This window comes from Triturus cristatus, chromosome 4_1 (genome assembly GCF_964204655.1).
Source record: "Triturus cristatus chromosome 4_1, aTriCri1.1, whole genome shotgun sequence".
In the NCBI taxonomy this organism is placed as follows: Eukaryota; Metazoa; Chordata; class Amphibia; order Caudata; family Salamandridae; genus Triturus; species Triturus cristatus.
Window position 1 is genome coordinate 171,329,741 of NC_140585.1, and position 144,179 is coordinate 171,473,919.

Here is a 144,179-nt window from a genome sequence, read left to right on the forward strand (position 1 = left end):
AAAATAATCTCTCTGACAAAAGCAGTAACCCACTGACCTATGCATATAAAATACTGTTTTTTAAAATGCATGGTACACGTTCTTTGCAGTAGGCATATTAACCCTCTGTGCTACATTAGATAAGTAAAAGCTGCCACTGGACAAAACTCTCATCTCTCCCCAGCAGGGACATTAATCACTGGTGTTATCGTGACACTTTTATTGTTCTTTGAAAACTGCTAATTAAAGAAGATACTTTGCAGTGCTTTCAAAACTGCTTCCTGCGGACCCCCTAGGAATGTGTCAGGGACCCCTGGGGGTCCGCGGACCACAGTTTGGGAAACACTGGCCTAGTATACAGTCAAGTAGGTTTTTGTTTTGAACCTGCACCACCCACCGTTGTTTCCTGCTGTCGCTTCCGGCTGGTTTCCCGCCCTACCGCCTCCATGCCAACCCCTCCCACCTGCCAGGACTACTTATGGAGCCAACTGCATGGCAGAGCGTAGGGGGCAGTCATAAGGCATGCCAAAGGAAAGTCCGTTTGGGCCCATCCCCACCTTGACTGTGCCCGGAAACCTGACTCTCCTGCCTCCCATCACTACACCACCTCCGAGTTCCTAGCCCTGGCCCCCAGGGGCCAGCACAACAACTGCTGCATCACTTCCCTGAGAGACAGCGAAGCGCCCTTTGGTTGCCACCGATGCTGGTTCACTTGCAACACTAATACCATCAGCGCACCCACACAGCCAACCTCCAACCCTTCAGATCAGCTTCACTGCTTACTACTAAATGCCCGATCCCTCTGCAAGCCCGCCTCTGAGATTTGGGACACCATCACCACCTCCAGCCCCGATGTGATGTTCATCACCAAGAACTAGCTCACACCGTCCTCAGCACTCGACATCATAACCGCATCGCTCCATGGCTTCAAGAAGATACACAGAGCCCGCGCTAACAAAGACAGAGGAGGCATCGCCATCATCCACAAAGAGACCCTCCAATGCCCCACCACTGAAGATGACACCTGATCAATCATGGAGCACCTTAATTTTCAAAACCAAATCGACGTGGACACCCCCCTCAGAGGAACCCTTGCCTGGATTTTTGCGACGCCATCCCCGATTCCCTCGCACCCACAGCAATAGATTCCAAGACCACAACTTCCACCTCCTGGAAAGCATGAGCAGCATCATGCTCACGGAACTTGTTACCAGCCCCACACATCGCACAGGACACACCCTGGATGCAGTCTTCACAGCCAATGACAGAATCAAATTCAGGCACGCCGCCAAACTTGCCTGGACAGACCACAGCATTGTCCACTTCGCTATAGCAAGACCTCTATGACCTACCCCTATGGTCCCCACTCTTGCTCACTGAAGATGGAACAAAATCACCAAGGCCCAATTGACTGCCACCCTCAACACCACCGAACCCCACTCCACCATCAGCCCTGAGCTAGACGCCCGACACTTCTATAACTGGCTCTCCAACTGCGCAGACACTATTGCGCCCATGAAAATGGCCAGCACCAAAAGACCCGGCAAACACGCCTGCTGGTTCACGCCCAAAGACCGGGCCCTCACACGCGAGTGCAAGTGATTGAAGAGATGATGGTGATCTTGCAGGAACCCCTTGACCTCACCACCTCGAGTCTGCCCTCTGCAAATACCACCAAAGCCTCAAAGAAGCCAAAACACGGCCGCCCTAACCACCCGCATCTAGGTCAGCACCAATCACACACAAGAACTCTTCAGCATTGTCAGATAATTTTCCTGCCCATCGGCCACCAAGACCATGATTTGTCTTTCCGAAGCCCTTTGTGACTCCTTGGCAGACTACTTCAACAAGATAGCAAACATCTACAGCAACCTTGACCCGCAGCCAGCCGACCTCAGCCACCTCCTGACACCAACAACTCCCACAGCCACCTAACCGATTGGACACCACTCAACACACTGATCACTATAGCGATCATGACCTCCATCCACTCCAGTGCATCAATAGACCCTTGCCCCACCACACCTTCAACCTGGGACAGAATTAAATCAACAGTGCACTCACCAACATCCTCAACTCATCCTTCACCACGGACACCTTCCCTGATGCCTGGAAACTCGCAGAGGTGAAACCCCTCCTGAAGAAACTCTCCTCAGACCTCAGCAAGCTGCTCCCCTTCCCAGTCAATCTGGAGAAAGCCATGAACAGCAAGCTCACATATCACCTGGAAGGAAACAACGTACTCAATGCCACCCAGTCTGGCTTCCACTCCAACCACAGCCTTGATAGCCTTAACCGACGACATCAGAACCATCCATGACTGGGGCGAAACTGATACTCCTTGACCTCTCAGCAGCATTCAACACCGTATCCTACCACACCCTCATCACCAGACTCCACCACAGTGGCATCAGAGGAAACACCCTTAAGTGGGTCACCTCCTTCCTCACAGGACGCACACAGAGTCCGTCTGCCACCCTTCACCTGCGAACCCAAGAGCATCATCTGCGGAGTCCCCCAGGGATGCTCCCTCAGCCCCACCCTCTTCAATGCCTATATGACTCCATTGGACAACATTGCCCTCACCGACAGACTCAACATCATCTCCTACACCAACGGCACTAAGCTCATCCTCTCTCTCACAGAGGACACCGCCACCACCAGATTCAACTTCCAGAACTCCTTGATCAGTGTCGCCAACTGGATGAGTTCCAACTGCATGTAGCTGAAAATGGACAAGATAAAGAGCTCATCTTCGGAAAGAACCCCTCCTCATGGGATAACACAAGGTCGGCTCATGGCACTCGGACCCTTACCTACCACAACCACCCACGCCTAGAAACTCTGCATCATATTGGACAGCGACCCCTCCATGAACAGCCAGGTCAGGGCAGTAGCGTCATACTGCTTTCACACCCTCCACCTGCTTTTTAAGATTTTCAGGTGGATCCCCACCAGGACCAGGAAGACAGTAACTCAGGCCCTTGGCACCAGCCGATTGGAATACGGAAATGATCTCTATGTCGGAACCACCACTTAGCTACTCAGATGACTACAGACCATACAGAACGCCTCAACAAGACTCCTCCTCAACCTCCCCTCACAGACCTGCATCACCCCCACCTCAGAAACCTCTCTACTGGCTCCCCGCCCAGAAGAGATGCCAATTCAAGCTGTTTACTCACGCCTACAAGACCCTCCACAATGCCGGCCCAACCTATATCAACCACCACTTGACCTTCCACCAGCTGACCAGTCAAGTCCAACCCGCCTCCCTCACCCACCGCATCCGGTGGAGACGCTGAGGAGGTTGTTCGTTTTCCTACCTCGCCTCTAAATCCTGGAACGACCTCCCACTCCATCTCAGTACATTCCCCTCACTTGCCAACTTCAGGAAGGGACTTAAGACCTGGCTCTTGGACTAACTCTCACCATCTTCAGCTCCTGGATACCCCGGGGTGATAAGCCATGCTAGACAAATCCCGATTGATTGATTGAAATATTCAAGATCAACAGTAACCTCCCACCTCAACTCACTGCAGAAGAGCTCATCAAGCAACTGCCCATCACCAACAAGAATGCCAAACAACTAACGCACTGGAGCCCCCTCACCCCAGAAGACACTGCAAGAGTTATGAAAACCATTCAGGGGCCCTCACTGACCCCTACCCTCACCACATCTTCAACTTGGGAAGAACACTTATTCGCACCAACTTTACTGCCATCATTAACACCTCCATCCTTAGTGGTACCTTCCAAGACAACAGGAAACATGCAGAGGTCACAGCTCTCCTGAAAAACCATTGGCAGCCCTTGAAGAACTTAGCAACTACAGACCATCTTACTTTTCCATTCCTGTCCAAAGTAATGGAGAAAGAGATCAACAGGCATCTCTCCTTCCACATAGAACAGAACCACCTCCTGGAAATCATGCAATCGGGACAGCAATCACATCACAGAAACAGCCCTCTTGGCACCAACAGATGACATTTGGACCATCATGGACAGAGGGTAAACACAGCTCTCATCTTGCTTAACCTCTCAGTGGCCTTTGGTACCGTATTCCACAGCACCCTCATCTATAGACTTCAGAATTCAAGGACCTGTCCTGAGATGGATAGCCTCCTTCCTCTCTGACAGAACATAATGGGTCAGACTCCCCCCCGTTACACCTCCGAACCCAAGATGCTCGTCTGCGGAGTCCCCCAAGGATCTTCCCTCAGCCTACAACATACGAGTCCACAACATCAACTTTGTCTCCTACGCTGATCACACACAGCTCATCCTCTCCCTCACCAATGAGAAAAAGACCACCAGGACCAACTTCACCTCCTGCATGACCAACATGGCTAACTTTATGAGGGAGAACTGCCTAAAGCTCAACTCAGACAAAATGGAGATCCTGATCTTCGGAAAAAGGAGCTGCATATGGGCCAAACTGCCCATACTCACCCTCACAGACCACATCGGTATCACCCTAGATGATAAACTCACCATGAATAAACAGGTGAGTGCGTTGACCACTTCCAACTTCCTCACTCTCAGAATAATCTTCAAAATGTTCAAATGGCTCCCGACACACACGAGATGCACTGTTACCCAGGTCCTCATAACCAGCAGACTTGATTACAGCAACCTGCGCTATGTTGGCATCTTCAACCTGCATACTCAAAGGTTCCAGACTATTCAAACACCGTCCGCAGAAGTGCTCACAGAAGTGCTCACATCACTCCCTACCTCCCAGAACTACACTGAGCACTACAGGAAACTGGGTTTTTGTTGCAGTTGCCCCCAGTTTCTGCCCCCTTTTAGCTACTGGATGCTGATTTTCGACTCTGACAGTGCACTGAAGCCTGCTAACCAGACCTCCATGCCAGTGCTTCTTCGCTAAAAACAAGGTAATGTCTAATTGTTCTACAATTGGTCAAAGACATTAACACCCCTGTAAGTCCCTAGTAATTGGTACCCCTGGTGCCAAGGGCCTGGGTACTAAAGAGAGTCCCTAAGGGCTGCAGCATGTCGTATGCCACCCTTAGGGACCCTCACACAAATTCCACATCAACTGCCATTGCAGGCTGTGTGACATGGTACAAACCATGAGTAAAAACATGACCTAACAAGCCAAAGTCACTGCGTTTAATATATGTAAGTCACCCCAGAGCAGGCCTTTGGGCGCTAAGGCAGGGTACTTTATATTTTATGTGAGGACATATCTGCATGAGCAGAAATGTCCCTGTGATGTTTAGTAGTTCTATTACTAGATTGCAGGTAAACAGAGAAGCCATCTTAAGGTATGTACTGGGCACTGGTCAAAACGAGTTACCCAGCTACACAATAGCTTCAATGAAACCTATGGTGTTAGGTATCAAGCACCTCATACTAATAAGACCACACTGATTTCAGTGATGGATTTATTAATACATGCACCCAGACTGCATGGACCGCTGGATGGGGGGAATCTGCTCCGATATACTGATATTACTAAAACCTACATAGGGTGAAAACCACATTGATGAACTGAGATCGATCAAGTAAAATAAAAAAGGTAATTTACTTAGTCTGGCCAATTAAAGGAAGGCTTAGCTACAATTCGCAGTGTTGGAGGGGAACAAGACAAAGCCCTTTTATATTTCAATCTTTGCCCTGAAGAAGTCCTCCGGGACGAAACGTGTCGGCTACGCTGTATGTGTCTTTTTATATATGTAAAGAGGAGAAGAACTCAATAAAGAAATAATTTTTTGAAACCACACCTGCTGAATGGACAGACATATTTTATGATCATAAAATGACTTTGTGGAGTGCTGGATCACAGCAATTTGTTTACAACATGCACCCAGAGGGTACCTTCGAGGTACCCCCTCCCTGCACCGTATTGGTCCTCAACTGAATTGGCTGACTGGTGCTGACCAGCCTGTTACCACAGACACTTTTCTGACCCTCTCGGAGGTAAGAGCCCCGCTCTCAGAGCTCAGAAACAGTGCCTGCTCTGGCAGGAGGTGCTACCACCTCCTCCAGCAGGAAGGCTACTTATCAGCATATCAATGCAAGAGCTGCAAAGGCCTCTGCCTCCTTTGACATGTGAGCTTGGCTTCCCCAGACCTGGAGGATGCCACTTCCTGCTCTGAAGCCCAGTTGGCACCAGGACAGGCAGGAAAATTGTATAAAGCAAACACAAGGAGATAATGGACAGAGTTCTGAAACTTTTCAGACACTCCCCTCCAGTCACAGATCTTGAATCCATCAGAATTCTTTAGCTCACTTTGCCACCTCAGTTCAGACCCAGGAAGGTTGCACTTCCAGGCTGGACACACCTCTATGGTGGGGAACCTGAAGTGAACATAAAGAAAGGAATTCCACCATCTTGTGTGTGGTGGAATTAGGAACTCTGGGACAGAAGGATGTCCACTCCCCACAAGCAGTGCTCATCTAGGGGGTGCAGTGACCCCAGGGGTAAGTAGCTCATTGGCGAATACCCATTACTCACCTTAACACCCCTAAATTGAGTATCTAGGGGACCCACTGACACAGAAAAATAGATTAGTCTGCCTGTAGAAGACAGAAGGACAAAGAAGAGCCCACGGCGGGAGAACTGAGAAGCAGCAACAGACTTGGCGCCAACCCTGCTGGCCTGCCTGTTGTCCCTGACAATTACACAGACTTGAAGTGTCCAGAAAGCGGTGTCAAAAGCTATTAAAGAGTGACCCACAACTTCACCTGGCCAGCAAAATCTCCTTTGGAGCACAGGAGATGCTCCCCTGCATGATTGCAGGCACCGAAGAACCGACACGAGAGCCTCTGACAGCGCAATACCGCTGGACCAAACAGCACTGCACATGAGCCCCCCGGCTCGAGTTGCCGTGAACCAACAGTGCCCCTGAGGCACAGAGACTCTCAAAGGCTGAGCCCATCTCTGGGTTTAGCCTGACTGGTCCCCCAGTCGCCGCGTGCAGTCTTTTTCTGCAGGAACCGAGAACTTTGAGAGTCTACAGCGACGCAACTCTGCCGGACAAAACACCACTGCACTCAAGGAACCCAGCCCAAGTTAGAGTGGACCAATCGGTTTCCCTAATGGTCAACACTTGAGCCTCCTTGTGAGTTCAACTGGACTGGGTCCCCAGTCCCCGCTTGCAGCCTCTTTTCCCCAATACCGTCTCCCATAGCATTAAACGGGGCACCCGACACCGAAGAGCACCTCTGCACCTGGACGCCCCAGAGCTGACCGAAGTGACCTGTTGGTGCTGCCCTGGATTCTGCCCTATACTTACCTTAGGTCCAGAAGGCCAGTCCTGTAAGTCATTGACAAGTGCCTGAATGCAGTATATATTGTTTCCCCATGGGATAACATTACTGCTTTATTAAAGACTAACACAAGTGTATTTTCTAAGTCTTGAAAATTCACTGTCTTAAAATGTACTTACCCGATTACGATAATCTTGGTGTCTACATTTATATAAAAATCTGTGTTACTTTTATAAATTGGTGTCGAATTTCTTTATTGAGTGTGTGTCTCATTTACTGAATCTGTGTATGCAATAAATGCCTAACACTATCCTCTGATAAGCCTAAACTGCTTGCATACACTACCACAAAAGAGAGCATTTAGGATTACTATTTAAATCTCTGTAAACCAGTAAGGGTTGCCTGGACTCTCTGTACCTCATTTTGGTCTACTATAAAGAGAGCCAGCTTCCTACAGCTACCCATTCAGACACTTTGCCAATTCAAGTTGCTCATCCACGCCTACAAAGCCCTCCAGAACTCCGGACCTGCATACCTCAACAACAGACTTCAGCTCTACCATTCAACTAGAAAGCTACGATCAGCCTCACTCACATTCGCAGGTGTCCCCGACATCCGCAGAAGCAAGTCACAAGGGTGGTCCTTCTTCTACATAGCCACCAGGACCTGGAATGAACTCACTCAACACATCAGGACTGCCCCTTTGCTACTCAACTTCCGCAAGAAACAGAAGACCTGACTGTTTAACTAGGAGCTCCACACAACCTACACCCCTGCTCCGGCGCCATGATACCCTGACGGGTGATAAGCTGCGCCATACAAATCAACATAACATATAACCTAACATAACATCACATCTCTCTAGAATAGTGATAACCATTATATGGCTTGTGGACAATTGCAGCCAGTCAAAGCCCCTGGAGGCGGCTTGCCTTCTTGGACCTCATCATAGCTGTAGCTCAGCCTCCCGCCGTGCCAGGCTTGGCGCTCCAACTCACCTCATCTTACCACAAGTTGTATGGACTGCGCCCCTACTAATCCTCCTTCTGTCACAAGAGAAGTGGCCAGGGCACGCAGGTTGGCTCAAGAAAATGGATGGAGTGAAAAGGAATAGCAGGAGTGTGAGAGGGAAAAAGCAAGAGAGAAATACTAATGAGAACAAATAACAGAGGGTGAGACAGAGAAAGGACTGCATGTCAACATATGGTATACAGAAATGTCAGTTATAATTATCGTGTCCTAATATTGTGTGAAACAATATCATCCAATTGGGCGTCGACTTTGTATGATTAACTCCAATGGGGTGATATTTCTGTACACAATATTTATTACACAGTATTTTTCAGATGATATTCTGACAATGACAGAGAGTGATATTCAGAGAAAGAGAGAGAGACCGCATAGATATGGAGATTGAGACTTAAAGACAAAGTGAGAGAGAGATTGCCAAAGAGAAGCCAACACAGAAAGAGACAGATAACATGAAATCTAAACGTGAGCTACAGACACACACAGAGAATGCAAGAGCTACAGAAGGACAGTCTGAGTAAGAGAGACTGGTAGTTAGAGAACAGAGAGCGACAGACATTGAGACTCAAGAGTCCAGGAGAAACCAAGAGAGATACAGAAAGACACGGAAACAGAGGTAAAGAGTGAGCACACGCTAGAAAGAGTAAAAGTGATATAAATGAAGGGCATATGGATAACTCCCTCTTGTTAGGTCTCGCCTGACCCAGCGCATGCGCTGGCCTGGCGAGACTTATTGAGAAGGCTCAAACAAGCATTTGCAATGCAATAGGTCTCGCATTTATTGGAGTTGGAGCTATTGGTATTGTAAATAACAAATCCTTTCTATTTAAGTATTCAAAAAGTAATCCCAAAAAAAATGCATTGTTATGTGCAATGCCAATATCTCAAACTCGTGTCAATGCGAGATCTAGTGCGAGATCTAGTGCATTGCAAATGCCTGTTTTTAAATGCGAGACCTATTGCAGTGGCACAGATCTGAAAGCGCGCTGTGTGCGCGTTGTACTAAAACACTCACATGAGTGGATGTGTTTGGCAGCGTGAAACCTATACAGCGTTTGTTAATATCCACCTTGGGTAGTGCCTGTGTATACCCATGGCGCGCTGTAATGAGCACCGGCACAGAACTGAAAGTGCGCAGAGTGCGCGTTGTACTAAAACACTCACATGAATGGATCGGTTTGGCAGCGTGAAACCTATACAGCGTTTGTCAATAGCCACCTTGGGCAGTGCCTGTGTATACCCATGGCGCGCTGTAATGAGCACCGGCACAGATCTGAAAGCGCGCTGTGTGCGCGTTGTACTAAAATACTCCCATGAATGGATGTGTTTGGCAGCGTGAAACCTATACAGCGTTTGTTAATAGCCACCTTGGGCAGTGCCTGTGTATACCCATGGCGCGCTGTAATGAGCACCGGCACAGAACTGAAAGTGCGCTGTGTGCGCGTTGTACTAAAACACTCACATGAATGGATCGGTTTGGCAGCATGAAACCTATACAGCGTTTGTCAATAGCCACCTTGGGCAGTGCTTGTGTATACCCATGGGGCGCTGTAATGAGCACTGGCACAGATCTGAAAGCGCGCTGTGTGCGCGTTGTACTGAAACACTCACATGAATGGATGTGTTTGGCAGCGTGAAACCTATACAGCGTTTGTTAATAGCCACCTTGGGCAGTGCCTGTGTATACCCATGGCGCGCTGTAATGAGCACTGGCACAGATCTGAAAGCGCGCTGTGTGCGCGTTGTACTGAAACACTCACATGAATGGATGTGTTTGGCAGCGTGAAACCTATACAGCGTTTGTTAATAGCCACCTTGGGCAGTGCCTGTGTATACCCATGGCGCGCTGTAATGAGCACCGGCACAGAACTGAAAGTGCGCTGTGTGCGCGTTGTACTAAAACACTCACATGAATGGATCGGTTTGGCAGCGTGAAACCTATACAGCGTTTGTCAATAGCCACCTTGGGCAGTGCCTGTGTAGACCCATGGCGCGCTGTAATGAGCACCGGCACAGAACTGAAAGTGCGCTGTGTGCGCGTTGTACTGAAACACTCACATGAATGGATCGGTTTTGCAGCGTGAAACCTATACAGCGTTTGTTAATAGCCACCTTGGGCAGTGCCTGTGTATACCCATGGCGCGCTGTAATGAGCACCGGCACAGAACTGAAAGTGCGCTGTGTGCGCGTTGTACTAAAACACTCACATGAATGGATCGGTTTGGCAGCGTGAAACCTATACAGCGTTTGTCAATAGCCACCTTGGGCAATGCTTGTGTATACCCATGGCGCGCTGTAATGAGCACCGGCACAGATCTGAAAGCAAGCTGTGTGCGCGTTGTACTAAAACACTCACATGAATGGATGTGTTTGGCAGCGTGAAACCTATACAGCGTTTGTTAATAGCCACCTTGGGCAGTGCCTGTGTATACCCATGGCGCGCTGTAATGAGCACCGGCACAGAACTGAAAGTGCGCTGTGTGCGCGTTGTACTAAAACACTCACATGAATGGATCGCTTTTGCAGCGTGAAACCTATACAGCGTTTGTCAATAGCCACCTTGGCAGTGCTTGTGTATACCCATGGCGCGCTGTAATGAGCACCGGCACAGATCTGAAAGCGCGCTGTGTGCATGTTGTACAAAAAAACTCCCATGAATGGATGTGTTTGGCAGCGTGAAACCTATACAGCGTTTGTTAATAGCCACCTTGGGCAGTGCCTGTGTATACCTATGGCGCGCTGTAATGAGCACCGGCACAGAACTGAAAGTGCGCTGTGTGCGCGTTGTACTAAAACACTCACATGAATGGATCGGTTTGGCAGCGTGAAACTTATACAGCGTTTGTCAATAGCCACCTTGGGCAGTGCTTGTGTATACCCATGGCGCACTGTAATGAGCACCGGCACAGATCTGAAAGCGCGCTGTGTGTGCGTTGTACTAAAACACTCACATGAATGGATGTGTTTGGCAGCGTGAAATCTATACAGCGTTTGTTAATAGCCACCTTGGGCAGTGCCTGTGTATACCCATGGCGCGCTGTAATGAGCACCGGCACAGAACCGAAAGTGCGCTGTGTGCGCGTTGTACTAAAACACTCACATGAATGGATCGGTTTGGCAGCGTGAAACCTATACAGCGTTTGTCAATAGCCACCTTGGGCAGTGCCTGTGTATACCCACGGCGCGCTGTAATCAGCACCGGCACAGAACTGTAAGTGCGCTGTGTACGCGTTGTACTTAAACACTCACATGAATGTATCGGTTTGGCAGCGGCTGAGGGGGGGGGTTGCTTAATGAGACAGTGTGAGGAGCCATAGCCAGAAATACGATGTTGGTGCCATTCCGATAATAAACGGAGCCCTTTAAAGTTTTAAACTTGTGCCTTTCCATTTTTTGGGAGGGTGGGGGAGGATGGGGGAGGATGGAGGAGTTTGTGCTGAACATGCGAGTGCGACTTTGTATTCTCCACAGTTCACGGGGCCTATAGGCTAGAGTGCAATGGGCTGTAAGTCTGTAAGCAATAGAATGTGTACATTTCTGTGTTAGAACTGTGGCTACATGCAAAACTGTGCACGTGCTCTGTATATCAGTGTATTGTTTTTGGGAGCGGCTTGAAACCCATTCAGTGTTTGTCAATAGCCACCTTGGGCAACGGCTGTGTATACCCATGGCGCGCTGTAATTTGCACCGGCACAGAACTGAAAGTGCGCTGTGTGCGCATTGTACTAAAACACTCCCATGAATGGATGTGTTTGGCATCGTGAAACCTATACAGCGTTTGTCAATAGCCACCTTGGGCAGTGCCTGTGTATACCCATGGCGCGCTGTAATGAGCACCGGCACAGAACTGAAATTGCGCTGTGCGCGCGTTGTACTAAAACACTCACATGAATGGATCGGTTTGGCAGCGTGAAACCTATACAGCGTTTGTAAATAGCCACCTTGGGCAGTGCTTGTGTATACCCATGGCGCGCTGTAATGAGCACCGGCACAGATCTGAAAGCGCGCTGTGTGCGCGTTGTACTAAAACACTCACATGAATGGATGTGTTTGGCAGCGTGAAACCTATACAGCGTTTGTTAATAGCCACCTTGGGCAGTGCCTGTGTATACCCATGGCGCGCTGTAATGAGCACCGGCACAGAACTGAAAGTGCGCTGTCTGCGCGTTGTACTAAAACACTCACATGAATGGATGTGTTTGGCAGCGTGAAACCTATACAGCGTTTGTCAATAGCCACCTTGGGCAGTGCCTGTGTATACCCATGGCGCGCTGTAATGAGCTCCGGCACAGAACTGAATGTGCGGTGTGTGCGCGTTGTACTGAAACACTCACATGAATGGATCGGTTTTGCAGCGTGAAACCTATACTGCGTTTGTCAATAGCCACCTTGGGCAGTGCTTGTGTATACCCATGGCGCGCTGTAATGAGCACCGGCACAGATCTGAAAGCGCGCTGTGTGCGCGTTGTACTAAAACACTCCCATGAATGGATGTGTTTGGCAGCGTGAAACCTATACAGTGTTTGTTAATAGCCACCTTGGGCAGTGCCTGTGTATACCCATGGCGCGCTGTAATGAGCACCGGCACAGAACTGAAAGTGCGCTGTGTGCGCGTTGTACTGAAACACTCACATGAATGGATCGGTTTTGCAGCGTGAAACCTATACAGCGTTTGTCAATAGCCACCTTGGGCAGTGCTTGTGTATACCCATGGCGCGCTGTAATGAGCACCGGCACAGATCTGAAAGCGCGCTGTGTGCGCGTTGTACTAAAACACTCCCATGAATGGATGTGTTTGGCAGCGTGAAACCTATACAGCGTTTGTTAATAGCCACCTTGGGCAGTGCCTGTGTATACCCATGGCGCGCTGTAATGAGCACCGGCACAGAACTGAAAGTGCGCTGTGTGCGCGTTGTACTGAAACACTCACATGAATGGATCGGTTTTGCAGCTTGAAACCTATACAGCGTTTGTCAATAGCCACCTTGGGCAGTGCTTGTGTATACCCGTGGCGCGCTGTAATGAGCACCGGCACAGATCTGAAAGCGCGCTGTGTGCGCGTTGTACTAAAACACTCCCATGAATGGATGTGTTTGGCAGCGTGAAACCTATACAGCGTTTGTTAATAGCCACCTTGGGCAGTGCCTGTGTATACCCATGACGCGCTGTAATGAGCACCGGCACAGAACTGAAAGTGCGCTGTGTGCGCGTTGTACTAAAACACTCATATGAATGGATCGGTTTGGCAGCGTGATACCTATACCGCGTTTGTCAATAGCCACCTTGGGCAGTGCTTGTGTATACCCATGGCGCGCTGTAATGAGCACTGGCACAGATCTGAAAGCGCGCTGTGTGCACGTTGTTCTGAAACACTCACATGAATGGATGTGTTTGGCAGCGTGAAACCTATACAGCGTTTGTTAATAGCCACCTTGGGCAGTGCCTGTGTATACCCATGGCGCGCTGTAATGAGCACCGGCACTGAACTGAAAGTGCGCTGTGTGCGCGTTGTACTAAAACACTCACATGAATGGATCGGTTTGGCAGCGTGAAACCTATACAGCGTTTGTCAATAGCCACCTTGGGCAGTGCCTGTGTATACCCATGGCACGCTGTAATGAGCACCGGCACAGAACTGAAAGTGCGCTGTGTGCGCGTTGTACTGAAACACTCACATGAATGGATCGGTTTTGCAGCGTGAAACCTATACAGCGTTTGTCAATAGCCACCTTGGGCAGTGCTTGTGTATACCCATGGCGCGCTGTAATGAGCACCGGCACAGATCTGAAAGCGCGCTGTGTGCGCGTTGTACTAAAGTACTCCCATGAATGGATGTGTTTGGCAGCGTGAAACCTATACAGCGTTTGTTAATAGCCACCTTGGGCAGTGCCTGTGTATACCCATGGCGCGCTGTAATGAGCACCGGCACAGAACTGAAAGTGCGCTGTGTGCGCGTTGTACTAAAACACTCACATGAATGGATCGGTTTGGCAGCGTGAAACCTATACAGCGTTTGTCAATAGCCACCTTGGGCAATGCTTGTGTATACCCATGGCGCGCTGTAATGAGCACTGGCACAGATCTGAAAGCGCGCTGTGTGTGCGTTGTACTGAAACACTCACATGAATGGATGTGTTTGGCAGCGTGAAACCTATACAGCGTTTGTTAATAGCCACCTTGGGCAGTGCCTGTGTATACCCATGGCGCACTGTAATGAGCACCGGCACAGAACTGAAAGCGCGCTGTGTGCGCGTTGTACTAAAACACTCACATGAATGGATGTGTTTGGCAGCGTGAAACCTATACAGCGTTTGTTAATATCCACCTTGGGCAGTGCCTGTGTATACCCATGGCGCGCTGTAATGAGCACCGGCACAGAACTGAAAGTGCGCTGTGTGCGCGTTGTACTAAAACACTCACATGAATGGATCGGTTTGGCAGCGTGAAACCTATACAGCGTTTGTCAATAGCCACCTTGGGCAGTGCCTGTGTATACCCATGGCGCGCTGTAATGAGCACCGGCACAGAACTGAAAGTGCGCTGTGTGCGCGTTGTACTGAAACACTCACATGAATGGATCGGTTTTGCAGCGTGAAACCTATACAGCGTTTGTTAATAGCCACCTTGGGCAGTGCTTGTGTATACCTGTGGCGCGCTGTAATGAGCACCGGCACAGATCTGAAAGCGCGCTGTGTGCCCGTTGTACTAAAACACTCCCATGAATGGATGTGTTTGGCAGCGTGAAACCTATACAGCGTTTGTTAATAGCCACCTTGGGCAGTGCCTGTGTATACCCATGACGCGCTGTAATGAGCACCGGCACAGAACTGAAAGTGCACTGTGTGCGCGTTGTACTAAAACACTCACATGAATGGATCGGTTTGGCAGCGTGAAACCTATACAGCGTTTGTCAATAGCCACCTTGGGCAGTGCTTGTGTATACCCATGGCGCGCTGTAATGAGCACTGGCACAGATCTGAAAGCGTGCTGTGTGCGCGTTGTACTGAAACACTCACATGAATTGATGTGTTTGGCAGCGTGAAACCTATACAGCGTTTGTTAATAGCCACCTTGGGCAGTGCCTGTGTATACCCATGGCGCGCTGTAATGAGCACCGGCACAGAACTGAAAGTGCGCTGTGTGCGCGTTGTACTAAAACACTCACATGAATGGATCGTTTTGGCAGCGTGAAACCTATACTGCGCTTGTCAATAGCCACCTTGGGCAGTGCTTGTGTATACCCATGGCGCGCTGTAATGAGCACCGGCACAGATCTGAAAGCGCGCTGTGTGCGCGTTGTACTAAAACACTCACATGAATGGATGTGTTTGGCAGCGTGAAACCTATACAGCGTTTGTTAATAGCCACCTTGGGCAGTTTCTGTGTATACCCATGGCGCGCTGTAATGAGCACCGGCACAGAACTGAAAGTGCGCTGTGTGCGCGTTGTACTAAAACACTCACATGAATGGATCGGTTTGGCAGCGTGAAACCTATACAGCGTTTGTCAATAGCCACCTTGGGCAGTGCCTGTGTATACCCATGGCGCGCTGTAATCAGCACCGGCACAGAACTGAAAGTGCGCTTTGTACGCGTTGTACTCAAACACTCACATGAATGTATCGGTTTGGCAGCGGCTGAGGGGGGGGCTTGCTTAATGAGACAGTGTGAGGAGCCATAGCCAGAAATACAATGTTGGTGCCATTCCGATAATAAACGGAGCCCTTTAAAGTTTTAAACTTGTGCCTTTCCATTTTTTGGGAGGGTGGGGAAGGATGGGGGAGTTTGTGCTGAACATGCGAGTGCGACTTTGTATTCTCCACAGTTCATGGGGCCCACAGGCTAGAGTGCAATGGGCTGTAAGTCTGTAAGCAATAGAATGTGTACATTTCTGTGTTAGAACTGTGGCTACACGCAAAACTGTGCGCGTGCTCTGTATATCAATGTATTGGTTTTTGGGTAGCGGCTTGAAACCCATTCAGTGTTTGTCAATAGCCACCTTGGGCAACGTCTGTGTATACCCATGGCGCGCTGTAATTCGCACCGGCACAGAACTGAAAGTGCGCTGTGTGCGCGTTGTACTAAAACACTCCCATGAATGGATGTGTTTGGCAGCGTGAAACCTATACAGCGTTTGTTAATAGCCACCTTGGGCAGTGCCTGTGTATACCCATGGCGCGCTGTAATGAGCACCGGCACAGAACTGAAAGTGCGCTGTGTGCGCGTTGTACTAAAACACTCACATGAATGGATCGGTTTGGCAGCATGAAACCTATACAGCGTTTGTCAATAGCCACCTTGGGCAGTGCTTGTGTATACCCATGGCGCGCTGTAATGAGCACTGGCACAGATCTGAAAGCGGGCTGTGTGCGCGTTGTACTGAAACACTCACATGAATGGATGTGTTTGGCAGCGTGAAACCTATACAGCGTTTATCAATAGCCACCTTGGGCAGTGCCTGTGTATACCCATGGCGCGCTGTAATGAGCACTGGCACAGATCTGAAAGCGCGCTGTGTGCGCGTTGTACTGAAACACTCACATGAATGGATGTGTTTGGCAGCGTGAAACCTATACAGCGTTTGTTAATAGCCACCTTGGGCAGTGCCTGTGTATACCCATGGCGCGCTGTAATGAGCACCGGCACAGAACTGAAAGTGCGCTGTGTGCGCGTTGTACTGAAACACTCACATGAATGGATCGGTTTTGCAGCGTGAAACCTATACAGCGTTTGTTAATAGCCACCTTGGGCAGTGCCTGTGTATACCCATGGCGCGCTGTAATGAGCACCGGCACAGAACTGAAAGTGCGCTGTGTGCGCGTTGTACTAAAACACTCACATGAATGGATCGGTTTGGCAGCGTGAAACCTATACAGCGTTTGTTAATAGCCACCTTGGGCAGTGCCTGTGTATACCCATGGCGCGCTGTAATGAGCACCGGCACAGAACTGAAAGTGCGCTGTGTGCGCGTTGTACTGAAAGACTCACATGAATGGATCGCTTTTGCAGCGTGAAACCTATACAGTGTTTGTCAATAGCCACCTTGGGCAGTGCTTGTGTATACCCATGGCGCGCTGTAATGAGCACCGGCACAGATCTGAAAGCGCGCTGTGTGCGCGTTGTACTAAAACACTCCCATGAATGGATGTGTTTGGCAGCGTGAAACCTATACAGCGTTTGTTAATAGCCACCTTGGGCAGTGCCTGTGTATACCCATGGCGCGCTGTAATGAGCACCGGCACAGAACTGAAAGTGCGCTGTGTGCGCGTTGTACTAAAACACTCACATGAATGGATCGGTTTGGCAGCGTGAAACCTATACAGCGTTTGTCAATAGCCACCTTGGGCAGTGCCTGTGTATCCCCACGGCGCGCTGTAATCAGCACCGGCACAGAACTGAAAGTGCGCTGTGTACGCGTTGTACTTAAACACTCACATGAATGTATCGGTTTGGCAGCGGCTGAGGGGGGGGGCTTGCTTAATGAGACAGTGTGAGGAGCCATAGCCAGAAATACGATGTTGGTGCCATTCCGATAATAAACGGAGCCCTTTAAAGTTTTAAACTTGTGCCTTTCCATTTTTTGGGAGGGTGGGGGAGGATGGGGGAGGATGGGGGAGTTTGTGCTGAACATGCGAGTGCGACTTTGTATTCTCCACAGTTCACGGGGCCTATAGGCTAGAGTGCAATGGGCTGTAAGTCTGTAAGCAATAGAATGTGTACATTTCTGTGTTAGAACTGTGGCTACACGCAAAACTGTGCACGTGCTCTGTATATCAGTGTATTGTTTTTGGGAGCGGCTTGAAACCCATTCAGTGTTTGTCAATAGCCACCTTGGGCAACGGCTGTGTATACCCATGGCGCGCTGTAATTCGCACCGGCACAGAACTGAAAGTGCGCTGTGTGCGCATTGTACTAAAACACTCCCATGAATGGATGTGTTTGGCATCGTGAAACCTATACAGCGTTTGTCAATAGCCACCTTGGGCAGTGCCTGTGTATACCCATGGCGCGCTGTAATGAGCACCGGCACAGAACTGAAATTGCGCTGTGCGCGCATTGTACTAAAACACTCACATGAATGGATCGGTTTGGCAGCGTGAAACCTATACAGCGTTTGTAAATAGCCACCTTGGGCAGTGCTTGTGTATACCCATGGCGCGCTGTAATGAGCACCGGCACAGATCTGAAAGCGCGCTGTGTGCGCGTTGTACTAAAACACTCACATGAATGGATGTGTTTGGCAGCGTGAAACCTATACAGCGTTTGTTAATAGCCACCTTGGGCAGTGCCTGTGTATACCCATGGCGCGCTGTAATGAGCACCGGCACAGAACTGAAAGTGCGCTGTGTGCGCGTTGTACTAAAACACTCACATGAATGGATCGGTTTGGCAGCCTGAAACCTATACAGCGTTTGTCAGTAGCCACCTTGGGCAGTGCTTGTGTATACCCATGGCGCGCTGTAATGAGCACCGGCACAGATCTGAAAGCGCGCTGTGTGCGCGTTGTACTAAAACACTCCCATGAATGGATGTGTTTGGCAGCGTGAAACCTATACAGCGTTTGTTAATAGCCACCTTGGGCAGTGCCTGTGTATACCCATGGCGCGCTGTAATGAGCACCGGCACAGAACTGAAAGTGCGCTGTGTGCGCGTTGTACTGAAACACTCACATGAATGGATCGGTTTTGCAGCTTGAAACCTATACAGCGTTTGTCAATAGCCACCTTGGGCAGTGCTTGTGTATACCCGTGGCGCGCTGTAATGAGCACAGGCACAGATCTGAAAGCGCGCTGTGTGCGCGTTGTACTAAAACACTCCCATGAATGGATGTGTTTGGCAGCGTGAAACCTATACAGCGTTTGTTAATAGCCACCTTGGGCAGTGCCTGTGTATACCCATGACGCGCTGTAATGAGCACCGGCACAAAACTGAAAGCGCGCTGTGTGCGCGTTGTAACTAAAACACTCACATGAATGGATCGGTTTGGCAGCGTGATACCTATACCGCGTTTGTCAATAGCCACCTTGGGCAGTGCTTGTGTATATCCATGGCGCGCTGTAATGAGCACTGGCACAGATCTGAAAGCGCGCTGTGTGCACGTTGTACTGAAACACTCACATGAATGGATGTGTTTGGCAGCGTGAAACCTATACAGCGTTTGTTAATAGCCACCTTGGGCAGTGCCTGTGTATACCCATGGCGCGCTGTAATGAGCACCGGCACTGAACTGAAAGTGCGCTGTGTGCGCGTTGTAATAAAACACTCACATGAATGGATCGGTTTGGCAGCGTGAAACCTATACAGCGTTTGTCAATAGCCACCTTGGGCAGTGCCTGTGTATACCCATGGTGCACTGTAATGAGCACCGGCACAGAACTGAAAGTGCGCTGTGTGCGCGTTGTACTGACACACTCACATGAATGGATCGGTTTTGCAGCGTGAAACCTATACAGCGTTTGTCAATAGCCACCTTGGGCAGTGCTTGTGTATACCCATGGCGCGCTGTAATGAGCACCGGCACAGATCTGAAAGCGCGCTGTGTGCGCGTTGTACTAAAGTACTCCCATGAATGGATGTGTTTGGCAGCGTGAAACCTATACAGCGTTTGTTAATAGCCACCTTGGGCAGTGCCTGTGTATACCCATGGCGCGCTGTAATGAGCACCGGCACAGAACTGAAAGTGCGCTGTGTGCGCGTTGTACTAAAACACTCACATGAATGGATCGGTTTGGCAGCGTGAAACCTATACAGCGTTTGTCAATAGCCACCTTGGGCAGTGCTTGTGTATACCCATGGCGTGCTGTAATGAGCACTGGCACAGATCTGAAAGCGCGCTGTGTGTGCGTTGTACTGAAACACTCACATGAATGGATGTGTTTGGCAGCGTGAAACCTATACAGCGTTTGTTAATAGCCACCTTGGGCAGTGCCTGTGTATACCCATGGCGCGCTGTAATGAGCACCGGCACAGAACTGAAAGCGCGCTGTGTGCGCGTTGTACTAAAACACTCACATGAATGGATGTGTTTGGCAGCGTGAAACCTATACAGCGTTTGTTAATTTCCACCTTGGGCAGTGCCTGTGTATACCCATGGCGCGCTGTAATGAGCACCGGCACAGAACTGAAAGTGCGCTGTGTGCGCGTTGTACTAAAACACTCACATGAATGGATCGGTTTGGCAGCGTGAAACCTATACAGCGTTTGTCAATAGCCACCTTGGGCAGTGCCTGTGTATACCCATGGCGCGCTGTAATGAGCACCGGCACAGAACTGAAAGTGCGCTGTGTGCGCGTTGTACTGAAACACTCACATGAATGGATCGGTTTTGCAGCGTGAAACCTATACAGCGTTTGTTAATAGCCACCTTGGGCAGTGCTTGTGTATACCCGTGGCGCGCTGTAATGAGCACCGGCACAGATCTGAAAGCGCGCTGTGTGCGCGTTGTACTAAAACACTCCCATGAATGGATGTGTTTGGCAGCGTGAAACCTATACAGCGGTTGTTAATAGCCACCTTGGGCAGTGCCTGTGTATACCCATGACGCGCTGTAATGAGCACCGGCACAGAACTGAAAGTGCACTGTGTGCGCGTTGTACTAAAACACTCACATGAATGGATCGGTTTGGCAGCGTGAAACCTATTCAGCGTTTGTCAATAGCCACCTTGGGCAGTGCTTGTGTATACCCATGGCGCGCTGTAATGAGCACTGGCACAGATCTGAAAGCGTGCTGTGTGCGCGTTGTACTGAAACACTCACATGAATGGATGTGTTTGGCAGCGTGAAACCTATACAGCGTTTGTTAATAGCCACCTTGGGCAGTGCCTGTGTATACCCATGGCGCGCTGTAATGAGCACCGGCACAGAACTGAAAGTGCGCTTTGTGCGCGTTGTACTAAAACACTCACATGAATGGATCGTTTTGGCAGCGTGAAACCTATACTGCGCTTGTCAATAGCCACCTTGGGCAGTGCTTGTGTATACCCATGGCGCGCTGTAATGAGCACCGGCACAGATCTGAAAGCGCGCTGTGTGCGCGTTGTACTAAAACACTCACATGAATGGATGTGTTTGGCAGCGTGAAACCTATACAGCGTTTGTTAATAGCCACCTTGGGCAGTTTCTGTGTATACCCATGGCGCGCTGTAATGAGCACCGGCACAGAACTGAAAGTGCGCTGTGTGCGCGTTGTACTAAAACACTCACATGAATGGATCGGTTTGGCAGCGTGAAACCTATACAGCGTTTGTCAATAGCCACCTTGGGCAGTGCCTGTGTATACCCATGGCGCGCTGTAATCAGCACCGGCACAGAACTGAAAGTGCACTTTGTACGCGTTGTACTCAAACACTCACATGAATGTATCGGTTTGGCAGCGGCTGAGGGGGGGGCTTGCTTAATGAGACAGTGTGAGGAGCCATAGCCAGAAATACAATGTTGGTGCCATTCCGATAATAAACGGAGCCCTTTAAAGTTTTAAACTTGTGCCTTTCCATTTTTTGGGAGGGTGGGGGAGGATGGGGGAGTTTGTGCTGAACATGCGAGTGCGACTTTGTATTCTCCACAGTTCATGGGGCCCACAGGCTAGAGTGCAATGGGCTGTAAGTCTGTAAGCAATAGAATGTGTACATTTCTGTGTTAGAACTGTGGCTACACGCAAAACTGTGCGCGTGCTCTGTATATCAATGTATTGGTTTTTGGGTAGCGGCTTGAAACCCATTCAGTGTTTGTCAATAGCCACCTTGGGCAACGTCTGTGTATACCCATGGCGCGCTGTAATTCGCACCGGCACAGAACTGAAAGTGCGCTGTGTGCGCGTTGTACTAAAACACTCCCATGAATGGATGTGTTTGGCAGCGTGAAACCTATACAGCGTTTGTTAATAGCCACCTTGGGCAGTGCCTGTGTATACCCATGGCGCGCTGTAATTCGCACCGGCACAGAACTGAAAATGCGCTGTGTGCGCATTGTACTAAAACACTCACATGAATGGATCGGTTTTGCAGCTAGAGTGCAATGGGCTTGAAGTCTGTAAGCAATAGAATGTGTACATTTCTGTGGTAGAACTGTGACTACACGCAAAACTGAACAGTGTTTGTAGTGCGCCTCGAGGCGTGTGCACGCGGGGTGGGAGTTCTGCTCGGATTGAAAGTGCCACGCATGGCCCGGGCCCACCTGGCAGCCGTGACTCACTCCTTTGGGAAGCTTCTGGCACTGATGGAGCAGTACGTGCGAGTGAGAGCGGGAGGAGCTTGTGAAGTGGGAGAACAGAGAAAAAGTACGGAAGGTGAAAAGGAAGCAAGGAGAGGGAGAAAAGGGGCAAAGAGAGGGCAAAAGGAGGGTGCAAGGGAGGTACATGGGGAGCAAAGAGCGCGACCCCATGAGGAGAACAGGACACATGGAGAGGGCGAAAAGACTGGGTGGGGTTACAGGTTATAGAGAAAGACCTAAAGCGAGCGCTTATGGGAACACATAAGAATGCCATTAATCAAGCAGGATGGCTCTGTTTCCCTTCACGCCCAGGGAGGAGGGAGATGCGAGCAGAGCATCAAAGGGCTGGGTGAGAAGGGAGGGGGGAATGCAAGGGTCAAAGCGGCGAAAGTGAAAGTACTCCAGCAGAGCATCAAAGGGCTGGGTGAGAAGGGAGGGGGGAAATGCAATGAGCAGAGGAGCAGCTGTGCACGTGCATGTGATCTCGTGCACTCAAGGTTTAGGCCAGCCAAAAGTGTGGGTAGCACTTTGAAATTCTCACATATAAAATGTCTCTTTCGAGCCTTTGGCTCGCGAGACCTAAAAAGTGCTACCAGGCCAGCCTAGAGCTACAGTGCATGTGCGCGGGCGCGCGCGCCGCGTTTTACCGTGATTACTTTCACTTTCGGGGCCGCAAGGCCGCTTTGATGTTTGATCGCAATCGCGATCACTTTCACTTTTGCGGCCGCAAGGCCGCATGGCATAGCCAATAGGTCTCGCTTTTGGGACCTTATAAGTATTTAGTTATGCAACTGTTGCATGGCTAAACACTTATAAGATCCCAAAGGCGAGACCTATTGGCTATGCCAATGCTTGTTATTAGACTTGTGGTAAGGTGGCTAAAAACCCACCCTTCTAGTTTGGGGTTCATTCATGTGACAAAAACTCAGTGTAGCAGGTTGAGACTGAGCGGACTGCGGTCGGACTTGACTGACAGCTTTTTCTCATCCTTCACAAGTTCCAGTGAATGTTACTTTCCCACGTAGGGCAAACCCCTGACGATGAAGCCAACCACAATGTGTGGGGTGAGGGTTCAATGTCTTTTGAACTGCACAATCCATCGTACAACCCCACTGTTTACTACACCCAGTGTAGGGCTCCTCTAAGGGGTGTAGCGAGAGTCCATGCACTGCCACCTGGTCACCTCAGTGAGGCTGGTGTCAGGGGCGTAACAAAGGCCCCCGGGGCCCCCTGAGCACATTGCAGACTGGCTCGAAATATGAGCTTCCACTACGGACCCACCCACGTCCCAGACATGACAAAATGAAAGTATCTTACAATTCCGCCCAGATGTCTCCGGGTCCGCGGCTGCGCCTGCGCATTTTTCACCCTTAGGGTGGCGCGCAATTGAAAGTGCGCATCTGGTGACGCATCACCAAGGCTAGAGATGACCGAGAGGGGCCGCGTGGGTGCATGCCATCATTTAATTATTTATTGCATCTGGCTAGCCTTGCATTGTCTTATGACGCCTGCAGGGATGCATCGTGGGGCGAGCGGCCAGGAATAAAAGTAAAAGGTCATATAGGCCCCGGTTCCGACCGTTCTGCTGAGTGGAGACGGAGACCGTGACGATTGATCCAGTGCGAGGATGTGGCACCTATCCTGACTGCACCGGCGGTTTCTTTCAGCTCCTGCATCCGGTAAAGCTTTATATTTTCCACTCCAGGCTTTTTCCTCGGGGCACTGTTCCCCTTTTCCTGTCTGTTAGCATGAGGAAGATTCCCTATGGTCGCCTTCAGAGCCATATCTAAATATCTATTTATTCCTGAGACTCTTACTGATTGTTTACGCGGCTCAAGTTCTAGAAGTTAACTTAGTTAATGAAACCTGATTACAATCAATTACGTGCCAATACGTTATGAATGACTACAAGTAGTGTTCACGTTGTTTGCAAGTATTTTAGTTTTACAAGCATCGGTTGTGGTCTTCCTTTCCTCCATAAATTTGCATACAACAATAAAAATGTCACGCTATAGATCGGAATTTTCTCTAGTGGAAGTTGTAGCGGTCTAGTTGTTAGCGCGTCACGCCACGTGACGCGGGTACGCAGGTTGACGCCAGGATGCGCGCGCAGAGTAAGCGCGGAGCGTGGGGAGTAGGGTGCGCGGCAGCGAGCGGAGAGATAGAGGTGGCCGGCGCTCCTCGGTGAACTGCTCAACTGATGTGCTAATAAACATACGTGGAAAGATAACACTTGTTCCGAGTGATCATTTGACCAACATTACAGTGGCGACGAGGTCGGGACGGAAACCGGACCGTCGGGGGAAGCGCAGTAGAAGGCTACACTCCACGTGGCCCCACGTGTCGAAGGAAGACACGCCACCAGGCCGCCGAGCCCATACAAAACACCGCACAGGCCGCCTGGAAAGGGGAAGTCACGAGAATACGACCCAGCCTACTGCGGAGATCGACCCCAGGCACAGAGCACCCGAGGAGCGTGGCAGCGCCACGGTACAGCAATTAAACCACAAACAGGCCACAGAGACGACGCCGTCCTCAACCGAAAAAAAAAAAAGCACACGAGCTGCCCTCGCACGTAATCAAGCACAGAAAGCGCTGCACTGGCTACCAAAGAGGAGGAAGTGGGGCCCAGTGACAAGAGCCCCCAGAGGATCAAGCACACAAGAAACAACGACAACACCCCAGGCAGCCCCCCGAGTAAAGTCACCGTCGAAACAAGCGCCAAGGAAGCAAAGATGAGTACCCCAGCAGGGTATGCGATCGCACCGGTGCAATTCCTAACGAAACCCGGTGAACCAATGATGAAATGGGAGGACTGGAAGGAATACATAGACAATTTCATAGGGGTTTTGGAGGACGAGAACGAAGAGAAGTTCACACCCCAGAGGAAAAAACGCATCCTGCTACTAAATCTAGGGCCGGAAGGTCTGAGAATATACAAGAGCCTAGTGCCCACGAAGAGAGAAGACACAGATGATGACGTGTATGCGCACGCGGTGGAGGACCTGGATGAGCGATACCGCCCCACCGTCTGTGTTTCGGTAGACAGATACAATTTCCAGCAAAGGAAACAAAAGGCGGGAGAATCCATCGAAGAGTATGTAGCAGCACTGAGGAAGCTAGCAGCCCCGTGTAGGTACGCACTGTGGGAAGACGAATTTATAAAAGATCAGGTGATCATGCACACCACCAGCACAAACGTGCAAGACAAGCTGTGGGCGAGTGGGGACACCACACTCAAGGAAGTAATGGTCATCGTGAAGAGGGCGGAACTCTCGAAGAGGTGCGCCGACGCCACCAGAAAAGACACAGGCGCCCCAACCATGGTGAACAGGATACAGGAGGGAGATCACCGCAGGGACCAGAAACCCAAGCCTCCCACAACCAAAGGAACCAGCCGGTGGCAAGGGAAACAAACGGACGGTGAGAGCAAGAAAACGTGCTATAGGTGTGGAAGCTGGTCCCACGAAGCCCACGACAGACGTTGCCCGGCCTTCAGAGCCAAATGCATGCACTGCGGTATCATGGGCCACTATGAGAAGGTGTGTCGGAAGAAACAACAGAAAGGAGTGGTGAAATACATGGACCAAAGTGCGGACGACCTGGAAGACGCCACGGAGGAGGAGGTGGTCACCGTACTGTGCATATATGATCAGGTACTGAGCGTGGACGCCAAGAGATCAACCAAACCGGTCCTGGAGATGTCCATGGGCGGCATAACCATCTCGGTGGTGGCAGACACCGGATCCCCATTCACCATCGTACAACGTGCAGTGTGGGTAGAACAATTCCAAACCAAGTTGGGCCCTGGGCTGGAGAAACTAGACATACGACCGGTAACATACAATGGTGATCGTATCCCCATGCTAGGGTTCCGACGCCTGTTGTTCGAATTCAGAGGCCGTACGGCGTGGTGCAAGCTGTACGTGGCCGAGAAAGGACCCTCCGTCTTGGGATGGTTGGACCAGGGCGACCTGGGCATCAAACTCGACCCAGGGGGGAAGGAACAGATCCTGCTCACTGACCAGGCGGAATGGCTGGATACCGACAGATGGAAAGAAAACTACCCGAGAGTGTTTGGGGGCGCTGTGGGGAAAATGGAGAAATTTCAACACAAAATAGTACTGAAGGACGGAGCCACACCAGTAGCACACAAAGTAAGGAATGTGCCCATTGCAGTAAGGGAAGCTGTCCAGATGGAACTCCAAGACCTGGAGAAGAAGGGCATCATAGAACCCATAACCTGTGCCGAATGGTTGGCGCCGTTGGTGGTCGTGATGAAACCCAACGGGAAGGTCAGGCTCTGTGTAGACTTGAGAGAACTCAATAAGAACATAGTGGTGGAGAAATTTCCCCTTCCCAAGATAGAGGAGATGCTGGCACGAACGAGAGGAGTCCAGTGGTACTCCACCATCGACCTTACATCGGCTTACCACCAGGTAGCCCTTCACCCGGACAGCAAAAGTCTCACATCGTTCATTACCCCGTTTGGGTGCTACAGATTTTGTCGCATGCCGTTCGGGCTGGCCTCGGCGGCGGCCGTTTTCCAGAAGATGATGCACCAGCTGTTCAGAGACTGCAAGGACGTGCAGTACTTCCAGGACGATATACTGGTGATGGGCAGAGATAGGAGGGACCATGACCGGACACTGGAAAAGGTGTTACGGACGCTGGAAGCTAAAGGTCTCACGGCGGAATGGTCGAAATGCCGGTTGGGAATGCAATCGGTGACCTATTTAGGCCACGAAATAGGGCAACAAGGGGTCACCCCCAAGATGGAAAACGTGAAGGCCATTGTCGAAGCTCCGGCCCCCAAGAACAAGGAGGAGGTCAGATCCTTCCTGGGGATGGCGGAGTACTACAGTAAATTTGTGGCACAATTCGCATCCAAGACCTATAACTTGAGGAGGCTAACACGAGAAAGCACGGTGTTCCAATGGACACCGGAAGCCCAAGCGGAATTTGACGTCATCAAAAAAGGGATCCTGGAAGCGATGCCTCTCAAGGGTTACGACCCGCAAGGCGCCACCATACTCATCACGGACGCCAGCGACAAGGGGTTGGGCGCTGTTCTCATGCAAGACCGAGGAAGTGGAGAAGTGGAGACGATAAGCTTCGCCTCCAGGGCACTGACGGAGACAGAAGGCAAGTACAGCGTCATTGAGAAGGAGATGTTAGCGGTGGTGTGGGCCATGACGAGATTCCGGCAATTCCTATGGGGTACCCGATTCCTGCTCAAAACGGACCATAAGCCGTTAGTGAAGGTTCTGACATCGTGTGGACACGCCAGCGCCACACCCAGGATATCGAAAATGTCCCTAAAAATTGTTGGACTACAGATACGACGTAGAGTACATCCCGGGAAACAAGAACCGAGTGGCAGACTACCTGAGCCGAGCGGCGGCCATGGAGCCGGGAGAAGAAGACCCCGCGGACAGAGGAGAGATGGTGGCTCTCATTGAGGATCAAGAGAAGATCATCAGCAGACAGGAGTGGACAGCCGCGTATGACGAAGATGCGGACCTGATGGAGGTAAAAGCCCACATCACCCAAGGGTGGCCTGACAAGAAAAAGGTGAAACCCAACCTCAAACCTTTTTATGAAGTGAGAGAAGAACTGACCGTGGGAGATGAGGGCATATTCCTATACCGGGGAGACAGAGTAATCCCCCCCACGAATCTCATCAACAAACTACTGGACCTATTGCATAACGGCCATCTGGGCATTGGGAAACTCAAGGCTAGATCGAAACAGAATTACTGGTGGCCAGGCATGGACTTGAGAGCAGAGAGACATGTCAGGGAGTGCCCCCAATGCCAAGGGGCGGACAAAACGTTGAGGCCATTACGCCCAGCTCTGGGGAAATTCGACACGCCTGCAAACCCATGGGAAGAGCTGTCCATTGACATTTTAGGCCCGGTGCTGGATGACCAGAGCGTGCAACAATATGTGTGTGTCCTCATGGACCGTTATTCCAAGTGGCCGGAGATAAAAGTGAGCGAAACGATGGACACGGAGAACATCCTGGAGTTCCTATCGGAAACATTCACCCGAGAGGGAATTCCCAAGTCCATCCTAAGTGACAATGGGCCACAGTTCACATCAGAAAAATGGAAACAGTTCATGGGGAGGAACGGCATCGAGGTAAAGCACACGGCCATATACCATCCGGCTGGTAATGGTCTGGTGGAACGATTTAACAGGGTGGTGATGGGGGCCATTCAAGCAGCCATCACCTGCAACAAAGACTGGAAGAAGGCGGTGGAGAACATGGTATGGGCCTACAGGATAACGCCCACAAGCACAGGGTACAGCCCGTTCCAAATATTGAGAGGACGTGAACCTTTCACGCACGACAACAGGGTCTGGAAGGAGAAGGTAGTGACCAGTGAATGGTCTCCGGCAGTCGTGAGAGCAAATATGGAGAGGGCTCAAGCCATCTACACCAACAACTACAACAAGAGGAGGAGTGTGAAGGACACTCGGTTAGTGAGAGGAGAATGGGTGAGAGTAAAGTTGGCTACCCTACAAAGAAAGGGAGACAGCAAGTACAGCAAGCCCATGCAGGTCAAGGAAGTGTATGACAGAGCGGCTCTACTCAGCGACGGGAACGTGTGGTCGCAGGACCGCATGGCCCGGTGCAACAAAATATTGAGATGGGAACAGTGGGAGACGGAAGGCGAAGGCACGGGAGATGCGGATGGAGAGAATAAGGCGAGCGGAAGTGAAGAAAGGGAAGAAACAGGTGCAGGAGAGGAGCAAGGAGGAGAGCAAGGGGGTGAGACCCCAGTGGTAGAGATGGACAGGCTGGGAGGAAATCTGAACAGTGGGGGAGCGATGGCCGAAGGGACAGAACGGGAGGATACACAGAGCCAAGGGGCTCGAGGGTCAAGCGGAAAGGTGACCAGGAGCGGAAGACAAGTAGTAAGGCCTTCCAGGTTCCGAGACTTTGAACTGGACTGCGAACTGTAAGTGACTTATTGTTGGGTTGGTAAAAGGGGGAGATATGTAGCGGTCTAGTTGTTAGCGCGTCACGCCACGTGACGCGGGTACGCAGGTTGACGCCAGGATGCGCGCGCAGAGTAAGCGCGGAGCGTGGGGAGTAGGGTGCGCGGCAGCGAGCGGAGAGATAGAGGTGGCCGGCGCTCCTCGGTGAACTGCTCAACTGATGTGCTAATAAACATACGTGGAAAGATAACACTTGTTCCGAGTGATCATTTGACCAACATTACAGAAGTTTTGGCTGATTATTAAGTAGAGCAGAGAGTTAATATGCCAGCTGCAAAGTATGTCTGAATGCAGCTCAGGGAGAGCATATAATGTAAATAGGTTAGTACGTTGTTCGAGACATCCTTTTGTTTACTTGCAGTGAGTGTTTAAGTTAAAATCCCAGTGAGCTATTAACTGTCATAGAAGAGCTGCACGCAAACTGCAAGGTATAGATTAGAGTGCTATGACCCCCCTCCCCCCAGCCTTTCATTATTAGAATATTGCAAAAAGGGTTCATTTTGGTAAAAAAAAACCAGTTCTTATTATTAAAGAGAATCCCCTAACCACGGTGTTACGTTTTAAATTCTGAGTTTGTGCTTCTCTAGACCAAGCACCCTTAAACTATACTGTCTACCAGTATAGATGACCTGTGACTCTAACCCCTTGTAGTCCTCAATCCTATGTAACATTCCTATACACTGATTTACACATTTTGATTGATTGTCTCTGTGTAATGTGTGTGTGATGTAGAGTGCTCCGACACCCTACACTGGTATGAGTGGCGCTATAAACCTAATTAAATGCATCTCCGCAAAAGAGTGGTTATGGAGACTTGAGGGGCACTGTTAAAGCGCGGTAGTGAGGGAGTCCGTGGTGGAGGTTGTCATTGGGGGCGTCAACAAACAAACAAACAAGCTGGCCCGGGATATAATAATATACGTACAGCTGACAGCAAGTGGAGGGCTCTTCTGCAATGGCCAAAGTCATACAACTAAATTGAATTATCTCCTGTCTTGGTGACTCCACTGTTGATTAAGCGTTTGTCCAATATTACCAGGCTTGAGAGGAGCAATGAGCGCCCTGGCTGGCTGTAACCTATGTGCTCCTCAGCCTCACTCTCCTGAGCCTTGCCCAATACTGAGTGTCCTTGCCCACTGACCGATCAGATTACAAGGGCACTATGTTAGTTCTCTTCCATTTCTGGTGCTTTTTTTTGCAAGTAAGTTTTAAGATCTTCTTAAGAGTTTCTCATTGCTCAAATGGGTGTCATTTCTGATAATTGTATGTTTCCCTCGTTTTCACTGTTTGATTTTTCTCGCGAAGAAGTGTCACTCATAGTCGTTGAATGTCACTCATAATTGCACTGAAATTATGAAAATGTCACACATAGCAATCTGAAACCTTGGCAGCTATGGTTGGTTGAGTCTTGCGCACCATCGCGTGGCTGCAATAAATCCACATTTTTAATCAAGATGATTGACACAATCATCATGATTAAAAATTGTGATTTATTGCAGCCACGCGACGGTGCGCAAGCCGCAACCATAATCAAATTTGAGAGCATAATATAGGCCTCCAGTCTAGAAATAATGGGCGGCCGTGTAGTCACCAAAGAAACATACCTTACAGCATACATAGATCGAGGCCTGTGCATTGTGACCATTTCTGATGTTTCACCTGATTCACTGAAGCGATAGGATTACAAGAGGTAGCTCTACATCTTCCATTACTTTTCGGAAAAAGGCCTTTCTCAATGATTTTTGCTTTTTCGCCCTCTGAAAAAACAGAACGTGTAAGGCTGGGATATGTTAAAGCCTCGTACAACCTTAAAAGTTGGGAATGTTATGTGCACTTTCTTACACTTCCGAGACCACTTATGCCTAATGCATGCCATTGGTGCCTAGGTGGGCTCTGCGATTGCAATCGCAATTGAAATGTCGCACATCAGCAATCTTAAAAACTTGACAGCAATGTCGCAGGTATGTGCGCGCATTATTTCAAGCGCTTGTTGGCAAATGCAGCCGGCTTTCTGGCGGCCGTGCTTCTTTGTATCTTGGGGGTAATTTAAAACAGGTGGGTCTCTTCTGACAGTCATACTAGCTGTTGGTTTTGCTGTGAGATTACTGCACAGATCCTGCTTCAGCCTGAGGATAATGCAGTATGATGCCTGTCCATGCGTGAATCAGTGTCACACTTAGGCAGCTAAGATGGATCCGTGTGTTGTAACTATTCATGTTGGGACTGCCTCACATCCGGTTGGGTTGGGTCCCACGTGAACAGGGAGGCCCTGGAGTCCTGGTGCTCTCCTGATTGATTGCTGGCAGGGAGGGGGCCCAGTGTGGGCAAAGGCTGGCAATTTTAGGGGCGCCTCTGCAGCAGGCAGCAATCTACATAAAAGCACATGGGAATGTGCAGATTAAGTATCAGAAGGTGTTTTAAATATTCCTTTTACCCCCACATACATCATGGGGGTTTCCATACTGGTCATGATGTGTACCACAAGCCGTGTCATGTGCTTAAACCGTGTTCCCAGCTGCCCTGTGTTATAAAACACTACTAACAGCTTTTGACAAAACACACTTCCAACCCGTAGGTTGGCGAAACCTTTGATTTCTGTTTCCCGGCATGAGGTTTAGGTGTGTGTTTCTTAATGATGCTTGGCCCCGGGGGTTAGTTTGTATCAAGGTGGTTCTACGTTGCCCGCCCTGCGCCCTGTGTATTGCGGTGCAGTTTCTATGCCCTGCAGGTGTGCGTCTTCAAGGATGGCGTGGCTTGAAAATGGCCCATTGGCCTCTGTGGAAGGGAAGGACAAGCACAGTACATGACCATCTACTATACAATGAGAGGTCATACCGTGCCATTCCATGACTGAGTTCCCTTCCATTTCTGGTGCTTTGCACCATGTATGTAGTTTTAAGATCTTCTTCAAGTTGCTTCTTGCTCAAATGAGTGTAATTTCTGATATTTATGTTTTGATCGTCTTCGTCGCATAATTTTGCTCGCAAGAAAAAGTCACTCATAGCCGATGAAGTATCACTCATAATTACACTGAAATTATGAAAATGTCACACATGGCAATCTGAAACCTTGGCAGCTATACCCGCAGCAGCCCCCGTGTTCCAGCCTCCAGGGGCCCCATCATCACTGTAGCACACACAGGCAGCACTACACTCTCTCGCCGGCGTTGGTTGCACCAGTGAGTTGCTCATAACAGTCCTGCCTCATAAATTAAATGGTGCGTGCCACGTTCGGTGGGTGCAGGTGACCTGAGCTTAAAGGCCCAGCAGCAAGGGGGTTGAAGGCAACTGCCTTGAGGCCAGAGACCATTTGCATATTTACATACCTTTGTAAACTGGTTACAGAGGCTTAGTTTTTTCTGGTTCCAGTACCCCCTGGGACCCCACTCTGCCTATTCCTTACATTTGTATTTTACATTTATTGCCCTAGTGTGAGAATGCATTTCATGAAAAGGAATATAAAGTAGGGTTGCCAAAAGAAAAAGGCCAGCCATATGTTGTTTAAAGAGCCTGTAAAGACCTTGTCTTGACACTAAATAGGGTTATAAATAAAGCATGTATTGATTTGTAATGTGACTTTCCTGTCTTTGTTCACTTTAATTATCAGTCCTGGATCATTCAGGCAGCCCTAGAACACAATTAAAAGTGCTTTCTATTCATATTTGTTGTTCGAAGTATGAACAGATAAGTGCTGAAAATACAGCTTTAGGTGACTGCTTATTTTTGTCCCGTCTGGGACATCAAAATAATGAGCTGGCGACCCTAATCACAAGACTGGAGGTTTGTTGCAGGATCAGCATATGATTTATTTCCTCCACCCTCGATCCCTGATTAACGCCATAATAGCAATAGTTTAACATGTATATCTGAAAAACCTACGCCACCCTCAATAACATGCTGAGTTACTTTAAGTGTCTGGGAATGCACCCTGCATTCAGACAACTCACTCCACATTCTCGCCCTTCATTTTCACGCTCATCCTGTACTCACAGCAATCACAATGCACTCACACTGATCACCATGCACTCCCACCATTCACCCGCTCACCCTGCACTCATAGTGATCACTCTGCACTCACAATGTACTTGCATTGTTCACCCTGTACCTCACCCTGCAGTCACATGAGCACACTACTCACCCTGCACTCATTTCACACTTCACTCAGCTGTCCCCCTCACTTCTCAATCTGCAATCTCACTTAAACAAGCCCATCACTAACCATGATTCTTTCGTCCCACTCTGCACTTACACCCTCATCCAAATTCATATGGTCACCTCACTCACCCTGCAGCCACTTCTCTTACCCTACTCTCACACTAACGTGCACTCACATGGGCACTCCTACCACCCACAAAAGAACGTGTACCATGCAGATCACAGAACTGAGTGTGAGTAAACTATGTGTAGCGCTATTAAAAAAAATGTTTGTCAGAAAGGTGCTACAGAGAGATGAGGTGCATTGTTGGTGAGTAGTAGTGAGGGAATTCATTGAGAAGGAGAAGGAAGGGCGCGCCAAAAAGACTGTCAGATGCCATCCAGAGACTTTTTGAGGCATGGGCAAAGTGGGCTTTGGCCCAGGGCCCCAGACTTTCAGGGGTCCCCTGATAAAACCCGCTCTGTTCTGTAGAGTATTGCCCTGATCGCATTAAATGATTCTTGAACAGATTGTTTTAAATACAACTTTCCTTCGCTTTTTTCAATATTGATGATGTGTGACTATTACAGACATTTTGTAGAGTAATGTTGAGTTTCATGCAACATCCATAACATTTTCTTTTGGATCAAATCAGGACCTCACACATATGAGAAATGGGAGAGTGTCACAGAGATTATTTGCAATAATATGCTGCTGTGTTACAATATTGAAAACACACATCACTATCCCTGAATATTACATGTAAACACAATTAGAATTTTGACTAGTGTGTCTGTGCACTGTCTGTGACTTGCCCAAAGAGGACATGAAACAGCTGAAATAGGCTCAAAAATTCAAAACTGTTCTTACAGGGGTCCCCAAAATATGTTTGGCCCCTACTATCCTTAAGATGTTCCTGGTGCCATCTGCGAATATGATGGCCCTAATTACAATGTGGGCTGGCACGTCTAGGTCCATGGAAAAGACATTTAGTGTATAAAGTTTAGCAAAAAAAACAAATTGTAGCAAAGGTGCAGAATGTTTAAACTCTGCATAAGTGTTTCTGTGGTGGTGCACATACAAAAGGGGAATTCGTTTGACTAAATAGGTTTGATGTATGTATGATGCTGCTTGCTGTACTTGTTATTGTTTTACCTGTCACTTTGAATAATTTGCACCTACATGCACAAGTACAAACCAAAAGGGCATTGGTTGACTAAAGTGGTTTGATTTTTGTATGCTGCTGTCTGCTGTACTTGTTACTGTTTTGCTAGTCACTTTGAAATAGTTGAGCCTTCAAAAAGGGAATTGTTAGTTTAAACTGGTTTGATTATTATATGGTGCTGTAGTTGTTATTGTTTACCAGTTGCTTTGAAATATATGTGCCTTTATGCACACACCAAACAGGGAATTGTTTGACTAACCTAGCTTCATTTTTGCATACTGCTGGACTTGTTTTTATTATGCACTTTGAATGTATGTTATGCAGATAATTCACCAGTCTATTTCTCTTGCCTTTCACAGGATACTGAGTTATTTATCTTGTGTTCTTCTCATGTATATTGTCAGTCGAGTTTTTATGGAATTGTTGGTTTGGGTTTGTCTTTCAAAGTTTCATGTTATTGTCCATTAATGTCAATTCTAATTCAGACCCTTCATAGATATTCTTCAGCAATAGGCAGTTCCTGAGACAATCGGACCGCTCTTTGGCATTGTTCTGATTGCTGCAGTTCCTGAGACAATAGGATCTCTCCTTGGCATCGTTCTGATTGTTGCCTCAGTTAAATAATCTGCTTTTGACATTATTGTTACAAATGGCATAGTTTATATGTTAAGAGGGTTTCCCGCTTTCTCATTCGAACTTTGAGAAAGACAATATAGAGGCATTTCATTTAAATGTTGGAGGTTTCAAATCAAAATATGCCAGATTTTTGGGTGGTGGGGCAAAGTGGTAGGTGGTGGGCCGGGCCGCCGGGGGGCCCCCTCCACGTGTTTTGCAGGGGGGCCCCCTCAAGTTTCGTTACGCCACTGGCTGGTGTGTAAAAACACTTTTTCCTCTAATTGCCATTCCTGCTACATCAACAACAAAACTGCATGTCTAACCTCTCAATATCAATCTACAACGAATTCCAGTGCTTCAGGTGTCATTTTATGCAGTCATGACGAGGTACACATAAATATATTTCACTGTTCCTGTGAGAGAACACATTAGTTTCTTCATTCACTATAAAGGGATTTGATTGGAGCAGATATAAAGAGGAATGTACCATTCCCCACACGCCAGGTAGCCTCTTCTTTCTTTGTGTAGAGCACTGGATTACTGCTAATCTGGCAGGATTTTTCTCCCTAAACTGTTGTCACATCCTTAGGGATCGCTGAGCTCACTGGAATGTTCTCCACGTCACCAACGAGCTAGAAAGACAGAAAAGGGACAAGGATAACTTCCACATGTAATACAAGTGTCATCTGCGCATGCGCTCCCCGCAATGTCCCTTGTGGGGAGAGAGGAGAGTCAAATCCATGGCTTATTTTAAGGATGTTCAAAAACAACATGAGGGAACCCCAACTGTGCTTAGCCTCTCTGTACCCCGCAAGTGGCTTATTCTATGTTGTGATCCCCTTGGTGGGGTATAGCGAGATATGCCAAGCATGCGCTTGTATTCCGAGTTGTATCCTTGTGCCGGCTGTGCTGTAGGCCTCCAGGGACTAAAACCGATGTGCATGTGGTCAGTTTCTATCTGCAGCAGCCATGATGGGACTCAATGTAATGCACTGAGTTATTACTAGTTCCTCAGATTGGCTCTAGCTTTCTAACCATGGCTTTGGTATTGTCTAAGGGGGTTGAATGTTTGGCATGAATCATGTCAGTGACCTCTTCTTGCAAAGAGATCTCGCCTCACTCCCTTGAGCACTCTATCTAGAGAAGGATCCTTCGGGTCTCATTCTGAGTCAGGCGGACCCACCGGCAATGATGAGATTTACTGGGTGAGCCCAAACCCGGTAAAACCAAGTGTGTTTCTGCTCTCTAATGTGCCTGGAATAGGGCAGCACGTGCGGTGTTGCACCTGTTGAGTTTCGCCATGTTGTTCTACATCCAGGCCTGAAAATTGATAATGTCTGTCAGTGTTCGTGTAGGTTCATACATACACCAATAAAGGCTGTTAATTGTAGTGCGTGTCCTGGCCTAATTCTAACCTGGGCCATCACTTGGCATGATGCAGAGTGTTGAGCTATGGACATGAGGAAGGGTACTTATGCCCAGTGTACACGTTCTTCACTGATGGCCTCTTAGTTACTGCAATAAGAGTGAGACTGAAATAAAGGCTGCGGCGGCCGCCAAAAACAAAAGGTGGTGAGTCGGCCAGGGTCACGTGGGAGGCGTCACACGCACTGGTTAGAAATAAAATTTTACAACAAAAAAAAATCGTACCTTTTGCCGCTGGCCGCCTCCAGCGTTGCATCTCGTTGCGCCGCCTCTACTCTACCTTCCTGGTCCCAGCGGACCCGGGTACAGACTCAGATTGGGCTAAGTGGGCAGGAAAGGGCCCCTACTCAGACCAGGGAGTCTGTTGGGTTTCTCCAGCCCGGCTGCTCAATGCAGCTGGGCTGGAAAAAACCTAAGAGGCATATTATCAAAACAGGCAATAAAATTATCGCCGCTTAGCGGCGATAATGGGCTTGATAATATGTGTGGTGACCGTGCCAGGCCACGCGTTCGGGACACACGAACCAGCAAATGATGCGAGGTGAGTCAGTGTACTGGTGAAACCGGAAAGACCCCGAGCGGTCTTCCGATACATTTATTTATACCCTCGAGGCGAGCCCGCCTCGAGGGGTGGGGGATGCATGTATCGGTGTAGTACATTGTATAGTAGAGGCCGAGTGGCTCTCTACATCCCTCCAACATTTTAGACAGTGCTTATGCATAACAAAACAAAATTCCCTCAAGGTGAGGAGCATACATAGTCTCTGAGTCTCTGGCTGGGGGCTGGGTTGCTTCGCAGCCGGGAGCCCACGCCTCTGCTGGACGCACCTCTTTCCTCCCGGCCCCTGGCCCCGGGCTCCTCTCCTCGGTCTTGACTCTCCTGATGGTTAGCCGGGGGTTGACAGGGTTGACAGGAGGCTCGTGGTGGAGTGTCTCTGCTCTGCCTTGGGAACGCTCTCTCCGGGGTGTTTGTCTGCTCTGGGAAATTCTTCCAATTCCTTCCCTGCATCTTCACTCGATTGTTCGGCAGCCAGTTCTCCTTCGACTTTCTTGAAATACGACGCGTTTCTTGTCACCCTTACATCGCCTCTTCCGGCCGTTATCATCGTTCCGTTTGCCGCCAGCACCGTCCACACCTCCGGTTCGAATGGCGTCCGAAACTTCCAGCCTGGATGTCGATCTTTCACGAGGACTTTGTCTCCGACCACTATGTGGTGTTCTCGAGCCCTTCGGTGTTCACTGGCTTTATTGTTCGTCCGCTCTCTCCTCTCCTGTACTGCCACATCGTCCCTCGCCGGTGGGCTCCAGGACGGATCTGTCGGTATTCCATCCCGCGGGGCTTCCTTAAACAACAGATGGGCTGGGGCGCACTTCGTCGTGCAATGTGGGGTGTGCCGATACGCATCAAGGAACTTGGTGAGCGACGCCTCTGCATCCTGCCCCTGATCGACTGCGATCCGTAGGGCTCTGAGTAGCGTGCGCATGAGTCTCTCAACATCTCCATTCGCCTGCGGCCACAAAGGAGTTATCCGCCTGTGTCGTATTGCTCGTTGGGCTAGGTATTCTCTGAACTCCTGCCCCTGGAAGGGTGGCCCGTTATCCGATCGAATTACCTCCGGGTTCCCCAACATGGCGAAGGTCTTGTCCAGAGCCGTCCGGATGTGATGAAACGCCGTGGATTCCACTACTTCCACCACTGGGAACTTCGTGTAGGCATCCACCATTGCCAGCATCTGTCGACCGTCCGGAAAACTTCCGAAGTCTATGCTCACGTTGCCCCACGGGCGATGACACGGCTCCTCCGTGATGACCGGCGTAGCCGGTGGAGCTTCTCCTGTGATTGTGCATGCGCGACATCTCCGCACCAGCTCTTCGACCTTTGCGTCCATGGCTGGGAACCACACTTTGCTTCTTAGGCGAGCTTTTGTCTTTGCCATCCCCTGATGACCCTCATGTGCCAACCGCAAACACCGCTCCTGAAGTGCGCAGGGGACAACCAGCAGATGACCTCGTAGTATCGTGCCACACTCCCCGACGCTCAGCTCGTGGCGGACCTGCCACATTTTCTGCTGAGCGTGCTTTTCCTCCTCAGTGAGCACCTGATTGCCTTCCAGAAACCTCTTCCAGTCGTGGGACGCCAGGGCTTCTTTGACCTTGGTCAGAGTCCCGTCCTGGTCAGTCGCCTGACCGACTTCCTCCAGGGTCATTGCATCAGGGCAGGCATCTCTGCCGACCATCTTCACGTATGCGTCGGAGTACTGAACATCCGCAGGGACGCATGCTGGGGGAAGATCTTCAGGGTGCCGGGACAGGTAGTCGGCAGGATTGTGTGCTCCTGGGCGGAAAACCACCGTGAGCCGGTATTGCTGTAGTTGCACCGCCCACCGCTCTATCCGAGGCGGGGCGAGCCGTGTGGTGCCCCCGAATAGCGGGACTAGCGGCTTGTGATCCGTGACCACAGTGAAATCCTGTCCGAACAGGTACAAGTGGAAGGGCTGGCAGGCCCACTTGATCGCGAGGGCCTCTCTTTCGATCTGTGCATACCGCGTCTCGGTATCCGACAGCGCCCGACTGGCGTATGCGACTGGCTTCCACGTGCCCTTCTCGTGCTCTTGGAGCAGCACCGCCCCGAGGCCCACCGGACTGGCATCGACGATCAGCTCTGTGGGCCGCCCCGGGCGGAAGTATGCCATGACCGTCTTGTCTTGCAGGGCTGCCTTGATCTTCCCGAACGCTGCGTTGGCCTCTACAGTCCATCGCCAGGGCTGGTCACTTCTCGTGAGGACGCGGAGAGGTTCGGACAGCGCGGCCAGGTTTGGGATGAATCTCCCGCAATAGGTCGCCATCCCAAGGAAACTCCTCACCTCAGTTGGTGATTTCGGTATGCTCGCCGACCGCAGGGCGATCGCCTTCTTTGGGTCCACTTTGAGGCCATCTCGTGTGAAGGTATATCCAAAGAAATCGATGGACTCCTGATAAAACACACACTTCTCTTTGTGCAGGGTAAGACCATGATCTCTGAGCCGCTGGAGAGTGGCTCTCAGCTGGGCGTGGTGGTCCTCCAGGGTGCATGAGAATACGAGAATGTCGTCACTCAGATTGATCACTCCTGTTAGGCCAGACAGGGTCTCTCTGATGGCATTCTGGAACACCTCTGCAGCTGAAGACACCCCGATACTGAGGCGCTTGTATCTTCTCAGGCCGACATGTGTGGCAAACGTCGTGATATACCTGCTGCTCGGTTCCAGCTCCAACTGGTGGTACCCTGCGTTCAGATCTAGTTTCGAAAACCATTTGGCGCCATTGAGGTCCGCCACGACATCATCCATGGTCGGCGTGACATGGCGCTCTCTCTTCACTGCCACGTTGGGAAGCCGCATGTCGACACACAGCCTGATGGCTCCCGGCTGTTTCGGTTTGGGGGCGACCACCAGCGGGGACACCCAGGGCGTTGGACCTGTAACCTTTTCGATGACGTCTAGTGCTTCGAGTTTTGCCAGTTCTGCTTCCACCTGGGGCCTCAGGTTGTAAGGTACTCTGCAGTGTCGCAGCGCTACTGGCCTGACCGTCGGGTCTATGTGCAGTCGGAATTGTTTTCCTTTTAGCTTCCCCAGCCCTTTAAACAGTTCCGGAAACTCTCTCAACATATCTTCTGCATGTGCGTCGTGCACCTCGTTCGTGAAGAACACGAGTCCCAAATCTTCGGCCGTGTGGCAGCTTAGGAGGGTGCCCTTTCTTCCCTCCGTCACGTGGAACCGAGCCACGGTGGTGAGGGAGCCGCTGGCGACTGTTGCTTCGAAAGTGCCTCTCAGTGGAAGGGGGTCGACTCCACCATACGCATATATTCTTGCTCTGGTCGGTACAAGTGGGGGTCTGCGTTCCAGGGCCTCATATTGCTGTGAGTCCATAACGTTCACTGTTGCTCCCGTGTCGATGAGCGCTTGCAGATTGGTGTTCATTATCCTGACTGAGCACATGGGGGGCGGCCTCCGCCGGCTACCCGACTGGCCCACGAACGACACGTAGTAGATCTCGTCGTCCTCCTCTTCCAAGTCCAGGTTGGGTTGGTGCGGTACCTCCTTTTCCGTCCCGTCAGACTCCACAATCGACAGTTGTCGGACTCTCTGTGTAAACCCTCTCGGTCTCCTCGGGGCAAACCGTGACTGGCCACTGCGGCAGACCTTTGCGTAGTGGTTCATTTTCCCACAGCGCGAGCATTCGCGCCCTTTTGCTCCGCACGTGGCCGTGGGGAGATGATCTTCCCCACAGTTCCCGCATGGCCCTCCTGGCGGCGGTCGTGGTCTCCCTGGCACGGGCGTTGGCCGCCTTCGGATCACATCCACGCGCTCCTCCTTTACCTGGGGAGTCCTGGCAACGGTCTGCACCGGGACAGGCTTGTGAAGAGCAGCCGCCATCTCCTCAGCCCTGACGTCAGAGAGTTCGTGTGATCGGGCTAGCACCAAGATCTGATCCAGCGTGATCCCTGGCTGGCGCAGTATCAATTTCCGGAGCAACGTTGACTTGCAGCCGAGAATGATCTGGCTCCGTATCTCTTCACGTTGATCGGCAAACTCGCAGGTGGCTGCCAATTTTCTCAGGCGCGCGTGGAACATGTCAATGGACTCGTCTTCCAGCTGAAGTGACCGGCGGAACGTAAATTTTTCGAAGTCCAAATTCAGCTGAGGATCGAAATGCCGGTTGAGGGCCGCCACTGCACCATCATAGTCGTCCGCCGTGCCAGTGTTCGGCAGGGTTTCGAAAAGATCATAGATTTCGGGTCCCCCATAAAAGATCAGCAGGGAGCGCTTCACAGTTCCATCTGTCTCACGGGTCCCCGTGAAATAGTTGTTGAGCTGACCGACCCATGCCCTCCATCGGGGCGCAGCGGTGGCCGGGTCCGCCAATTCACTGAACGGCGGGAGCGGGTTATTCGTCGCGTGGTGACGGCGCGGGTCAACCGCCTGTCTTCCTCCTCGAGCTGGCACCACCGGCGGGGCTGGCGAGGCGCTTCCCCCACCAGCTGGCGGGTTACTCATGGCGACGCGCAGACGCACCTCTCCTGGCGGCGCAGGCGGAAACAGCAAGCAGGTGGGTGAGCAGCAGAGGGGACGTGGGGCGTGCGACAGGTGTACTCACTCCATTCCTGGACGAACTGCAGTGTCCCCACGTGGATCCTGGCACTTGGACAGCAATGTTCTATGACCCCGGAGCCTCCAGCATCCGGACAGGGCCTTGCCGCAGGGCCGTGGGGCGGAAATCCACTCTTGCAGCAGCCAGTGCTTGTTGCACAAACACTTGCAGCCTTGTATGTGCCAATGCTTGATGAAAGGACCAGGCCTCCGTTGCCTGGAGACCAGGGAAATTGCAGCCAGTCGTGGAGGGGAAGGGGGGGGGCCTCCGCTCCGGAGTCCGCGGGGGCGGGGCACTCCGACGGCTTCCCGGGGAAACGCCAGAGCTCCGGAGGATAGGCTCAGTCCGACGCTCGCTTTCGAGCGCAGAGGCCGCACCTGCAGGCGATGACGCAGCGCGTTCCTCCTCCGGGAGACGCGCGCGTGGGACGAGGAAGGCCAAACACGCTCGGGAAGCGCCCCAAGCAGCGAGGCACACAGCAGGCACGCCGGCGATGAAGGAGCGTCTCGGGTGGGCTCCGATGATGCTGCGGGACCATGGGAACAGCGGCAGCACGCAGCGGGACCTCCGGCCTCGTCGCCAATGTGGTGACCGTGCCAGGCCACGCGTTCGGGACACACGAACCAGCAAATGATGCGAGGTGAGTCAGTGTACTGGTGAAACCGGAAAGACCCCGAGCGGTCTTCCGATACATTTATTTATACCCTCGAGGCGAGCCCGCCTCGAGGGGTGGGGGATGCATGTATCGGTGTAGTACATTGTATAGTAGAGGCCGAGTGGCTCTCTACAATATGCTCTATGGAATTCCAATTGAAGCCCATGTTAGATGTGAAGGACATGGGCTTCAATTGGAATTCCATAGGGCATATTATCAAGCCCATTATCGCCGTTTTAGCGGCAGTTTTCTGCCGCTAAAGCGGCGATAATTTTATCGCCTGTCTTGATAATATGCCCCTAAGTACGTATGTGTGTTTTGGTCGGCCTGAGGCGGCTGGCCAATCACACATGAGCACTTAGGGAGTGGAGTACACGTAGCACTCCTCCTACCACTTCCCATGCCTCTACACCGCCCCTCTCAACAGAGCTGGCTAAGAGCCGGCAAATACAAAATAAACCGATGCTTGAACATAGTTTTATTTCTCCTTTGCTGGCTCTGGGCCATGCAGTGCGGCGACGTGGTCCGATGTTTGTCTTCTACTAACTGTCAGTAATTATCATAAATCCCAAAATCACTAATAAAAATTCGCAAAGCATTAAAAACTGAACTTTTGGTCACCTTTAAAGTTTAAGAAAAAATCAGGTAGTTTCTGAGTCTGTAGGAAAATGGTTTAAAAGGTAACTTGTGAGATAATATATCTATTTGCAGCCAACTAGCAAGTGTGAGGAATTAAAACCAGTGGACCTGAAAAACCTACATTGGGGTAGTGGCGCAAAATCAGAAAAACGCTGTTAAATAATGCTAATCCAGGCATCAGAATATATGCAAAGCTTTACTGGGGTAACACCTTTGCACACCCCTAACTAAACTTGAGTTGCATATGATGTTGCTCAGAACAGAGGTGAAAATATTTCATCAGTGATAAGTACAAATTTACGTCACAAATTTCCCTGTCCTCATCAACCTCTCGCCTCTAAACTAGAGTCAAACAAAGTAACAGTGAAGAGAGACATACATACAGAATAAGTAGTGTTTATTTCACCTTATTCACATAGAATGTATACCGCTTCTGTTGTCATCTTCAACCTCATCCCTTTGACTGCCTTCTTTGAAAATAAACATACCTCGTACCTCACACAATTTATACCGACCCTCTTTATTTAAAGCCTATGACCTGTGACTTGCCGCCCCTCCCCAACGTTTTTCCATGCCCCCACTCCCTGAATCAATGAAAGTAAAGTACCTGTGCTTGCCTGCTACCCTCAATATCTTGCTCTCCTCAAATACAATTAAGAAATAGATCCTGCAGAATTCCACCTTCCTTACCTCTATGTCTGCCTGAATCTCCCCTAGTGCTGGGTGTTTTCACTGTTAGGTCTGCATTATGAAGTTGGTTTGTCGGGAAAGAGAAGTTTGCAACTAAATCATGATTAAAGGATTGCAAGAAATTACAGCCCTACTGGGCACATGTATCAACCTAGTTTGCATTTGCAAATGGCGCGAATCAGTAAATTGGACCGTTTGCGAATGCAAAAAAGCCTTTCTAGATGTAGTTATTCACTTTTTTTGTGATTATCTTAAATTGCGACCCGAAATAGGGAATCAAAATTTATGATTCCTTAAGCACATGTACCAAGCATTTCCTAAATACAAACTGGGCGTGTTCGAAATGCTATTACCATCGACTCCAAGTTGATGGTAACCATGTGCTTTTTGTGAAAATGCACAAAACATTCATTTTTCTAATTGGAATGTAGCACATTTTTTGGGGGGTGCTTTCAGTTAGACCTTAGGCCCCTGGGCACCCTTGGTTTTGCATTTCTTAATTTGCGATTACCAATTATGCAATCACGAATTGGGTAATGCAAAACCATTCGCACCTAGGGTCGAATGGAGAAGCCTTTCCTATCAGCGATTCCCTAATTGCAATTCCGACTCTGTAGAAATCGCTATTTTCTTACATACCATTTTGCATTCCCTAAATAACGATTACCTAAAATTCGCTATCTAGGGAATGCAAAATGGAACTTCGATACATGTGGCCCCAAGAGATTTATATAGCGAAAAGTGTTTCACAGGATTAGAAATGTGTAGAAAACGTCACACAAATACCAATTTTTCCAGTTATTCCTCATTCTGAAGACAAACAACTTGCAATTGGGAGGGAAACCTCGACTGGGTTAATATCTCGCCAGCTGAGTGCAGGATTTACAGATCGTTTGCCAGCTGTATTCTAATGATGACCTTCGGGTGAAGAAGCAGCCGCCACTGAGCCGGGCCACAGCTCTGCTGGAGTGACTCTGATATTCGAGGAATAGCTTAGGTCTTGGACTATATAAACATCTAGAATGTATGGGTAGCCTAAAGAATTGTGATGATGTTGCCCAAGAGCCTGTCTGCAGGATTAAACACATAAGAATACAATCTTGAACACCTCCCCTACCTCTCCTTGACATGAATTCCCAGAGTCCAAGTTTGAATGAAACTGGAGAGAACATTGTCTTACCACAGTTGTTTGTTGGGATTGCTGCAAGGCACACAGGTGTCCTGAAGCACAAATCTTCACATCAGGAGTGTCCTGAAAGAGTGAAACACAGAAGTCAGTGTTGTGTGAATTTGGCCTTCCTCGCCGTGACTCATATTATATCCATCCGTCACTTTAGGGCTGTGAGTGTCATGTGTCCCCAAGCAGTGACCAGTAAATAAAACAAGACCAGCAAATTTGTACTCTTTCTTAACCTTTTCATGGTTTTGCTACTGAATACTGGACCCCAGAATTTCAATCTACAAGAGTATTATTGACCGAATTTCGAGGTAGAAAATATCAAAAGGTAAGCGCATATAGAGAAGTATAGATTTACCATTACTAACTCCAAATCTATGTACCTTGAAGATATATATATACATATATCGCCAACTACATATGTGTGGAGCTAGGTATAGAAAATTGATACTTACATACCGACCAACATTTCAGTTTTGATATTATGTCCTCAATATTGTGTGCCATGGATATTCTAGTTTTGATATTCATGGCGCCACCATTGACACTTATTTTTTTCCAAGATCTGCTGCTTCATATAGATTTATTTCAGAAGTAGATGAATAAAACTATTAAAGAGCTATCAATGCAAAATTCTTCAAAATATAAATAGACATCTCATTGTGGGACATTCACTTTAAAAACAAATAATAAAATAGATCCACATTGAATGCTCATTTATCTTGCTTTCCAGACACAAGTTTACATCAATTGTATTCTCAGGAATGAAACTATCCATGCACAACATACTGTTCCTCATTGAACTGAATTACTGCTAGAGACCTTACACAGCAACGAAGCAGATGTATGTGGCCAGTGCCAAGACACCTGGGCAACTCAGCACTTTGCAAATTCAAACATTCAATCAACCCAATATTCAAGTAGGAGAAGTTTCAGTCACTTCCGTCTTAAATATTAATACATTGAGCAAAGGAAAAAAAGCTTTTCATGCTCTACAATGTTATCACAAGAAAGTATACACCTTTGCTCTAAAAGTACAGGAATAGTTGACACCATGTTGCTGTATCCACCGCCATCTTGTTTGTCCTCGTCAACCATAAATGTCAGAACCAGGCGATGGCTTCAATAGTGCCCTGGCATAAAGAAATGTGCCGCCCTCACTGCCGGTGAATAAGAAAATGAGGCAGCAACCCTCTTTTGACAAGTTAGTCCTTGGCTGTATACATCTATGCAGCAACTTGCCTCTGAATAAACATCTCCGTATCTCCCCCAGCTCACCTGAATCTCCTTAGCTCCATCAGGCCAAAGTAGTTTGTTGGGGTCGTGAGGTGGTATTGATTTGTGCGACATCATCAGCGGTTTCTGCATGAGGGAGGGGGAGCGTTGCCTCCCCTGCCCGCTGCAGCCACACTGAATGTGAAAAGTAAGCGGCAATTAAATTATTTCATTGCTATTATATTTTTCACGCAGCATGCCACAGCCACCAGCCTACCCCCAGCTGGGAGAAATGGCGGCGTGTCCTCTGCTGCCAATTAGCAGCATAGAGGACTGGAGGAGCTAGCTGGATGCTCCAAAGTACGCATGTCAGTTTGGCCAGTTGTCTTGCACCAGTCAAAGTGACATGCACACTTTGCAGCTCTCCACGGGTGAAGACTAACCACAGGCTTCCAGGCCCTGAAGGAGAGTCCAGCGTCCCAGGGCACCTGTTCCTCCCAACAAGTTGACTTACTAGGAGGCAAAACAGGTGCCCAACTCCATTCCCTGTATTTGTTTCCATAGCACCTTCTCAAACATGAAAATGTTTTCGGTGAGGCAGATGTTGTTATTTCTAGAAGCAAATGTGTGTGGGCTAGAAGATTGATTCCACAACCTCTCAGGAAGTAACTACATGTGGCAAGACCATCTTCATGCCGGATGCTCATATAAAAGCTTGCAATATTAAAGCATGCCATGATGTGAGAGTCTTCTGAACTTAAATCCTCAATTCTTGTCATGAAACCTTTGGTATCCCTTAAGTATGAATTTAGTCTCTTAACAAGAGGAAAGAGGAGATGGTCCACATAGATGGAAATATTTTCTAATAAACTGTTTTTGGATTAAATTATCAGTCTGCCTGGGGGATGTGTCAGGCTTTTGTGGACTTTGGGAAGTAGATATAGTATTGGTAACCCCAGAAAATATTTTCTTTTAAATTGCATTTCTTCCCATGTCAACAATTGCCCATTGTACCATTCAATAAATGTGTTTGAGAACCTCTGTTGAACATTCATATAATACATTTTGTCAATCTTACTATACCATTCTGTATTGCTCAGTAGACGTGGGGCCTCATTCACATAATCAGCTCTGGACATCAGTATCACAATCCCTCCAGTGTCAGATGGTTTATTTATGATGTTATCATCACTTTGCAGATTTCCAATGCCCCCCCCCCCAGTGTTCCTGACTTAGATTATGTGTTTCAGGTTTGTTGTTGCACAATTTCAAGAAATCTTTCGCTCCAAGATCACAGAAAACATCGATGTTATCTTTCGCAGACTGAGGGATGGATTTAGATGGCGGTTTAAATTTCATCTCTGAAGAGATGCCTGTAATGATCCCAAGTTCTCTCTGAATGCTTTCTATCATTGTTGGATCACAGGGTGGGGAGGCTGTACCACTGGTACAGTCAGTGTCCAAAGACTTACTCAAATCATATAGTGGATGTAAGTTCTCAATATCATCAATGAGTGAATTGGATTTCTGTGTTGTGATTGAAGCACCACCCTTACTGGTTGAATTCCCTTTGAGAGTAAAATATTTGTACAATGTCAATTTATGTGTACATTTTTATAAGTAAATTCGCAGTTAGGCATAGTTGTCAAGTAAACTAGGCCAGAAAGATAACCTTAAACTTAAAAAGGCATTCTCAACAGATGACCAATCTGTCTGTCTTACTCCATATCTATGAGACCATTCAAAGCTATGCGTGGCCTCATAAATATGATTTGTTGGTTTGCCCCGCCTGAGCTTAACAAAAATTGACACTGCGGCGGCACATGGAGCTCATAAATATGCCCCTCTGTGCGTAGGTGGTTAATTCGGATGACACCATCCAAGGTTGCAGGCTACCCAGTGCATATCTAGCTGGCCCTACTGTTGGGAACACATTGGCACTGGGCCAACTAGCACCAGCATGATGAAAGAGCCCCTCCCTCTTTAGAGAAGTGCTTGGAATAAAGGAGAAAAATAAACATTTCCTTTATGCTTAGGGTAGAAACGTAGGGCCAGGTTTGGCAAGGTTTTGTGTCGCCTTTAACCATGCAAGGTGGCGCAAGGGCGACGCAAAACCTAAGTGAGATTTATCAAGCCACATAAGGCCACCCTAAATGTCTTGAGAAATCTAGAGTAACACAAGGCATCGCAACTTGGTGCCTTGCGTTACTGTGTGGCATGAAGGCGTTCCATGTGTGGAGCGTAGGTGTTCCCACTCTTCCACCTATGGATTATGGCACATTCCTAGATTCGGCTAAGGGAGTAACCGGGATTACACCTGGCTGCCAGCCTCCCCTAAGCCTTCCCCTCCATCATGATTCCCACAGTGCCAAGCTTATCAGACTCACCATCTTGCCTTAGAAAGAACCCAGACCCCAATGACTAGCAACTCTTAGTGGAATCAGACATGTGCACAAAGAATGCTCCGCTCTCTTCCTCCAACCGTCGGAAATGTTGGTAATCCACATGGGTGTATGGGGGCTGCAGTGCTCACCTCCCATAGCATTTCCAGGCCATGGGCTTCCAAAATGGAATCAACAGGAATTCTTGTCATGTACTCTTCTCAGGTACACATACATCTAAGCACGCAAATGCAAGTATCACGCACTGCCCAGCACTACACACAGTCACCACTTAGGCAAAGGCTAGTGAAGTATACAGCAGAAGAACTTTACATTAATGGGCTGGTAGGCACCGCGCCAGTGACACAGGTGAAGAGGCCTGCTCAAACTACTGATTACTGTCAATAGCACTCTGCCAGTTCAAGGGTAGCATTTTCTGCACCCCTCGCCATCTAACAAGATAGTTTTAGCATGAGGGAGTCCTAGGTCATGATGCACATGCATGATCCATGTTCATCCATCACCAAGAATCATTACCACGGGTTCAGATATCCATGCAGCTCGGGTACTCTGAGCAGGTGTGCACATCCATCACCAAGCAGGCGACACCTATTGGGATTAAGCCATGAAACTAGGTAATCAGGGCCTAAGTTTCATTTTAAGGATGTGGTGAGCAGAAAGCAAAACAGATTGTCTATGAATAGCCACCTTTTTTCAAGTGAAAATAGAGTCATATGCAATAAGGTAGGGATGGTGTATGAAACACAGTCGCATTACTTTTGAGTCCTAAGTTTGCTATTGAAAACATTACAAGCTTCACCATACATGGATGGGCTGGTGGAAAAGATATATTTGACATGATCATCCATACTCCAAACAGTTCCCTTCCAGCACACAGAGACCTGAGGGTCAAGGGTTCCAATCCAGAATGTCGACTTTATCTTCTAAGGCTGACACAATAAATACCACTGAGTTGAGTAATAGCAACGCGTCTTGTGAGTGACAAGAAAAAGGTTTGTAGTGTGTGCTATAGAAATAGTAATAATCAGCAGGATTAGCTGGTGATGCTTCAACCTTCAACAGTAGGCACTTAACGAGTTGCTGTTGTTACGCTAGAGTAAGTCAGACCACTAAGGGGAATTTAGTAACAGAACATAGACCTGTACTCAATATGTAAATTCAGTTTAGGAGGAATTAGTTTATTAGATGTAAGAAAATACAGGTTTTTAGATGTTTTCTGAAGGTGGGAAAGGTGGGCTTCTTCATAATGTCAATGTGTATGGTGGTTCAATGGGGTCGTAGTTGCATCAGTGGAGGATTGCTCGGGTGTGATGGTGTGGGCTGGAAATATTTTATCCAAAATATTGATGGCTCACAAAATCATGGCCAGAATATTGAGGGTCTATATACATTTTCTATAGTTAACTCCCCATATACTTACCTTTGAGATACATATATCTTCATGGTATGTACATTTGGAGTTACGGATGGTTACTCTTTACCTTCATGGGTGCATTTTGCCTTTTGGCTATTTTGACCCTTGATTTTATGGTCACGATACAGTGACCTGTTGATAGTTTTGATTCGATATTCAATTTCCTTCAGGTGACATGTTGTTTGGAATGTCTATATTTCAAGTTGACGTTTTTGAAACATTCTTTCAAAGGTGTTGTTGCGAGAACTGCACATAGCATACTGCACATAATGGCGCATACTGCAAATGGTAGAGTGGAATTTACCATACCCCTTCGCTGAAATCTCTACGACACAAGGCCATGCTAGCGAAGTACACAGATTTGATGGAGAGAAGTAGCTCAATAGCGCTCAGCATGAGGAGAGCCATCAGGAAAGTCAATATTGTGACCTGTGGGTACAAGAGAAAACTCAGCTTTAATCACTGACCACAGTGGCAGGAAATCTTACCTGCTGCATCAGGACTTTGATCCAGGTATGTCATTCAATACTGAGCACCCCAATGGACATCAGTTGCCACTTGATCGTGCATCACAAGAGGTAGGGAAGGAGCATCAAGACAATTTCCTGTCTCACGCTCACCTCTCAAATCACTAGTTTGTGTCGTAATGAAGGCATGATAAATGCACACATGTAAAACTCATCAATGATTATAGGATATCTTCAGATATAGAAACAGGCCAATGAAAGTTCACGCCAGGGACTTTACTTTCTGATCACAGAATTAAGCCAGAAGTATACACCTGCGATTCTCTCAAGACACTTGGCTGCCAGTGATGGGGACATCCATGATCAATACATACCAATAACACATTTGAATCAGACATATTTACTAATAATTTGTTTCTTTTGTCATATGAGGATGACAGAATCTAGGCTGACTTTGAACAATGAATACTACGCCCTTGTCCTACTGATCACAGCTTTGAGCCATGCCCGGTAGGTGTCCGTTATTCTCAGCTGCCATTATACTGGTTGCAAGAGGGAAGTAGATCCGTGGACAATGCATGCTGGGGACTTACCTCGTTTATCAGAAGATTAAATCGGAGAAATGCACAAACAATTGTGTTCTCTTGTTACATGGTCCCAACAGAGATATATTTATCCTTGGCCTCCCATCCAGCTCGATTAGTCCTGGGGCAACGACGGATAGAGCGGGGCCTCCTACACCCGAGCATGGTTCCAGGGTAGGTGAGGTACAATCCCAGAATACGTGGGGTGATGACTACACTCTACGCTCTTGAGGATTTAGATTGTTGAAGGTTGTATTTTTCCAATCCTATCCAACCTCTTACATACAGACAAGTGTGGTCACTTTCACGCTTAGAAATGTATTTTTTGCAGTAGCATGTTGTAGTGCAACATAGGTCCTGACGAAAGCCGTGGGGAGTTAAACCCGGATGGCTGAAACATGTTGACCTTTACATAGCAGTCACTTGCAAGTACTGCTATAACCTTGTTACACCCTTTTAATCAAGGTGTGCAGAGTACTTGGAATACTAAGATTTGTCCCCTCTACACAACCTTTTTTAGCTTTCACTGTTTCTTTTTCTTGCACTGCACACCATAGGATTACGATCCTTGTTTTTCACAACTCTTTATACCTGATGTGTTGTTGGCTAACACTCACCAGCCCGAGTGAACAACAGAGCTTCAAACTAGCGAGGCAGTCCCCATGATCAAGGGACATACCTCTGTCAAATAGTTGGATCACCAAATGATATTAATGATTATGAGAGCTACTTTTCTCTCACTATTTGCTCTGTCCTTCGAGTAAGATTGATGGTAATCCATGCTCTGCTCGTGGCTAGGTTTGATTTGGTTTGTTGCACTTCGGTTCAGCTTCGCTCAACACTTTTGTGCTGTTTGTCATTAGACCCCCAGTTCCTGTTTTTTTGTGTATAGTTCAGTAATAGGGGATTGGTACTTGGGCAGGTCTATAAATATTTTTCCCTTAGACCCTATTTTCTCACTAGGATTATCAATGTATATTACCAACATAATTCAATTATCACAGGATTGAATCAGAGATATATATCTGCTATTCCATGCTGTGATGCATACTGAAGACTGAACACAGTGACCAAAGGATTAAATCAGAGCAATTCTATGTTGTCATGACAGGGGTCCAACTGTGGAAGCCCAAAAATGGATAATACACACTAGTCATTAACCGCAAATGAAAGAAGTTGAAAACAGGGGGTGGCAAGCGGGGGGCGAGGATTGTAAACATCAATGGTAAACATCAAGGAATCACTGAATATAATGCTCAATCTCTTGCTCACAGCTAGAGGTGATACTTATTTGGGAACAGTGAGGGTTGTCAGAGCAAGGAGAATACAGTCCTTGTTTATCTCAATAGAGAATAAAGACCCCAACTGGATGGACCTGGCAGCGACACTTCCCGCTCACCCCAGTGACGAGGATCCACCAATACCAAAGACAGAATGTCCATAGCAAAAATTGCAATTGTAAAACTATATTATTACAGAGAAGATACGCGCCTGTGCAGGCACGCCTTTGTATGCTACACCGGCCCTTGGCTGATATCTATGGCAATGTGAGGTCCATCAACCTTCAATGACATTGATATACTAAGCTGTCTCTCCTTTCACAGGCAGGTACTCTGGGAGTCATTCACATCTGGCAGGTCTGAGGAAGCCCACAGCGCGGCCGCTGGAAAGGGGGCTGCTCCGACTGCTCCTGACCTTAATTCTACAGTTGCTACGTCTATTACTGATCTTAATTCTATCACAGCTATTCCAGTTGGCTCTGAACACAGGCGTATGTTCTGTACATGTTGTCAAATGAATGTTGTTCATAGTAATTTTGCCCAGTCCCAGTCAGAACCCTTGTCTACACCGTTCACCCCAAAAAACCACACGTCTCTACCATGTTTGTTACATAACTGTAGATTCTGTAGATCGGCAATGACATGGTGGAGACTGTTAGAACTATTATTGTGTTTAAAACGTTTTTATTGAAACACAACAAACCATGGGGGAGGGGGATAGGGGGTTAGGGTACATATAATACAATCAAAGAAAAAAGGTGCAACTCAAGAGGGTTGGCGATGGATAGCTCGATGGGCCAGGGGAAAAGCACAGTAAATGAAAGGCTAGAAATGCAATCTGTGGAATCCCTGAGTGCATATCCAACACCCCAAATCTGAGCATTGAAAGCCAGCAGCAACTCAACAAAGCACAATCCACCCCCCCCCATCCCCCATCCCCCCAGTAAAGAAAGGAAGGAAGAAAAAACAATACCCCACCCCCACCGTCCTATGGTCCCGCGCCAGATTAATCCTCACCAAGAAGCCCCCCCCCCCCCGAGGCCCCCGTCTCACATGTGATCTAGTCCGCCGGGATCACCGGCGGCGTCAACCTGAGAAGCCTAAGATACCTCGGACAGGTGAGCTCCCGGAATTCGGTGGACAGCAGCGCTAGAAAGGGTTGCCACAGCTCTTCAAATTGGTCTATCTCCCCCGCCACCGTGAGCGACAGCTTCTCCATTCCCAGCACATGCCAAAGCCTATGCAACCAACCCGTGATGGAGGGGACAGTGGCGGTGCGCCAGTGGATAAGGATGTTCTGGACCGCAGACCCCAGCTTAATCGCGATCTGCCGACCCCTGCGGGACTTCAGTGGGTACATTAGGTCATTGGGGAGGCCCAGCAGGACATACGCCGGGAAGCGCGGCAGCTCTATCCCAAAGTGCTTATCCACCTCGTCCAAAACTTCCTTCCAGTAAGCGGTCAGCACGGGGCAATCCCAAAGAATGTGTGAGAGGGTACCCTCCTGCCCGCAGCCCCGCCAGCACCCCTTGTCAGTGTGTTTATGCATTTCATACAGTCTCTCCGGGGTGTAGTACCAATAAGTGGACACCTTAGTAAAGGTCTCCGTAAGGCCCGTGTGATATGCAGAGTGCCGCGCCCGATACGCAATTTGTCCCATTCCTTGTGGCTGAGTGTCCTACCCAATTCCCTGTGCCAGCGCTCCCTCCCCGGGTTGTAATAGTGAAACGGCGGGGGTTGTAGGTACTTGTACAGATCGGTAATTAGCTTAGCGTCGGAGGTCCGGGTAGCCAGCCACCTCTCATACGGTGTAATTTGACGAGCAGCGGTGTCACGCACCTGGGGCTGGAGGGCCCAATGCCGAACCTGCATGTAGCGCAATCTGTCCAGCTCCGTCAGGCCGAACTCCTGGCGGAGTTGCTGAAACGGAATCGCTCCCTCCGGGCCATAGATCTGGAAGAGCGCCCTGCAGCCCGCCTGCACCCAGTGGGAGAAAACTCCCGGCTCCATCCCTGGGGAGAAGTCCGGGTTGCCCACTATGGGTGTGAACGGCGAAGGGAAGGTGGTGAGGCCCCGAGCCTCACAGACTACGTCCCACACCCGCAGGGGGACCCGCGTAACAAAAGAAGCATAAAGGTTAGGGGGGCGGTGCGCTCGGCGCAAGAATGGAACCTCTTGTAAGGTGCGGCCCGCCACTGCCTGGTCTTGAAAGAGCCAGTGTTTGTCGGACTCCCACCTGCTCCACTCCACCAGATATCGCAACTGTGCCGCCTGAAAGTACTTACGGAGGTCCGGAATACCGAGACCCCCCGCCTCCGGAGCAAGCGTGGAGAGGACCCTCTTCATTCGTGGCTTGCGGCCCTGCCAGAGAAAGCGGGAGATGTCAGCCTGCATTTGTCGTATCCAGCCCACCGGGGGCTGGAGAGGGAGGGCCCGGAAAAGATACAGTATCTGGGGCAACACCGTCATCTTAACTGCCGCGATTCGCCCCAGCCAGGACAGCAGGCCCTTGCTCCAGCGACCAAGCTCCTCCTTGATCTTCCTGCTGAGGGAGGCATAATTGGCCGTAACCATCTCCGGTAATGTGGGCGCCAGCAGAATCCCCAGGTATGTCACCGTGGACGAGGACCACTGCATGGGAAAGAGTCGCTGAAGGTCCCTCCTGGTGTCCGCAGCCAGGGACACGTCTAACGCCACCGACTTGCTCATATTCATTTTGAAGCCGGCCACACAGGCAAAGGCGTCCAGTTCCTGGAGGCAAGCAGGCAGCGACCTCCTAGGGTCGCCCAAGGTCAACAGGACATCGTCCGCGTAGAGACTGACAGTGTGGACATACTGGCCCATCCGGACCCCAACAGCATCCGGGTTATCGCGGATCCTCTGAGCAAACGGCTCCATGTAGAGGGCAAACAAGAGCGGCGAGAGGGGGCAGCCCTGCCTCGTGCCGCGTTCGATGGCAAATCCACCGGAGCTACACCCGTTGACCCGCACCGACGCTGAAGGATGCTTATAACAGTTGAATACCATGGTGCGGAACTTATCCCCGATTCCCAATTTCTGGAGGACCAGCTCGAGATACGGCCAGTGAACTCTGTCGAAGGCCTTCTCCGCATCAACGGACAGCAACATCCGCTCCCCCGGGATCCGCGAGGCGTTCTCCAGAAGATGCGCCACCCGCTTGGTATTGTCAACCGTCTGTCTGCCGGGTACAAAGCCAGCCTGGTCCGCCTCCACCAATCCGGGGAGGTGTGGACCCAGTCTGGACGCCAGAATCCCTGTATACAACTTGAGGTCGACATTTAAGAGCGAGATGGGTCGATACGAACCGCAGAGGGCCCGGTCCTTCCCAGGTTTCGGAATTACCGCGACCGTCGCCCTCAGGAGATCCGGTGGGATGGTTCCCGGTTCGGAAAAGGAGTTAAATAGCCGAGTAAGGACAGGGGCCACAGCCGTGCAAAAAGTCTTGTAAAACAAAGACGTGTACCCGTCCGGGCCCGGGGCCTTACCATGCTTCAGCCGCGCGATAGCGGAAATCACTTCCTCAACATGGATATCCCGCTCCAGGTGGTCCGCCTGAGCCGGATCCAGCACCGGAAGGGTCACCGACTCCAGATAGCCTTCGGCGTCCCGTGGCGAGGAGGGCTCCTCAGCATACAGCGCCTCGTAGAAGCCGCGGAAAGATTCCGCTACCTCTGCGTCCCCGGAGACGACCACCCCGTCCGTGCCCACCAGTTCCCTCACGACGCCACGCTGCTGCGTGACCCGGAGCCGGTGTGCTAGGAGCTTGCCACATTTGTTCCCCCCAGTGTAGAAGGCATGTTTCAAGCGCAAGGCGGTATACTCCGCCCTATCAAGATCCAGTGCCGACAGGAGCTTCCTCGCAGCCTTCAGCTGCCTCCACACCCTTGGCGCCCCCGTGCGGCGGTGGACCTGCTCAAGCTCCCGGACCTGAACGGTCAGCTCGTCCCTCTTCCGTTGCCGCTCCCTATTTTCGGCTGCGGAGATAGAGATAAATTCCCCCCGGAGGACTGCCTTCAATGCCGCCCACTGTGTCGCCTGCGAAGTGTCGGTGCTGCTATTGTGAGTTAGGTAGTCCTGTATGACCTCCCCAATGCGCTGCACTACAGACTTTTTGTGTAAAAGGGTATCCCGGAGGCGCCACACCCCCCGAGAGGGGGAGGCCGCCGGCCACTGGAAAACGCCGGTGACTGGTGAATGGTCAGACAGGGTCAGGACCCCGATGTCCGCCGCCGTGGCAGCGGCACGCATCGGTCCACTCACCAGAAGGTAGTCCAGCCGTGAGTAGGTTCGGTGTGCGTGTGAAAAGTAAGAGTAGTCCCTATCCGTGGGGTGCATGGAGCGCCAAAGGTCGTGTAAGTCCATTTCCGCAATCCGGGCCTTCACAGCCTGGGACAGTTCCCCCGTCTGCGGGAAGCGCTGCGCCGATCTGTCCATCACAGAATCGAAGACAATATTAAGGTCTCCCCCCAAAATGACGTGGCGGTCGGGAGAAGCAGTGACATCCACCAACACGGAGTCTAGGAAACGCTCTTGGTGGTCGTTTGGGCTGTAAACGGAGCCGACCGTAAACGCTATGCCTCCTAAGCGCATGCGATACGCAAGAAGCCTCCCCTTCTGTTCAGCACACTTATACAAAACCTCCCCCCTAAAGGAGCTCGCTAGAAGAATGGCTACCCCCGCCGTCTTGTTCGCTGCCGAGGAGAAGAACTGGGTAGGGAACTTAGCAGAGCGCAGCCTATGGCAATCCCGGGACAATAAGTGGGTCTCCTGCAAAAGGCAAATGTCCGCCTGCGTCCCCTCCAGCAAAGATAAGATCGCTCTGCGCTTCACGGGGTTATTCAGACCCTGAACATTAAGGGTCACTACCTTTAGGGCCGACATTCCTCTCGGGGATCGGGAGCGCCGTGCAATGGGCAGGGGATCAGCGGGTGGGGCGCGCGGGGCAGCCGCGCAGGACAAGCCAAAACAGACCAAGCGTGGGCATGGACAACATCGGACGAGACCTCCCCAACCCCAGAACAACCCCTACACCCACCCAAAACACAACCCTGGCAACTAGCCAAACTCAAACTCAAACACCCCATTGTCCCAGTCAAGCCCCAAAACGGGCAAGTCCGTAGAAAAGAACAAAGTGGACGTCCAGCCACTCACCTCCAGCCACTCCCCCCCGACCCCCCCGCCCCGTACCCAGCATTTAAAGAAGCTAAAGGCATCTCCCCCCGGAGTGAGTGTTAGGCCGTCAAGGCCACGCCGGTGGAGCCGGCCGAGTCCCTGGCCGCCGCCCTCAAAGCGTCGGCCATGTCCGCCCTGATGGTAGGGGAATCAGGACGCCCTGCGCTGGCCGCTGATCGTCGCCTCGTCGACCTCCGCCGGCTCCGTCTCTCCGAGGGCCTCCACGACGGTGTAGCTCCTTCCTCCTCCGCCGCCGTAAGCCCCAGGACTCCACAAATGTCCTGCAAGGAGCGTAGCTGGTGTAGCACCCCGTTCCACCGGAAGATCAGGCGGAAGGGATGACCCCAAGAGTACGGCGTCTCGTGTTCGCGCAAAAAGTCAGTGGCAATCCTGAAGGACCTGCGTTTCTGCAGCGTGATGGCGGAGAGGTCCTGGTAAAGCGCCACCGGCCGCTCCCGGAAAGTCAGGGGCTGTTTCCTGCGGGCCTCAGTCATGATGCGTTCCTTCAGCGGGAAGTCGGGCAGGAAGGCCAAAATGTCCGGTGGAGGTGCCGATGACTGGCGCTGCCGGCCAACCCTATGTGCCCTATCAATGCTAATGGGGAAGTCCGCAGCCTCCCCCAGGATCTCTCGGAACAGGTCCCGCAGGTAGCCCCCTAGATCGGACCCCTCGTCTGCAGTCGGCACACCACGCACTCGAATGTTGTTCCTCCGTGATCTGTTCTCAAGGTCCTCAGAGTGGGCCTGGAGCTCAACCCACTGCTCCCGGAGGCGGAGAACGTCCTGTTGAAGATGGACCATCTCCTCCTCCCGGCGTTGAACCTTCGTCTCCACCGTTTCAACGCGCTCGCCAAGGCCCTCCACTTCCCTGCGCACTTCCCGGACCTCGCTGGCCACCTCCCGCTTCAGTGTCTGGAAGTCCTCCCTGAGGGAGCTAAACAGTTCCTCCATAAAGGTCCTCGTGACGGGTGGCTCCCCCCCAGTCACATCCGCCGAGGCCCGGGAGGACCCCGGCGAAGGCTGTGTTCTATCCCGCAGTTGCTGGGCCCTGCCAAGCATGTCCGGCAGGGTGCGGTCCCCCTTCTTCGGGCCGCCTCTTCCAGACATCGCAAGCACTGCGGTCGGGCACAGGTCCAGCCGCCCCAGGGATGCCCAGCTGCTGGCGAGCGCTCGACGTGGGTGTCCCCCCACAAGCAGAGTCGCTGCGTCACAGGTGACAAAATGGCGGTCCAGTCCGGTCACCGCCAGCCGCGGGTGCCCATCCGCGACAGCAATGGAAGCTACAGTGGGGGGCTCCTCATCAGCACATCCCCCAAAAAGTCAGCCCGGCAGCAGCGGCGGTCACATACACCCACCAGCAAGGGCTCCGGTGAAGGCCAACACCACTGATCCCTCGGGGACAAGATGGCGGCAGGGCGGGGCAGGGCAGAACGACCAGGCCCGGCGACACCACCGGGGCCCCCAAAACGCACAGCAATCAAATAGGTTCCACCGCCGGTTTCAGTCTGTCACACGCAGGGGCCCAGATGGTCCGGCCCCAACAGAGAGTCCGCCGTACTTCGGCCAAGGGACAGGGGCCCCGCAGTGCGAAGTGTCGCCGACACAAGTCTGAGTGCCAAAGCACCCGTCCTAAGTCTTCCGCACCGTCGGGTCCCCCCTCACAGGGCTCCTTCACCCTCCGTCGAGCGACGGGCCAGAATCCCTCCAGACCGCAACTTTCAGCACCAGGCCCAGCCGAGGCGCCCGGACAGCACTCCGATGCGCTCCGCCTCTCAGGCCCTCCGTCGCTCCTCGAGCTCGATCGGACCCTTTGGGGGACTTCCCCCGAGGCGATCCAAACCAAAACGGCAGCAGCGTGCGCACCAGGTGCTCCGCCACGCTCCTCTCCCACGCTGAGCCTCAGCGGGGGGAGAAAAGCATAAGAAAAGGGCTCAAGCTTGGCCGGGCCGGAGGAGCTACGGGAGGAAGCGTCCGCTCACCCCGCCATCTTGGCCACGCCCCCTAGAACTATTATTAACCGAATTCATAACCTCCTACTGTTAATAAAATCATGATTAAATGACACTTCACCAACTATCATTGATTACCTTCTGCCACCAAAGTACTCCATACTTCATTGTGATCACCAGGCAAGGATGGTGAAGAGATTGCAGAAAGATGCAAGAGCTTTTTGCAGTTCTGGATTTTATTCTCTGACTCCTTCTCTTCTTTCTATGTCTGATCTTGGGAATCAATTCTTTATACATCCTCTGCCCAGCCAAAATGTCATCTATTGCCCACCTGGTGACTACATGACTTTTACTGAACAATGCATGGAACACATTACCAACACTTTCCAACTCAAACATCCTTTCTACAGGAATTGAATCTCCATTGTGGTGATACCAACAATATTTTTGGCAATTTATTCACCTTGTTTCTCCAATAAAGATATTACCCAACACTGCAGTAACACCACTCTGCAAAGGCTGTATATTGGATCTACCCAATTGTATAATTAATTGTTTTTGATAAAAAAAACGAGTCCTTGAACATTCGTCCAATGACACCTTGATCTCTCTCAATAGTTTTTACACATAGTTCTGGGACACTAAAAACCTCAATAGAAACAATACTGCAGAAATTGCCTTGAAATATTTATCTCCAATGGGTCCCAACAATGATGTCAATGTAATCACATTCAGGTACAATTAATGTCCACTGAGGCACTGAAGCACCGACAAAGAAGGTTGTATCATCATCAGAATTTTCTTACTGCTTTTTGAATGCTTTTATTGGGGGAATGTTTTATTTGTTTATTCAACTGTAATCTTGATATTGAATAAACCTGAATTTTAACCTATTTTAAAAAACACAAATTGAATTTTAAGTCGAACTTACTTTGCGCGGGTGAGAATTGGAATACTTCGGGAGTTAGGGAGGTGGGAGCAGCTAAAACCTTGGTCAGCTTTCTTTTTTATTAAAACAGGACACCTGGAGCCATCATCTTGGTCAGTGCGTGCTCTAGCATCCAGGTCCCAGTATGTCTTTAAACCTGCATAACGCGTGGACGTGCCGCACCGAAGGCGCGCCTTAGGCAAACCCATCTGCGCCCGTCAGCATCTCAGAAGCAGCCAGAGCCAGCCATAATGCCCGAGACACACCTCAGAAGGTAAGACTCAGTTTAGTTCTAGTGCTGACTAATTAATCAATGTTGCCCCTACACGGAAACGCACATTAGTCTCTTAATTTCCCATGTGCATGACTGACTTTCCTTATACACTGTACAATGACTCTCCATGTTCACAGTGGGGCTTTAAATTTAACATCACTCAGCAGCTCATTTCATCTAATGTGTCTTCCTGGACTGAGTCTGGCACTAGCTCAGGATTCTTGGCAGCACTAATTAATGCAGAGGCACTGCCCATACACACAACTTACATTTTAGATTTTTTTGTGTGGTGAAAAGCTGTACGTATTGTTTCTGACTGAAACATGGCTATCTGGACTGCCTAAACTGGCTATTACCTCTGCTATTCCAAAAGGTTATAAAATATACAACAAAGACCGCCTGAGTGGTGAAGGAGGTGATTTATAGAGAGAACTTTGTACATTAATTCTCATAGAGGGCTCAGAAGATGTTGAGGCTCTTGGTTTCTGTCTTTCTTTATCACCTCATAAATCTCTGGCCAGAGCTTCAATTTATCATCCCCCGGGTCATGCAGGCTGTTTTCTCAACTCCCTGTCACATGCCTTTGCCCATTTTGCCTTGAGATATGCTCACTTTATACTATTAGGAGACTTGAACCTCCATAAGGAAAAAAAGTAGCAGAGTGAGGTGGCCTCCTTATATTGTGGAAACTAGCTGCAATGGCTGTTAGCATCAGCTGAAGCCATTTTGTTTTGGCAGCCATTTTAGTTAGCCATGTGCTCACCATGTGCTTTCTCCCTCTTCACTGTTGCCTGCTCTTGTATTTCACTAGAGTCATGAATTACAATTAAATCCTTTAGCACTGAGCCAGAGCCTTGCACATGCTCAGAAAGGCCTAGCTTCTAGAATGCACCTGCTCTTAGAGTAACTGTCAGGCTATTTTAACTGATGTCAGCAATATTGTAACTCCCCCCACTCTGTTGACTAAGCAATTCTTATGTATCCTTATATGTAACTAGCTATTCATGTGCACACTTGTACTGCCTCTTTTGGAGTCTCCCTGCATGCTCAGCGGTAAATACAGTATATAAGGTCCCTAATCTCTACTCCTTGGACTGTCTCATACAGTGGCCTGAGGGTACCATATTGACACAGTCTCACTCATGTGAGGTTAATAAATTATTATTTTGATATTCCAGCTTCCGTGCCAATCTCTTCTTTGTTGGTTTAAGGACCAGGTGCATCAGTGAACCCCTAAAAAGGTTTTATTTTCTACAAATTGGCGCCCAAACGTGAGCCTCATCGGAGAAGCGGCTATTCAAGGTAGTGGTCTTGATGGAAGACAGGAGCCTACTGAGGAGGACAGGACAGAAATCTACTGAGGAGCTACCCTGCACAAGGAGACTCTTTGTCTGTGCAGACCAATATGTTTTCCGGTTTTCCCGTTCTGACCCTCCAGGTGTTAGCCGCTTCCGACTGAGATTTTCTTTGGCGTGAGTATTTTAAAATGACCGTTAGGTCACTCAGAACTTGGCAGGTGGAGGTTGGAGACTTTGGTTTGGTAAGGTTGCTGCAGCAACACTTTTTGAAAATGACTTGGCCAAGCTCTTGTTTGTTTGTTTGTTTGCTGCAACAAATGAAGGCAGGTAATGAGGAGATTTTTCTCTAAATTTTGAAAACTTTAAAGGCACACATTGTGTTAAGTGTCACTTGGCAAATAATATTGTATATGCTACAATATTCTTGGCATGCTTGCTTCTAGCACACTTCGTAGAAAGTGTTGCTGTCTTGGAGGTACCAATATGGATTTAGAAAGTACTCAGCTGATTCCCCTAGAGGGGATACCCAAATAGGTTTAGGTATATTAAAAAAGGTATTTCTTTCATGATGACTAGTACACCATGGAACCAAATATATATACATAAAAAGGATCCTGATCTGCGCACTTAGTAAAATTTAAAAGTGGCGGTATGGAGCGCTTTTGAGTGTTCTGCCAGCCCAATTGGTAATTTGGTGTACTTTTGAAAAAGGTCTCAGGCTTGCGCCTGTCTTTTTGAACATGGCAGTCTTTTGGCTGTCTATTTGTCTTGGTGTAATCTCTGTACCTTTTTTTTTAGAGTCCTTTCGTTTGTAAATATGACTTACAATTGTTATTTACAAATGGTTTGGTTTGAATACAGTCTCTGGGCTATCTCTTGTTTTTGTCCTAAGTGTTGATTCGTGGGTTAATTGTTTTTTTGGAGTGTCTATGTGGTTGTGGACTGACATACTTGTGAAGTACTTGTTTCAGTAAAGTAGTGACTATGCTTTTTGTGTGAGAATATCTTGCTTTAACAAGCAGTGTTGTGTGTTCTGAGTGCATGACCCCCTCCATGAAAATGTCTGGAATGAGCTCAATTTGTTTTTTTTGTCGTCATTCTGTTATGCAAATGTCATTGAAACATTTTAAAATTCAAGGAATTAATTATGTAACATATGCTAAATAGCTGCGTGCTACCATTAGAAGTAAAACAGTAATAAAGTTTAGAGGTGTAAATATTGCCACAATGGTAAAAAAATATTAGAATTAACACTCAGGGGCCGATTCCGATCCAGGTCGGAAAGCAATCCGACCGAGTCGGATCCGGAGTGTTTTCCGACCGAGCCAGATCCCTACAGTCCGACCGAGCGAGTACGATGCGCACGTATGCTGTCGGACTCGGTTCGGTCGGACTCCCATAGAAGTCAATGGGAGCCAGTTGTACGCTGCGTACATGCGCTCCCATTGACTGAATGGGTATGTCTCGAACAGGTGCGCCCCCTACAGTGGGTACGTGTCGGTGCCATCCGCACCGTACATGCCTGTGTTGGGGAGACCCATAGGTCTCCCCCTGTGTCCGAGTTGTAGGGCTGCGGGTGTCAGGGGGTCCCCAAAGTCTGACTCCGGGAGCTTTTGCGAGCCGGACACTCCGGCTCGCACAGGCTGTCCGACGCGTGCATCGTACTGGCTCGGTTGAAAATCGCATCCATTGCACGCCACGGTTAGCTTCCAACCGAGACGTACGGAGCGGTTCGGACCCGGAAACGACTCGGTCGGTGAATCTCACGTAGCTCGCATCGTACTTGCTCGCTCGTACAGCTGTATGAGGCGGCCGGAAAACACACGTACGGCTCGTAGTTCTTCCGACCCGGATCGGAATCGGCTCCTCAATAGATAAAAAAATGTCAAATTATCGCAATTTCCACGAGCGGAACGGAATTTTCGCCCAGGCCTAATTACAACACAATAGATTTGTGTTGGCTTGGAATGCCAGTGTTTTAAATAGACTGCATTGTGCTCATTCCCTGCGCTCGAAAAAAAAGAGCTTTTAAACAGCTATTCAAAGCTGTCTGTACCGAAGGAAGCTGTGTGAACAGCAGAGGTTAGAAATGGTTTGCAAACTTTTTCAGGACATTACAATACAGCAAAAGGGTTTTTCTCCTGAAAAAGCTTAAGAATTTGACGCCTGCTGGTCGTAAAAAGTACAGCTGAGTAAACAACACATGGCTGGCCACAATGCTACAGATCAGGCTGTGGGAACTAGATTTTAAATTAGTAAAGCATGATATGAAGGCATCCGTTAAAAGGCTACTGATTTTGAAAAGATAGAAATACAGTTTCATTATTATGGATAAAAGAGAAAGGATTAAAAGTAAGGACTTTCTTTCTTGTTGCTTTTTACATAAGCACATTTGTGGTTTTGATGGTAGATAATTACTGCATTTTAAAAGTGACACAAACTATTTTATGTTTCAGTAAAGCTTCTGTGCTTAGTGTTAGAAATGCATGCATTTAAAGGCAAAAGGAAAGGAATGTGGCTTGCTTTTCATATGTGGAAACATCAAAAAGGTTAGTGATAATTATGGAAAATAAATTGAGTATATGAAAAACAAAAATGTCATTAAAAATAATTTCACTAACATCGTTTTTGCATTTTTAATGTCTAATAATCCTACTGTGAACAATATATAAGTTCCTAGCATCAACGTTGAATTTGAGCAGCACTTTACCACTATGTGGGGAGTGAAATGTGGAATGTCACTTTACCCAGACATATAAAAACTCATTTGTATAAGGGTGTACGTTATACATTTCTGCTCCCCCACCCCTGGGATATCTAGGGGAGACCCAGGGGTCCCTAATATGCCAAAACATTGTAGGTTATCCATTTTTAAGTGCCCGTACCACCAAAGTCGAGTTTGGACACAATTTACTTTTTGAAAGCAGTTCTGGCACCCAAGGGCTGTTTTCAAACTGATCTCAGGCTTCAGCAGTACACACATACAAATGTAGAACAAGCAGCTGGCCTCTTAACTGCTAGAAAGCACACCACACACTGCACACAAATAAAAATAAGTATAAAAAACAGCAGAAGTTATTATCCTACCTTTAAAATTATTAGCTCACAGGCACGGAACAGGACTGCCTTTCAGCTGTGATTCTTCAGAATTACTTTGAATTGGAAAGACCGCATGGAATAGCCGTACTGATGGGAACAACCGGTTTAAGGGTCAGAGGCCAAGTTCTGTTTTTAGAACTGACCAACCCTACTGAACGTGAAATCTCCACGCAGGGAGCCACTGTGACAGTATGTGATTTCTACATTACACTATGAAAGCTTATAACTACATATAGGAAATGGAAGAATTTACTTAGCTGTTGCATTGCACTTATGGCCCTGATTAAGCCTTCCTGGAACAAGATTGGACACCACAGATCTGTTTTAGGAAACATTAGCTACAGGAAATATTGCATATTCTGTTAGGAGCACATGGGAATATCACTGTTTTCTTGCACAATAATACAATTGTAGGAGATATGCAGGTGGGGTTTATCCTAGTGAATAACATTATCAAGAAATAGCAGTGTCTGTAGGCATGTGCAGAGAATAGCTCTGCCATACATACAGAAACACTGCTTAAAATTGTTGTGCTAGGGCCAGATCAAAAGGCTATGAAAGAAAGTTTGCATTAATGTGCTCTTATGTTACACAGCTCAATGAGTTAAAAAGGAATTGGTAGTTGGTTAAGGATTAATGTCTTCTAGTAAAGTGGTACAGTCCTATGGCCTCTTTGGTGTGGTTTCTCTTACCTGCCAAAAATAGGGGTAGATAGTGTTGACAGAAGGTCACCGGTGTCAGGTTACCTACTGTTGCATGGGGGAGGCGATTAGGGAGATTAGCTCCTGGGCAAATTAAGGGTAAACTAAATTAAGTACCACATTATCATGTATTCTTGATTTATGTGCTCTCTGTCTCTCTCTCTCTCTTTTTCTCACTCTCTCTTGAGCCTGTCTAAGCTGTCTAGGAACGGCCATGAAATATTTAATTGGCTATTCAGTAATAGTGTTTTAAAATAATTGTTAGCATTAATAAAATGAATAAAAAAAATGCCATGGTGCTGCCCATCCTGTCTGATGAAATTATGAAAGGATGAGTAGTCTAGGTTGCTGTTACCTTGTTTGACCTTTAAAGGGGAACTATATGTGGGTAGTTTTTGTTCTAAAATTCTCAGATGATAACCCATTATTGTTTATGTTATTCTCATGCTACATACAGTTTTTGCAAAGGCATTACTAGTCTCTTATTAGTCTGTGTAATTGAGCTGACAGGATCCCTGTTAAATTAGCACTTTTTAGATTTTACTGCTGCGTCTAGACCATGAGAGCATGGTCCTAAGTGTACAATGTAGGTGTTTTTACGTAAGAAAATAATTTTAGAAGTGTTTAGCAGTCCTGTACAAGTAGTGAAAGGTTATGAAACACAAGCTTGTGAAGACAAGAAGCACAAAAGAATGCTTGTTCTAAAACTTCCCTTTCTTGAGGTTCTTCAGATGAAGAATATAGGAATATACATATTAGAGTATGTCTGTATTGTTTTTCTTTTTTCCCTCAGAGTTTAGTAAATAAACATAGACTTCCTTGGCTGCTTCAAATAGTGTAACCTTTTACTCTTGTTAGTTCACCAAAAAGTTCCTTTTATACTCGCTAATAGGTACAAGGTGTTTTTTACTCTCAGATAGATGAAGTGGTTCTTGGGTGTCTTGCTAATGTATGGGGCGCCCCAAGACTAAGGAAGTATTCTGAGACTATCCTTTCTGTTGATAGATTATTTGCATGCCTTGTCTAAAGATTTTTTGTTCTGTCCACCAATAGATATTTGTTGCCCTACAACCATTGCCAGAGGGGCCCGTACATCAGATCCAGCCTGAGGAGTCAGCGCCAGTCCAGCTTGAAGCCAAGGTGAAGGGAACCAGCACAGGCATTGCTGGCAATTAGGACCTCAGTGAAGGTAGAAGGCCAGAAGCACTGGGACGTGAAGTGTATACCCCTGCCACTGTCTTGGGCGAAAGACTGGGTCACAGACCGATCCTTTTGAGAATCCAGTTTTTGATGCCCAGCTGAGAAAGTCACAGACCGACAAGGACGGCAAGGAGGCTTTTGCTTGAGGTGACCCCTTTTGAAACAAGGGTTGCTTCAGGCCTCTGATTTCTGATCCCTAAGTGAATGCAAGTCTGCACCTCTGTTTGTTGATCAAGGGATGCCTGAGCACATCGGGTACAATCTGTGGCCCCAACAAAAGAGTAGCGCGCCAGCGGAGCAACACAGGAGTTAGGGAAGGACTTGAGTTCAGGGTACAGGTGCTGTGCCTTTGCTGCCTGTTAGATTAAATTGAAGAAAACTGGTGCACTGCCTGAGACACTGGACAGGATCGCTGAGGGCATTTGCCCCGGAGGGTGATTGCCCTATCCTGAAAGAAGAAACTTTTCCCTTAAAACTGGGCCGTGATTGTTTTTTTGAGTTGCAAGTTGTGCAGCTCCACCATTGGATGAACAATAGGAGTCTGCCTGTGAGGCTCAGACGGACACAGGGAGAAGACTCCCCTCTGGCTGGTTGTACAGCAGCTTCTATTCTTTAAGTACTTTTTAGCAATGTACCCCCTTTGGTCGTCCCATTTTTGAGGAGGAGCAGCCCTTTGCGGCTCCTCGTCCTAATTCCCATGGCCCCGTTTGGTCCTCCTGGTCCCCTGAAGCGAAGATTGTTTTTGTAATTATCCTTGTATTTTCTTTAATATTTGCATTAGGAATGTTTATTCTGCAAGAGAAACGTTTTTTTGAACAGTTGACAAATGTTACTTTGCCCTCTTCCTAAGTGTATTAATTGGTACTCTAGCCCTCATGAAAAGAACATTGGAAAGGTCTATTAAAAAATGTTTGTTTATTAAGATACCATATTAGATATGTGCTGTTGGCTATTCTGAAATTGAAATAGATGATCACTAAAATACATAGGAGCCCTGAAACATAGAATTGGACTGGAAGGTTTTGGGATTTGCTTTCGGCTTGGGGTTGGAAAATATTGATAGTTCTGTTTGTAATAATAGCCATTATTTTCTCCTGCTATCTGTGTGTTTATTATGACCCAATGCTCTGTTCCCTTTATACTCCTGTCTATACCTTATATATGCCCGCTTAACAATGTTTAGAATGTAAATGCCCACCTAGCAATGGATCAGATATTAATTTATGATATAAAATGTGCAAAATATTTCTTATATTCCTTCTAGATCATAGCAGATGTCTTCAGCTAATGCTAAAACGGCCATCTGTGGAAACTAGCTGCAATGGCTGTTAGCATCAGCTGAAGCCATTTTGTTTTTGGCAGCCATTTAAGTTAGCCATGTGCTCGCCATGTGCTTTCTCCCTCTTCACTGTTGCCTGCTCTTGTATTTTACTGGAGTCATGAATTACAATTAACTCCTTTAGCACTGAGCCAGAGCCTTGCACATGCTCAGAAAGGCCCAGCTTCTAGAATGCACCTGCTCGTAGAGTAACTGTCAGGCTATTTTAACTGATGTTAGCAATATTGTAACTCCTCCCACTCTGTTGACTAAGCGATTCTTATGTATCCTTATATGTAACTAGCTATTCATGTGCACACTTGTACTGCCTCTTTTTGAGTCTCCCTGCATGCTCAGCGGTACATACAGTATATAAGGTCCATAATCTCTGTACTCCTTGGATTGTGTCATACAGTGGCTTGAGGGTACCGCATTGACACAGTCTCCCTCATGTGAGGTTAATAAATTATTATTTTGATATTCTAGCTTCCGTGCCAATCTCTTCTTTGTTGGTTTAAGGACCAGGTGCATCAGTGAACCCCTAAAAAGTTTTTATTTTCTACAATATGACACTATATCCTCCCTGGCACTGTCACACTTTGTATCTAGCCCTACGCATCAGGCAGGATATGTGTTGGACCAGATACTATCGAATGAGTCTCTGGAAGTGGACACTCCTAAACCACAAATCTGGTCCTATCACGTTTTGATCAAATGTCATTGGACAAAAGCAGGGAACTCTCTTCCGAAGTCAGTGATAGCTCCTCATGGTTAAAGAGCCTATTATGTAATCCAGTCAGAGGATTTTCTTAAAACATTGGAGGCAAGCACCTCGTCCTTGTTAGGTGACGTGAATCTTGACACTCGTATCCTGGACAATTGGATTGGAGACTCAGCTAAGGAGCTACTGTCAGAAATCAAGCGAGTTCCAAGTAGAGTCAAGCCTACATGGCTTTGGTATACTGACACCCTCAAAGAAGGTAAGAAACAGTGCAAGGCTCTATAAAGACAATGGAGGAAATCTTATAGTCTCATTCCTTCTTATAGTCTCATTCCTAAAGCTCAGTATAAGGCTGCTTTGAAAAAGTACTTTAGAGAGGTTCGATTTGCGAAGAAAGCCTATTTGAGAGAGAATTGGGCTAGCTGGGAACAGATGACAAGAATTTTTTTAAATTGTGCAAAGTTTTATGTTACCAGAAGCAAGTTCCAGATGTCCAGATCCATCAGGAGAATAGTGTGAGCAGTTGACACAATTTTTCCATGATAAGATTGAGAACATCCAGGACAGCATCCTCTCTAGCAGGCTGCTGGAGGGTGTCCGCTTATGTAAGTTATCCCCTGAATTTTATTGGGACTCTCTCCAAATTTGGTCCTATTTCTCTGTAAGATTCTCTGATAGCTATTCAAAGCCTCAAACTGGGCTATCCAGTGGACCCTTGCCTTGCTAATGTACTGGCACTGGGCACAAGAGTGATTAACCCTTTAGCCAATATACTTGTGATGAATCGCTGTCATCAGCATTGGTACCCCAGGCCTTGAAGCAGGCTAAGATCCAGCCTCTGCCAAACAAATCTCAAGCAGACCTAGCCAAATTATCTAATTACAGACCCATATCCTTGCTCCCAGCTCTGTCAAAAGTTTTGGAGAGACATATCAGCTCTCCCAATACCTGGAAACCAACAATTTATTACATCCTAGTCAGTCTGTCGTCTGTCCATGTTTCAGTACCTAGACGATGCAAGTGGAGATGGCGGATTACATCAGGAGTATTTTAAACACTGGGGGGAGGCATTGCTGATAATGTTCGATCTCTCAGCGGCCTTCAATATAGTTCCCCATGACGTTCTACTGGCCTGTCTCAAAGATAGTGGAATTGGGGGGTCTAGCCTTAGACTGGCTGACATTGTTCCTTGAAGGATGTAGGCAAGAGGTCTGGATCCCTCCTTTCTCATCCGAACCACATGGATTGCAAGTTGGAGTATCTCAGGGCATGGCTTTGAGCCCTACCTTGTTTAACATCTACCTTACTCCTCTAGCTCGAATTGTGGAGCCCTTGGGAGCAAAAATAATTTCATATGTTTATGACACGCAGCTACTGTTTTCATAGGACTGCAAGACATGGTTCCCTGGTGAAAATATCAGAACCTGCTTGGCAGCTATCTTCCAGTGGCTTGCTTCTCATCAGCTCAAATGTAATGCATAAAAAACAGAGCAGTTATTTTTTGGAACTACGGCCCTGGAATCATGACAATCTTTTTGGCCAGTTGAAATCCCCTTTCCAGGGCGCCAAGCAAACTCGGTGAAGAATACAAGTATTGAAATCGATGATGGCCTTTCATTCTTACAGCAGGTGAACACACTAGTAGGGTCCTGCTTCGGATTACTCCCTATCTTCGGATTATTTCGTATTTTAAGAACATTTTTCATTTTTTGTCCTTCTTAGCCAGGAAACAGGTGATACAGTCGCTGGTGTCATCTAGGCTGGACTATGGCAATGCCTTGTATCTGGGCCTGCCTGACTACCTTATTAGCAAATTATAGGCGGTCCAAAATGCAGCAGCACATACTCTCCTGGGTTTGCTTTTGAGAGCACCTGTGTCTTCATATCTAAAGGCACTGCAGTGGCAATCTATAAAAAAGAGAATCTTATTTAAGACTCTCGTTCTGGTCCATAAAGCCCTTCATCAGATGGGCACTGAATATCTTAGGGCACACATTCGTTTGTATGCCCCTCCAGATGCCTTAGTTCAGCCAAAGCCTTCTTAGCCAAAACTCCTAAGATTAAACGCACTAGGACTGGTGGCAGATCCTTCTCCTTCTTAGGTCCGTCAGCTTGGAACAAACTTCCCTCTGTGATTCAAATATTACAGATATGTCTCATTACAGGAAAAGATTGAAGACATAGTTGTTTAACCAAGTTTAAACTGATTTGGCGTTCTATGTGTGGGCAGCGGTGCAGAACGCCAGGACACTTTGTGAAGTACCAGAGCACTTCATGCCCATTTATTCACTTAATGTATAATGAAACTTCTTGATGGTTTTGCTCTTCATAAGAGCTATAGAAAAAGACCTAAATACTACACTCCATGCTCCTCTAAACATATGTTTAAAGAAGAAAAATCTGTATAGCATTGCATGGTAACTGGAAATAACTCCCACCCCATTTCTTATCAAGAAATCCTGAGGGCTACAAGAGAACTTTGGGATAGAAATATTTTCAAAGATAACTCTCACCAAATCTAATCAAATGTCTTATTGACACAACCAAAAACCACCTGAAATAGTTCTGTGAAGTAGTTCTGCAAATAATCATCCACCCTGACTCACAGCTGACTTCTGCTAAGTCTGAAGAATTGGTCAAATTCTTTCTTCAGAAAGTTAACTCCATTGAGCTATCATTGCCACTTCTTTCTGACTCACAGAAGGAAATGATCTTCACTTGTAAATCTAAGTTTGATTGGTTTCATTTTGATAAAACGTTCAGATGTTGTTTGGTTAAAAAATAATTGCAAAAGGGAAACACTTTAACTGTGTGTCTGACCAGGTTTTAACAAACATTGTAAAAGGACTGAGTTATCAGCTTCTGCCACACTGGTTCAAAATAGTGAACCTCCGAGATATTCAAGCAGTGTTCCCAGACAGCTTGGCGGGATCTCTAAATAGGGTGGATGGTTCTCCATGACCATGGACAGAGAGGTGAGCTGTCCCCAAGTATCTACAGAGGACCCTTAAATCTGCTAACATAAAACAAACGTGGTGCCCAAGAGTGCACCTTTCTATCTGTATCTTCTGTGGGATATTTGTCACATCATCCCTCAGCAAGACCTCATGGCACTTGTCCAATTCATAGAATTCTCCATTCAATCTAGCCTCCTGCTTACAGCCTTATGCTCCCCTCTCTCCCCCAATCTCTCTCATTTGTATTATATTTTAGGTGACTCTTTTGAGTATCTCCACTGTCATATTTGGGCAATCCTCCATAGCCTCACTCAGATGTCAGTGCCCCCTATGTTGGGCGAGCATTGTACTTTATGCTATTGGTTTAAGTGGCCCCATAAACCCGCAGAAAACCTCTTACTTACACTAACACAGGAGCTCACCATCCAAACACATGCTTTTGCTGGACCAGTGTTTTATATGCAGACGTTGGCCAAATTGAGCCTCACATGTGGTACAACACACTATGGATCTCGAAAAGTGAATGGATCAAGCATTGGTCCAAGTAGAGTTTAATACAGGGTTATTGTACGTTATGATTCTAATCTTAGTCACAGCCTCAGTATCTAGCTAATACTCATAGGCGGCCTCTTGTGAAGAAGAAGCAGGCAAAGCTCACCTTGAAGACTTTATCCCAAAGCGATGACACCTCAGCGACATATTGGAAGGACACAACGTATATGATGAAGGAGAGCCCAGAGGACACACCGCTCGCAATGTTTGATATCATTCCATTCCGCACCTGTAACAATAACAGTTTTATTGTTACAATATGACCAGAAAGATGCAAAGATGCTGACATTTGTAGAAGAAGAAATGAACCCTCTCTTCCTGACTCAGATATTCATGGTACAGCTTCCTCTCACTCTCTGTACATTGCCCCACAGAACAAGAGAAATCTGCCACTGCCAAGGCCACATCACATCACTCCATGGCAATCCCTGATGATTATTTAAATGTCACTTAACCATGTGACACAGCCCTTGCACAAATCTCCTTCACTCATGTTGACTTTATGTCCAACGTCTCCAAAACTACTTTTATTTGTACTAACCTGACCACCCTCCTGCCCACTTCTCTTAACCTGTGCCCGTCTCTAGATTCATGCAGGATGCCCATCTTTTCCATATCATCCTTAAATGACCTCTTCACCATACTCCAGGAAGCTAACCCTAGTTGTGACCACTGGCTCTACCAAACATCAGACCCAATGTCTTCTCCACTAGCCAAGAAGCCAACAAGCACACCTCACCCATCCCCTTAACCAATAACCAGTGCGTACCCAGAATGCTTCAAAGCAGTTATAGAATTCCCTAACTAAAAGGCCATGGCAGACTCAGCTGCCCTCTCTAACTCAACCAGTCTCCCATTTCCTCTTCTCCACAGCTCTGAGATGGCTAGCATTCATCCATTTCTCCTTTTAACATTCTGACTGCAAAAGTTCAACCTCCAACAGTCAAGATTCTAAAAACTACTCATGACAGAGACTGCTCTCATCCAAGGCATCCTTACCTTTAGATTTCTCAGCCACCTTTTCCTAGATCTCTTGGTAGACATCTGCTAACCCCCCCTATCTGCCCTGGGCAACAGTGCATAGTACCCAGCTGATACATCTCATTCCTCTATCACCCTGCAATCTCTATCATGTGCCGCTCATTCAAATTCCCACCAGTACCTGCCCACAGGAGACTTATGGCTCAGTCCTTAGTCCCTGTTCATTTTGTATACATCTCCCATAGCAGACATCCCTTATTTGTGTTCTCTTGCAAACTATTTGTTGATTACAACCACACACTTCCTTGCTCTCCTTTAGGTTACAACCACAACTCAAAGGCTAGAATTGCAAATGTTCTCATAGCCTTCCATGCATTTCTGGCACTGGAAGATACTCTGTAGTCTTGTTTCCAATCATTTAAGTAAACTACTTTCTCTTGTCAGCCATACTCTACCCTTCCCTTTATCATTGCACCCTTCAGGCTTACAAATATACTCCTGATTAGTCAGAAACCATTCAGCTAAACATGTGCGTGTTAATTGTGTCCTCTTTTATGGCCCACACTTACATTCATGCCCATCTTCTCAATATCTACAGGATCATAACTCACATCCCCCTCCATCTAACTAAGACCTGACCAACCACCTGCTCTGAGTCCATTAAACTATTGTAATACAGCCTCGCCATAAAACTCCGACGTCCTCATTCACCACAAACAGCCGTGTCCTCATTTCACACTCTTCTGCTATCTTCCTCGAACTGTTGTATCTTCTGCTATGCTCACAAAGAAGACGGTATCTCTGCATGGAACACCACCCTCTTAAGAGGTTATGCATTCCTCATTAAAAAGATTCACAACATGTCATCACCCCCAATCTTGTTCCAAACATCTCGACATTCGCACTGAACTTTCCTACTGCGCACACCAATACATTCTAACTACTCTCGCACTTGGATGCTTCCCTCTAGAGTTGGAATGCTAGACTGCTAGACATGAGAGCATTAACCTATCTATAAAAAGACTCTTCCTCTTGGATCAATACATTCCTCAATGAAAGCTCGCTATGACCTTCGCCAATATCAAACTGCAACCACTTGCATGAGCCCCCTTTGTCTACTCATATCAGGATCTGAAGCTTACTAACTTGTTCAAATCCACCACGTAAGCTCCTTGTTCTATGTGTTCCATCTACTTCTCACTTCCTATCTACCACCTATTGCTATTATTGTAGGGCGTATTTTCTCAAAATGTGTTCAATGATCGTTAAAATTGAAGACACAAAGAGACTGGAGGCTGAATATGCATTCGGCTAGAGAACCGTGAGAAGATGTAGGATAACCTGGAAATGGATTTCTTGAATCTAGGGAAATTCTTCAAAAGAGAATGCACCACTTCAAGAAAGTTGCTGCTTATCTTGTATACGAAGAGCTGATCCACCCAGTAGTATATGGCTATTCTCCAGAGACATGCTATGCATTCATTAAACTTGGAAGTAATGCTCAGCTGCCATAGGACATATCCTTCCATGAATGAGAGGACAATCAGCATGAACACTCATTGCAACCTCATAGGTAACCCACTCAGGGACTAGCTAAGGATTGTATTGGCATGGAGACTAAACTCCCTCTTACTCAATCAGCTATTACCTAAACATGAGAGTTGACTCAATCTGCCTATCTCACTTACGGGTGGCTTAGTTAGATAGAGGCTGATAAAATTTGAAATGCTGCATTGACAGAAATTATAGGTCCACAGTATTGTAGAGAAGCAAGTGATACTTATTGGATCAAACTTTCGTCTTTTGGATGGACTTGCTGTTGGGTATGTCATGGAATGATGCAGTAACGGTTGTGAGAGTCATCTGTTCTACAATGGATGACACAATATTCATTAGATGAAATGGGGATGCTACTGGTTACTCAAGCTCCTGGGTCAGCTGGCGTCTGGCCGTGCTGCTCTGAATCTGTAAGACTATGGATTTTGAAGGTGTTGCTCACTTTCCACCTCCCCTTCCCAATATCCAAAGTCTCAAACACTGCCTAAAACCCCTGTAGAAAGGTTAGCTTAGTATATGGCACACAATTATTCAAGTGATGCACCTTGCACTAACCTGGACAACCCTTATGGTGATTTTAGTGGTCTTTGATAACCTTAGAAAGCTCTCACAGTGGCAGCTGTGGAGAGCAGGCTTATCTTGAAGGAGTGTAATGCAGGTTGTTTTACCAACTTTAATCAATAGTGTCAGTTCAATGAAGAAGAACCACAAAATGTGAATATAAAAATAAGTCTATTTATTAAGCAAGACACCCATTATCACATTGGTATATCTCCTACCCAGAGATATCAACACACTAAAGAAAAATACTTTCAAATAATCACGTAAGTTGCACAGATATGCACTGGTCTCACGGGGGGACCAAACCATTTATAAAGAAAGTGGAATACAAACTGCAAAGGAGAACGGGACTTGGACCAGAAGACTCAGAGGAGCTGGGGACACAAGGAACCACCCAGGAACCCACAGAGGCTGTGTGCAGAGTGGAAACACAGCTGCGTGCCCAATGGAAGTCAATAGAGAAGTTGCGGTTGCAGTTTTAAGGAAACAGGACCCTTCCCGGAGGACCCTGAAGAAACCCTTCCGAACCCCAGGAACCAGGCTACCTGCACCAGGGAAGCCAGCTGCATAGGGGTGTTGTGATGTTGGAATGTGCCATAGACGACAATGGTAGTTTTGAAGAAGATGTCTCTGGAGAATATTGTGAAGGAGTCCGGTGGAATACAAGAGTGGATTGTGAAAGTGAAGAGGTTGCAAGCAGAGTGGACAGAGTTTATGCCACTCCGAGGTAACTAGGAGACACAAAAGCACAATGCCAACCAATATCGAGAGGTTCGGAAGAGATGACGGTGACCTTGTCGGTGCAGCTGTGAGGACCATTCAACGCAGAAGAAGACCAGGAGCTGTGCACGATCTGTCCACATCAGATGTTGGTGTCTTGTTGGTTGGTGTCTGGCAGGAGCACCAACAAGCCTTGGTAGCCACAACTGGTGTTGAGAGCGACATGGAGCAACCGTTGAGACCAGCAAGGTCCAAGGGACTCACCAAGTGCAGGAGAGTCAGAGCAGCCCCCGAGCAAGCAGGGGAGCACCCTGAAGCAACAGAAGACCCTCGAGAGGACCCACAGGCTGGAGGCACAGGAATCGAAAGAGGACCTCAAGCAGCTCACCAAAGTCGGAGACCCACTATGCAGGAGATGCAGGGAGGACTCTGTTCTTCAGGAAGTGAGGTGCTGGAGGCTGTAGCTTCAGGAAGCCCAAAGATCTGTGGAGTGAAGAGCCAACAAGCCTTGGCAAAGGGAACTCGATACAGTGCACAGGGGTTCGGTTCCGGCAGCCCCGACAAGGGATACTGTCTTCCACATTGCAGGGAAGACAGGTCAGTCCTCTAGGGAGCCACAGAACCACCACCTGTGTTGCTGAGCCTCAGGATGTCTGTGAGATGTCAGGAGTGGCAGACTGGTGAGCTTTGTTATGGTACCTGCGGATGCAGGGGAGTGACTTCTTCACTCCAAGGGAGATTTCTTTGGGTGTCCTTGATGCCCACTGCTCTTTTGGAGAACCTGGATGAAGAACAGAGACAGACAACGCAGAAGACTTCAAGAACAGCAAGACCCAGAACAGCAGGGTCTTCCTAGGTGTAGTCTTGGTTCCAGTCAAAGTCCAACGAAGTCCAAGAGTCCAGATGATTGAAGAGTGACATAGTTTCATAGTGGAGTCAAGTCAAGTCAGGGACATTTGTATGGTGCACAAATCACTCCCAAGAGTCTCATGGCGCTTGCAGACGGCTGTGAAAAAACGGACAAGGGCTTAGTTTCCAAAAAGCCAGGTCTTCAACTTTTTGCGGAAGCAGCTGTGTTCAGAAATGCTGCGCAGATGTGAGGGCATTTTGTTCCAGGATGCCGGTGCCAGAAAGTAGAAAGATCGACCCCCTTGCCTAACAGTTTGAATTCTGAGGGGAGTAAGCAATGCCTCATTGCTGGATCTAAGCACTCTGGGCGGCTGATACCAGCGTAGCTTTTGCGACCAATACTTCGGACCGCTTCCATACATATGCTTATGAGTTAAGCATAGGATTTTAAAAAGGATTCGCTTTTTCACTGGAAGCCAATGGAGAGTTTTTAAACAAGAGGCGGAAGATGATCTTTGCGGGAGATCAAGGACTAACCGGCCGTGGTATTCTGCAAGACCTGAAGCCTATTTAAGAGGTTTTAATTTATTGAAAACAATAGGGCGTTACCGTAGTCCATTCTGTTTATAATCAGTCCCTGTATTAGTGGTTTCCGCGCCTCAGTAGGGATCCAATTAAAAACCTTCTGCAGACTGCGCATGATGCCAAAACAAGTGCCAATGACATGGTTTATTTGGCCCTTCATGGATAATCGGTTATCCATGTAAAAACCAAGATTACGGACCATATCCTTGGGAGTGGGACAAGGGCCTAACTTAGATGGCCACCAATCATGTGTCCAATGCTCTTTGGCAAATGCCCTAGTTATATGGCAGATAAGTTTAAGTTGTATCGCCCGAACCGGAATCTTAGGTCAGAAAATAGAGGTTTACTGGTGGTTCCTCATTTTAAGAAAAGTCGAACCGGAGGCAAAACAGTCGCCTTTCTGGCCTCTAAACACTGGAACTCCCTGCCAGAGGTTCTTCGGAAATGCTCTAGCTTGATGCGTTTCAGAAAACTCCTGAAGACGGAATTATTTAAGATCTGAGCTTTGTAAAGCTATGTCAGCCTGTTCTGTTTTCTATGCTAGCGCGGAGAAACCCCTACGGGGGTGATTCCTGCGCTTTATAAATTTCATACGTACATACATACATACATAGCCTTGCCAAAGAACATGATCTCTGACTTACCACCATTTAGTTGGAGATGGTTAGACCTCATCCACTTGTCGACATGAGTCATGCAGTTCTTGAAACACTGCTTGGTTTCAGTGGGGTCTGGGCCTAAGGTGATCAGAATCTGAGTGTCATCTGCATAGGATATGACATCAAAACCATATGTTCTGATCACCTTAGCCAATGGGGTCATATACAGAGTGAAGAGCATAGGGCTCAAGATGGAGCCCTGCGGGACTCCCATCTTGACCGATCTCTCACGTGAAATGGTATTTCCCATCTGAACAGTTGTTACACGTTCAGATAGGTAGCTATTAAACCATTTGAGGGCATTCCCTCTGACACCTATCTCCCAAAGCCGCTATTCTAATATGTTATGGGAGATGGTGTCAAAGGCGGCAGACAAATCAAGCAGGACGAGGATGACTGACTGGTGTTTGTCTAAAGCCAGTCTGATGTTATCGTTAACCTCGACCAGCGCTGTCTCCGTGCTATGTGCCGTTCTAAAACCAGACTGTGAGAGGTCTAAGAGTCCGTGGTTTTCAAGATGGTCTACAAGCTGTTGGTTTACAAGGGACTCCAACATCTTCCCGAAATAGGGAAGCAAAGAGATAGGACGGTAATTTAAGAGAAGTTTTGGGTCAGCTGTCGGTTTCTGTAGGATCGGCCTTACTCTGGCTGCTTTCCAGATTGTATGAAAGTCTGCTTCGGAAAATGACTTATTAAATAAGTCGATCAGTCTTTCCAATAGTACTGGAGCGATGATGGAGAAAAATTTGGGAGGGACGGGATCTGTAGGAGAGCCCGACTTTATCTTCTGCATGACAGAGGTAACAGACTTACAGTCACATTTTACAAATTCATTTAGGATATGAGGAGGGTCGGGTAGAGGGCAAGGCAGATCTTCAAGTGAAGTACTATTATGTAAAGATATAAGAGACTGGTGGATGAGTGTAATTTTTTCCTCATAAAACTTAGATAGTGAGTCAGTCCAATTTTGAGAGACAGTCACTGAAGGCTGATTACTAGGAATTGTGAATTCTTTTAAAATTTGGTAAAGTTCCTTAGAAGAATTTTATGCCTTATTTATCCGATCTATAAGGAAAGTTTTTTTTGCCAATTTTATTTCATTCATGTAACCATGATGCAGTTTCTTGTATTTTTCACGATCAGCTAGATTTTTGCTTTTACGCGATTGTCTTTCAGCGGTTCTACATGAGAATTTTATTATTTTTAGTTGGTCAGTAAACCAGGGAGCGGTTCTAGTCTTAACCCCTTCGATGCGTGTGACGGAGCGGTTCCGTCATGCGCGTCGGTCGCGCTGTGCGCATGACGGAACCGCTCCATCACGGCCCGCCCGCGCAACGAACCTTCAGCACGGCGCGGTAATCCGTGCCGCGCTGAAGGGGTTAATCTTGACATTACTGAAAGGGGCAATTTTATCTAATGCAGTCAAAACAGCTTTGTCAAGATGCTGTGCCGCTTGATTTACGCTGGCTTCTAGATCTATCTGATCTAGGCAAAAATGCTTTAGTAAAAGGGGCAGGGTGACTGCGACATGATCTGTGCAATATGAATTCGCTTTCCAAGTTCGTTTTGGCTGCAGTAATAGGGATAGCGAATTTCAGTAGGTAGTGATCTGTCCATAATAACGGCGTAGGGGATTCCACCGTCATTCCAGACGAATTAGTGAAAGAAGATCCAGAGTGTGGCCTGCGCTATGTGTGGGGCCTGCAACCAACTGAACAAGACCAAGGGTGTTCATGTTAGAGATCAATTTATCGGTATCATGGTCGGATAGCATTTCAGCATGGTAATTAAAATCTCTGATTAGGAGAAATTTGCCTGAGGCTAGAGCATGCGGTGCAATAGTTTCTAATAATTTATCTGTAAAGTCCCCTTTTGTTCCTGGGAGTCGGTAAATTAAAGCCCCTGTCCAGGAACCGTTGGAGAGGCCGTTGATCTTAAAAATACACATTTCTTTATGACTATGTATAAAACTTTCTAAGACAGTAATACTTAAATCATGTTCAGAGGCAATTAGTAGGCCGCCCCCTCTAGTCTCTTTCCTATCTATTCGAGTGACTTTATATTGCGAAGGAAAGGCAGTATGTACATCAGGGGACAAAAGGGGGTGGTGATGGACGGAGCATCAGAACCAATCAAACACTCACACCCAGTCAACAGATCTGGGTTTGATCCATCACCGTTCTTTAGCCCACTCTGCCACCCCAGCTCAGACATGGCCATATGCAAATCAGTCTGACCCTGTGCCTCATGGGAACAGTCCAGCCCGAACTGCCAAGCCATGCCTTCCCTGGACCGGAAACAAGCTTCCTAGGACCGGTTTCTGGCATTTCAGGCCCAGATCTCTGTACTGGGGTGAATGTATGACATTGTTCTGCATTCTGTCCATCAATTGTTTTTTTGCATTTGTCACCCCGAGTGGGAAGGGTATGCTCAGACGTGAGTCCCTTGCTCTCCATGCCACTGGAATCAAGCTATCCTGGCTGACGAGGGCTGAAAGCCCGAAACCGGTCCTAGGATGCTTGTTTCCAGTCCAGGGAGGACCTGGCTTGGCAGTTCGGTTTGGACTGTTCCCATGGGGCACAGGGTCAAGACTGATTTGCATATGGCTGGGTTCAAACTGGAATGGCATGGTGAGCAAAAAAACTATGGATTTAGGCCCAGATCTCTGTACTGGGGTGAATGTATGACATTGTTCTGCATTCTGTCCATCAATTGTGTTTTTTTGCATTTGTACATCAGGGGAAGCATGCTCATGTAGCCAGGTCTCCGTAACAAAACAAATGTCAGGGTCTGTTAGATCTAAAAGGCTCCATATCTCTATTGAATGTTTAGAGATGGAGCGTGCATTAAAACAGATTGCGCTGAGTTGTCTGGGAGCACTGAGCTGATTTGGACATAAAGATGTAGTAGGGGACTAGTGGGATAGGCTGAGCGCCTGATTTCCGGAATCCTAAATATTTCTGTTTCAAGTTCATCAGTAAGTTCTATCAGAGGGGTCTTAAATCTTTCATTTCTTTGCATGAATATTTAATATATCCCATATTACCTCTAGAACGGAAGATGTCCCGAGAAATATAAATGAATCAAAAGCAGGGGAAAACGATGCTAGGGTCCTGGCGTCTGGCGACGGTCAGGCGCGGACGGGCGCAGACAGGCTTGCCCCACTACGACTCTGAGGATCCACCCACAAGGGAGTCCTTATGTACCCTTGAGCAGGGGTTGGGATGACTCAGGTGTCCCTCCCAGAGGAAGGGCTGGACAGAGGGGAGGATACTCCCATGTCTTTTGTCCAGTGTTGTGCCAGAGCGGGACCAAGAGTTCCTAAACTGGTTCAAACTGGAGTATGGAAGGAGGGCACCAATTGTGCACTTCAAAGCAGTCTGGTGATGCTGGCAAGTGCCCCCACCCCAGCCCAACACACTAAGGGGCCCATTAGGATGGTGAGGGGACTTCAGTCCGCCCGCCACCCTAGCGGTGCTGGGACCGGCCGCCAGTGGTGCGGCGGTCCCGCACTGGCAATTAGGATGCCACCGCCACGGTGGCGGTGGCATCCCGCATATATCGGATTGTGGCGGGCGGTGCTGTAAGCAGCACCCACTACAATGCAATATATGCATGTTGTGCATTGGCATGCACAACGTGACAGGCACCGCGCGGTGCCTGCCACCATGTGCATGCCAATGTTGGGGGGTACCATGGGTACCCCCCGTGTGCACCCCCCACCCATAGTACCCCCCACCCCCCTGAACACCCTGGGGGCCCGCAACGGGCCCCCAAAGACAAAATCGCCTGCCTTTCCATGGCGGTTCACCACCATGATGATAATATGGATGGCGGTGCCTGCAAGGCACCGCCACCATATTCCTGGGCTTTTCCGCCCAGTAGGCAATCGGGCGGATTGCCTACCAGCGGAAAACCGGCGGACGGTCTTCCTGTCCGCCGGGGTCCCCCTCGCCATCGTAATGTGGCGGGGGAAAAGTCATGTGGGCGGTAGATTTTGGCGGGCGGATTGCCACCGCCATACGGGCGGTAGCGATCCACCCGCTATCATAAGCTGGGTACAAGTTGCAGGTCCAGTCCTTCTGACTCAGACAGGAAGGGAGCAGAGTAGCAAACCAGATGGGCAGCAGTCCAGCATTGTGGCAGTCCTTCCAGCAGCACAGCAGTACTTCTTCCTGGCAGTCTTTCACAAGTCCAGAAGTGCACTGAAGAGTTGGGGGGGGGGGGTTGGAGGGCCAATATTTATACCTGGTGCCAAATGTTAAGTAGGAGAAACCTCCAGCGACTTCCACCTCCCAGGTATGCTTGGAATTTCCTGCCTCCCTGCACTGGCCCCAGCTTGTCTGGGGGGGGGGGGGGGTGACAATAGACTAGTGTCAACCCCCTTTGTGAGAGTGCTCAGGCAGCGCCTTCGTGATATGTGAATGTGGTATGTGATAGCTCTTTCCTCTCTTTAACTCAGAGTGGCCTATCCTGCCAAAACCTAGCTTTGTCTCACTGTCTGAGAGCAATACAGAAAGACCACCTGCCAGCTACACCGAGTCATGTGACGGAGGATACAGGCAGCAGACACCAAATGGTTGGGATAGGAAAACGCCAACTTTCTATTTTGGAATTTTCAAAATTGTGATAAGAAATCCGACTTTATCATGAAACAGGAATTTTAATTACAATTCTTTAGATACCAAATTCTACCTGTCTATATGGGAAGTTATCACTTATTAAATGTAATAAGACAACCAATATTATCCTTTGGTTGAGGGAGACCTTGCAGTAGTGAAAATTAATTGAGAGATTTTTCACTATCAGGACATGTAAAACTTAAATGTGCATGCCATACCTTTCAAATAGTTTGCACCCTGCCCTCTGTGCTTTGTAGGGCCTGCCCTAGGATTGACATGTATTCAAAAGGAAGGTTTGGGCCTGGCAAAAGGTTATTTTGCCAGGTTGAAATTGTGGTTTAAAACTGCACACACAGACTGCATTGTCAGGCCTGAAACATGTTTAAAGGGCTAGTTAAGTGGGTGGCTCTATCAGTGCTACAAGCCCACCATTTAATTTACAGCCCTGGGTCCATGTAGTACCACTTCGCTAGGGGCTTATAAGCAAATGAAATATGTCAATTGGGTATAAGCCAATGTTACCATGTTTAGAGGATAGAGCACCAGCACTTTAGCACTGGTTAGCAGTGGTAAAGCGCAGAGAGGCCAACAAAAACGAATTCAGCAAAAATGGAGCATTGAGGGTAAAACCTTTGTGGTTGACCCTGCAGAAAAGGCCAAGTCCAACAACTGAGAATTTCAAAGCCCGAGTTACAGTAGGACCCATGCAGGAGAGGCACTCATAATCAGTAACAAGGCTGCGTGTGTTGAGAGCAGATGAACGCGAGGATGCTGCACCGCATTTTCGTTTGCCCTTGGTACGAGTACATGAGATATTGCAAAACCCAGGAAGAAGGTCTGCTTAAGACATGTTGTTCACCTTTCTTGGTGATCAATACATGATGCAACTGCTAAAGCAGTGGATGTTTTAGGACAGGTCGGAAAAAAACCGCAATGAAACATCATACTAAGCAAGGAACACGGGGATGTATCTTTATATCCTTTGGGGGTACAAGAATACCAGTTATTCAATACAACAGACCGTTGCATTAAAGTTTAATGTTAGGCAGACAGTGGGTAGAAGAGGGCACCAGAAGGGAATGGGAGTTACCCAGTAAGAGCGTCTGAAGGGGCACGAAGATTGAACAGTGAGGGATATTCCAGATCTGAGAGATAAAATTATCGCCGCTTTAGCGGCCGAAAACTGCGGCTAAAGCTGCGATAATGGGCTTGATAATATGCTCTATGGAATTCCAATTGAAGCCCATGTTAGATGTGAAGGACGTCTAACATGGGCTTCAAATGGAATTCCATAGAGCATATTATCAAGCCCATTATCGCCGTTTTAGCGGCCGTTTTCTGCCACTAAAGCGGCGATTATTTTATTGCCTGTCTTGATAATATGCCCCTATGACTTGCTGACTCACCTCTCCCCTTCTCCAAGGAGATGGTCTCCTCCATATGACCAGAGTCCCCCATCTACCTTGTGTAAATCATGCCCACTGTGAGAAGGAGGATGTGATGAATGGTGGAGTATTTTTGTAACTACATTGTGAAGGCTTTGCACAGAGGGATGCAGACCATCTGCAGTCAAATAATATGAAGGGTAGAGGAGAAACACATTAAAGAAGGGAGGACTGGAGAGGGGATTTGGTAGGGAGGGACAAGGAGGTGATAGAGAGGAGGGGGCACTGATGGACAATGGGGAAAGAGAGTGAGAGAGAAAGGACGAGAGGGGGAGAACAGGGCCAATGCAAGCGAATAAAGCACACAAAATACAAAAAACATCATTACAAGTTGGTTGAGAGATAGTTGGAGAGTAAAACAAGACAGGTGACAGAGAGAGAGAGAGAGAAAGGCGGAGCTAGAGAGGCAGGAAGAGAGGGTAGGGATGGGAATATAGAAATGGAAATAGGAATCTTTTTTAGTGATCACTCAAAGCACCAACTATTCGTGACCTCCCGCTGGCCTTTCTAGAAATGTCACCCTGCCTTGTGAGACTGACTTGTGTTAATTCGACAGTTCCTTCATTACCAGTCATCTCGGAGCAACCAAGCACTTTGCCTCATGAGACGCTCATGTTAAGCCAAGAGGCCACTGGGCAATGAGGCATTTACACATTTAAAATGGGCAGTTGTTCCTCTGGTCATTGAGTTTCATGAAGTGTGGTTTGGAAGCTGTCGTTTCTGTGATTGGGTTAAGTGTCACTATGCAACCACCACTCATTGCAACTCTGGCAATGGGAATGTGACTGACCGCTGTGCACTGGGGTTGATATGGGTTATGTGGGAGGTGGCATTTCCCTGTCAGCTGTTGCATAATGTCGTTCAGTGTGGTACCACAATATCCGATTTCAAATATTCACATTGTTTACTGGAAGCATGTGGTGCAAAACTGATGGTGTGTGGGCGCGTTTAAAATGTTATGCTTTCCTTAAGTGAATGTGTGCATTATCTCTATATAGGTTTGTTGTTTGCCTGGCATTCCTTTCTTTAGCTGTTTGAAAGCATTAATGAATGTTCTATATCTATAATTTATTTCCACTGAATGGAGTTGTGAAGTTTTATCTTGCTGAGTTGATGGGTGCACAGGGATTTGTTTTGTATTTTGGAGTTTTCCACTGATTGAACCGTAATGTTTACCAGGGTCGGACTGGACATGCGGGCAGCCAGGCAGTGCCCGACGGGCGGGTATGACAGGTCATGTCTTGGCTGTTTTTGGCTGTTTGTCTGTCTGTTTTAGGGTTTGCTTGGCGGGTGTTATCTGTTGATTTCTTTGATATTAGAAAAAACATTGTCTGCAGCAAGCTCAAATCCCTTCCGTCTTGTACACCTAGCAAAGCACTTGAAAACACAGCATGTCCCTACAGGTTCAAAGCTGCCCCAATTTGCAAACATGGGCCAGTTTTTTTAGCTAGCTAATTCACTAAAGGGAGGCAATTTGATTTTGGTGCCCAGGCCCAATTTTCTGTCCCAGTCTGACCCTGATGTTTGCACACTATAACAATCTGCAGTGTGGATGTGTGTATAGCTAGGTGTGTAGATTGACTCCTGCACTTCTAAGAGAACCTAAAAAAGATAAACAGAGTATATCTTATATAGTCAAGTCTACGACCTACGATCCATGTAAATTAGAGAAAGAAATGATTCCTCACCAGGGAAATTTTGGGGTTACTATTTGCTGCGATCAGGAACGATCCGGAAATGATGTACTGTCGGACAAAGAAAATAGAAATTAAAAAAAATAGTTAGAAATTCAATTCAAACGAACACAACTTTAACTTTGTAGAAAATAAATACAGCATATTATTAGCAAAGAGTCTTCTAAATTTGGACAAGATGGCGAAGATGCTGAAGAAGCTACTGGGCTTTCATATCTGAATATGAATGACAGGAGACTCCTCAAGACCTGGCTCTTCGAACAGTAGCAGCATCCCCCCCCAGCGCCTTGAGACCCTCACGGGTATTTAGTGTGCTTTACAAATGCTATGATTGATTGAATGACACTGAATGCTGGATGCGACCTTAAGTCCATGAAATTACACTAATAGGGAGGAAACAGCAAAAACAGGGCAGGAAAATGTTTCTTTTAAATCTCCAAGCAGGAAAAAGGAAAAGTCGTATGTCACAGCAAGTTGAGTGTTCACTTCTTAGGGCCTATGTTGGATCACTTTACTGTTAGTGCTTAATTTGTAAAAGAAAGCATGCTGGTGCCAAAGCTCTGCTCAGATGCCCGTGGCCAGGGCAACTAAACGTCGGCGCGTCTAGAGGTGGGTGAGCTACTGAAACCTCGAGCCAGGGTCGAGCCTGAAGCCAGGTTCTGGCTCAGCTCGAAGTTCTGTTGGAACCTCGAGCCCATAACGAGCCGAGCTTTCAAGTGGCTTCTGCCTCCCCCTTTCTACCCAGGATTTGGCATTAGGGGCGGAGTCTACTCGGCCTTGGTTCACCACCCTGTGAATCTATAAAACATGTATGGGACCTTGTGTAAAATAAGTAGTGTTCACTAAAGTGCTCGAATACCTTTGGGTTGAGTTTGCTTTTTTAAAATAATTGTAGAGAAATGCACAACTATAAAAACAAAGCCTGAACTTAAAAAGGAAAGACAAGTAGATACCAATTTATTGAATGATTTGTACACAGTGAAAACAGAAAACCTGGATATATTGCGGCTTCTTGCTTAAATTGTGTGATCTTAGGCAAATATTTTTTTTCACCAAAACACCTTTTTCAGGGGTAAATTCACCGACAGAAAAACTATCGGAGTACGTGGACCAATATATTCAACCGTTGGTACAAAATTTACCAGCATACATAAAAGATACAAAGGACATCTTGGGTAAATTTGAGGGCTTCACATGGTCGGATACCCTAATTTTTGTCACCTTAGATGTGACGAGTTTGTATACCTGTATCAAAAAAGAGTTTGGTATTATAGCATTACAATCCTTTCTGGGACAGAGAACTGCGGACCATTTTCATCATAATGAGATGTTATTGGAAATGACAGACATTATTTTATCTAAGAACTATTTCCTCCATGACTCCAACTGGTACCATCAAATCCAGGGCACTGCAATGGGCTCCAGGTTTGCTCCTGCTTACGCCGGGCTCTTTATGGGCTGATTTGAGCGGGGGCATGCCTGGGGCAAACATGCATCATCATGGATGCACCATGTAATATTCTGGGGCAGATATATTGATGACGTCATCATACTCTGGGATGGACTGGTAGAGGACTTGATGTCATACTATGACTATCTCAATGACAATCCTTTTAATGTCAAATTTACCATTAATCATAGCTCTGAGGAAATTGACTTTTTGGATATAACTTTCTTTATCCAAAACAACCATATCCATAGCCGGACACATAGAAAGACCACAGCCTGCAACAGTACACTACACTACCGAAGTTCACATCCACAACATGTGATCAATAATATCCCCTATGGGAAAATGATCCGCATGCGCCGGAATTGCAGCATGGATGAGGATTTCATATCCAACATAAGGGAGACAGAAAGACTGTTTTTGGAAAGAGGATACCCTAAACATATCCTCAGTGAAGCACAAAACAAAGCAAAGAAGATCAATAGAACTACTACGTTAGCCAATAAGAACAAGAAAGTGCCTAATAAGAGTTACATCTCATTTAACACTCAATTCAATGAACAGAGTAGTAGGGTGTATAACACACTCAGAAAGCACTGGCATTTACTTACTGAGGTACCGAGTCTTAATGAATATTTGGATAAAAGGCCTATGGTGACATACAGAAGAGGAAAAAATCTTCGAGATATGCTCTGTCCAAGCTATGTTACTACAACCAAGAAACAAACCTGGCTCACTACAAAAACAGTAGGTTTCTTTACATGTAACAAATGTAACGTTTGTGACTTAGGGATGAATAAAACTAAGAATTTTAGCTTCAACACTAGACGCAAACACACAATTGAACACCTTATCAATTGTAATTCAACTTACATAGTTTACATAATATGCTGCCCCTGTAATAAAATATACGTGGGCAGTACAAAAAGACCCCTAAAAATCAGAATCCAAGAACATGTTCGAGCTGTTCGGAATGGGGACATGAGGTACCCATTGACTTTTCACATGCAGGAAAAACATTCTAGTGGAGACAATCTTCGGTTTATGGGTATAGATCATGTCCCAGTACACCCCAGGGGTGGAAATAGAGAACTCACACTCAGGAAGAAGGAAGCAGAATGGATATGTAGATTACGGAGTGTTGAGATGGGACATAATAGTGACAATGAGATGCATTATTTCCTATAAAACTCTGCCCCAACTTTGGCACGCCCGACACTAGTCACTGGTAACATAACATGTATATTAAAGCATGCAAATCTGTTGTTTTTAGCTCTTACTGTCATTTCAATCTTTCCCCAACTCTTACACTATCTTCTTTCTATATACGAATTCAAGTATTGAACTTATATGGAGTACCTTCCATTATACTGTTAATTCACTAAAGGGAACATCGCAATGTAGGTTTTGTGAACACTTGATTTCGTTTATCCGAAATGTTGAAGCACGAGATAATATAGGTTCTGAGACTAGGATTATTATGTTGCCCCTAGAGTGGTGTATAATCACTTTTGCCTATATGTTCATTGATATGAACCCACTCCAAGATGGCCGCCAAACAGAGTAATTCACCTGTATACGCTTCCTGAATACCACACTGATGTTACTTCTGATCAATATATATTATAAGATTCGCATCTCGAACTTAATAAATAAACATTAGTTATTATTACAAGCAATCTATATGGACATTATAGAGAGACCGTCATATCCCGTGCTAGATCGGGAATTAGACCGAGGTCCACCCTCTTTTTTTGTTCCTTTTTCTTATTCAGCCCCAATACACTTTTAAACCTCTTATTTGCAGTTCGTGCACTGCGCTTGCAATTTTACAGGTGCCACGTAGAGGCTCGGTTTTTTCATAACACACCAATTGGTGGCTCCCCACTCTCTAATAGGGACTGTATATATTCCAAGATGGCCACGCCATTTATGCCGATAATCACATGACCCGCAAGGGCTCTCGAATGCGAAATTTCTTCTTACGTAATACCTTGATGAAAGGAAATTACCTTTCAGTTAACTAATCACGAACGCTATTAGCACTACTAAACAAATCTAAATATTAGACTTAATAAAGTGGATTTTGTTAGACATATATCGCCTATGAACCTTGTTGGTCTTTCATCACTCTATATATGTGATCAGGACACACCATTCAAAGATGGCCACGACTGTTACGCCAGAAACCATGTGATCTACAAGGGGCGTCGCCCCGTAACCCTACACAGGTGTTTGAACTTGCCGGGCCATTTTAAATATATAAAGCAAGTGCTTTTCTGCAAAATGGGATTCCTGATTGAGGGACCGTTTCTGTTGCCGTGGATTGTCTTGCAGCTCGCCTTTCGTAACCAGCAGATTACGGTAAGCGCATGCTGGTTCTACCATTCTGTAAGCGATAGGTTACTACCGCAGGCTTCGTTAAGGAATCAGCGAGATTAGTGACTTTGAGACAGTATTTTCTTCTTGATCTGATTAGAGGAACTCTGCTTAAATTAGGATGATAGATTGGGTCTGAACATGGCTCAAAGATGGGCTCATGACGTGAGAATGGCACATAGGCACTAGTCATTCTAGCACGCAGTGGATCTTAATATAGGTCCTGAATGCTTCTCACCTTATATTCTATATCAGGTCCTTCTAAGATGTAGAAGGTACGCTAAATGGAAGAATATAGAGATCAAACACTGGGGAATATTTTGTGGAGTGGATCTTGTCTTTGAATCTCACGCATCAATTTTATGTTAGTATATACAATAGGGTTAGGCTCCAAAACAATTTACAGTTCATGCCTTACTCTGTTTGCCTCTCCTCTTTTAGATCGGTTCATGTGCCCTCTCCATATTTGTGAGTGGATCACTTTTCTTCTATCAAATTCAGCTGAAAAATAATTCCTGAACATTACTTTATAAAGAACATGGTTTTGAACATTCCATATTCATATATAGGTACGTGTTTTATGGACCGAACATGGGTTCTTACCGTATATTTTGAATTTAAATGTCCTGTTAAATAGATACTATTTGGTTATATGTGGACAGCTTTTACTGTGGATTTTGTGCCCACTTACAATACTTATAAGATATACATTAACATTATACGTATTCTGTCTTATTGAAAGGCTATTCATCTCATATTACAGACTAAACTATATGGATCAAAAGAAGTTGGACAGAAGATTTTCAGCCTCTATCGCATAAACTCAAATTGATAAATTTAGAAGTGACTTATCCGCTAATTTTTGGTAGGTACATTATATACTCATTATAGTGTATGGTCCGGCTTTGACCCTTAGGGTCTGTACACAAAAACCTAACAATAAGGATTATCTCCCTTTTATAAAATATAACTTAGCTCGAACAAACCTAGTGAATGGCAGTATAATTCTCCCTACTCCTTTCTGTCTGCCCCCACCTGCTCTCCCTTTTTTTTTTTCTCCCTTTTTTTCCCTCTTCTCTTTTCTTCCCCTTCTTTTTTCTGTGTTTCTGGATGCATATGCAAGATGACTTCAAACAGGAATCTCTCATATATATATATTTTAATAAATACAAACATGTCTAGCTGTGTTTTCAATGTGGGGTCTATTGAGAAATTATGGACATGAGATATAATACGATAACTCTCGATATGTTGGTATTGGATTTCAAATGATTGTTTTCAACTTAATAGAATTTATGTAAAATTGTCTGTCAGCATGTAGGCTCAGTGTGTTAGACCAATATCTAGTATAGGATATTTTTTTAATCATATGATTTGTTTGTAATTGTATTGTATCTATGTATTTTTTTGAACAGCCCTGAAGAAGTCCTGTGTTAGGACGAAACGCGTCGGCTGTATCGCATTGCATTGTCCAATGAATTTGGAATAAAGAAACTGAAATCAAGGATTACTTTGTCCTCTGAAATTGATTTTGATATAGATATATTGACACTGTTTATAAATTTGTGGTGCATCTTAGCTTCTGTTTGATTCATCTGATTATGTTCCCTAGGGAACTAGCATTGTTACAATGGGTGCTACTCAGAATGCACACATCCCCTTGATTTATGTATAATAGCATATCATTGTGGGAAAGATACTAAAGGGTGATATTAATTTCAGGTGCTGGCAAAATAGAAGGTTCCATTGTTAGTTCTATTTATATTACCTTTTTCTGCACTTTTTTTTTTTAACTTTGAAGCGATTGTACAATAATTTACATGATGTTTCTGTAATTTACATAGCAAACATTTTCAGGGCTACCCTCGTGCTTGAGTTCTAAGAGCTGAGCCAGACTCTTGGCTTGGCTCTGGCTCAGCTCTCCCTGTCAATCTGTTGGCTCGCGCACCTCGCGCACGCTGAATGCCAAGACTGGTGATCTTGAATCCACTTAATGCTTCCTTAATCCATAAAACACTCTCTGACCCTTTATCTAACTCGTGCAGGTGCCAGCATTCTCCTTTTGTGACTGTTTTTCCGTCTTTCTCTTCCTCTGTCTTTCAGATTTCTGTCTTTTACCCTCTCTTGCTACCAGAAGGTATGTGATTTGGGAAAGTAAGTGCCGATCAGCAGCGGCTTCTCCAGTAAGGAGGAGGAGCGTCAGCCCACTGCTCCGTGAGCAGTCTGAAAAGGAAAAATAAATTATAATAACAAATGTTATCATTTTAGTTTTCCGTTCCTGCTTAGGTGCGGGGAGGACCAGAGCAGGGGGCCAGGGGGATCAGTGGTGAGCACACTCTAAAGTCATGTGCACTTTGCATCTTCCCCACCGGCTGTAATGCACAGCCTGGGTGGAGAACATGCACAGCCTCCCAGTCCCTCTCCAAACCACAGCACTCAGACCAATCACAACGATACTGTAAGGCAGCTTCGTGATTGGTTAGGGGAGTCTGGGAGCATGTATACTTCCTGGTTCCTGCTTCATGCTGTGTTCTGAGAAGCCGAAGAGGACCGAGAGGTGGCGGCCAGCCAGCTGGCCGGCCAGCCTACAGGTAATGAATTTTTTTAATACTTTTAAAAAGATTAATTTACCCCCTCACCTGCCACACCCGTTAAGTTGCGGTCCCCACAGGTGCCGATGCCCCCCACGGGCTGCCACCGACTCAAATTAAACATTGATGTCTCTGAACTTTGTAGAAAGGGACTTCATTTTTATACTTGAAGTCCTATAATATTGAATTGCATATTTATTCGGACTGCAGGCCCAGAGATGTCTTTAAAATAGTGAGAAAATGCGCTCATCCAGATGCTCTCTAAATAGCCGCTGAACCTTCTCCAAAGCTTTGCTCACAGCTATTTGACTTTTTTGACAATAAAATCAGTGGCATTGTAGAGACAATTTCAGGAAATAGTAGCTCTTAAGACTTGCCGGGGGGGGGGGGGGGGGAGAGAGCTGACGCTTACCACCTCTCAAGCTTTATCTCAGTCTCTATCTGAGTTCAGACCCCTTTCATTGTCTGACTCAAACATGCGTTAGGATCCTGCAAATCCGGTTCTCCTGATGATCCGTGCCCACTGCATATTTTGGTGGCCAACTGTAAGATTATTAATCCCATCCTCAACATTCTCCTAAATGGTTCCCTTAGCATGGTCACATTGCCCAGCTGTTGGAAACAGGCAAAACATGTGCCCCTCTTAAAGGAGCCATCAGCAGATAGGTTGGTACTGGCTACTTTTCGTCCCATCTCACTGTTACCGTTCTTTTCTAAGAATCTGGAGAAGTGGGTTAACAAGCAACTCTCTGAAGACCTGGAATAACACCAGTTACTGTACCCTTCCCAGTCTGGTTCCAGACCAGGATTTAGTATAGAATCCCCTTTGGTTGAGGTTTTGGATACCATTAAGATGGCGGTGGACCAGGGCTAGCAAGTGTCATTGCTTCTCCTGCACCTTTCAGTCGCTTTTGATATTGCGTGCCACTCCACCCTACTGCACCGACTAGGAAACATTGGAGTAGGTTGGTCCGCCTTGGACTGGCTTCTCTGCTCTCTTTCTGACCGCAGTCAGGCAGTCTGGATGGCGCCTTACTTGTCAGAACCTAAGTTTTTAGTTTTCGGCATTACCCATGGGTCGGTTCTGAGCCCTACTTTGTTTAGTGTGTACATGACACGACTTGCAGCATGTATCGAATCCTTTGGCGTGCAAATGGTGCCATACGCCGATGACACTCAGATTGTCCTCATGAGGGACAAAAATGCTCCCACTTCCCTAATCAACTGTAAGGTTTGTCTCTCTGCTGTACTTCAACAGACATGCAGGAGCAATTTGCAATATAACACTAGTAAAACCGAGATATTAATGTTCGATTTCCCCCCACCGATATGGGATGTTGGCCTACTCACCTTCCTCCTCCACCTGCCTCTGCTGCAAAGAATCTCAGAGTAAATTCGATAATAAAATCTCTTTGAACGTTCAGGTTAGTGCCGTTGTTGGTGTGTGTTACAACCTTCTGAGATCCTTGAGGAACTTCCTCTGTCTTCTACCGGGCATTATCTGGAAATGATAGTTCATGCCCTTCTCATGTCTCGACTTGTACTACCTTTATACAGGCCTACCAGCACACCGGCTGAAAGACTGCAGGTCATCCAGAATGCGGCAGCTCAGCTTCTTTTAAAAGTGCCTAAAAGAAGCCACATGCAGCAGTATCTTAAGGAGCTACACTGGCTTCCCATCAAAGATAGTCAAGTTTAAGGGTCTAGTCCTGATCCAGAGAGCCTTCTACCACTCCGGGCCTCAGTACCTTATGGAAAGGATTAAGCCTTATCATCCGGCCCGACCTCTGCGCTCTTCTGATGCACTGCTGGAAGTGGAACCGAGGACTGAGAGGAAAACATGGGGCGGTTCGTCTTTTTTGTTCCTTGCAGAAACTACTTGGAACTCTCTCAATAATGCTCAATAATGGACGAATTTTCCTTCAAACGTCACTTGAAGACTTGGCTGTTTGAAAATGCATTTAGATAACCTATTTGTGTATGATTTGTTTACAGGCCCAATAACTGTGCCATTAATATATCCAATAATTGATTGATGTATGTACCACCCTAGTGCCAAAGGAGCTGAAGACCATATGTTACACCAATATACGTTACCAACCTATGGAATGATGGGAGGCCGGGCCTGCACTGTCGCTTTTCAAACTTGTGACCTCCCAGCATGCCACACTTTGGCAGTTGGAAGCGTTCATCTCACTGAGCCATCCTGCTGGCTCTGTTGATTGTTGTATTCTAGAAAAAACTCCTTATCACCAGCTATGTCCTTCTATTCCCTTATCTTCCAAAACTGACAAGGCTTGAAACAAGATGAAGACCAGTATTAAACGCAATATAAACAAGCACTGATAAAGGCAATAAGTGTTTGTTTTTTAAAAGTTGAATTACTGCTTCGTTGATTGCCGAGTTTCTGTATGTGATGGTGAGTGGGTGAATGTCAGAATGAGTCAATGGCTGAATGGATGAGTGAGTGAGTGCATTGATGGATGGATGGATGGATAATTTTGTGACTCGAGGCATTGATAGTGAGCACATAGTTGGATAAGCTGAACAGATGAATGAGGGCACGGCTTGGAAGAATAGGTAGGTGAGTGAGTGGGTTGATGGAATGCTGAATGGGTGAGTGCATAGATGAATGAATTGTTGAGTTTCCAAGTAGAAAATGGATAGTGGCTGAGAGGATAATGGTGTTTTAGGAAGCACTACTGAAACCCATGGAAATGGCATATCACTTGAACAAAAAAAGTGCAAGCTTCCCTCACACACAAACAAGTAACACATGGGCATTTGTGGTGCAAGCGTCCCTCGTACACAGAACAGACACATCAAGGCGCTCGACAGTGGACAATTTTCTCTCTCCTAGAGTAAATACAAGAGTATCATCAGTGGAAGCTTCCAAACCTATTCACATAATGGGCAATCTCATGGAAGGGTGTGCAAGGGTAGAACAAGAACAGAGGGAAGGAAGCAGGGTCCAAGAGGGCATGTGGTAAATATCCTCTCTCCAGAGCTGGCGCATTGGACAGACCGGTGTGGGAGGCTGGGCAAGGTCCAACTGGGTAGGCAGGCTGCCCAGGGTGAGAGCGACACAGAGAAGTATAGGGTTAAGGATGTAGGGAAGAAGTCTAGGGTGGGGATCAGCACAGGGTGCAGGGGGGACCACCACATGGTCGAGAAGGAGCAGCACAGAGTCCAAAGGAGCATGAAGGGGGCTGGGAAAGAAGTACAGAGTCCTTTCGGAAGTACCCTAGAGGCTGGGGAAGCAGCACCCTGTGGGAGAAGGGGGCAGCGCAGGACCCAAGAGTAAAAGATGTCGGGTTCCAGTGGAGATGGAGCAGTAAAGGTTTCAGGAAGAAAAGATGGGAACTACTACGGCCAGTCCGGCCCTGCCTTCCTTGAAAGTTCAATGTTCATGTCACGTGTAGTGTAATTGTGTTCATCCGTTTTTCTGTAGAGGAGACCAAAGAACCCTATAAGATATAAAATAGCCAAAGGACACCCAGCTATTTCCCTCACCTTTGATGGAACAGCACAAAACCTATCATGCGTCTTAACCATTTATTGGAATGTTTTGTGGCGATTCAAAAACGCTGCTGCTAATGTTATAAAAACAAAAAAATGCCTTTTCAATTGAAAGTCTGACCTAACCATAACTACAGGAGGATGAGAGAGAAAGAGAGAGTGGGAGTAAGAGAGAGAGAGAGTGGAATTATGTGGTTTGGTGTAGAATTATGTGGTGTGGAATGGAACTGTGTGGATTTGAATTGTGTGGCATGGAGTTGTGTGGCGCTGAGTGGAATTATGTGGCATGGTGTGTAGTTAATTTATGCAGATTGTTGTTCAGTGACAAAGAGTGGATTTATGTGGGGTGTATGTATGTGGTATTGAGTAGAGTGTAATTAGGTGGAGGTGAATTATGGGGTGTTGAGTGGTATTATATGGAGTGTAAATATGTGTCGTGGTGTTGAACTGTGTGGCGCTGAATTGTGGGGTGTTGAATTGTGTGGCATTGTGTGTAAATATGTGGCATGGTGTGGTATGGAATTATGTGGAGGGGAAATATGTGGGATGGTGTGAAGTGGAATTATATGGAAGTTAATTATGTAGCATGGTTTGGAGTGGTATTATGTGGTGTGGAATTATGTGAGATGTTGCAAAGTTGAATTTTGTGTTTTGGAGTTGAGTGGATGTTTTTGGAGTGTAAATGTGTGGTGTGAAGTGGAATTATGTAGGATGGACTGGAATTATGTGTTGTAGAATTATCTGGAGTTAGATTGTATTGCGTGGAGTGGAATTATATGGTTTGGAGTGGAGTGTAATTATGTTGCGTGGACTGGTATAATGTGTAGTGGAATTAGGTGGCATACAGCAGAGTGGAAATATGTGGAGCTCAATTTATTGGATTGTGGTTATGTGGCATGAAGTGGAATGATGTGGAGTGGAAGTGTGTTCAGTTGACTTGTGTGGTGTGGAATTATGAGATGTTGAAATGTGTTGTGGAATTATGTGGCATGGATTTGTGTGTTGTGGCATTGTGTGTCATTTAATTGTGTGGCGTTAAATTGAATTATGCACAGTTGAATGCTTGTTGTCTACCTACTGTAGTGCTGAGGAAGCAGCCTTCGTGGAGGTGAAATTATGTTGTTTCTATTTTCTGTCCTCTCACCCCTTCATCCCCCCCTCCCCCTCTCCCCCTCTGATTTTGGCTAAAACAGTGTGAATGGCATCCAGGAGCTGTTTCTGCCTCCCTTGCAGGAGCGCTCGAGTCTTGAGATGATTCCAGCTTCAGGCGGTTGGATTGATCAACGCTTTGAGGTTTCACCGTGGGCTCTGCTGGGGGAGGTGGCGCGTTGATTTCAGGCAGCTCAAGGTAAGTCATTTGGGGCTGTGTGGAATGAGGCATTCGTTGTCTCGGGATGCTCTACAGGTAAAGTTAAATGTGCTCGCGCTTTGTTTATACAGGGCTTACGAACCAGTGGGGAACATTTCCACATGCAAACTCTTAAGAGGCCCGGCCTCTGACGACGGAGCCCGCGAATGGCAGCCTATAGAGGGCTGAAGCCCACATATTGAATGCAACAGCCTCTTCGCTGCCTAGCCGAGACCTGAACACCTGTGTGATGTAGCATCTGTTGCCACGCCCTTGAACCTTCATTGGGCTACAAATAGCATGCGCTATTGTTCCTCTTTCATTCAGGGCAGACAGGGTTGTCTGAAGCCTCAAAACAAATTCCTGCAGCAGAACACAAACGCAACAGAGCTATCGGACCGGATGTTTGAAGTGGAACTTTGTTTCCACCTTGGCTGGGTCTGTCTTAAAACCACCTAGTTGGCAGCAAATTTGAATGACGCAAACCTACAAGGTCGCGAAATCTTGAAACACGAAAACGGTGCTTTATAAAAAAAAAGTTTTAAAAAAAACTTTCAAAGAAACAGCAGCATAGCCTTGGGTAACAAAGCGCCAAATCCAGTAAGCGAGAAGGCGGCAGGTTTGCTTCAAGCTAAAAACACTAAAATAACTTTTGACAAGCATCGTGAAAATAAAAGTATGCTGGAAACATAAAACACAGTGGTACCAGCCTCTGAATGTATATGAAGCGTGCATCAACCCCGCAGTCTGATCTACCGATAGGACAGCCTGCTAAATTTAGAGAGCCAAGCCTGCCTGGCAGGGATGTCTGAGCCTTCCGTGACGTCACCTCTGCAGGGGCTCCCCTGAAGGCACTCATCCCTTGCGCACCACGTTTGATGCAATCTCACAGAAAAGTATTTTGTTTGGCAAGAAAAAAACTCCCACAGTGGGAGAGCAGAGAGCTTTCACCCCACATGTGAGGGCCATCGGGAGATTACCATAACCAGTACCATGTCTTGTATGGCGGTCCCTTGCAGGACAAAGAGTGACAGTCAAGCCGCCCTTTCATTGTGACTATAGTGGACGTCAGCTGAGGCTCCAAGTCGAAAACTCTGCTGTCCCCCCATCTGTGAATGGAGCAGAGGAGCCATGAGCCTGATAGGATGGTGCATCCAACACTTCATGTGGGATGCACCGTCACTGAACCACACCACGATATCTTCAGATGGTTAGATTCGGAGGATGCAATAAGTCTGAAGACAATCAGACTAAGCGCCCACCATGGTTATGTTATGGTGCAATTGTATCATGTCTAAGGACGCAGATGTCATTTAAGGTCAAGGCGTCTCGCAAAAGTGACCCAATATTGTCATGCTTCGGGGTCTAACTGGCAGATCAGGATGGATGCTCCGTCAAAATAACTTCCTTTAATATTGACAGCAGTTGTGCAAGGTCCTTGAGGTCTTCCTCTGTAGAGTAAATAAAGGGTTTTAAAAAAATGCAAGAACAAATCCCACAACAGTAGGTTTTACAGTAAACATCCATACCTAGAAGCCACTTGTGAGGAAGAGTGCTCTTCCAAAAGAAGTATTGTGGGAAAAAATATTCTTTAAAAAGATGTTTGCTGCAATATTCCCCCAGTTAAAGTTTTGAGAGTAAGCAATTCATGACAATGCAAAGTTGTGAACTTTTCAAAGTTCACTGGCAAATGTATAGTTGTGCAAACAGCTATTTACAGCTTCCAATACTGGCCATACATGACTTACCGTACCTTGGTCCCCCTACACTCTGCTGCCGTACTATAGATTAAGACGTTCTGCAAATGGAAATTCTGATTCATCGGTGTACGAGGCACTAATAAATTGTTGCCTTCACTCATAAAGACGACACTCTCCTTAAACACTACATTTTGTTCACTGGGGGGTTTGCACCCAGTCCTCACCAGATCATTGGAACCAGATATACCCTCCTCTTATCCCAGATGAACTGGGTGGGTTGAATTAGCTTCCACCTGCAAGAAGTCTAATGCGAATGCTCCCCTAGTGATGCAAATAATTGTACATCAACGACAAAGGAGGGTAAAACATATAATATAAAAACATGTCCCACGCAGTCTAGTCCTAAGCGGTCCGATTGTGCACTTTCTCCTGTAGGCGCCCTGATCAGAGAGTGCCCTTCTGACATGTTCATGGTTGGGTTGATATATGACAGGGATCTCCAACCTTTCTTTTTATTTATAGTGATAACAACTTATCTGCAGGAAACATCATCTAAAGCTACTGCACAAATGATTACAGTTACAATAGTGACCACTGCAAACATGATCCCACTAGTAGCTATTGCATGCAGGATTTATTGCATGCAGGATTAGTAACACAGACCATCTCAGTGCATCAGGCAGGGTCACCAGCAAACTTGTCATGCAAAGTCATATCGATTTCAATTTTGGAGGCCTCTACATGTCATAGCAGTATAAACATAATGCAACTTGACATCTAATAAGCAACATCAGTGACAAGACTCCTCAATGCAGAATTAATAAGCATTTAAATGACAGCCTTAAATATATTTTTTTGCAAACACCAGCTTACACATCTTTTTTAATTTTGGGATCCTACCTAATTCAACCAAACAAAGGTTTTCATTTACTAGGTTGGGCTACACATATGGGACCTACTCACAGGAAGCTGCAGAGCTACAAGTAGCTCCCGGGCTACTTGCTGGAGTAGCCTGGTCTATACTGGTTCCATGCCAATCCTTGGGCACCACAGAGTCATTCTACACCAGAGGGAATAACATTCATACCTTTGCACTTGATGACTACAGAACCTACCCTCTGCTCTTCAATTCTCAACAGATCTACATACCAAGAAACAAATACAGGTCTCAAGCCAAGCATGTCTCTAAACCTTACCCATAGAGTAGACGGTCACCCTTCTTCCACCTCATGGCTGCCAGATAACCAGTGCATGGACCACAGAGGTCTTCACCCATTTGTCACTCCCATTTTATTTTCATCCACTTAAGCTCTTCCATCTGCAACAAGAGCACATGTACTCACTTGGACTCCGGCCCAGTAGGCTGCAGTGTAGAAGACTGATGGGGTGTAGATAAATTCATCACACGATAGCAACAAATACCGTAGACAAATTCCCACTGCGATCTGGAGGCAACCAACGATGACCTGAGTGATCTGACAGAAAACAAAATGTCAGCCAAAGTTTTTATCACCAGACGTAACGCTGTTACAGGAGGTCAAGAAGAAGGTGACAACGTGTGTTTAGACAAACATCTAATATATTTATTTATTTAGTGCTGTACACGCAAGAGGGTTTTAGGAAATACAGCACACGAGTCAGTTCTACACACCAGTGCCTAACACAAAAATGAATGTGTGTCCTCATGTAATGTAACTGGTGCTATGTAAAGCGCTCTGATACCTGATTGGATTCGGGTCAAGTTCGCGCTAAATAAAACTCTGCAAAAAAATAATTCACAATTAGGGTTATATTCACAACTGGAAGATTTACAGATGAGGGAGTCGCAGCAGCAGTTGGCGGGAAGGCGGGCGTGCTTTAGTACGTGTAAGTTACAGGGTACATAAAGTAGAGGTGTTTTCTGAAAACACATGAAAGTATAGACTAAGAATTCAAGTGTTAACAGGTCATAAACTCTTCTGTAAAACTCACTGAAGATAAAAGGTGTCCACAGTGTAGTGAAGAATTTTACGGCCATCCACATAAGACAGTGACACACTGTTGTTGGAAGAAATGTTTTAATAATTAAATGTTTTGCACACCTAACAACAGTAACCTGCAACACACAAATGTGTTCACCGTACACTTTACATGTTCTAATGTAGTTAACATAGGCCTCGTCATAAAATGGTCAATATTTTTTTCCCATGTATTCTTTGTTGTGTATCTTCTTTTTCATTGAAGGAGAGAAGCTGTACCAGGAACCTTGAATGATGTATCTTTTAATTTGCTTTCTCGTGTGAATGTTTAGTTTACGCAATCCTCGAAGTATCTACTAATGTGCTTCTGGGGAGAGGATGTTTTGGAATAAAAGTATCTTCTTATGTGCAGATACTGGAGCTGAAGGACGCTTAGGAGAGATTCTGTTGTATTCTAGCTTGTAAAAATAAAGTGTGCAGCCTAATCAGAATGTACCTTAGCCTGATTGGTTCCCTTCATGGGAACTGTGTGCAGGTGTAGCAAATTGATGGAAATGCACTTTTAAATTAATGCAAAGTGGACTTGCACTCAGATATCTTTACTGCATCTTTAGAGATGATGCCTTTTTGTCTCACCTGAAGGAGTCAGACACTCTTATCTTTCCCACTTGCTTGACAAATGTTTGTTTGGGCCTTTGCTGTGGTTTGGGCACTGAAGAAGCTGAGACATAACCTGTCTGGGACTGACTGTTTTGTTTAGACAGACTACAGGTCCCTCAGGTGGCTGATGCAAATGAGCGGTGAGAATCCAAAGTTGTTGAGATGGCCCATCTGCCTACACATAATGGACTTTAGGGTGGAACATCAACCTGGGTCAGACCACGCAAATGCTGATGGCCTCTCCATGTTCTTCCGCCTTAGTGTAGAGAATTCCCAGTAGATTGGGTAGTTCTCCCCACTTCCAGCTGGGGGTCGTCACATGCCAGACCAATCAGCCTTAGGATTGTCTTCCCTTAAAGTTTTTGTGCCTGCTTGCCTGCAATTTTGCTGAATTATTTATTGTTGGCCTTTGGACTCTGTGCATTTTACCACTGCTAATCAGTGCTTGTGCTCACTCCCCTATACATGGTTTGATTGATATATACTTAATTGGCATATTTAATTTACGTGTAAGTCTCTTGTAGCGTGGTAGACCATATACCCGGAGCCAGTAAATTAAATGCTACCTGTGTGCGTGCAGCAATTATTTTGCCACCCACCTAAGTAGCACCTTAAAACTTGTCCCAGGGCTGCCATTGCAGCATGAATGTAGTGTTGCACTGTCCTGCCAACTTGCCATTTAAAACCCCTGGCCAAGCATTAAGCTCCTCTTTTATTACATATAAGTCACTCCTACGTAGGCCCTAAGTAGCCTATTGGACAGGGTGCTATGTTATTAAAAGGTAGGAAATGTGCTTTTAAGTTTTACATGTCCTGGTGGTGAAAAACTCTCAAATTCGTTTTTCACTACTGTTGAACATGGCCTTTAGGAGGGTATATTAGCCCAACAAGTTTAACTTTTTCCTCCTAGTCCTTTCTGACTCTCTCTGCATGACCTTGGGGCACCTTCTCACTGTAATGCAAGTGTAGGTGCTCACGCTGACCTCGCCCGCATTGACCAGAGAGCTGCATACACAGTAGATTCAGGTGCTGTAACATTGTGCGCCCTGTAAACAGGTACTCCACATAACCGGGGTGGGTGCAGCTCTGGCTAGTAGTGGGACAACGTACTGAGGGTTGCCACCGACCAGACAGCCGGCCAACCATGCATCAGGCTGTGAGTACAGGTCGGTGGTGAGTCATTGTGTCCCTGCATTGGTTGGCATCCCTTTTGCGTCAGCCAGCCCTAAGTGGGGTAGTAGGCTGGTACATATAGATGTTCCCAGCTCAATTAGTAAGAAACCCACCACGAGTGGGAGGGGTGGGGGGGTCTGCCTTGGAGTTTGGCTCTCCCCAGGAGGATACTCCTGGGGTGTTGCCACTTCTCTTATGAGGCCTCAGGGCTCCGAGCACATCCTTACTGGTGAGGTTGTATGGATGTGCACGCGGCTTCCTATCCAGGTTAGGGAGACACACGGACATGGTGTTCTGGAACATAGGCGGGTCTGCAAAGGCAGACCGGGGGAATGTGCATTTACTCCTGTGGAGTGTTGACTAAGCGCCCAGCCTGGGATTTAGGCTTGGGTGTGCGCACCGACACTTGTGCTTTTTCGAATACGAGTCCAGCTTCCAGTTGCAGGCGCGAGGTTGCACCCTGACACCTATAGCAGTGCTGATAGGTGCACGGCTTGCCGAAGCAGGCCAGTGAGTACATCCAGGCTACACCAGTGTTCTAATACCCGGGTCAGGCAAGCCAAGGCAGGCCTGTGTTCGCGTGCTGGCACCTAGGGTGCTAGTGGCAAGGTGCTTAGTCCGCTGTACCAGACCGGGTGTGCACAATGGTATTCATCAAGGGTCTACCCGGGCCCAGCTAGCCGGACCGGGTGGTGGGTGCATGCTTGCTCCTACAGGGGCCAAGGACTAGGTAAACCCAGGGGACCGATCTGTCAGTGCTGACATGTGGGTGTGCGCAAGCATCAAGACTGAATAAACTCAGATTTCAGCCAGAAGTGCAGGCTGCTGTGTGTGTGCATAGGCCCCTTTGGTGCCCATGATCGAGTGTGCTGCCGCCATCGCTGGCAAGTATGCAGACTGACCTATTCCCAATTAAACCCATGTCCAGTCTGTTGTTGCAGACTGGGGTGGGCGCACTTGCACCTTGGGTGTTGGAGTCTATGTGTCCGACCTGCAATTGCAGGTGAGTTTGTGCAATAGTGCACGTGCGCCAAGGTTGTTAGGAATGCCTGTGTATGTTGACTTGTTCTTCCCATAAGTTGACACGGGGAAGGGATTGACATTACTTCAGGCTGCAATAGTGGATTGCAGTGGAGCAACCTTATGATGTTTTATATCAATGGATTCACTGTGCCAAACCCTTTCCAATGGTAAAGGTGATGTTGGCATAACTCGCATAGAAATGGCACGTATGGAATATGGGCATTTGTTTGCTCTCACAATTTCATGTGCCATGGTGCCTGGTTCCAGTGGGGCCGGGGGAGCACATTTGTGCATTTACCAACAAAGTCCATAAATCATGGACATATGATGGTAGTGGCAGTCTTCTGCCATTTGAGGGTCAGATGGAAAAGCTAGGGAGGGCAAGGTTTTTGACACTTGGCCTCTCAGGCAGAATCATGGCCCCACTAAAGATTAAGATCTACATTCCACGGCCCCATGGCAGACATGCCTACAATTTAGGGCAGACATCTGGGGTTTAACGGAAAAGCCCTATGCCAGCCCTTTACTTCAAAGCCACACAACACTATAACTAGGGGTGCCATTCTTCAGCAAAGGGTGTGATACGCTTGCAGTGAAGTGGGACCAGAGAACTGGACTGTGTGGTGCACATTGTCTGGGGACTCTGTTGTGCACATGGAGGATTTATGTCCATGAAGGGGACAAAGGGTCCTCTCAGAGTAGTGGCTGGCCAGGGCTAAGACCTGCTGAAGTGTGATATCCTGAAGTGTGCTCTCCAAGGGTCTGTCGGCGGGCCTCCTGTTCTCTTGGGGATCTCAGGGACATCAAAGATCTCCCACGAGGGACTTACACTATACGAGGGACTTACATATGCAGTGTGCATCGATCATAGTGCCCCACTTCCAGGGAGGGACGGAAGTTGTAACTCATCGCGACTTAGATCTGAAGGGTCTGGTTTGACTCATACCAGCGCGCCCCAGACGCTGTGCCTGGGCACGACCATCATCATTGTGTACCTGCAAGGTGCCTCATCCAATCAAGAGGCTCCCCTGTGTTACTCCCCATTCATCGGTTGTTCTCTTTTCGACCCTCATCGCGGCAGACCAACAGTCCTTTTCTCACCTGGCCCCTCCTGATGACATCTTGGCACCAGGTAGTAGCGAGAGAGATTGACTGGGTCAAAGGAATGTTTCCGAGACAGTTCGGAAGCGGGTCACAAGAATGCGTGACTCCATTCTGTTTTGACACCTGTGGGTGAACTTCCCCAGTGGCTGCTAAACTCCCCTTGTTTACGTCTACCTCTTAATTAAACTTGCTACATATTCTCACCTGCTTCCAGAAGACCCAAACTAAGTGACTTCAGCCACTTGTGGCCTTGTGTCTGGGAGGCACAAATTGTTATTTGCCATCCAGGGGTATAGGACAACTGGGGGTGACCTGAAGGGTGGAAGGAGGCTGGGGCCACGAAGTTTGCACAGTGTGTTATCTGTCGACCCACTAGATATCAGTGGCACCGCAATAGGGTGCTGAGTGCATGGGTGTGCGAGAGCATTCTGTGTGAACTGAGATGGTTACCTGTTGCACTGTAGAGTGGTGCAGAGTGAATGTGTGCGAGAGGGAGTGATAGTGATAGTGATAGAGTGAGGACCGCCTATGATTCAAAACACTGGCTGGCAGTGCTGCGCCATACGTTGATTTGGTGCCGGAAGCACAACACAGCTGACATTGGGATTTCCCACTTGGCTCTGGCCCATAGTGCTGCTAAAAAGTATTCTCGTTGAATGTATTTACATTTTGTGGATATTGTCGTGTCCTGGGGTGTATCATATAACTGTGTGGGACTATGTTATCAGTATTGCCAGGGTGGGCCTGGGATAAGCAGCGTGTCGCACTGTTACGATTAGAAATTGTTCTCCCAGACATACTGTTGATATAATAATCATACTAATAGGGTCTAGTATTGCTAATATTAATTCCAAATGTGTTTTATGCCCACCAGTACCTGAAGTCCATGTTCTAAAGACTGAATATGTTTTACATACCTCTTGTGTGAAGTCTCCTTTGTGGCGCTCATTGTATTTATAGTGAGTGTCTGCTGTGCATATGCTTTACACATTCGCTCTGAATTAAGCCTGACTGCTCAGTGCCAAGCAACCCAAGGGTGAGCACAGGATATAACACATGTGTAATCACCCACCCTTGACAGAAGAGGTAAGTTCTGCTTGGCTCAGGGCATCCCTTCAACCAACCCGAAACTGCCGGTCCCAACAACTACTGTGAGGCCTACCCCTCTCATTGGATAACATTTGGACCTCTTTATTACATTTAATAAGCTGTAACTCCTATTTGAGAGGAGGAAGATCTGTCATATTTAGTACCTATGGAATTGAAAATGCTAAATCCTCTTTAATAGCAAAGTCATATTTATGCTTACAATTTTGAAAATGCCACTTTTAGAAAGTTACCATGTTCCTGCTCTTATCCCTGTGTGCCTGCAGTCTGTCTCTAACTGATTGTATGGGTTGAGTGACACCTGGGCTTTGTGCATTCCCTCTAGACAGCAGCACACACTGGGAGCTCAGGTGTGACTTGATGGGCCTCCTGGGAGGATGGGAGGGAGGATCTGGACACAGTCTCAGGCTTACACCTGAAGAGGCTATGCCCCGTCTCCACACAAAGGGCTGCCTACCCCACTGTTTTAAGTCTGGAGCCGAGGCAGGAAGAGCAGGACCTCTGTACACTTAAAAGACCCTTCTTTGCAGTCTCTCCCACTTCAAAGTCACCAATCAAAAGCCATGGTGTTAATGCACAAAGCAAAAACCAAAGGAAATGATGGACGGAGTGTTGAACATTGCAAGCACTCCCCCCCAGTCAACTGATCTGGGTTTAATCCATCACCGTTCTTTAGCCCACTCTGCCACCCCAGTTCAGACATGGCCATATGCAAATCAGTCTGACCCTGTGCCTCATGGGAACAGTCCAGCCCGAACTGCCAAGCCATGTCTTCCCTGGACCGGGAACAAGCTCCCTAGGACCGGTTTCTGGCATTTCAGCCGTCTTCAGCCAGGCTTGCTTGAATCCAGTGGCAAAGTGAGCAAGGGACTCACGTCTGAGCATACCCTGCCAACTTATGGCGAACAAAGCAAAAACCAAATGAAATGATGGACGGAATGTTGAACATTGCAAGCACTCACCCCCGTCAACTGATCTGGGTTTAATCCATCACCGTTCTTTAGCCCACTCTGCCACCCCAGTTCAGACATGGCCATATGCAAATCAGTCTGATCCTGTGCCTCATGGGAACAGTCCAGCCCGAACAGCCAAGCCATGTCTTCCCTGGACCGGAAACAAGCTTCCTAGGACCGGGTTCTGGCATTTCAGCCGTCTTCAGCCAGGCTTGCTTAAATCCAGTGGCAAAGTGAGCAAGGTACTCACGTCTGAGCATACCCTGCCAACTTATGGCGAACAAAGCAAAAACCAAAGGAAATGATGGACGGAGTGTTGAACATTGCAAGCACTCCCCCCCAGTCAACTGATCTGGGTTTAATCCATCACCGTTCTTTAGCCCACTCTGCCACCCCAGTTCAGACATGGCCATATGCAAATCAGTCTGCAATGTTCAACACTCTGTCCATCATTTCCTTTGTTTTTTGCTTTGTTCGCCATAAGTTGGCAGGGTATGCTCAGACGTGAGTCCCTTGCTCACTTTGCTACTGGATTCAAGCAAGCCTGGCTGAAATGCCAGAAACCGGTCCTAGGAAGCTTGTTTCCGGTCCAGGGAAGACATGGCTTGGCAGTTCGGGCTGGACTGTTCCCATGAGGCACAGGATCAGACTGATTTGCATATGGCCATGTCTGAACTGGGGTGGCAGAGTGGGCTAAAGAACGGTGGTGGATTAAACCCAGATCAGTTGACTGGGGGTGAGTGCTTGCAATGTTCAACACTCCGTCCATCATTTCCTTTGGTTTTGCTTTGTTCGCCATAAGTTGGCAGGGTATGCTCAGACGTGAGTCCCTTGCTCACTTTGCCACTGGATTCAAGCAAGCCTGGCTGAAGACGGCTGAAATGGCAGAAACCGGTCCTAGGAAGCTTGTTTCTGGTCCAGGGAAGACATGGCTTGGCAGTTCGGGCTGGACTGTTCCCATGAGGCACAGGGTCAGACTGATTTGCATATGGCCATGTCTGAACTGGGGTGGCAGAGTGGGCTAAAGAACAGTGGTGGATTAAACCCAGATCAGTTGACTGGGGGGGAGTGCTTGCAATGTTCAACACTCCGTCCATCATTTCCTTTGGTTTTGCTTTGTTCGCCATCAGTTGGCAGGGTATGCTCAGACGTGAGTCCCTTGCTCACTTTGCCACTGGATTCAAGCAAGCCTGGCTGAAGACGGCTGAAATGCCAGAAACCGGTCCTAGGAAGCTAGTTTCCGGTCCAGGGAAGACATGGCTTGGCAGTTCGGGCTGGACTGTTCCCATGAGGCACAGGGTCAGACTGATTTGCATATGGCCATGTCTGAACTGGGGTGGCAGAGTGGGCTAAAGAATGGTGGTGGATTAAACCCAGATTAGTTGACTGGGGTGAGTGCTTGCAATGTTCAACACTCCGTCCATCATTTCCTTTGATTTTTGCTTTGTTCGCCATAAGTTGGCAGGGTATGCTCAGACGTGAGTCCCTTGCTCACTTTGCCACTGGTTTCAAGCAAACCTGGCTGAAGACGGCTGAAATGCCAAAAACCGGTCCTAGGAAGCTTGTTTCCGGTCCAGGGAAGACATGGCTTGGCAGTTCGGGCTGGACTGTTCCCATGAGGCACAGGGTCAGACTGATTTGCATATGGCCATCTCTGAACTGGGGTGGCAGAATGGGCTAAAGAACGGTGGTGGATTAAACCCAGATCAGTTGACTGGGGGGGAGTGCTTGCAATGTTCAACACTCCGTCCATCATTTCCTTTGGTTTTGCTTTGTTCGCCATAAGTTGGCAGGGTATGCTCAGATGTGAGTCCCTTGCTCACTTTGCCACTGGATTCAAGCAAGCCTGGCTGAAGACGGCTGAAATGCCAGAAACCGGTCCTAGGAAGCTTGTTTCCGGTCCAGGGAAACCATGGCTTGGCAGTTTGGGCTGGACTGTTCCCATGAGGCACAGGGTCAGACTGATTTGCATATGGCCATGTCTGAACTGGGTTGGCAGAGTGGGCTAAAGAACGGTGGTGGATTAAACCCAGATCAGTTGACTGGGGGTGAGTGCTTTCAATGTTCAACACTCCGTCCATCATTTCCTTTGGTTTTGCTTTGTTCGCCATAAGTTGGCAGGGTATGCTCAGACATGAGCCCCTTGCTCACTTTGCCACTGGATTCAAGCAAGCCTGGCTGAAAGCGGCTGAAATCCCAGAAAACGGTCCTAGAAAGCTTGTTTCCGGTCCAGGGAAGACATGGCTTGGCAGTTCGGGCTGGACTGTTCCCATGAGGCACAGGGTCAGACTGATTTGCATATGGCCATGTCTGAACTGGGGTGGCAGTGTGGGTTAAAGAACGGTGGTGGATTAAACCCAGATCAGTTGACTGGGGGTGAGTGCTTGCAATGTTCAACACTCCGTCCATCATTTCCTTTGGTTTTGCTTTGTTCGCCATAAGTTGGCAGGGTATGCTCATACGTGAGTCCCTTGCTCACTTTGCCACTGGATTCAAGCAAGCCTGGCTGAAGACGGCTGAAATGCCAGAAACCGGTCCTATGAAGCTTGTTTCCGGTCCAGGGAAGACGTGGCTTGGCAGTTCGGGCTGGACTGTTCCAATGAGGCACAGGGTCAGACTGATTTGCATATGGCCATGTCTGAACTGGGGTGGCAGAGTGGGCTAAAGAACGGTGGTGGATTAAACCCAGATCAATTGACTGGGGGTGAGTGCTTGCAATGTTCAACACTCCGTCCATCATTTCCTTTGGTTTTGCGTTAATGCACAAAGCCCTGCACGGCTCAGGTGCCAGCTATCTGAGAGAGAGGATCCATGATTACGTCTCTGCATGCACCTTGTGTTCCTCTTCTGAACACTTGGCTAAAGTCCCTTGTATTTGCCAGCTAAAAGCAGGCGGCAGATCATTCTCTTATTTAGGGCCGCTAAACTGGAATAAATGTCCCAGGGAACTGTGTTTAACATGGGACCTTCCCGTCTTAAAAAAAAAAGAAACTGAAAACTTGGCTTTTCAAGCAATCTGTATACGTTTTATCTTTGTCTTAGCGCCGGGAAATTCTTGGGAGGGTGAAAAGGACTCGACCTGCATTACTCGCTCCCAGAACCCAGAGTGATTCAAAGGGCTAGTTGATCTGAAGTCTCAGGGACATAAAATAGTTCCTACCACCCTGCTCCTGCACTTGGACTCTGCCATCTGTGAGTCTGCCCTGTAAAGTGCTGCCACCCCAGTTTTAGTCCCTTGGAGTGGGCTTAAGGTGTGTGCTCCAGCAGGAACTGATGCATGCTCTGCTGGGGAAACAGAATTGACGCATCACCGCTGTTGTTGGAACGGAATTGGCGCATAGTCTTTGGAACTGATGGTTCTCCTGCTGTGGGAGCAGAATTGATGCATTGCTGCTGTTGTGGCCAAAGAACCAGCGCATCGCCTTCGTAACTGCTGCATTTCAGAACTGACACATCGCCGCTGCTGTGTGGAGAAACTTGACGCATCACCTCTACTGCATGGTGAAAATCAATGCATCCCCTCTGCTACAGGATCGACACCGACACATCGCTTTGGCTGCCCCACGCATATTCATCGACGCAAGCAGGATTAAGTTACTTTTATTCAGCGGGCCTCACTGGGTCCCCTGTATCTGGCCCACTCTCCATCATGGTTCGTCTGAACTTTTGACTTTGTCCCGGTCTGGCGCAACCAGATATAACAAGTAAGCGCTTATTGCTTCTAAGCACTATTTTTCTCTTTATTCTTTTAAAATTCATATATCAAGTTCTACTTTTTGTATTCTGGTCTTTTTTTCTTATTTTATTTGTTAAGTTAACAGCTATTTAGTCCAACCTGGTGTGGAATCTTTTTGTGTGGTGTTTTCACTGTCTGAAGTGTTGCACAAATACTTTACACATTGCCTCCTAAGTTAAGCCTGACTGCTCTGTGCCAAGCTACCAGAGGGTGAGCACAGGTTAATTTAGGGTGTGTTTGTGACTTACCCTGACTATTATTGTGGTTACCAGGAACCCAATTTCTAACATTCACCTTTTGCAGGACCCTATATTTTTACTAGTTTGAGAACTCTCTGCACTTTAACCCGGCTAACCACCACTAAAGATAAACATGGTTGAATTAGCATATTCCTAATTGGCATTATTAACTTATTTATAAATCCCTAAAAATGTACCCTGGCCAGTAAGTTAAATGTCACCAGTGGACTACAGCACCTATTGCTCCATCTAGTACAGTGACTGTGTAAAACATGGATTCAGGCCTACCATTGTAAGCTGACTGTGGCAGTTTCTGCACTGCAATTCGCTCTGTCAAAAAAAAAACCTTTCAATTGGTCAAAACATCCAGCTTAAATACCAATTAATTGTCCCTATGTAGGCCTTAGAGCCCACAAGACAGGGTGCATGATATTTAAAAGAAGGGCATGCACAAATGTAATGTAAAAATGCCATTATAGTGACTAGCACTCAAAAGCTCTTTTTCACTGTCACAGACCTAGCTGTTCTATGTAAAAAACCAGAGTGCAGATTAAAATTCTAATAGTGTATCTTGAGAATGGGCCTAGCTAGAAAATAATTAAACAGCCATTTTTAATAGTTGTTAAAATCAAATTCAATGGTGAAATCAAATTTGTTTTAAAAATGTTAAGGAAAAGTAACTTTTAGAAAGTAGCCTTTTTCCTGCCTATACTTTGCCAATGTTTCTTGTTTTAGCAACCTAATGGCTGATGCAGCAAATTGTCTGTGGCATTGCTTCCTCAAAGTCTGCATAGCCTGGATTTCTTACTAAAGTCTATTGAAAGAGTTGTATAACTATTTCTATAAAAGGGTGCTTTAACGGCAAAAAGGGTTTAGATAAAGGTAGTTAGGTGATTGCTTTAGTTCAAATTTGGCTATTGTAATAATAGTATGATTTTTATGATGCGCTAAGTTAGCACTGTTTTACAGCTTCATAGCATCACAGCAGCCACACTACCCACTGACCTATTTCACTACTTAATATGCTTAGTCGTATCTGCTGTGTCCCACATCTGGTGGAGGGGTGAGGGGGTTGTGGTGTGTCACGTGTTGCAATCTAGGGTGAATCTGGTGAATTGCTGACTTTGGGAAGTAGGAAGAGATCACTGTGTTTCAAAGAGCCTCGCTCACATGACTCACACAGCAAGGGCCTTTACCCACTCAGCTTTCATAACCGTTTATTTGCTCTTCTATACTGTATTGGTGGGGCCAGCGCCTTGAAATTTGGATGAGTTATTGGTTTGCCAAGAGGCACCTGTGGGCAAGAGGAGATGATGTCTTAGGGGAAAGCGAGGCCTATGTAGGGTATTGGGCAAAGAACGGGGTAGCACAATTTTCAGCTGGTCCTTTAGCGTTTGCCAGGACACTTATAACAGTATCAAAGAGTTATTTTGAAACTATTTGAGTCATGACAGGCCACTGTAAGGCAGTGCTGCTCATAATTTTTGTTATCCCTTTGGGCAGGCTTTGCCTCTCACAGGACGGTACAGAGGATTTTAGTTTAACACCATACATGGGGATCAAGGCCATGGGGGCGGTTGAGATTCTGAGGTTTTCATTATAGCCTGTGGCGCCAGGGGTAATCTTGACCCTGCAACGTTGCAAATCATTTTCGTAAGTTCCAGTGGGTAGGCCAAGACCCTACAGGGCAGTAAAGATTTTAAACTAATAATCAGAAAATATCTTTTTTGGCTGCACCTGTGAAAGAATTGTTCTAACGGTGTTTTGGCCTCACTCCCTCACATTTAAAGATGCTGCATTTGTCAATTGTGGAAACTGAGGAGCATATTTACAAGAAAATGTTGGAGGGCAGAGCTGCGCCAAATTAGTTGTGCCGAGCTCCAACATTTCCAAAACGCAGGGATGTGCTGTATTTACAACAATACAGCGCACCCCTGTGTTTTCCCTAGCAATGGCACTAAAAGTATCTGCCTCGTGCCAATGCAGGCACCCTTGCATCAAAGTGCACATAAACAATCAATAATGGCCATTTCTTACTTCTAATAAGAATGCAGCACACATAAAAGTAGTTAAATCGCCATTATTTAATGATTCCTGCACATAAACCATCATTAACAGCCTTTTGCTCTTTTTATGTGAGCTGCATAATTCAGTACACATAGAAAAGGCAAAAACGAAGAGAACTAAAAGTGTTTCTCCTCGTTTTGCCATTCGAACGCCTGCTATTGCATGGCCTTAGTTTTTGGAGCTGCCTCAGATTTACGCATCCTTGCAAATCTGGGGCAGCGTCAAAAAGCAATGGGTGTTGCGGTGGAATGGCCACAGCAACACCCATTTCACACACCTTTCATGCAAAGTGATGCATGTAAAGGGGCTGTATTTAAAAGCTGGCGTTAGGCCACAAGAAGTGGCTTAACGCCGCTTTGAAAATATGGAGAAGGTCATAGCGCCACCAGAGCATCTCTAAACGTGACTTTGGGGTGGCACTATCCCCTTGTAAATATACCTCAGAGTTACTCTAGACCAGCAAGATAAATTTAATACAGGCTGCCCTGTTTTTATATTGGTCGGCCAATGCCTGAGGGCCTTCAGATCTCCACCACCAAACCCGGGGTTACTGTCACGGGGGTGGGTGTGTCTGAATTAATTATCATTGGTGACTACTTTGAGGGAAATGTAGTTGTTTTCTGCTTCTTGGTAAGAAAATTCCAGTTCTTTAGTAGTGTGGCTAAAGCATGTCATTATGTTTGCGCCTGTGGTCAGCAACAGCATACAATCCTGTCCAGGAGCACCCAGGGCTTTTAAATAGTGCTACTCAAGAGCTGGGAACAATTTTGTCACCAACAATTTTAAATTATGGGTAAGCTCCAGCCTTCTTTGGCAGGCCAAATTATTGTGCTAGCGTCTCTTTGGATTCTGTTGATCCATAAACATTTGGCCATTTTCTGCAGTATCTATGATATTGTTTCCTCGGGGAACCAGGGCAGGGTTTGTGAGATGTAAAGTAAATGTGGCAGAAAATTCAATTTGATTCTTATAATTCTCCCTATGCAAGAAACCTCCAACTTGCCCCATCTGCAAAATCCACTTATATAATGTTTCTATCTTGCACGAATGGGTGAGGAGCATTGCATTTGTATAGGTCGAGAATGGAGCTAGAGATGTTACTCCCCAAATATTTTATGTGCCTCTTTGTCCAAGTCAAGCCCTGTCTCTTAAGGAGGTCTTTGAAAACTGACTGTGGGTCAGCACTACCCATGCCTTGGGATTTCCAGTGCTTAATTAGAGCCGGTGGTTTCTGGTGCTCAGCGCCGGTACTTAATTGTTAACACCAGTCCTTATTACTGTTGCCACCTGGGGGCGCTGTTTGTGTGACCTGTTTATTAAATCAATATACATAAAAAACTAATATCTGCTGCAAAAGCAATTCTCACAGCTTTGGGGCCTCGAATAGTCTGAATTGTCACACTTGTAGGAGTGTGATGGGCAGTAGTTGTGTTGGTACTGTCATTGGCACCACTGGCAGTGGCAATTGCTGGTACAAGCTGAGGTGGCCTCCTGACGTAAGCTCTGGCACTTATGTGTTTTACAAATTAAGCACTGGGTATTTCACATAACTAATCTGAAATCCTGATATTTCCTTGAAGTCCTCTAGTCCCTCAGGATGGCCGGGTTTGGTTGGTCAGACTTCATTTGGAAACAGGCAACTTTGTCCACAAAAAGTGCTAATTTGTCCCTATCCCTTTCAATTGTAATGACCACAGTATCTGGATTGCAGGTTATTTCATATGTTAATGGCTCCATTGAGTGGGCAAATATGAATGAAGATGGGGATCCCTGCCTGGTCCTTCTCATCAGGGGGACTGGAGTTAATACTTCCCTATTAATCTTGATTCTAGCTTTGGGGGATGTATAGCCTGCGGCGACAGGAGTGATCATGTTACGACTTAATTCGGTTTTCACTAAGGCTTTCGATGGGTACCGCCAGGCTATCCTGGCAAACGTTTTCCCCACAACTTTGATGGTGGTTCCTGTAAATGGCAGAAGTGTCCATCGGGCTGACGAACATTTCTAAACTTGGCAAATGGGTACTCCGTCAGGCTGATGGAGAAATGTACTCTGCCCTGATGGAGTATAATTCGTCCACCAAGATATAAATCAGCTTTAAAGTCCCTCAATGTGTAGGAACACTATGTTTAGAGGATTCATGAGATATCTTAAACAGTGATTTGTTTTCCCTATGATGGTGAAATAAGCAATCAACATCTTTTGTTCTATAATTGCAAAGTGATATCTATATAGATATTGATATATATACATCTCTCTTTAATTAATATCAACACTTAGATGATAATTTTCAGAAGAAAAGCACCAATAATATAACATTTTCTGACATCATTTGCTATGGGATGAGTTACTCTTCTTGTGCAATGGGTACACCATGCCAGCTGTGATCTTTTCACGGGTCCTTATTACCTATGGACACCTAAAGCTCACACCTTTTTACATGTCGATTTCTGTTTCTGGAAGTGAGGCCCATCAACCCCTTCACTTTTCCACTCCAGGCTTTGGAACCCAGAACAATACCCAGTGGAGGCCCCACATTTTCTCTGGGTCCTTTCCTGCCGACTCGGGACGTCAATCTCTCTCAGGACCCTACGTTACGTACAGGAGGAAGGCCGGCAGAGGCTCCTGTCTACCTACCATTTACTTTCCAGTTATTTACCTGTTGTCAGTCCAATGTACAAATCCCAAAGTGACCAGTGCTGTGTGAGAGCCCCTGGACCTGATCCTAAAATTGTCAGTGCACTGTATATGGACTCCTGTTTATTGTGGTGCTTCTGCCAGTTCCTCCAAAGAGAAGGCCAATAGGCTACAGACTGCTGAAAAATCTGGAGGAAAAGCTTGTTCTACCTAGACCTAGACTAGACTGGGATACCAGACCAAAAATGAGATTTCAACTAGTGAGCATATTAGTTTTAAGAATTTTTCACACTTCATTAGGTCTCGGCTAGCGATGGCTGCGCTTGCGCAGTCTCGCTCGCGAGAGATAATGACTTGGGAGAAGAGGGGCTTGAACCCGCCCCTCTTCTCCCCTGTTCTCCATTGGCTGGCCTAGTAAATGCTGGCCAGCCATTGGAGAAGAGGTCCCGTCACTCCAATCATGCCCCGTCCTTTTCGGATCGGGGGGCGTGTTTTTTGCGAAAAGTCTCAGGGAGGAGACAACAGCAAAACACGCCCCCGAATCCGAAAAGGACGGTGCCTTTCTCCGAGGCATTTCTGCTCTGCCTCGGAGAAAGGCAGTCGTGTGCTCGTCCGCTCCCCCTTCGTCCGGTTGCTGCTCTGGTCTCCTCACCTCTCCAAGGGTCTTCTTGTTACATTAGCCACTGGCAACGGGACGGTTATTCCAAGTTTTAGCAAATGGCTGTTCTGCGTACACCATTTTCCAATCGTTACGCAGCGCAGCTTCTGTAATCTTCGGTGCCGCCCTCACATTCTAGCCTGCGCAGACGCTCACGCTTCAATCCACACCTTCGAATGAGCACGGACGGTTGGGCCCGCTTTGCAGATAAGCCGGATTTGGCTTTCTGCGTCGTCTCTGCGTTTTCATCACAATATCCCCAGTGCGCTTTTTACCCGAGCGAAGGCGCTCCTACGAGTTTCCAGACAATAGCAGCCTGCCATTACTCAAGAAAAATACGACCTGTTTCTTTCAGCCCTGATTAAACCTCGAGTAAAGCCGCTTTTGTTAGACAGTTCCAAGGGAGCGATTACGCTAAATTCCCTTTTCTCAACAAACCGGCGGAAATCTGCAGTAAAAGTACTTTTTTGTTTCAAATTCCCTCAGTTGGTTGATTTGCTGGAAGATGTATTCAACAGAATCAAACGTTTCAGACTCCCACGCAGGAAAAAAGCAGCCAGCCATGGCCCGTATCTTCCGAGGCAGGCATCTGCCATATTTAAACACCAATTGTGAGGTAAACTCGTGCAAGCGTTGGTATACTTGGGAAGCAAGGATTCTCTCCCCACTCAACGACCCCCGCTTAGTTGAGCTCTGTTTTGGAACACGAGTAGTGCCGGGAAAGCCAAAAGCCATTCCATGTACAGTGCGATCTTGCACGTGGTGTTACCCTGTGCGGAACTGTGAGCGTTAACCATTTTCTTATCTGTAAATTTTTCCCAAAAAATGCCAACTTTCACAGTGTGTAGAAATTCTTATCTAAAAGAGTTCCTTGTTCAGAAAATTGCAACAGTTCTATATAAGACTATCATATTCTGCTTAGACGATTGGTACAGTTTGTATGCCTTAAGCCTGTTTACCACTGGCCTCTAGACATGGGGAAACAGCCTTCACTACGATGTTTTCACCTCGTTGTGCCTTTACCATGCATTTTTTGGCGCACATGTTTTTACCGCAAATATGTTTTTAAAAAGCATGCCAATACCACGCATTTAAGGTAAGTTGGAAGAGTGGGGGGTCTCCCCCCCACAAATACATCGTTTTTAAATCTAAAAACAATGTGTGGTATTGGCATGCGTTTTAAATACATATTCGCGGTAAAAACATGCGCTCAAAAAAATGCGTGTCAAAGGCATGCAAAGTAATTGCATGCGTTGTACCGTCGAACAACCCTAGACATGTATATATAAGATCATAGCAACTCACTGAGAGAGACTCCTGATGAAGAGTTATCTTACTCAAAATGGATTGAGGCAAACACAATGTACCAATGAACTAAATGGAATATGGTGGTCTGATATGGAAGTGTTGCAAAAGTACCTCTATTAGATTTTTTTCCCCAATTTTTGCTATAAATTAGCAAATTAAAAAAATAATGCTACATGCATATAAATGTAAACAAGCATTTACAATGCAATGGTCTCGGCATTGGTAAAGTTAGAGCTATTGGCATTGCTCATGACAATGCCGTTTCTTTAAATCTTTTAAAAACACAAACATAAACAAAAATAATGTCATGAGCAATGCCAATAGCTCTAACTTTACCAATGCCGAGACCATTGCATTGTAAATGCTTGTTTTTAAGTTTGGAGTAGCTAACATAGATCTGTATCTGATTTTCAAGATGTCCAGCTCAGATAAATTTACATATCAGCAGTTTCCATGGAACTCATTTCCAGAATCCGCAGTGAGCACACAAACCTATCGCTGGGCTAGCGCCTAGAACAATGGTGAGGGTGTTAGTATCAGCAACACTAGGTGATCTCTCTGTTCTACTTGTGACTCAGTGGTTCTGGCTGGTACTTACCCCCACGGACTTTGGCTCTCCCTGGTAAAAGTGCTGCAGAGCCAGGGGCAGTGACTGTTTCCAAGCCATAGGAGTGGGGAGGCCGGGGGGACCTGCAGAGGGTAGAGTCAAAAACAAAAGGCATTATTAGGAGAAAAAAGTACATCTGAGTTTATTTCACCAGATACAAAGGGAAGCCTGAGATCTGACTACGACCTGTGACCAATAGGGTGGCAGTAGTACCATTCAACCATCTTTTCACAGACAGAAGAGCTAGAAACCATGGGGCAGATTTACAATAATATCAGCAGGGATGCGCCAGTTATGTTGCGTCACGGCAGACACCTCTTGCGCCACCATGGATGCGCCGCATTTACAATGCGGTGCACCATGGAGCAAGAATAGACAGATGCGTGACGTATCTGCTGCCGTAAAGGTGACGCATTGCTAGAGTCGCGACGCAGCTCCAGCAAGGCTCGGGGTGCCTCTGTGCCTAACATGCTGCGTCAATCCTTACGCCTGCTTCAAGCAGGCACAGGGTTTTGACGCAGCATGGCCGTAAAAGTAGATTTCACTCAGCCACTTTTAGGAGGCATTCCGGCGCCGGAACGCCCCCCCTCGTGCCGGAATGCCCACATGTGGCGCAGGGCTTTACAACGTGACACATCTCCCTAGATGCGTCACGTTGTAAATACCCTGCAGCATGGCGCTGGCTTTGCACCGCGGCTGCGTCACAAAAGTGATGCAAGGGCGGCGCAAACGGGGCTTGTAAATCTGCCCCCATAGGTCTATGTGTTTACACTACTACCTAAACTTCACTAGGCTGCCTCATGTATCAAAGCCACCACTATATTCACGTTTTAACTCTTAACACACTGTGGTTCCCTAGCATGCAGCCAATCTGGAGCCGAATCATGAACTGTGCACTCATGCAGGACACCGCTGGCACTTGTTTTTTGTGATTGCTCTTCCTAAAGCGCATACACTAACAATTTCTCTGATTTAGTACTAGAGCTGCAGACAGGAACACCCAGAAACAGTGACCGCCTATTTCTAAGAGAAGAAGGGCTACAGAATCACACCTTCCAGGCAAGGATGTAACAAGGATATCACAAAACAGACCAGTGCTTCCCGAACGTTTTGGAACCATGAACCACCTTTTAGTACAACAAACGTTCACAATCCACCTTGGTTTAATGGACATGAGGCGGGCGATTTTATAAAATAATAAGGCATCAAGTGGTAGAAGATTGTTATTTGCAGACAGCATATTTTCCATTGAAATGGTCATAAAATTTGTACAGACCAGTTTTATAGATGCAACTATATTTTATACTGATAATGTGTGGAAATTAGGTTTCAGTGAATATTTATTATTTGTGCACCACCAAGAACCATGTCTTGATTTGTTCTGACCCTACTAAAATCTTTGTTTCCACCAAACTTAATAATTAGAAAAAAAGTGAGCTTCATTTTCCTCTCCTAACTGGTGAACGTGTACAGATCATTTCTAGGTATTTACATTTTGTTGTGTGTTCAGAAAAAATATTATTTCTCCAGCTTTCCTTTTACCCTTCATGTACCCCAGCAAGTTTGTCACATAATTCACTTTATTTTTCTCTTATTCTCTTTATTTAGTCTGACTGCAAAGTGAGAGGAGTTTGTAAACATCAGAAGACATAGCCTGATGTTTTTGAAGCACAGCGAATGTGACACAATAATACAGCATTTAAAGGGATCTTTATTTATTTAATGTCGGGTCTTTGGCGACCTACCAATAATTGGCTCGAGACATACTCGCCACAATTTGGGAAACACTGAGACAGGCCTTCTAGACACAACACTGCATACTATAGCTTATTGTAATCTAACTGGACCTAAACTAAGTTAAGACAACACCAGATACATAGTGCCTCATTTATGAGGTTATGGCATAGGCAGCACAGCAAGTCACCCAGCTGCGCTGCCCTATGTCAAGGTAAAAGGGCATGAATGCACTGTATTTATTCAATATGGTGCATTTCTGTCCTTTCCCCCTGCGCTGGCGCTGTATTGGCAGACTGGCACCAATGCAGGCACCCTTGCACCATGGTGAAAGGGTGGCTGTGTTGTCAGCAACACAGGGCACCTTCCTGCACTAAAGCAATACTGCGAGGCATGATCCTCTTTTTTTTTTTTACAGAGTGTTTATATAACGCGAACTTGACCCGAATGTTTTGGGTATCAGAGCACTTTACATGAGCACCTGTTGCGTTACACAAGGACACATTCATTTTTGGTAGGTACGGGGAGATTAAGTGATTTGCCCAGAATCACAGGATGTTGAGAGTCCCTGCTGAGACTCGAACCTGGTTCCCCAGCGTTGTGGTCGACCGCTCTAACCGTAGGACCACATCCTCTCCTCAATGCAGAATGCAGCACACATGGAAAGAGGAAAAATGAGGAGAAATAAAGTTATTTCTCCTCGTTGAACCTCACCTCGGGAGGCGTACGTTTTTGGTGCGTGTATTGCACGTTATGCAGAAAACAAAATCATAATGATTATAAAAATGAAAAACATAACATGAACATTTCGAAAAGGTGTCAAATTAGGGTGAGCCGGAGGTACCCGTCGGTCTTTCCTTAGGTTCACTAGATAAGGAATTTAGAAAGTAATCTATCTCCACTGATGATGACTCTGCAATTGCCCAATTAAAATTTTCCAGAGAACACACATGATCCTCGTTATCAGCCAATTCTGAGGAAGGATCCAGGCAACCTACATTGGTGTTATTAGAGACAAAGTTCAATGTTGCTTAGGCTTGTTTGACTTCATCAGGGACAAGGGCTGAATAATTACATCCTCACCTTGTGGGGATTTTAGGGAAAACTGTGGGGGGCCATCGACCTCCACTAAAAGATGTCGTAAGACAAAGTTAAGTTTTCCAAGAAAATTACTCTAATGGTGCGCTGTGTGTCTTCCTCAAATATCCAATTTATATCACCTGTTTGGAGGGGCTACACGTCTTTCTGGGGTTTCACCTGTAACAAATTTAACAGTCGCTCTAACTACCAGAAACCCCTGGAAATTTCACTGTATTATAGTGATTTCTGCTGTGCTGTAAAGTCGAGTCACTGCCCAACTCCTGTTCAGGAGGAGGGTTTTCAGTGTTTGTAGCAAATTTTGCAGTTACACCTAGAACTTTTTTTTTCTGAAAAAGGGGTTTAAACTGAGGAGGCTTTTCCTCCTTTATCTTCATGTCAGAAAAGCATTATGACTCCCAATTCGGTTTCACGTACTCTTCTTGTCTACGATCAGATCACCCTCTTCTCTCATAATGCTTGTCAGATGAGTCCTGAAAGAAGAGAGGAGAACGGGTATCAGAAACCTGATACTATCAGGAGCCTTGAATTGTGTGTGAACACGCAAATTATAGTACCTTTCAGAGGGCTCTGGGGGTGGAGAACCCCCGCAAGGTTTATCTTTCTGTTTTTATTTCGTTTTGTCCCATGGTTTTTTAACAAACTAAGGGTTCTGCTTGACTTGCTGGTTGGAACTAGGTTTGCCAAGTTATGGTTTAGAAGGTGTGGTTGCCAAATTATTGCATCCTAACGAAGTACAGACATCTGCAATAATTATAGGCAGCTCAGGTTCACAGTCAACTTGTGCAACCAGGGGGGGCATGGCCGAGCCGGCGACCAAGATGGCTGCGTGACTCCAAAGCTCTGGAGCTTCCGACTGCGGATGTCCCGCCTGCCGGCTTGCCAGCCACTACCTCGGTCCACGGAGCACGGGAAGTGAAACCGCGGAGGATCCGCTCCGTAATGAGCGGATTGTAACTCTGCTCGCAGAACTCTGCATAGTGGTGCGGCATGTGCTAGCCCGGGCCTGATGTGGCCCTCAGAGGCCCAGAGATGACAGGGGTCTCGGGTGAGCCTGAGGGCGGGGCAAGGGCGGTGCAGCATGGATGCCTTACCTGCGGACACACGAGATGCCAGCCAGGATTGAGGAAATGGTAGCTACACCACTCTGGTTCCTTGGAGTCTTGGGATGCTGACATGAGTTTGCGAGGCCGGGGGGCTATAACTGGAGCACCAAGCGATCCGCTCTTTCTTAAGGCACACATGTGGCATGCGGGTGCTCAAAGGCAGTGCTGAGACTTCTCAGTTGTAAACACGACTCCGTACTGCTGTTGCTATAACGTGGCTTTGCCATTTGTTACTCGCAGATAATGGAAGCCCTTACACGCCCCCACCTAACTTCTATAGGATTGCAACAGCTGCCCCTCTTTCATTGAGTTGCTGGACACCACAAATACACCTCAGGATCCTGCAGGCGGACATAGCCAGCCATCTATTCACGAGTGAAGTGTGCTGCCACCATAATCAGGAGCTGCTATTATCAAAGACATAAAACCAAGCTATAAGAACAGTAGGAATACGTAATATGTCAATAGATTCCTGACGAATACTACAACTACTGCTACAATCCCACTTATACACCGGAGCTTGTGCACGCCTCCCTTGAACTTCTTCAGCTATTACTTCTTCCACATTCCTAGGTACCATCTTTTCTTTTGGAATGGGACAACCATCTTTCATCTCATAGCATCTAACACTAGTATCAACTGCATGAACTAATGTTTTTTGTTCAAAATAGCTTTCTTCATTAAAGAAAGGCTCAGTACTAGAAGTATGCTTCCATTCACCAGTGGACATTTTACAAAAGTTACTGCTTTTAACCAGTCTTTTTCTTTTGCATTGCTTTATCCAATGTTTTCATTCTCTTCAATATTAATATAAATAATTTTCTTTTTATTTCAAAAGCTTTCTCTACTACACTTTCAATTTGTTGCTTTTTCTTATAAACTACTGATCTCTTTTTATATTTTTTACAATCTTTCAATACATTTTGTAGTACTCTACGTCTATACATTCTCTTCCTTATGTCTTTATATTCTTTCAGCCTTCTTTCAACATGGATTGTTTTCCCATAACATGATTTTCTACTAATATGCCCTTTTTAGGTTGAGCCCTGAGCCTGCGCGCAAGCGCTGCTCTGGGGTTGATCTGTGGTAGTAGAGTATGGGAGAGAAGCCACACCCACTCCCTCACCCATCTTTTTCATTGGCTTGTGTCTTTTTTCCTTTTGAAAGGCTGCATTCCGATTGGTTTTTAGGCTGGTTAGTCCCTCCTTTTGACGGCCATGTCATCATTGGTATCCTTCCATGGCTACTGGCCCCTTTACTTCGAGTGTTGCACGGTATGTGTTATTTAGATTGTGAGTACTATTTTCTTCTTGTGCCTTCTCCCCCTTCCCGCAGGCTGTGCCTTCTAGCCCCCCGCACTCCTGTTGTTCGTGACTTCATGCCCCCCTGTCCCACCGGCTGCCTGCACCGGCTCCCGTTCGCAATACAACAGGTCTCGCGTAAATGCCAGTCCTATTGCATTGCAGATGCTTGTTTCTCAAGGGAACTAAAACTTTATTTTCAGTGAGTAGGGTATTGCTTTGGCAGTCTGAGTTAAAGTGTGGCTATTTTGTATAACAGGTGTTTGAACGGATTGGAGTTCTCGTAAAAAAAAATGTATTCCGATGAAGAAGTTGACTTGGCTCGGGCAGGTCACATGACATCACCTCGCCATCTCCTGCATGGAGCAAGGGAGTCATTCGGAGACAGTTTGTCAAGACATAGGCCCTGCACAAGCGTATGCGCAGTGGGCTGGTGGGAGTGTGCCCCGTAGAAAGAGAGGGAGGAGGGAGAGAGGTAGGAGCAACAGCTGCAGGAGGATGGATCATGCATCTGCACCCATTCGCCGCTGGGGACTCCCGACAGCCCCCCACCGGGGCTCAGCAGCGGGTGGCATGAGTGCAGAGTCCAGGTAAAATCGGACGCCGTTTGTTTTCAAGTTTTGGGGGTGAGTCTATCCGGGGTTATTGTTTTGCATTTCTACGTAAATGGGGCATGTGCTGCGAGTATACACGAGGCATGTGTAGTCAGATACCTCGGGAACCCATGCTCTGCCGTTTGGGAGGTGAGGGAGTGTGTGTGGAAGGTATCCTGTGTGCATGAGGGCGGTAGCAGCGGGTAATTGTTCCAACATTAGAAAGGGTGGGGGTTGGGTGACACGTGCAGCAAGGAGTAGATTCTGAACTTGACGCCAGAGAGTTCCGAATATCACCACCTAGTGCTTTGTTGCAGAACCCAACCTTGTATTTGATTCGATGCCACAACATCACTCAGTACGAATGATTTAACTTAAGGCACTTAACATTATTCCCCCCCAGTGCTCAGGATTCCTGTTGTAAACACTCAAAACCCAGACTCGCACTATGTTTATACCTCACCCATCTGATTTGTGACTTGTACTAATGCCTTCTCTATGTAGTGCGGCTCCCCTGTGATCCTTAAAATATATATACAAACCTTAGAGCCGTCCAAGCCTTGAAATGCACCATTTGGGAAAATACTCTTATCACAGAAACATATTCATTCTACATTTGAAAACAGTATTAAACTTGGCAACGCCCCCAACCCACAGAACCTTCAAAGTTAAACGGCGAAGGCCAATTTCATGAAATAATCACATACCTCCAACTACTCAGTACATTTACCAACCTGTGTCTTTCCAATAACAATACCTTGCGCAGAATCACGCAAATGTAACCGCCCATAGCCCTAAATACAATTGGTATACATTTCTTTCTTTGAACACCGCAGTGCTTATTTAAATGCCCAATCCGCCATGCCCCTCCCCCACTTCCTTCTTAAACCCCATGCCTGTCCAGGTTTACGGTCTCGCAGAGGTAGGATAGGATGTTGGGACCTTGAGGGCAGGAGCCTTTACATTATGCAAAGTAGCTATTCAAAGTTCTGTGATTCAAATCCTCTTTCACAAGCCAGGTTTTTTTCCTCTCCTTGATCATTGTTCTCATCCCTGGACACTTGTTTGCTGCTGCATCTGCAGGTGCAGTGGCTGCTACAAAAAGACCCGCTTCTTCTCATGAACTCTTGGCACCACTGACCCTTCACCAGCTGGATTACACTCCAAAGTCCCGATAACAAGGATATGGTGAGGAGACAATTTATAATACAAACTTTATTGATAGGCTATCTTTTCCGGTGTAAAGTGAGGGCCCGATTCACAGAATTAACTTAAGACAAAATCCTAAACTTACTACTTTTGGAATTCACAGAATGCACTTACTACTTTTGGTATTCACAGAGTGCACTTACTACTTTTGGTATTCACAGAATAGATTTACGACTACTAACTTTACGACCGCACTCGGGCCGGAAATTCTGGCCCGGAGGCGGAGCTTCCGGCCCGAAGGTGGAGCTTCCGGCCCGGAGGTGGAGATTTCGGCCATGGCTAAATCTCTGCCACCGGCCGGAATCCCCACCTCCGGGCCGGAAGCTCTGCCTTTGGGCCGGAAGCTCCGCCCCCGGGCTGGAAGCTTCGCCTCGGGGCCGGAATTTCCGGCCCGAGTGCGGACGTAAAGTTAGTAGTCGTAAATCCATTCTGTGAATACCAAAAGTAGTAAGTGCATTCTGTGAGTACCAAAAGTAGTAAGTGCATTCTGTGAATACCAAAAGTAGTAAGTTTAGGATTTTGTCTTAAGTTAATTCTGTGAATCGGGCCCTGAGATTTTTGAGACCTGTGGATTATCGTTTGTCATATATAGTGTGCAGAAGGATCCGTACATGTTTACGAGAACCACAAGGGGCCTTTTCATTAACGTGTTATGCTATTCTTTTCCTGGAAGGGATTTACATGTAGAACTAACTGGCACGCTCTTCAGGGTTCATTCTGAGTTAAAGTTTTGCATCTTCACACTGATAGAAACCGGATAAAAAATTCCTGCCTGTTATTGTTATTAAAACAGCAGTTTAATTTCCACAGTGGATTGGTGCGTGGGGGTGGATGGCTGTTCGGATGTATCCGTAGATGACCTTGAAGTCAGTGATTTTAATTAATCTTTCAATGATGAAGGCATATGAAGAGCCCCCTCATAATAGGAACTCTACCATGCTCCATTTATACCATGACTTATTTAAAACTAGGTAACAGAATGGGGAGCGTCCTTCTATTTTGTATGTTATCCTTGGTTACCAGGAACAGTCCTATGAAATCTATGACCAGGGATTGGGGGGGGGTCTCAAGTGATAGTTGATGAGCAGCCACTGACCTGCTGCTGACTAATTATTACATGCTGCAAGACCTGGTGTCTGCGAAGGGAGGGATGGGAGCTGCCTGGCAAGACAATAGGTGGCAAAAATGCATTCACGCCATGTTTGGGGGCGCAGACGACTTGGTAAACAGTTTGCATTCAATTTGTCTTTTTTCAGGTCTTGTGGGGCGCCGCACACATTCTGTCTAGTTAGAATTTCTATTTTCATTTACTTAGGCCTAAGGGAGGCTGTGTTGATAGTGCTGTTGGTTGATAGTGCTGCTTTATGTTTTCACCGGGTGACAAGCTGTGTCTCTCCTAGCACTTTAAAAAAAAATTTTTTAGCAAGTGCACTGAACACATTTGCAGTGCAATAGGTCTCGCATTTGCGAGAGTTTGAGCTATTGGCATTGTAAATGACAATGCCTTTTATTTATCTGTTTTAGAAACAACACATAGATAAAAGGTATTGCCATTTACAATGCCAATAGCTCAAACTCTTGTAAATGTGAGACCTGTTGCATTGCAAATGCTTGTTTCATTTCCTTCCGATTGGTTGTTGAACTTTGCTTTCTCTTTTCCACAATTTGAACATTCTTTGCATTCTTTAAAAGTCTTTTTAAAAAACTCTTTACTTCTCTTATCAGAAGTTTTTCTTCAATGTAACATTTTGCACTTCATCTAATTTCTGCTTTTCTCTTTCCTTTAAATAGTATTGATTTTTTTCTTGTCTTCTCTTTTGGTCTTTTCTTGCCATACTCAATCTTTTTTTGCTGCTACTTATTGTAAATATCTGAAAAAAGAAAACTTTAAATAGTTTATAAAAATAATGTAATATTATGAAAATAATTATATACAAATATTATCATATATAAATAAACAAATACTTTCAATTGCATTGCAAATGTCTCCATAACACATAAATATTTAGAATATTATACATTACAGATTAGTAAACCTATGATAAGAACCAAATGTGTAAACAGTAACATCTCAGAGCGCATGCTATGTAAATTGGAAGGGAAAAAAGTATATGTATTCATTTCTACCCATACAATATGGCATCTGGGTATTGAACAAGCTATGTCAGACACTGCACAAGTCCTTTATTCAGAAGACATCACAACTTCCGCAACAGAATGACATGCCTCTGTAAGTCTCACCATATTCCTGAAAGCATGCCTGCCTGTGTCTGTGCGTTTTGTTAGTGACACCATATATAAAAGAAACATACAAATAGATGTATACCTGAGTTTTACACGTCTAGCATCTTCAGGTGCACAACATGTATAAGAATACATGTGCAAGAAGACACATACCTCAGTCACAAGCCCAGGCAGACCTTAAATCTTGACAGACTGCACTTCCAATTTGAAAGAGACACTGAAAATTATGCTGTGTATTTCAAGTGTAGCTTTTTGCACACACTCATACAAATCAACGTAATCACTAATCACTTTGCCAACATGTCTTAAAACTCACTTTTGTGCTGCTCCTTCACCACTCTACTACTACTCAGGGTGTTGGGCCTAGCCAAATACAAAGCAGCAACCCTTCATATGTTTCTGTTGTAAGTCTCACCATATTCCTAAAAGCATGCATGCATGTGTCTGTACCTTTTGCTAGTGACACCATATATGAAAGAAACATACAAATAGATGTATACCTGTGTTTTACACATCTAGCAACTTCAGATGGATAACACGTATCAGAATACATGTGTAAGTAGAGACATACTTCAGTCACAAGACCATGCCGACCTTAAAACTTCAGAGACTGCACTTCCCATTTAGAGCAGACACCGAAAATTATGTGGTGTATTTGAAGTGTACCTTTTTTCTGACTCATACAAAGTAGCCTAATCACTAATCCCTCTACCAACATATCTTAAACCTCCCTTTTGTGCTGCTGCTTCACAATTCTACTACTACTCAGGGTGTTGGGCCTAGCCAAATACAAAGCAGCAACCCTTCACATGTCTCTGTTGTAAGTCTCACCATATTCCTGAAAGCATGTATGCATGTGACTGTACCTTTTGCTAGTGCCATCATATATAAAAGAAACATACAAATAGATGTATACCTGTCTTTCATATGTCGATCATCTTCAGATGCACAACACAAATACATGTGCAAGAAGACACATACCTCAGTCACAAGCTCAGGCAGACCTTAAACCTTGACAGACTGCACTTCCAATTTGAAAGAGACACGTAAAATTATGCGGCATACTTGAACTATACCTTTCCACAGACTTATACAAAGTACCATAATCAGTAATCCATCTACCAATACATATTACTATGCACAAACTATCTCAATCAGCATTTCAGTACAACAAAACAAAGTACAATACACATCTGTACATTTCGTAACATATTTCAAACATCAGACTTCTCTAATAATTTCAAAACTTTGAAAATAATGTTCTTCAAATCTAAAAATATCACTACAAAGAGTGAAGCACTACTCCATAATACATAACACACCTCACAAATTTGTAACTCACCTTTCAAATAGTATTGCACGGTATGAAATATCAGAAACTCATAAAAGATTTTCTTTTGCACACAATAAATGTAATGCACCACTCTCAACAAGGTAAAACTAGTGATGGCAAACTTTCCCTCCCTATCTGAACACAAATAAATGTAAGTTACAAACCAAATTGCTTTCTACATTATTTAAAATTGTGAAACACATTTCTATTGGTTAGACATATTAACCCCTTCGATGCTGCGCAGATTCCGCCGCTGTGCTGACGGAATCTTGCGCGGGCGTGGTCATGACGGAATGGTTCCGTCATGAGCACAGCTCAACCGTGGGTCATGACGGAACCATTCCGTCATGAGCACCGAAGGGGTTAACCCTTTGTAACTGTCTTCTAAAAGTGTCCAAATTGATTCTGTAATTTTCTGGAGTCGCGACTCCACCGTGGTGCCGCAGTGTAGCATCGCGATGGGGCCGCAAATCTATTCTAGAGTTTAAAAACCTACTTCTAATAATACTAGATTCTTTATTAAAAAACAGTACTGAATTAAAAAAACTTAATTTAGTAACATATTACTTATATATAAGTTAATATTTTAAATTCACAATTAACTTTCAACCCTTCCCCCATTCTGCTTCATCAGAGTTTCCATAGTAACAGTTTCTCCATTCAACTGTACTGGCAGGTCATAAGTTCATCATATTTTTAAGTTCAGCACAGTAGCTTACAAATGCAAATAGCAGGTGTGGTTGACTTTTGCAAAATATTACTGATATAAAGATGACAACACGCCGATGCAGGTAAGAACCTCTTTATTCCACCTCCACAGTGCTCCACAGATCGTCTCTAGAGCTGTTCACCTCGGAACGTTCACTCCAACATTCTAAGGTAGCCTCTCGGCCAACAGTAGGGAAATACCAACTGCTGGGGGAGGAAGGGAAGACAGGAGAATGGAGGAATGTTCCAAAGGAGGAGAAAGTAATATAAGGGAAAACTATGTAGGGCAAAAGGACGTAATTATAACACATCTTCCCCCTTAAAGAAGAGGAATGCAAGTAAAATCACAGTCAGCTTGTGATACTAAAAACTTAAGTTTTAACAGTTCTGATAATTTTATACATGTTGTTTTCTTGAAGATGATGGCTGAGAAATATGGACAAGAGAGACCATTGGGTGTTCCGAGATAGGAACAGGAGATCTGGACAGTCTATCCATGCTCCAGCATTGACCATTCTCAAGAATGACAGTATTCTGCCTAACTTCCACGATCTTCATTGGTTCAGAGAATTTAGATTCACTCTCCCCACTACGAGTAGGTCTTTTAACAAACACCCAGTCTCCGATATCCCAATCCTGTTCTTTAGTACCCTTCTTGATATCATAGTACTGTTTGTATTTATTCTGGTTGGCAACAACCTTCCTACTCCTCTCCTCCTCATCATACTCAACATACTCAACACATTCTCCCCCACCAATCCAATTAGGAAAGAATTTGGTTCCAGGTTTCCTCCCTCTGAGAGATGGAAATGGAGAGATGCCTGTTACTTGATTGGGAGTGGTATGGTATGCCCATAACATTTCTTGCAACACCAATTCCACTGACAATTGATTATGGCATGCAAGTTGGACATGCTCCTTGATCATTCTGTTGACTCTTTCAACCATGCCGTTGGCCCTGGGACAATAAAGCGCTGTCTTATTTTGTGTGATCCCTAACTTAGACAAGAATGACGTCATGGCTGATGAAGTGAATTGCACTCCATTGTCTGTTACAATGGTTGATGGGATACCTTCAGATGCAAATGTGTCTTTCTAGAAATTTATCAGTGTTTCTGTATTAGTTTGATTAACCATTTTAATGACCACCCAATGAGAATGGTAATCTGTCAACACAAATGCAAATCTTTTGCTAACTCCTTTCTTGTTGATAGGACCAATAATATCCAAGGCTAATTTGTCCCATGGTTTACAAGGTATAGATACTGGGGATAATGGCGCTTTAAATGTAGCCTTGAATTTGTCACTGTTAGCGCACACACTACAATTCTTTACCTTACTCTCTACCAATGAATCCATTCCTGGGAACCATTAACATTCCCTGAGTCTAGACTTAGTCAAACTACGTCCTAGATGTCCTTCATGAACGAGGTCAATGATTTTATCCCTCAACCCTGATGGTGGTATGATTTTGTCATTTCTCCAAATATGGTCTTGATGTAGATTAATTTCATATCTCACCTCCCAATACTTTTTAATTTCTTGGTTGACTTTATCACATGTGTCTGGCCACCCTTGCAACGCGTAATTCTTTAATTGAGTAAGAATCGTGTCTTGGTTCTGAAGAGCACACCACTCATTGGAGTTTATGGTGGATGAGTGTATTTCTAGGATAGGGTATTCCGTAATCCCAAATTGTTCATCCACATTTAAGGGTGCTCTCAAAAGGAAGTCAGCAACCAAATTGTATTCTCCTGCAACATATTCAACCTTGAAACAGAAACCCTCTAAGCCCAACACCCACCTTGCCACTCTTGGGGTGCTGTTTAAAGTCCCTTTCGGGTTGAACATATATATAAGAGGCTTGTGGTCAGTTCGCACAGTAAATTTTATACCCCATAAATAGAATGTGAAGTGTTTAATGGCCCAGAAGCAGGATAGGGCCTCCTTTTCAAGTACAGAGTAGTTATTTTCTGAGTTGTTAAGAACGCGTGATGCAAACGCAACTATGCGCTCTTTTCCATCAATTACTTGTGATAGTGTAGCACCCAGACCTTTATTACTGGCATCTGTTGTAATTATAGTCCTTCTATTTGGATCAAAATTGCACAGGTATGGAGTGGAGAGTATGGCTGACTTCAATTTTTCAAAAGTTTTTTGGTGTTCCTCCTGCCACTGAAATTGTGTGTTACTCTTAGTAAGATCCCTGATATTGCTTGTGAGATCTGCAATTTTTTTACGTATTTTGCCATATACTCGGCTAATCCTAAGAAGGACAAAAGTTCTTGTTTGTTTGTTGGAGCAGGAGCATTCTTCACTGCTTCCACCAAACACATTTTAGGTTTAAAACCCTCCTTAGTGATTGTGTGTCCTAAGTAGTCACCCCAATTTTACATTTTTCTTCCTTGAGAGTAAGACCAGCCTCCTTAAATTTAGAAAGTACTTGAAATAAATTCCTATCATGCTCCTCTGTGGTTGCACCATAAATTAAGACATCGTCCTGGAAGCATAATGTCTTGGGTATGCCTTCTAGGGCATGCTGCATAATTTTCTGAAATACTGCAGCCGCGGATGCTAACCCAAAGGGCATCCTGCAAAACATGAATGTGCCCAAAGGAGTGGTGAATGCTGTAAGTTCCCTCGAATCCGGGTGCAGCTCTACCTGGTGGTATGCCATAGATAGATCTAGGACACTAAAACAAGTTGCCTCGCCCATCGTACTAAGTATTTAGTGTATGCGGGGCAATGGGTGCCTTTCAACTATTATGCTGTCATTCAGATCTCTAAGATCAATGCATAACCTGATGTCTTCTCCATGGGCCGTTCTAGCAATCACAATGGGGGCAACCCATTCAGAGCAGTCTATAGGACGTATTATGCCTAAGTTTTGTAATTTGGTTAACTCCTTTTTTAAAGGTTCCCACATGAGGTGTGGTATAGGTCTAGTTTTATGTACCTTTGGCTTAGCATTATGTTTAGGTTTAATGCGGTGCTGATAGTGTTTGAGGAGCCCTAACTCTTCAGTGAACACTTCAGGGAATTTCCTACAAATCTCTTTACTTGACACTTCCTGGTCTATGACCAGCACCTGTTCTGGATTGTTAGGGTCTAATTTTATTCCTAATTCTTTTTGATGCTGCCATCCCAGCAGGTTTGACCCTTCTTCAACAATATAAACTTTCCCTGTGGTAGAACGGTCCTTGAAAGAGATTAGAGTACTCATCATCCCTTTTATGGGGAATTGAGTCTCTAGTGTAACTGCTAGGAGAAATGTCTGCAACCTGTAACTCTTCCTCTTGACAAACGTTCATTTCTTTGAAATCAGACACATTAAGTAGAGTAAACGGTGAACATGAATCTGCATACATCTTAATTATTTTACCATTCAACCTAACATCACATTGTGGATACCTAATCTGATTGATCTCACTGCCATCGTGAATCTGAAAAACAATTTTCTTCACCCACTCTTATTTACTGTCATGTACGTCATTACCAACAAAAGGTTTCTTTAGATTACTGTGGCATAACCTAGCCAAGTGCCCCTTTTTATTACATTTTCTACAAATATAAGATCTTGCTTGGCAATTAGGACTATTGGCCAAGTGATTGTTGCTGCCACAGCGATAACATTTTAGCTTGGTATTTTCATCGCTATGTGGGTTTTCATTGCTTTTCTCTTTCACTTTGCATACCGTATCCTCAATGGTCAATTTAGCGACCTCTGACACCTGTTCACTATTTGTAGGTGCTTTCATCTCTTTGATGCATAACGCTGTGTGTTCTATAGATTTTGGTATTTCTATAGCATTTTGAAGATCAGGTTGCTTCTGTAATAACTTTTCCTGAATCCTAGGGTTGTTAGTACATCTAACCACCTGATCTCTAATTAGGGAATCTCTAAGATCTTCGAACTCACACAATTCACTCAAACCCCTAAGCACGGCCACATAACTTGAGACACTTTCCTGTTTTCCCTGAACTCTGCTAAAAAATTTGTGTCGTTCAAGAACAATATTCACTTTATCACCAAAGTGTAACCTCAATTTTAACAGTGCCAAATGGTAAACATCCAATTGATCATCAGCTAAGTTTGAATCTTGCGGGATGTCTGGAAGCGTATCAAAAACTTTTCTGCCATGAGAACCAAGGTTGTGTAATAATATATGCTGTTTTCTAATCGGACCAAACCTTTCTCCCCCAATGGCTATCAAATATGATTCAAATGCTTTTTCCCATTCTTTCCAAGGACAATTAGGTTCTGAAAATTCATTTAAATATGGAGGGGGTTGAGACATATTTGCCGCCATATTAGCAGGGGTAAATAGCAAACTGGTAAAATAAACAGCAGAAAAGTAGACAGACCAAAAATGACCCTAAGAACAAAAGAAAATAACAACTTGCTTAGTTAGACATGTGACTTTCACCTAAATACAAAAATATCAGTCTCAAAAATATAAATAGTGTGCCTGTCACTGAAGCAAACAGGCTGGTTTGAAAGAAATGTTCGTTTGAAGTTCCAGGCTGTTCTTTATAGGTGTGCCTGTCACCGCAGTAAACTTCCACTGAATGCTTAACAGGACAAGCGTCTGAAGCGGAACTTAAATATACAGGATACTAAAAATTTGAGGTGTGCCTGTCACCGTAAATGATGTAAATAATTTTCTAAATAAGGATCCAGGCAATTAATGTTTCAAGAGTCTTTGAGAATCTTTTTCCACCGTCAAACAGCTGAAAAATGTAAACTGAGGAACGTGAGGGGTTAATTGTCCGTGAATGCAGCAACAGATCCAGACACGCCTCTCATAGAAAACGCGCCATTACGATCAAAAGGCGTGGCGTTGATGAGGGCGGATACGGCTGGAAACGTCGAACACGGAATAAGGAAGCTATCTCCGATTCCTCATGAGGCATGAAAGACTTAATCCTCTGCTCCCCCAAGCAAGAGACTAACAGCTGAGAATAACGGTGTAAGAAGGCTGCCGCTCCCGAGTCCGCCCACAAACTTGGACAACTCAAGGTTCCTCCGATTCTTAGCTGACAAAGAATACCCCGCGTATGGTGCGCCAGAGCCGCACGGGAGCCTGCAATCGCACGGGAACCCTGAGGAACTAGAGAGGCGCTGGGCGAAGATTCTCCCTCAACGTTGTTAAAACAACTGCCCTGAATTCCAACACAATATTGCCCCGTAGGGTCGGTTTCCCGATAAATGCACTAAGTCCTTCTTTTATTATGAAAAGTACCTGACCTCGTGGGCCACAAGGTGTAATAACGATCCTCCGAGCTCGAATATTCAGAAGGGAAGGAGGTGAACACTGCTCCCTTGCACAGTCTTCTCGTCGCCAGTGTTATAAAGATGACAACACGCCGATGCAGGTAAGAACCTCTTTATTCCACCTCCACAGTGCTCCACAGATCGTCTCTAGAGCTGTTCACCTCGGAACGTTCACTCCAACATTCTAAGGTAGCCTCTCGGCCAACAGTAGGGAAATACCAACAGCTGGGGGAGGAAGGGAAGACAGGAGAAGGGAGGAATGTTCCAAAGGAGGAGAAAGTAATATAAGGGAAAACTATGTAGGGCAAAAGGACGTAATTATAACAATTACCTCATCCTATCTACTGTACCTTTCAAACATGTTTTAATAACCAATAAGAAACATCCTTTCTCAGGAAAGTAACATGCATCCTATTTTTACGAGCACAATGTTAATGAACAGTCAATCACTTATCGGCTTTTTCGACAAAAAACATCTTCTCCACCATCTTAGATACCTCTCATTCTACCAACAGACTACCTCAGCTACAAACATCTTTTGATTACTTCCAGAAATCCCAATCAAAATGCTTACAGTATGGATTGTAGGGCACAGCTATGTTTTCTGGTGCAAAAGGTATTCTGAACGCAGAGGTATTGACAAAGACCGAGGTTTGCAAAATGTGGATATTAAATGGATTGCACAGAGTGGATTAAAGTTGCACCAATTGATGACTTTGGTTAAAACCGTTTTGCATCTCCAACTCCCTGACCTCATGATTGTACATTGTGGTGGCAATGGCCTAGGCACATTGACTGGGGTAGGTCTGGAAATGCTAATGAATGATACCTTTGAACAACTGATGTTGCTTTTGCCTCAAACTGTCTCTGTATACTCTAATATATGCCAAAGACAGAAATGGAAGTGGTCAAATCAATTCTGTCCACAGTTTGAGAAAGCTAGGAAGAATAAAGCTGTTTCTGCTTACCTCAGAGACCATAGGATGGGCTGCATCTATAACAACAACCTATGTTTTAATGTGGATGACATCTAAAGAAGTGATGGAGTACACTTCACAGATGAAGGAAACAGAGTATTTCTCAACAACCTAAAGCAGGGCGTCCGCACTTACATGTACCTCCAACAAAGTCATAATGAAAACAAGGGCTCTTTTTACAGCCACCGTATAACCCAATAGTGAATCTTATTTGTTTTTAAACATACATACGCTTTTTAAATTTTTTGTGGATTTGCGAACCCGTTACGAATCCGCAAAAGCCCAAATTCAATGTACTACAACACAATACACTTTTCAGGTTTAACTTTTAATTTTTAATTTCATACATTTTTACTAACTCTATCAAATGTAATATTATTATTAACTTCAAAGTCACTAACTCTTTAAAACAAGTTCACAAATGCAAAACAACCTTTTAAATTATATACTATTAAATAATTTATTTGAGGTGGATCCGCAAATCGCGACTACAAAATTGAGAGAAAAAATGCCCAACGTCCGATAGCAGGGCGGGAGCAGTGCTCCTACCATGCCATTGCAAACTGCAATGTCCCGGGGATGGGCACCCTGTGACATTGCTGGAGTCGGCACTGGGGGGTGGCGGTCCCCAGTGCCAAGGAGTGCTCCAGGAGGGGGGCCATGCGGTCCCCCTCCCAACTTGCACATAGCCCTGGGGAAGTGGTGGTCCCCGGGGGTACGCAACGGACCCCCATATCAGAACAAAGTGTGCCCCAGGGAGGTTGTGGTCCCCAGGGCAGAGTGGGTGGGCTTGAGCCCCCCCCCACATAATTTTAAAAGGTAGCCCCTGGGGAGGTGGCGGTCCCCAGGGCTGCGGGGGGAGGGCGTGATGCCCCTCCAACTTTCAAAGATTGAAACCCCGGGAGATGGCAGTCCCTGGAGCTTGGGAGGCGAGGCCACCCACCCATAATTTTAAAATGCCCCAGGGTGGTGGTGGTCCCCAGGGCATGGGGGGCCCTTGAAGCCCCCACCCATATTAAAACAATGCCTCGGGGAAGTGGCGGTCCGTGGGGCTGTGGGCAGGCCGCGTGTTCCCCACACATTAATAATCATGCCCTTGGGAGGGGGCAGTCCCTGGGGCTGCGGGGGCCCCTGCGGGCACCTGCATAATAATTAAACATTGCCCCCACGCGGGGTTTCTAGAAAACGAACAGTGCTTCGTTTTTAAAACAAATTTCGATGGGATTCACGGCCCTATGCGAAATCCGTCGAAAACCGTTTTGGGGCCCTCTGGGTCCCTGGGGGACCCCCTGACCAGGCCGTTTCATGTTTTATGACCTTTTGTCTTGTGACTCGGTTCAACCGAGTCACAAGATGGCTGCCGACACTTTTTGGTTTGGAGTGTTGGCAGCCAATCAGAATCAAGCTCGTGCTCTGGAGGGTTCGCAAATCCAACACAGTCTCTAGATATATAAATCAATCAATCAGGGGTTGTAAAGCACACTACTCACCCGTGAGGGTCTCAAGGCACCGGAAGGGGTGGAACGCAGCTCCAGATCAGTCGAAAAGCCAGGTCTTGAGGTCCTTCCTGAACATGTGCAGGGTTGGGGAGCGTCTGATGTTCACAGGGAGCTCGTTCCAGATTCTGGCTCTCCCGCTGGTTCTGTTTCTGCGGATGCGGGGGACCCCTGCTAGGGTGAGGTTGGCAGAGTGGAGGTTCCTCTTGGGTATGTGGAAGGATACTCTCTCGTTGAGGTATTTGGGTCCAATGTTGTTGGGGGATTTGTAGGCGTGGGTGAGAAGTTTGAAGGTGACCCTCTTCTCAACGGGGAGCCAGTGGAGGCCTTGTAGGTGTTGGGTCATGTGCTTGTGACGTGGTGTTCCGAGGATGAGTCTGGCTGCGGTGTTCTGGATGGTTTGGAATTTGTGTAGAAGAGTTCTGTTGATTCCGGCGTAGAGGGTGTTGCCATAGTCCGGTCTGCTAGTTATGAGTGCGTGGGTGACAGTCCTTCTACAGTCGGGGGGATCCATTTGAAGGTCTTACAGAGGATGCAAAGGCAGTTGAAGCTGGTGGAGGTGACGGCGTTGATCTGGCGGTTCATGGAGAGGGAGGAGTCAAGGATGATGCCGATGTTCCGAGCATAGTCTGTAGGGTTGGATGGGTTCCCGAGGGCCACCAGGTGTTGTCCCAGGCGGAGGTGCAGGGTCCGAGGATGAGGACCTCGGTCTTCTCTGAGTTTAGCTTCAAGCAGCTGTCTTTCATCAGGGCTGCCAAGTTTTTCATTTCTTCCTGGAAGCATAATCTGGTGTTTTCAGGATTTTTCGTGAGTGAGAGGATGAGCTATGTGTCGTCGGCATAGGATACGATGCTGAGCCCATGCTATCTGACGATGGCGGCGAGGGGGGCCATGTAGATATTGAAGAGCGTGGGGCTGAGTGATGATCCCTGGGGTACTCCGTAGTTAATTTCCATGGATTCGGAGAGGAAAGGAGGGCAGTCGAATCCTCTGGGTTCTGCCAGAGAGGAAGGATTGGATCCAGTCTATAGCGGTTCCTTGAATCCTGGCTTTGAGTGTGCGATATGAGACGTGTCGAAGGCTGCGGAGAGGACTAGAAGGATGAGGGCCACAGTGTGTCCCTGGTCTAGTAGCATGCAGATGTCGTCAGTGGCGGCGAAGAGGGCGGTTTCGGTGCTAAGGTTGCTGCGGAATCCAGACTGGGAGGGGTCTAGGATGCAGTTCTCTTCGATGAAGGTGGTCAGCTGGGCGTTCATGAGTCTCTCTGTGACTTTGGCCGCGAAGGGGGGGTGAGAGATGGGCCGGTAGTTTTTCAGGTCCGTTGGGTCGGCCGTAGGATTCTTGAGGAGAGGTTTCAGTTCCGCACATTTCCAGTCATCAGGGCAGATGCCGGATCTGAGGGAGGTGTTGATCGTCCGTTCTTGTTCGGGTGCGATGATGGCAGCGGCCCTGTGGAAGATGTGCGGTGGGCATGGGTCCGTTGGGGCTCCTGAGTGTTTTCTTTATGGTCGCAGTGATGAGTTTGACGGTAGCGGGGTCCTAGGACGTGATGGTCGGTTTCCCGGCGGCGGTGGGTAGGGGGTTGGTGTCTGGTGCCGGTTTGCTGAAGTTGTTATAGAGGACCTTGATCTTCAGATGGAAGTAGGAGCTGAGCTTGTCGCAGAGTTCCTGGAAGGGTGTGACGTCCGTGGCTTCGCAGGTGGGTTTTGCGAACTGCTGTATGACGTTGAACAGTTCCTTGGCGTTGGTTGCGTTGGTCTGGACTTTGTCTCTTATGAAGGTCCGTTTGTTGTCTCTTATGTGCTGGTGGTATTCCTTCAGGGTGCTTTTGTGGTTTTTCCGTGCTTCCGTGGTTTTCTGGTTTCACCAGGTTTTCTCTAGATGTCTGCAGGAACGTCTGGCTTCTTGAAGTTCTGCGGTGAACCAGGCAGCCTTCAGAGGGCGTTGTTTGGCGGTGTGCCGGAGGGGTGCAAGTTTATCGGCGCAGCAGGAGACCCAATGGTGAAATTCCCTGGCTGCGGAGTTGGTGTTGGTTGTGGCGCTGGGGGGGTTTTCACTGAGGATGGAGTTGAGGTGTTCCTCTGTGACCTTGCTCCAGTTCCTTCGTGGCAGGCGCAGGGTGGGCTTGGGTGCGGTGGTGGTGTTGAAGGTGAAGTGGATGAAGTGGTTGTACGTTCAGAGGAGCTGGGTTGTGTGGCTGAAGTGGATGTTAGTACCTCCCGCGAAGATGGGGTCGAGGGTGTGACCCGCTCTGTGGGTGGGTGTGTTGACAAGCTGCTTCAGTCCTAGGTTGGCGAGGTTGGCGAGGAGAGTGGTAGAGTCGGGGTCGTTGCAGTTGTAAAGGTGAAAGCTCAGGTCATCGAGTAGGATGTAGTCTGTGGAGGTGATGGTGTGGGGTGCGGCAAGTTTGGCGATGGTGGTTGCGGGCTGGGTGCGAGGTCCTGACGATCTGTACATGAGGGTGCCGCGTAGCATTGTCCTGGGCTTGGTCTGGATCTGGAAGTGGAGGTGTTCTGTGTTGGAGTGGGGGTCACTCATGCTGGATGTGGAGAGTCCGCAGGGGGTCTTGTGTGCGATTGGTGAGTCCCCCTCCTGGGCGGTGCGGACGGTCCTTTCTCTGGATCTTGTAGCTGTCGGGGATGGCTGTGGCGATGTCGGGTCCAGAGGTGGCATTGGTCCAGGTTTCCGTGAAGAAGGCGACGTCAGGCGAGAGGGTGTCAATCAGGTCTCAGATCTCTACGGTGTGTCGGTGCAGGGAGCGTACGTTGAGGAGAACTGCTCATGGTTGGTTTTCGGCGAGGATCTTGCGCAGTCGACGCGTCTTTCGGGATTGAGTGCATGGAGGGTGGATGAGTCCTAGCGTTGGGTTTAGGAGATCCAGGGTTCCTGGCGCTGACTGCGGTCGGGTCACGAACGGGCGCAGACGGGCTTACCTTTGGCACACCTTCGGCGTGCCAGCGGCGCGCCCGCTTCTCAAGTCTGCTGTGCGGCCGCACAGCGGTCGCCATTTAGTAGGGGAGGGGGTGGGAGCAGAGGAAGGGAGGCGGGCGTTGCTGAGTCAGTGGGCGGGGCCGCAGAGGCAAATAAGACGGAAGGCACATGGAGAAAAATTACTGTTGGAACAGAACGGCAGGCAAGGAGAACCTGATGCGCAGTGGCGGGCTGCCAGCTCGAACCCTGCTGAAGACGGGCTCTCAAAGGACCGGCTGCTAGGCGGAGCTGCTGGGGAGAGTGCTGGCCTGGACCGGGGTCAAGGCTTCACACTCGCTCCCCCGCATCTGTCGCCATTTAGTAGGGGAGGGGTGCGGGAACAGAGGAAGGGAGGCGGGTGCAGGCTGAGTCGGTTGGTGGGGCCACAGGGGCAGCAGCAGCGGGAACAGCGGGAGAAAAACAGACAGAGTACAGAGAAGTAAAAATAAACACAATAGGCAAGAATTGGGCAAAATTAGGCAAATAAGACGGAAGGCACAAGGAGATTACTGTTGGAACGGAACGGCAGGCAAGGAGAACCTGATGCGCAGGGGCGGGCTGCCGGCTCGAACCCTGCTGAAGACTGCCTCTGGAAGGACCGGCTGCTAGGCGGGGCTGCTGGGGAGAGTGCCGGCCTGGACTGGGGTCAAAGATATTTAAATATTAATATTTTAGGATCTACTGAATGGATTTACACCATTTAAAAAAAAGAACCAAGAGCTACCTATTTTCCAAATTTGGTGTAATTCCGTTCAGCAGTTCGGGCTGTAGCTTTTTCGAAAGTTTCCTATGGAAATGAACATGAAGAAAACGTATTTTGGGACCCCCCTTTTTTCTCGGTTCCCGTGTAATAAGATTAAAAGATCCACAAAAGGCAGGTACGCTTTTAAGAGGTTTATTCCAGTAAACTCCAATGTGCTGATAATGAGATGTAGGAGGTGCAATCGGGAAGAGCGTTGAACCTGAGGAGCGGTCCAGTCCGATGAATCGAGACGTAGAAATTGAGATAAGCAGCGTTAATGAAGAATATGCGTCGGTGGGTGTCTGCCTGATGTGGAGACAAATCATCGCCAAGTTGTAATAAGATTAAAAGATCCACAGGAGGCAGGTACGCATTTAAGAGGTTTATTCCAATAAAGTGCAGACACCCACGATCGAGGCTCACGATGACCGCGTAGACCTCTGGAAACTGAATTAACGTTTCCAGAGCTCCTGCTGTCGTATGCATTGTTGTGTTACCGGTGGCTGTGTGAAAGACACGAACATGGCACTGTGTGTCATGGCTCGTGCCTGTCTCGCATCTAAAGCTTCTCTTGTGATATTTTGAATGGATGGAAGGTTGGCGGTGGAGAGAGAACACGGTAACCTCCATTCGATGTTGTACTTAGGAACTGGACATACGTGTCCTTGTTTGATTAAACACTTTTTGAAAACTATCCTGCCTCCGTCTCCTCTTTCTCCTCATTTTGGACTTTTCCCACACTGGCGACGAGCAGGAACGGATCTGCTACTGCTACTGAGGATTTATTGCCTAACATCGTGATCAGCCATTTGTCTGTATTTTTGGATTGCTTATTTTCCTGGAGTTGATTCATTTCTCAAGAGGAATTTCTCCACTATGATTTACTTGGCTTTCATGTTATTTTGCCAATTTGCTTTTGTTTATTGTTTTAAGGCAGCCAAGTTGCCGTGGATTGTGTATTCTCCATGTGCATTGCCGCAGCAATCGCTCTGACAGGATTCAAGTCAGCGTACAGGATTTGCGCAAGATTGTTTTGTTTTTTTAAAATTGGAGATACTTGTTACCTGGACTTGTTGTGTTCAGGCATTGAAGGGGCAGTTGTTCGCTGCATCATTCGACTTGCGGCTTTGCTTTGTCTTCGCGCCGCAGTGTTCTTTCAGTGTCCTAGCAACCAGTAACTACGGAGGAATGTAGCAACTATTCTCGTCTACGGAGCAACGCACGTCACGCAGAGTCACGCTGTTGACCTTACATGCGGCCATTTTGCTTCCTGCATTACTTGTGGAGATTCTCCTTGGAAAGGCACCTTTCTATTCTCGTTACTCTGTCTTCCAATTTCTATGGCAACACACTCATCCTGCATTTCAAGGAATTCTGATTTCGGTGATACTCACACAGTGTGTCATTAAGGTACATTGTTTTCTCTTCACGGTGACACTCACACCACGTAACTTATAAGACACTTTTACAAGTACTTACATTTTCTCCTCATTATTTTTAAGGACACTTTACATCGATTTTTCAAGACTTGTAAATACCTTGTTTTCTACATTTTTTCCTTTCCTCTGTTTCTTGTTTTTTTCTTTTACTTTCACCATGTCAGGAATTGTTCCACCGCCTTCTTTTTTATCTAATGCTGGTGAACCTCCCATGGATTGGGAAGTTTGGGAACCACCAGTATTTTTAGCTTACTTTGAGGTACTAGAGGGGGCAGAATATGTACCTGAAAGGAAACTTTCCTTGCTGAAGCATTGTTTAGGTGGAATTGGCCTAAAAGAGTTCAAAACATTACCTGCTTTATTTAATCATGGCAATATCAATGTTTATGAATATGCTTCCTTACAACTAAAACAAAGGTATGGCAAAAAGAAAAATATTGTCATGGAAAGGTTTATATTGTATACCCGAAAACAACTCGCTGATGAATCTATTGAAGATTTTGTATCAGCACTTAGATCTCTTGCTGTCACATGTGATTTCGAGCACATTTCATATGAAAAATTACTTAGGGATCAAATCTTAATGAGAACCAATAACAAAAAAGTCCAGGAAAGGTTATGGACCACGTCAGATATTTCTTTAAATGCTGCCATTGACATAGCCAGATCTATAGAACATTCTGAGAAATTTGTTAAAGAAATAAGGAGGTAATGATAAAGGTGATGTATTTAATAATCCCAAAGAAGTAGATAAACAAAAGAAATCCTTCCCACAAAAGAATGAGAATTTTGCAAGAGTAGAATGGAAATTTAAAAGTGTGTGAAATTAAAGAAGAAATACTCCATTTCTGTGTTATAGATGCGGAAGTGCTAGGCATTTAGCTAATTCGAAAACTTGTCCAGCTATTGATAGAATTTGTTCGAAGTGTAACAAGAAAGGTCATTTTAGCAAAGTACGCAAGTCAACCCAAAAAAGGTTAAACATTATACAAAATATGGATGACTATGATAGTCTTTATGATAGCAATGAGAACAACATTAAAACTGTTATTAATGTTTGTGGAAGTGAAGGATTCAGCACATTTCCTTCCTGTGATATCACTATTGATGATGTTAAACTTAAAGTTCTTGTAGATTCATGTGCATGGTATACCATCGTTGCCCTGGACATTGTCAAAGACAAGTGGCCCAATAAGGTTCTATCCACCCCTGATGTCACTCCAGGGGTCTACACTGGACACAAAATTGATTTGGTTGGGTTTTTCTGGGCTGATTTGATGTTTTCAAGATGTCACATATTCGGGAAAGTGCATGTAGCCAGATCAGGGCAATCTCTTCTGGGGTTGCCACACCAGGAGCAATTGGGAATTAGGCTTGAACCCAGAGCTGAACCCCCGTTTATGTTGTTGAATCAACCAAA

At 46.7% G+C, this 144,179-nt stretch overlaps 1 protein-coding gene across 1 annotated transcript; it reads right to left on the minus strand.

The window, feature by feature from the left end:
- Positions 1-43,136: 43,136 nt before the first annotated feature.
- Positions 43,137-118,620, minus strand: LOC146853826 (uncharacterized). The gene is made up of 7 exons (XM_085650929.1): positions 118,526-118,620; positions 100,648-100,779; positions 86,312-86,368; positions 72,751-72,873; positions 50,434-50,553; positions 45,097-45,168; positions 43,137-43,208 (listed from the first exon to the last, which is right to left on the minus strand). Exons 1-7 carry the CDS (start codon positions 118,592-118,594, stop codon positions 43,137-43,139), a joined length of 645 nt encoding a protein of 214 aa, XP_085507055.1. The 5' UTR covers positions 118,595-118,620.
- Between the last annotated feature and the right edge of the window lie 25,559 nt (positions 118,621-144,179).

What these genes read in the sequence shown, in the direction of transcription:
- LOC146853826 (XM_085650929.1), bottom strand. Translation starts at nt 118,594, where the DNA reads ATGGCTTGGAAACAGTCACTGCCCCTGGCTCTGCAGCACTTTTACCAG. An exon ending in GAGAGCCAAAGTCCGTGGGG is followed by an intron (nt 100,780 to 118,525) that starts GTAAGTACCAGC and finishes GTTTTCTGTCAG; the next exon opens with ATCACTCAGGTCATCGTTGG. An exon ending in GTAGAGATTTCAGCGAAGGG is followed by an intron (nt 45,169 to 50,433) that starts GTATGGTAAATT and finishes TCACTCTTTCAG; the next exon opens with GACACTCCTGATGTGAAGAT.